This window comes from Carcharhinus amblyrhynchos, chromosome 9 (genome assembly GCF_965287045.1).
Source record: "Carcharhinus amblyrhynchos chromosome 9, sCarAmb.v2.hapA, whole genome shotgun sequence".
Classification (NCBI taxonomy): Eukaryota; Metazoa; Chordata; class Chondrichthyes; order Carcharhiniformes; family Carcharhinidae; genus Carcharhinus; species Carcharhinus amblyrhynchos.
Window position 1 is genome coordinate 71,564,992 of NC_137332.1, and position 144,179 is coordinate 71,709,170.

The window sequence follows — 144,179 nt, forward strand, 5'->3', positions numbered from 1 at the left end:
GTAAATCTCCCCTAAACCTTCCACCCCTCACTTTTAATTCATGTCTCATTGCAACTGACCCATCAACTAAGGGGAACAGCTGCTCCTTGTGTATCCTGTCCATGTCCCTCATAATCTTGAACACCTCAATCAGGTTGCCCTTCAGTCTTCTCTGCACCAATGAAAACAACCCAAGCCTATCCAACCTCTCTTCATAATTTAAATGTTCCACCCCAGATAGCATCCTGGTGAATCTCCTCTGCACCCCCTCCGTTGTATTCATGTCCTTCCTATAATGTGGTGACCACAATTGCACATTGTACTCTAGCTGTGGCCTCACCAAAGTTCGATACAACTCCATCTTGACTTTTCTGCTTTTGTATTCTATACCCCAATTGATAAAGACGAGCCTTTTTCACCACCCTATCTACCTGCCTTTCTACCTTCAGAGATCTATGGACAAACACGCCAAGGTCCCTTTGTTCTTCAGAACTTGCTGGTGTAAGACATTTCCTTCCTTGTCAAATTACACTTTCCAAAGTGTGTCACCTCACACTTTTCAGGGTTAAATTCCATCTGCCCATTTGACCATCTTGTCTATATCTTCCTGTACCCTAGACACTCAACCTCACTCTTAACCATCTGGCTAATCTTGGTGTCATCAGCAAACTTACAGATCCTACCCCCCTACATAGTCATCTATGCCATTTATATAAATGACGAACAATAGGGGGCACAGCATGGATTCCTGTGGTATGTCACTAAAGTAGCCATCTGTCATCACCCCCTGTCTCCTACCGCTAAGCCAATTTTGAATCCACCTTATCAGATCACTGTGTATCCCATGTGCATTTGCCTTCTTAATCAGTTTCCCATGTGAGACTTTGTCAAAGGTTTTGATTAAATCCATGTAAGCTACATCAACTGCACTACCCTAATCCACACACTTGGTTACATGCTCAAAAAATTCAATCAAATTTGTTCAGCATGACCTCCCTCTGACAAAACCATGCTGTCTATCCCTGAGCAAACATTGCCTCTCCAAATGGAGATAGATTCTCTCCTCCAGAATCTTCTCCAGTAGTTTCCCAACCACAGACGTGAGACTCACTGGTCTCTAATTCCCTGGCTTGTCTCTACAACCTTTTTTAAATAGTGGCACCACATTAGCTGTTCTTCAGTCCTTTGGCACCTCCCTGGTGGCCAGGGAAGAATTGAAAATTTGGGTCAGAGCCCCTGCAATTTCCTCCCTTGCCTCCCACAATAGCCTAGGATGCAATTCATCAGGACCTGGAGCTTTGCGCGATACCTTGTCACTCCCTATGATAATTTTCTCTGGAGTCTCATAGTCTCTCTCCCCAGGTTCCATAACTACCTCCTCATTCTCATGGGTAAAGACAGATGTGAAATCATTATCATTTTATATCAATATCATTTTATATCTGCCAATTAGATCCCCCTCATTCTTCCGAACTCCAGCGATTACAAGCCTGAGTGATTCAGCCGGTTCTTGCATGGCAGCCCTTTCATCCCTGGAATCAATCTGGTGAACCTCCTCTGAACTGCCTTCAGTGGCAATAAGTAGGATAGCCAACTCAATAGGCCCCATGATCCTTCAGACTAGAAAAGAAGAGAAAACCACAGTGAGCTCTACGAATTTGTGAGGGAACCCTGACTCTCATCCCTCACTTCCTCTGGGCCTACGACCCAATGGCAGCACACTCAGTAGGTACCTCAATGCCATCCCTCGCACCCCCCACTCGGATACTGTAGGCACATCTCCACATTGGTCCCTGTCAACTTCAGCAGGATGCAGCGTGTAGATCCATCAAATTCCCACATTGTCCCAGACCCCAAGCCCCGCCAAAGAAACCTGGCATCACATTATCTGACAGGTACCTGCACAGTGTCCTGTGTTCGCTTCCTGGTGGGGGAGTTCGCCAATGCACCCAGTTGTGACCTCGATTGGGGTGCGTAATGATAGACATCCCCTTGCAGAGGGGTTCAATTCGGTGTTATCCATGTGATGATGCAGCTTTTCTGGGCATGTCAGCTCAATGCTTGGGACACGCATTAAAAGGTGCCCTCCACTAAAAGGCTGTGCTGTTTGGCTGCACAGAATTTATTGTCATAACCACTAGTAAGGGGAGGCCCCGGGATGGCTGTTCAGCCGAGTGTCTGCCTCTTGTGGCAGATGAGGCGCAGCTGAATCATGAGACCAGCAGTTAGTTTATCCAGCGCATTCCCAGAGTGCACCCTGTTTCCCCAGGTCACAAGGGATGCAGGACTGAGCAGCCTTCCATGATCCATTGAGAGTACCGTTACACGCAAGCACCGGGACAATAGGTTTTTGGACTGCCAGACATCTTCTCCCCTTTGTCCTCACACCCCTGCCTGAGTGTGGCTTCCAATCACACTGCAATCACCCTCCCGTGAGCGCAAGGCCCTTCAGGCCTCATGTGGGGATTTGCAGCCCATTACTGACTTGCCCATTCTGCCCATGCAGCCTGGCCTTTTATGGGACCCCACCAGGGTAATGCACAGTTGCCCCCAGTGCTGAGCCTCTTGTTTTCAAACCCTCCTAGACAGTCCCACTGAGGTCAGGCACTTCCTCAGCTGCGATATGACAGGAACCCAGGAAGGAGGACATGGGAAGTGAAGTCAGCATACCAGTGTTCATAACCCCTTTAAAACAAGGGGTGCCCCAACATGAAGGGAAGGTAAGGCCTGCAAATGACTCCTGTGGACACCTCCCCAAAAAATGATGATCCTGGAACCCCATCTTCAGCCCGGAGTTGAACTTATCTGGGTCCCCTGCATTGTCTCTAGTCCCTCCCTTGAGCAATGAACACCGTGGAGCGCTTACCTCTGAAACCTCCCTGTGAGGTAAAGGTGGAAGCTTCACACTTATGTTGTAAGGTCTTCATCAGGCCTTCCAAACCCACTTCCTGACACCGGGGCATCTCACAGGCAATGGGAGGAACAGTGTGGCACGGCTACATCAGTGTCATCTGTAAGTCGGCTGGGGTCCTCCAGGTCTTGGCCCCCAGGGCATCACAGGCCAAAGGGTACAGAACGCAGCTGATGTGCATCCTGGGGAATCACCTAGACAAAACCACATAACACTAAAAATGTTTTACCGTCACCAAGAGGTTGTCAGGTTTGGGCTGTATGCCCTGTAAATAATCAGTAGCAAATGTTATTGCACCCCACAATGGGGGACAAATGGGGGGGTGGATTTGAGACCAGGGAGAGATCAGCTATGACCTGATTGAATGGCGGAGCAGGCTTGAAGGGCTGAATTTGTTTACTTCTGCTCTTAATTCCTGTGTTCCTGTGCTCATATTGCAAGGTGGCACAGTGATTAGCATTGCTGTCTCACAGCACCAGGAACCCGATTCAATTCTAGCCTTGGATGGTTGGCCACGGTCCGAAAGATGCGCTGGTTAGGTGCATTGTCCATGCTGAATTCTCCGTCAGTGAACCCGAACAGGCGCCAACTATTTTCACAGTAACTTTATTTGCAGTGTTAAGGTAAGCCTATTTGTGACACTATTAAATAATCTTTTAAGAAACTATTGTCAGACAAATTATTTAGCCAAACCAGATGCAGAGCTGAGCCAACAAATTCTGACTGAGGACTGGGTGCTATCAATTGAGCTCAATTCTGTCTATTTTTTCATGGGATGGGAACACCAACAAATTGCTCTTGAACTGGCTAGGCCATTGCAGGGGGCAGTAAGAGTCAACCACATTGCTGTAGACATGTAGGCCAGATCATGAAAGGATGGCAGATTTTCTTCCCAGATGGGCTAATGCTTTCATGGCCATTATTTAAATTCCCGATTTTTCTTGGATTCAAATTCCACCATCTGCCAATGGTGATGGTACCAAATAAACCCGTTGGACGTTAACCTAGCATTGAGAGACTCCTAACTGTGCTTACCCCAGCCCAATGCTGGCATCATCACTTTCCCTGACTCCAGTGATTCCCAAAAGATCACTGCTAATGCCTTCACAATCTCAAAGAACAAAGAAGAATCACTGAAGAGATTGCTGAAGAGGTCTCTGGAACGTTACCCTGCGTGTCTGGATTAATACTCCAGTGATAAAACCACTACATCACCATCTCCCCAGACCTGCCAACAAATTTATGGGGAACCAAATAACTATGTCGACAAGCTTTTCCTTTTCCGTGTAAAAAATTACCTTCTCTACAAGTCTACGTGATTATGAGAGTTACGGGCAGTGTGGATAGTCAGAAGCTTTTTCCCAGGATGGAAGAATCAATTACGAAGGGACATAGGTTTAAGGTGCGAGGGATAAGGTTTAAAGGACATGTACAAGACAGATTTTTACACGGAGGGTGTTGGGTGCCTGGAACTCACTGCAGGGGGAGGAAGTGGAAGTGGATACAATAGTGACTCCCAAAGGGTGCCTTGACAAATACATGAATAGGATGGTACTGGAGGGATATGGTCTCCAGAAGGGTAGGGGGTTTTAGTTGAGTCGGGAAACATGGTCGGTGCAGGCTTGGAGGGCCAAAGGGCCTATTCCTGTGCTGTAACTTTCTTTGTTCTGATTTTTTTTTAAATGTTGCCTACTGATGTGGATGCATAGTATGTGTACGGACTTCTTTCAGCGCCTATGTTATAGGGTTCTGCCAATTGTGTAGCCAGAGACCTGGGGAGAAAAAGTGGGTGTTGGCAGCACAAGTGGTTTCCTCCCTGCAACAAAATGGGTCAATGACTGCAGAGTGTATGGCGCAAGAAAGGAAAGTGCCTTAAACAAGGTGAAAACAGTGGAAATACTCCCAAGAGAATCAGGAGCCAGAGATGAATATAGTGGCCATTACTAAGGAGAAGGTGCTAGGGAGGCTGAAGGGTCTGAAGGTGGCTAAATCATGCATACCAGAGCTCTCAAATTGATTGCTGAAGAGATGGTGAAGACATTAGCAGTGATCTATCGGGAATCACTGGGGTCAGGGAAAGTGATGATGCCAGCGTTGGTTTGGGGTAAGCACAGTTAGAAGTCTCACAATGCCAGGTTAAAGTCCAACAGGTTTATTTGGTAGCACAAGCTTTCAGAGTGTTGCTCCTTCTTCAGATGAGTGAAGAAGGAGCCAGACCCCAAAAGCTTGTGCTATCAAATAAAACTGTTGGTCAGGAAGAGTCCCCGAGGACTGGAAAATAGCTAATGTAACACCCCTGTTTAAGGACGAAGGGAAGCAAATGATGGGAAATTAAAGGCCAGTTAGCCTGACCTCAGTTGTTAGTAAGATTTTGGAGTCCATTATTAAGGGTGAAATTTCGAAATACTTGGAAGTGCATTGTAAAATACCACAAAGTCAACACGGTTTCATTAAGGGGAGGTCATATCTAATAAATCTATTAGAATTTGTTGAGGAGGTAATGTGCAGGCTAGACAAAGGAGAACCAGTGGATGTTATCCATTTGGATTTCCAGGGGCATTTGATAAGGTGCCATACAGGAGGCTGCTGAATAAGATAAGAATCCATGGTGTTCGAGGCATGGTGCTGGCATAGATAGAAGATTGGTTAACAAGTAGAACATAGAACATTACAGCACAGTACAGGCCCTTCGGCCCTCGATGTTGCACCGACCAGTGGAACCAATCTAATGATCCTCAAACCTAAACTATTCCAATATTATCCATATGTCTATCCATTGACCATTTGAATGCCCTTAAAGTTGGTGAGTCCACTACTGCTGTAGGCAGGGCATTCCAAGCCCTTACTACCCTCTGAGTAAAGAATTTACCTCTGACATCTGTCCTATATTTATCACCCCTCAATTTAAAGCTATGTCCCCTCGTGTTAGCCATCACCATCTGAGGAAAAGGCTCTCACTGTCCACCCTATCTAACCCTATGATCATCTTGTAGGAGACAGAGAGTGGGGATAAAGGGGTCCTTTTCAAGATGACAGCTGATGATTGGTGGAGTTCTATAGCAGTCAGTGTTGGTTCACAATTTTTCTCTTTATACAGCAAAGATTTGAAAAAGGAACTGACGACACTGTGGCCATGTTTGCAGATGATACAAAGATAGGCAGAGGAACAGGTAGTATTGAGGAAGTGGGGAGGTTGCAGAAGGACTTGGACAGATTAGGAGAGTGGGCAAAGTAGTTGCAGATGGAATACAAAGTGGGAAAGTATGAGGCTATGCACCTTGGTAGGAAGAATGGAGGCTAGACTATTTTCTAAATGTGGAGAAAATTCAGAAATCAGAGTTCAAAGGGACTTGGGACCCCTAGTCCAGGGTTCTCTCAAGCTTGAGTTGCAGGTTGAGTTGGTAGTTAGGACAGCAAATGCAATGTTAGCCTTCATTTTGAGAGAACTAGAATGCAAAATAAGGGATGTACTGCTGAAGCTTTACAGGGCTCTGGTCAGACCACATTTGAAATATTGTGAACAATTTTGGGCCCTGTATCTAAGGAAGGATGTGCTGACCTTGGAGAGGAGCAGGGGTTCATGAAATACATCCCAGGAATGAAAGGCTTGACATTTAAGGAGCATTTCAGTGTCTGGGCCTGTACTCAATGGAGTTTGGAAGGATGAAGGGCGACCTCCTTGAAACATAGAGAATAGTGAAAGGCCTGGATAGAGTGGACGTGGGGAGAATGTTTCCATTAGTAGGAGAGACTACGATCTGAGGGCACAGTCTCATAATAAAGGGACAACTCTTTAGAACCAAGATGAAGAGGAATTTCTTCAGCAGCAGGTGGTAAATCTATGGAATTCATTGCCACAGAAGGCTTTGGAGGCCACGTCATTGAGCGTTTTTAAAACATAGATAAGTGGTTCTTCACTGGTAAGAGTATCAAAGGTTACAGAGAAAAGGCAGGAGAATGAGAGTGAGAAACATATCAGCCATGCTTGAATGACAGAGCAGACTTGATGGGCCAAATGGCCTAATTCTGCTCCTATATTTTCTGGTGTTATGATCAGGCAGCATCTGTGCTGAGTATAGGGTTGCTAAGCACCGTGATTGTGCTGGGATATAGTTTTACGTTTATTTATAAGTATCACAGTAGGCTTAGCCCATTTGGTTCACTAAGGGAAGAAAATCTGCTGTCCTTTCATGATCTGGCCTACAGATCCACAGCAGTGTGGTTGACTCTTACTGCCCTCTGAAACGGCCTAACCAGTTTTTCACTCAGTGTAAGATTCGGGGACAAGGTCTGCCCCCGCTTGGCCAGCTCACTTGGCAGCCATTTAACAACTATTGGGTAGTTATTGGCATGCTGTGGGCCTACATCAGGGATGGTAGTCTCGTCTCCAAGACTGCAAGACAAATAAATCCCTGCAGCACCACTAGTGGGACTGCAGCCAGTCCTGAAGTAGGCATTCAGAAATGAAGGCAGGGATTTAAGGCAAGTCTGGGATATAACCAAGCCCCAGAGAGGGCAGCGAATTGAATAGGTGTGGAAGTATTTGATGGTGTGAACACAGCAAAGCAATTGGGGAAAAGCGAGGGTTGGGAGAACCTCTAAATTGGTAACAGGAGTCCTGTAAAGGGTGGCACCCCACCTCTGGACAGCCAACCGGCCCATCCAGTGAAATCTGTAGACATGGCTTCGGCCTTTCCTGCCACAGGTAAAATCTGAGCGATAATGGGGGAAGAGGCTGAGGTCACAACTGACCTGCGGATGAGTGGGTGATCCTCCCAACATCTTCCCACACTGCTGGTAAAATAGCGGTGATGTGGGGACAAATAAGTGGCCGCACGCACTCATAGCATGGAGCCCAATTTACCAAACCACCCACCAACTGACAATCACAACCCCCCCCGACTACTGTTGTTAGCGATGAAGGATTCCACAAGTGAAATATTCCGTCAGCCTTAACTGTTCAAACTGACTTTGATTCTTAACAATGTTTTCCTTTAAAATTGATGAGACCTCACAATACTCTGACTATAATAGGAAAATTCCGTAACCATGGAAGTTTCTCCAGCTATGACGACACAGTCAACAAAAACAGATTCCGCAACCATGGAAGCTTTTCCAGCTATGACGACATAGTCAACAAAAACAGATATGCACTTCATTTCCGCTTGGGTCAATGTGTTGCGAACACTGTCGATCTTAGTGCTGTTTAGCGTATTGCTTGCCTTTTTCTTTCTCAGTAGTTTTTAGAGTTATTGGAAAAGCGTTATTTGAAGTGGAGTGAAAGAACAACCACTGCGGGAGCGTCACGCAGGTTTTGCGTGAAGAGCTTTCAGGTATTTTGAAATCACTCAGAGTTGTGCAGAATTTGTCAAAGTTGGAATGTTAGGTCAAATTCAGATGTGGGAGAAATGGAAACATGAATGCCAGTGAGAGTGATTCTGTCTGCATTGTGGCAATTGGTAATGGCTCCCCACAACCAAAAATAAATTGGCCACTTTTGTGTCTGAATTGGGGCAAATGGAAAATGTTTCTTCTGTCAGAGGTGCCACTTTCAGGATGAAACACTTTATCAAGTCTCTGTCCCTTAGGTGGTCGTAAGATCCCATGATACTATTCAAAAAACAATAGCAGAGTTATCACTCCTGTTCTGGCCAATATCAATCTCAAAAAAAGTTTATTAAAATAGATGATTTAGTCGGTATCACATCGCTGTGTGTGACAATTGCTGCATGCAAACTGTATGGTGTCTTTTCTATCTAATAGCAATGATGGCAACGAATGAAGCACCTGGAAAGTGGGAAAGTGTTTTGGGGTATCCTTTGAGGTTCTATTTTGGGTGATGTATTGAAGTGCCTGATGGATGATATCCCAGGCTGGCTCAGTGATCTTGTTAAAGTTTAAACATTCTTATTGAGACAAAGTGAACATTAAAAAGGCAATGGACATGAAGTCTGCTTTGGCATCTATTTAAGTCTGACTGCGGTCTTCTACCTTCCGTGTTTTAATTTAGGCCTGATGTTTGTCTTATTTATATCTTAGATTTGACTGCATATCATCTTAGAAGTCACACTTGGAAGCAATCCAACTTCCGTGCTGCTGCTTAGAAGCAGAAAGGTGATTAACTATTCTCACTTGTTCATTTATGTTGTCATGGTTGGAATTCATTTCATGGTTACAGATTTATGCTGCAGACCTTTGTCAGATCAATGTATTTAAGAAAATGCTCTTGGAAATATCGACCAGAATTTTAAAATCCTTCATCACAGGAATAGGTTGGCAGGCATTGGACACAACTATATTGAGCCAGTTGGCAGGAGATGCTAGTGTCCATTATCTATTTGGCTCCACTGGTATGTTAGCATGGTGGAAGGATAGTTGGCAAGTACCGCGCCCTCCTTTAGACTAATTGAACTAAATTGATCACCTCTTAAGAGGATGTCTTCCTCAGCTGCTGCTCATATTTTATGTGAGGGACAGGGCCAAAGTCTCTTTGTGACCAATGGGCAACCAATCTGCCATCCTTTCATGGGCTGGCCTACAGGTCCACAGCAGTGTGGTTGACTATGAAATGGTCTAGTCAGTTTTCCACTCAGTGTAAGATTCAGGGACAAGGTTTGCCCCTGCTTGGCCAGCTCACTTGTTGGCCATTTAACAACTATTGGGTAGTTGTTAGCATGCTGTGGACCCGCATCAGGGGTGGTAGTCTCATCTCCAAGACTGCAGGACAATTAAATCCCAGCAGCACTACCAGTGGGACCACAGCCAGTCCTGAAGTAGGCATTCATGAAGGCAGGGATTTAAGGCAAGCCTGGGTTCTTAGCAGGCCCCAGAGAGGCCAGCGAATTGAATGGGTGTGGAAGTATTTGATGGTGTGGACACAGCAGAGCGTTTGGGGAAAAGCAAGGGTAAGATGACCTTTGCGGGAACCTCTAAACTGGCAACAGGAGTCCTGTAAAATGTGGCACCCCACCTCTGGACAGCCCACCAGCCCAACCAGTGAAATCTGTAGACATGGCTCCGGCCTTTCCTGCCACAGGTAAAATCTGAGCGATAATGGGGGAAGAGGCTGAGGTCATAACTAACCTGTGGATGAGTGGGTGATCCTCCCAACACCTTCCCCCACTGCTGGTAAAATAGCAGTGACGTGGGGACAGATAAGTGGCCGCACACACTCATAGCATGGAGCCCAATTTACCAAACCACCCACCAACTGACAATCACCACCCCCCCACTACTTGTTGTTAGCGATGAAGGCTTCCACAAGTGAAATATTCCGTCAGCCTTAACTGTTCAAACAGACTTTGATTCTTAACAATGTTTTCCTGTAAAATTGATCAGACCTCACAATACTCTGACTATTACAGGAAAATTCTGTAACCATGGAAGCTTTTCCAGCAATGATGACATAGTCAACAAAAACAGATATGCACTTCATTTCCGCTTGGGTCAATGTGTTGTGAACACTGTCGATCTTAGTGCTGTTTAGCGTATTGCTTGCCTTTTTCTTTCTCAGTAGTTTTTAGAGTTATTGGAAAAGCGTTATTTGAAGTGGAGTGAAAGAACAACCACTGCGGGAGCGTCACGCATGTATTGCGTGAAGCGCTTTCAGGTATTTTGAAATCACTCAGAGTGGAGCAGAATTTGACAAAGTTGGAATGTTAGGTCAAATTCAGACGTGGGAGAAATGGAAACATGAATGCCAGTGAGAGTGATCCTGTCTGCATTGTGGCAATTGGTAATGACTCCCCACAACCAAAAATAAATTGGCCACTTTTGTGTCTGAATTGGGGCAAATGGAAAATGTTTCTTCTGTCAGAGGTGTCACCTTCAGGATGAAACACTTTATCAAGTCTTTGCCCCTTAGGTGGTCATAAGATTCCATGATACTATTCAAAAAACAATAGCAGAGTTATCACTCCTGTTCTGGCCAATATCGATCTCAAAACAAGTTTATTAAAATAGATGATATATTCGGTATCATATCGCTGTGTCTGACAATTGCTGTATGCAAATTGTATGGTGTCTTTTGTATCTAGTAACAGTGATGGCAACCAATGAAGCACCAGGAAATTGGGAAGTGTTTTGAGATATCCTTTGAGGTTCTATTTTAGGTGACGCATTGAAGTGCCTGATGGATTATATCCCAGGCTGGCTCAGTGATCACGTTAATTTTCAAATTTTGTTATTGAGACAAAGTGAACATTAAAAAGGCAATGGACATGAAGTCTGCTTTTGGCATCTATTTAAGCCTGACTGCAGTTTTCTACCTTCCATGTTTTAATTTAGGCCTGATGTTTGTCTTATTTACATCTTAGATTTGACTGCATATCATCTTAGAAGTCACACTTGGAAGCAATCCAACTTCCGTGCTGCTGCTTAGAAGCAGAAAGGTGATTAACTATTCTCACTTGTTCATTTATGTTGTCATGGTTGGAACACATTTCATGGTTACAGATTTATGCTGCAGACCTTTGTCAGATCAATGCTTTGAAAAGAATACTCTTAGAAAAATAGACCAGAATTGTAAAATCCTTCATCACAGGAACAGGTTGGCAGGCACTGGACACAATGATATTGAGTCAGTTGGCAGGGGATGCTTGTCTCCATTGTCTCTTTGGCTCCACTGGTATGTTAGCTTTGTGGCAGGATCGTTGGCAAGTACCACGACCTCCTTTAGACCACTTGAGCTAAATTGATAACCTCTTAAGAGGTTATTTTCCTCAGCTGCTGCTCATATTTTATGTGAGGGACAGGGCTAAAGTCTCTTTGTGGCCAATGGGCAACCAATCTGCCGTCCTTTCACGGGCTGGCCTACAGGTCCACAGCAGTGTGGTTGAGTCTTACTGTCCTTTGAAATGGCCTAGTCAGTTTTCCACTCAGTGTAAGATTTGGGGACAAGGTCTGCCCCTGCTTGGCCAGCTCAGTTGGCAGCCATTTAACAACTATTGGGTAGTTGTTAGCAAGCTGTGGGCCCGCATCAGGGGTGTTGTCTCGTCTCTAAGACTGCAGGAGAACTAAATCTCAGCAGCGCTACCAGTGGGACCGCAGCCAGTCTGAAGTAGGCATTCGGCAATGAAGGCAGGGATGTAAGGCAAGTCTGGGATCTTACCAAGCCCCAGCAAGGCTAACTAATTGAATGGGTGTGGAAGTATTTGATGGTGTGGACACAGCAGAGCGATTGGGGAAAAGCAAGGGTAAGATGACCTTTGCGGGAACCTCTAAACTGGCAACAGGAGTCCTGTAAATTGTGGCACCCCATCTCTGGACAGCCCACCAGCCCAACCAGTGAAATCTGTAGACATGGCTCCGGCCTTTCCTGCCACAGGTAAAATCTGAGCGATAATGGGGGAAGAGGCTGAGGTCATAACTAACCTGCAGATGAGTGGGTGATCCTCCCAACATCTTCCCGCACTGCTGGTATAATAGCGGTGATGTGGGGACAAATAAGTGGCCGCATGCACCCGTAGCATGGAGCCCAATTTACCAAACCACCCACCAACTGACAATCACAACGCCCCCGACTACTGTTGTTAGCGATGAAGGATTCCACAAGTGAAATATTCCACCAGCCTTAACTGTTGAAACAGACTTTGATTCTTAACATTTTTTTCCTTTAAAATTGATGAGACCTCACAATATTCTGACTATTACAGGAAAATTCCGTAACCATGGAAGCTTTCCCAGCTATGACGACGTAGTCAACAAAAACAGATATGCACTTTCATTTCCGCTTGGGTCAATGTGTTGCGAACACTGTCGATCTTAGTGCTGTTTAGTGTATTTCTTGCCTTTTTCTTTCTCAGTAGTTTTTAGAGTTATTGGAAAAGCGTTATTTGAAGTGGAGTGAAAGAACAACCACTGCAGGAGTGTCACGCAGGTTTTGCGTGAAGCACTTTCAGGTATTTTGAAATCACTCAGAGTTGTGCAGAATTTGTCAAAGTTGGAATGTTAGGTCAAATTCAGATGTGGAAGAAATGGAAACATGAATGCCAGTGAGAGTGATCCTGTCTGCATTGTGGCAATTGGCAATGGCTCCCCACAACCAAAAATAAATTGGCCACTTTTGTGTCTGAATTGGGGCAAATGGAAAATGTTTCTTCTGTCAGAGGTGTCACCTTCAGGATGAAACACTTTATCTCGTCTTTGTCCCTTAGGTGGTCATAAGATCCCATGATACTATTCAAAAAACAATAGCAGAGTTATCACTCCTGTTCTGGCCAATATCGATATCAAAACAAGTTTATTAAAATAATGACATGTTCGGTATCACATCGCTGTGTTTGACAATCACTGTATGCAAATTGTATGGTGTCTTTTCTATCTAATAACAGTTATGGAAACCAATGAAGCACCTGGAAAGTGGGAAGTGTTTTGAGTTATCCTTTGAGGTTCAATTTTTGGTGATGTATTGAGGTGCCTAATAGATTATATCCCAGGCTGGCTTAGTGGTCACGTTAAAGTTCAAATTTACTTGCTGAGACAAAGTGAACATTGAATAGGCAATGGACATGAAGTCTGTTTTGGCATCTATTTAAGTCTGACTGCATTCTTCTACCTTCCATGTTTTAATTTAGGCCTGATGTTTGTCTTATTTACATTTTATTTTTGACTGCATATCATCTTAGAAGTCACACTTGGAAGCAATCCAACTTCCGTGCTGCTGCTTAGAAGCAGAAAGGTGATTAACTATTCTCACTTGTTCATTTATGTTGTCATGGTTGGAACACATTTCATGGTTACAGATTTATGCTGCAGACTTTTGTCAGATCAATGTATTTAAGAAAATACTCTTGGAAATATAGACCAGAATGTAAAATCCTTCATCACAGGAACAGGTTGGCAGGCAGTGGACACATTGATATTGAGTCAGTTGGCAGGGGATGCTTGTCTCCATTGTCTCTTTGGCACCACTTGTATGTTAGCTTTGTGGCAAGATCGTTGGCAAGTATCGCGACCTCCTTTAGACCACTTGAGCTAAATTGATAATCTCTTAAGAGGTTATCTTCCTCAGCTGCTGCTCATATTTTATGTGAGGGATAGGGCCCAAATCTCTGTGGTCAATGGGCAACCAATCTGCCGTCCTTTCATGGGCTGGCCTACAGGTCCACAGCAGTGTGGTTGAGTCTTACTGCCCTCTGAAATGGCCTAGTCAGTTTTCCACAGTGTAAGATTCGGAGACAAGATCTGCCCCTGCTTGGCCAGCTCACTTGGCAGCCATTGAACAACTATTGGGTAGTTGTTAGCAAGCTGTGGACCCGCATCGGGGTGGTAGTCTCGTCTCCAAGACTGCAGGACAATTAAATCCCAGCAGCGCTACCAGAGGGACTGCAGCCAGACCCAGCGAGGCCAGCCAATTGCATGGGTGTGGAAGTATTTGATGGTGTTCAGAGCGTTTGGGGAAAAGCAAGGGTAAGATGACCTTTGCGGGAACCTCTAAACTGGCAACAGGAGTCCTGTAAATTGTGGCACCCCATCTCAGGACAGCCCACTAGCCCAACCAGTGAAATCTGTAGACATGGCTCCGGCCTTTCCTGCCACAGGTAAAATCTGAGCGATAATGGGGGAAGAGGCTGAGGTCATAACTAACCTGTGGATGAGTGGGTGATCCTCCCAACATCTTCCCGCACTGCTGGAAAAATGGCAGTGATGTGGAGACAAATAAATGGCCGCACGCACTCATAGCATGGAGACCAATTTACCAAACCACCTACCAACTGACAATCACAACCCCCCCGCCACTGTTGCTGGCGATGAAGGGTTCCTCAAGTGAAATATTCCATCAGCCTTAACTGTTCAAACAGACTTTGATTCTTAACAATGTTTTCCTGTAAAATTGATCAGACCTTACAATACTCTGACTATTACAGGAAAATTCCGTAACCATGGAAGCTTTTCCAGCTATGACGACATAGTCAACAAAAACAGATATGCACTTCATTTCCGCTTGGGTCAATGTGTTGCGAACACTGTTGATCTTAGTGCTGTTTAGCGTATTTCTTGCCTTTTCCTTCCTCAGTAGTTTTTAGAGTTATTGGGAAAGCGTTATTTGAAGCGAAATGAAAGAACAACCACTGCGGGAGCATCACGCAGTGTTTGCGTGAAGCGCTTTCAGGTATTTTGAAATCACTCAGAGTTGAGCAGTATTTGTCAAAGTTGAAATGTTAGGCCAAATTCAGTTTTGGAAGAAATGGAAACATGCATGCCAGTGAGAGTGATCCTGTCTGCATTGTGGCAATTGGCAATGGCTCCTCACAACCAAAAATAAATTGGCCAATTTTGTGTCTGAATTGGGGCAAATAGAAAATGTTTCTTCTGTCAGGGGTGCCACCTTCAGGATGAAACACTTTATCAAGTCTCTGTCCCTTAGGTGGTCATAAGATTCCATGATACTATTCAAAAAACAATAGCAGAGTTAGCACTCCTGTTCTGGCCAATATCTACCTCAAAACAAGTTTATTAAAATAGATGATATATTCGGTGTCACATCGCTGTGCCTGACAATTGCTGTATGCAAATTGTACGGTGTCTTTTGTATCTAATAACAGCGATGGCAACCAATGAAGCACGTGGAAAGTGGGAAGTGTTTTGAGATATCCTTTGAGGTTCTATTTTGGGTGATGTATTGAAGTGCCTGATGGATGATATCCCAGGCTGGCTCAGTGATCTTGTTAAAGTTTAAATATTCTTATTCAGACAAAGTGAACATTAAAAAGGCAACGGACATGAAGTCTGCTTTTGGCATCTACTTAAGTCTGATTGCAGTCTTCTACCTTCCATGTTTTAATTTAGGCCTGATGTTTGTCTAATTTACATCTTAGATTTGACTGCATATCATCTTAGAAGTCACACTTGGAAGCAATCCAACTTCCGTGCTGCTGCTTAGAAGCGGAAAGGTGATTAACTATTCTCACTTGTTCATTTATGTTGTCATGGTTGGAACACATTTCATGGTTACAGATTTATGCTGCAGACCTTTGTCAGATCAGTGCTTTGAAAAGAATACTCTTGGAAAAATAGACCAGAATTGTAAAATCCTTCATCACAGGAACAGGTTGGCAGGCACTGGACACAATGATATTGAGTCAGTTGGCAGGGGATGCTTGTCTCCACTGTCTCTTTGGCTCCACTGGTATGTTAGCTTTGTGGCAGGATTGTTGGCAAGTACCGCGACCTCCTTTAGACCACTTGAGCTAAATTCATAACCTCTTAAGAGGTTATTTTCCTCTGCTGCTGCTCATATTTTATGTGAGGGACATGGCTCAAGTCACTTTGTGGCCAATGGGCAACCAATCTGCTGTCCTTTCATGGGCTGGCCTACAGGTCCACAGCAGTGTGGTTGAGTCTTACTGCCCTCTGAAATGGCCTAGTCAGTTTACCACTCAGTGTAAGATTTGGGGACAAGGTCTGCCCCTGCTTGGCCAGCTCAGTTGGCAGCCATTTAACAACTATTGGGTAGTGGTTAGCATGCTGTGGACCCGCATCAGGGGTGTTGTCTCGTCTCCAAGATTGCAGGACAATTAAATCCCAGCAGCGCTACCAGTGGGACCACAGCCAGTCCTGAAGTAGGCATTCAGCAATGAAGGCAGGGATTTAAGGCAAGTCTAGGATCTTACCAAGCCCCAGAGAGGGCAGCCAATTGCATGGGTGTGGAAGTATTTGATGGTGTGGACACAGCAGAGCGATTGGGGAAAAGCAAGGGTAAGATGACCTTTGCGGGAACCTCAACGTTGGCAACAGGAGTCCTGTAAATTGTGGCACCCCATCTCTGGACAGCCCACCAGCCCAACCAGTGAAATCTGTAGACATGGCTCCGGCCTTTCCTGCCACAGGTAAAATCTGAGCGATAATGGGGGAAGAGGCTGAGGTCACAAATAACCTGTGGATGAGTGGATGATCCTCCCAACATCTTCCCGCACTGCTGGTAAAATAGCGGTGATGTGGGGACAGATAAGTGGCCGCAGGCGCTCATAGCATGGAGCCCAATTTACCAATGCTCCTACCAACTGACAATCACAACCCCCCCGCCACTGTTGCTGGCGATGAAGGGTTCCTCAAGTGAAATATTCCATCAGCCTTAACTGTTCAAACAGACTTTGATTCTTAACAATGTTTTCCTGTAAAATTGATGAGACCTCACAATACTCTGACTATTACTGGAAAATTCCGTAACCATGGAAGCTTTTCCAGCTATGACGACATAGTCAACAAAAACAGATATGCACCTTCATTTCCGCTTGGGTCAATGTGTTGCGAACACTGTCGATCTTAGTGCTGTTTAGTGTATTTCTTGCCTTTTTCTTTCTCAGTAGTTTTTAGAGTTATTGGAAAAGCGTTATTTGAAATGGAGTGAAAGAACAACCACTGCGGAAGCGTCACGCAGGTTTTGCGTGAAACGCTTTCAGGTATTTTGAAATCACTCAGAGTTGAGCGGAATTTGACAAAGTTGGAATGTTAGGTCAAATTCAGATGTGGGAGAAATGGAAACATGAATGCCAGTGAGAGTGATCCTGTCTGCATTGTGGCAATTGGTAGTGACTCCTCTCAACCAAAAATAAATTGGCCACTTTTGTGTCTGAATTGGGGCAAAAGGAAAATGTTTCTTCTGTCAGAGGTGCCACCTTCAGGATGAAACACTTTATCAAGTCTCTGTCCCTTAGGTGGTCATAAGATTCCATGATACTATTCAAAAAACAATAGCAGAGTTAGCACTCCTGTTCTGGCCAATATCGATCTCAAAACAAGTTTATCAAAATAGATGATTTATTCGGTATCACATCGCTGTGTATGACAATTGCTGTATGCAAAATGTATGGTGTCTTTTCTATCTATTCGCAATGATGGCAACCAATGAAGCACCTGGAAAGTGGGAAGTGTTTTGGGATATCCTTTGAGGTTCTATTTTGGGTGATGCATTGAAGTGCCTGATGGATTATATCCCAGGCTAGCTCAGTGATCACGTTAATTTTCAAATTTTCTCATTGAGACAACGTGAGCATTAAAAAGGCAATGGACATGAAGTCAGCTTTTGCCATCTAGTTAAGTCTGACTGCAGTCTTCTACCTTCCATGTTTTAATTTAGGCCTGATGTTTGTCTTATTTATATCTTAGATCACACTTGGAAGCAAATAACTTCCGTGCTGCTGCTTCGAAGCAGAAAGGTGATTAACTATTCTCACTTGTTCATTTATTTTGTCATGGTTGGAACACATTTCATGCTTACAGATTTATGCTGCAGACCTTTGTCAGATCAATGCTTTTAAGAAATTACTCATCGGGAATTGGACCAGAATTTTAAAATCCTTCATCACAGGAACAGGTTGGCAGGCAGTGGACACAACTATATTCAGTCAGTTGGCAGGGGATGCTAGTGTCCATTGTCTATTTGACTCCACTGGTATGTTACCATGGTGGTAGGATAGTTGGCAAGTACCTTGACCTCCTTTTGACCACTTGAGCTAAATTGATAACCTCTTAAGAGGTTATTTTCCTCAGCTGCTGCTCATATTTTATGTGAGGGACAGGGCCCAAGTCTCTTTGTGACTAATGGGCAACCAAACTGCCGTTCTTTCATGGAATGGCCTACAGGTCCACAGCAGTGTGGTTGAGTCCTGCCCTCTGAAATGGCCTAGTCAGTTTTCCACTCAGTGTAAGATTTGGGGACAAGGTCTGCCCCTGCTTGGCCAGCTCACTTGGCAGCCATTTAATAACTATTGGGTAGTTGTTAGCATGCTGTGGGCCCGCACCAGGGGCGGTAGTCTCGTTTCCAAGACTGCAGGACAATTAAAACACAGCAGCGCTACTAGTGGGACTGCAGCCATTTCTGAAGTAGGCATTCAGAAATGAAGACAGGGATTTAAGGCAAGTGTGGGATCTTACCAAGCCCCTGAGACGCCAGACAATTGCATGGGTGTGGAAGTATTTGATGGTATGGACACAGCAGAGCGATTGGGGAAAAGCAAGTGGAAGATGGCCTTTGTGGGAACCTCTGAATTGGCAACAGGAGTCCTGTAAATGGTGGCACCCCACCTCTGGACAGCCCACCAGCCCAACCAGTGAAATCTGTAGACTTGGCTTCGGCCTTTCCTTCCACAGGTAAAATCTAAGCGATAATGGGGGAAGAGGCTGAGGTCACAACAAACCTGCGGGTGATCCTCCCAACATCTTCCCGCACTGCTGGTATAATAGCGGTGATGTGGGGACAGATAAGTGGCCGCAGGCACTCAAAGCACGGAGCCCAATTTACCAAACCTCCCACCAACTGACAATCACCACATCAACCCCCCCGCCGATGTTCTTAGCGATGAAGGCTTCTAGAAGTGAAATATTCCATCAGCCTTAACTGTTGAAACAGACTTTGATTCTTAATAATGTTTTCCTTTAAAATTGATGGGACCTCACAATACTCTGACTATTACAGCAAAATTCCGTAACGATGGATGCTTTTCCAGCTATGACGACATAGTCAACAATACCAGATATGCACCTTCATTTCCATTTGGGTCAATGTGTTGCGAACACTGTCGACCTTAGTGCTGCTTAGTGATTTCTTGCTTTTTTCTTTCTCAGTAGTTTTTAGAGTTGTTTGGAAAGCATTATTTGAAGTGGAGTGAAAGAACAACCACTGCAGGAGCATCACGCAGGTTTTGCGTGAAGCACTTTCAGGTATTTTGAAATCACTGTGAGTTGAGCAGAATTTGTCAAAGTTAGAATGTTAGGCCAAATGCAGATGTGGGAGAAATGGAAACATGAATGCCAGTGAGAGTGATCCTGTCTGCATTGTGGCAATTGGCAATGGCTCCGCACAACCAAAAATAAATTGGCCACTTTTGTGTCTGATTTGGGGCAAATGGAAAATGTTTCTTCTGTCAGAGGTGCCACTTTCAGGATGAAACACTTTATCAAGTCTCTGTTCCTTAGGTGGTCATAAGATCCATGATGCTATTCAAAAAACAATAACAGAGTTATCACTCCTGTTCTGGCCAATATTGATCTCAAAACAAGTTGATCAAAATAGATGATTTATTCAGTATCACATTGGGTTCTATGACAATTGCTGTATGCAAACTGTATGGTGTCTTTTCTGTCTAATAGCCGTGATGGCAACCAATGAAGCACCTGGAAAGTGTGAAGTGTTTTGGGATATCCTTTGAGGTTCTATTTTGGGTGATGTATTGAATGCCTGATGGTTTCTATCCCAGGCTAGCTCAGTGATCACGTTAAAGTTCAAAATTTCTTATTGAAACAAAGTGAACATTGAAAAGGCAATGGACATGAAGTCTGCTTTTGCCATCTATTTAAGTCTGACTGCAGTCTTCTACCTTCCATGTTTTAATTTAGGCCTGATGTTTGTCTTATTTATATCTTAGATTTGACTGCATATCATCTTAGAAGTCACACTTGGAAGCAATCCAGCTTCCGTGCTGCTGCTTAGAAGCAGAAATGTGATTAACTATTCTCCCTTGTTCATTTATTTTGTCATGGTTGGAACACATTTCATGGTTACAGATTTATGCTGCAGACCTTTGTCAGATCAATGCTTTGAAAAGAATACTCTTGGAAAAATAAGCCAGAATTTTAAAATCCTTCATCACAGGAACAGGTTGGCAGGCAGTGGACACAATGATATTGAGTCAGTTGGCAGGGGATGCTAGTGTCCATTATCTATTTGGCTCCACTGGTATGTTAGCATGGTGGTAGGATAGTTGACAAGTACCTCGACCTCCTTTAGACTAATTGAGCTAAATTGATAAGCTCTTAAGAGGTTATCTTCCTCAGCTGCTGCTCATATTTTATGTGAGGGACAGGGCCCAAGTCTCTTTGTGACCAATGGGCAACCAATCTGCCATCCTTTCATGGACTGGCCTACAGGTCCAAAGCAGTGTGGTTGAGTCTTACTGCCCTCGGAAATGGCCTAGTCAGTTTTCTACTCAGTATAAATTCAGGGACAAGGTATGCCCCTGCTTGGCCAGCTCACTTGGCAGCCATTTAATGACTAATGACTATTACCATGCTGTGGACCCGCATCAGGGGCAGTAGTCTCGTCTCCAAGACTGCAGGACAATTAAAACACAGCAGCGCTACAGGTGGAACCGCTGCCAGTCCTGAAGTAGGCATTCAGAAATGAAGGCAAGGATTTAAGGCAAGTGTGGAATCTTACCAAGCCCCAGAGAGGCCAGCCAATTGAATGGGTGTGGAAGTATTCGATGGTGTGGACACAGCAGAGCGATTGGAGGAAAGCAAAGGTAAGATGACCTTTGCGAAAACCTCTGAATTGGCAACAGGAGTCCTGTAAATTGTGGCACCCCATCTCTGGACAGCCCACCAGCCCAACCAGTGAAATCTGTAGACATGGCTCCGGCCTTTCCTGCCACAGGTAAAATCTGAGCGATAATGGGGGAAGAGGCTGAGGTCATAACTAACCTGCGGATGAGTGGGTGATCCTCCCAACATCTTCCTGCACTGCTAGTAAAATAGCAGTGACATGGGGACAGATAAAGCTGCACGCACTCATAGCACGGAGCCCAATTTACCAAACCTCCCACCAACTGACAATCACCACCCCCCCCCACAACTGTTGTTAGTGATGAAGGGTTCCACAAGTGAAATATTACGTGAGCCTTAACTGTTCAAACAGACTTTGATTCTTAACAAGGTTTTCCTTTAAAATTGATCAGACCTCACAATACTCTGACTATAACAGCAAAATTCCATAACCATGGAAGCTTTTCCAGGTATGACGAATAGTCAACAAAAACAGCTGTGCACTTCACTTCCGCTTGGGTCAACGTGTTGCGAACACTGTTGATCTTTATGCTGTTTAGCGTATTTCTTGCCTTTTTCTTTCACAGTATTTTTTAGAGTTATTGGGAAAGTGTTATTTCAAGTGGAGTGAAAGAACAACCACTGCGGGAGCATCACGCAGGTTTTGCGTGAAGCGCTTTCAGGTATTTTGAAATCACTCTGAGTTGAACAGAATTTGTCAAAGTTGGAATGTTAGGCCAAATTCAGATGTGGGAGAAATGGAAACATGAATGCCAGTGAGAGTGATCCTGTCTGCATTGTGGCAATTGGCAATGGGGCAAATTGAAAATGTTTCTTCTGTCAGAGGTGCCACCTTCAGGATGAAACACTTTATCAAGTCTCTGTCCCTTAGGTGGTCATATGATCCCATGACACTATTCAAAAAACAATAGCAGAGTTATCACTCCTGTTCTGGCCAATATCTATCTCAAAACAAGTTTACTAAAATAGATGATTTATTCGGTATCACATCGCTGCGTGTGACAATTGCTGTATGCAAATTGTATGGTGTCTTTTCTGTAATAGACGGCAACCAATGAAGCGTCTGGAAAGTGAGAAATGTTTTGGGATATCCTTTGAGGTTCTATTTTGGATGATGTATTGAGGTACCTGATGGATTATATCCCGGCTGGCTCAGTGGTCATGTTAAAGTTGAAATTTTCTTATTGAAACAATATGAACATTAAAAACGCAATGGACATGAAGTGTGCTTTTGGCATCTACTTAAGTCTAACTGCCATCTTCTACCTTCGATGTTCAATTTAGGTTTGACTCGAGTCTGATATTTGTCTCATTTATATCTTAGATTTGACTGCACGTCATCTTTGAAGTCACACTTGCAAGCAATCCACGTCCGTGCTGCTGCTTAGAAGCAGAAAGGTGATTAACTATTTTCACTTCTTCATTTATGTTGTCATGGTTGAAACACAATTCATGGTTACAGATTTATGCTGCAGTCGTCAGAGCGTAGTGAGATCAGTGACACGAGGCAAAGATCACTTGGAATCATTGCTTCTTAGGAAAAATTTTTGAAAAATCGGCTGCAATTTTAGAATCACTCATTAAGGCCAATTCTCTACTTCTGGTATGAAGCTCTTTGGACATCCTTCCAGTTGTGCGAGGTGCTATATAAATCAAAAATCCCATTTTGAGTGGCCCACTGAGGTATCTGAAGGATTCAATCCCAGGTTGTCTCGGCCGACATGTGTTGGTTTCTCCTGTGACAATTTAACAGGGTATTCAATTCCTGAGGGAATGGCATGAATGTGACATTATTGAAGGCCATGCTAGCTGGCTGAGAGCGTAAAAAGTAAAGCGAAAGAAAGATTTTTTTTGTACACCAGAGTAAAGAGAACTGTGCAAAATCTCAGAAGCACGTGGAGACCATGGAGCGCCCCAGAGAGGCAACACAATTGGGTGAAGGGAGATTGAATTTGAATAAATGCATTGAAAAATGTTGACTGCACAAATTAAAGTATTACGTTTCTTAGCAGACCCTGAAAGGGCAAAAAAATGGTGGCAGATGAAAACTGTGGCATTTATCACCCAGTATTTAAGTTTGCATGCAGTCTTCAACCTGTAGTTTTTAATTTAATTTTGATGTAAATCTGATGTGTTCTCCTTTATATTTTAGATTTGACTGGATATCATCTTCAAAGTCTACTTGTATAAAATAATCCAAGTTTTGTGCAGGTGTTTTGAAAGAAAACAGGTGATTGTTTATCCTCAGTTGGTCACTATATTGTCAGAACTAAAATATTTTACCACAGATCACAGTGTTTAAATTGACTGGGTGTGTAAGACAACCCCGTTTTCAGCCCCAATCATTGACGAGATTATCCGGCCTCCCTGCTGTATGTTTCCCGCCAGCGGGAGGTAGGACGTTGTTTGCTAGTGGCAGGAGTCTCTGCTCCTGCTGCTGTCATTGATGTCACCCCACGCCGGCAGGTGAATAAGTCAAACCCAACACCCCACCCCCACCCCACGCAGCCCCCCACCTCCCCTATCACCACTTCAGCTGCAGCTTTTCAGCCACAACATGCCATATTCACATTGATAGGCAACCTCAATCTTTCACCCCACAGATAGAGGTTTAACTTACCGGTATGCAATAACTAGGTGCAAGCGATCCAGCAAACGATATGGGCTGTGTTTTGACAATGTGTGGGAGTTTAAGATATTGCCACACAAAGCAAATACGCCTAGTGCTGAATGACCAAAATGGTGACCACCCACAACCAGTTCATTATCATCCTCAGCACGTAAGTCAAATCACACATTTTGATTTTCTGAAGTTCTACTTTGGGTGATGTACTGAGGTGCCTCATGGATTATATCCCAGGCTGGCTCAACATTAAAGTTGAAATTTTCTTATTCAGACAAAGCGAACATTAAACAGGCAATGGACATGAAGTCTGCTTTTCGCATTTATTTATGTCTGACTGTCATCTTCTACCTTCCATGTTTAATTTAGGCTTGACTCCAGTCTGATGTTTGTCTCATTTATATCTTAGATTTGACTGCACATCATCTTTCAAATCACAAGTGGAAGCAATCCACATCCGTGCTGCTTTTTAGAAGCAGAAAGGTGATTAACTATTTTCACTTCTTCATTTATGTTGTCATGGTTGAAACACATTTCACGGTTACAGATTTATGCTGCAGTCATCAGACCGTAGTGAGATCAATGACACGAGGCAAAGATCACTTGGAATCATTGCTTCTTAGAAAAACTTTTCGAAAAATCAGCTGGAATTTTACAATCCCTCGTCACAGGGAACAGGTTGGCAGGCAGTCGACACAATTACATTGAGTCAATTGGCAGGGGATGCTTGTGTCCATTGTCTACTTGACTCCGCTGGTATGTTACCATGGTGGTAGGATCGTTGGCAGGCAGGTACCTCGCCCTCTTTTAGACCACTTGAGATCAATTGATAAACTATTAAGTGGTTTTCTTCCTCAGCCGCAGCTCATATTTTATGTGAGGGACAGGGCCAAAATCTCATTGTGGCCAATGAGCAACCCATCCCAGCAGCAAGGCCCACCCCTTCCTGGAGAACCCGTTCCTATTCTGGCCACTCAATCACACCACCCCCAATCATCCCCCTTCCAGGTTCAGACTGATGTCTCCTTCTCACTTACCTTTAAGACTATAAGATATGGGAGCAGAATTAGGCTCTTTGGCACATCAAGTCTATGCTACCATTCAATCATGACTGCTAAGTTCCTCAATCCCACACTCGGGTGTTGGTGATGCCACCTCTGGAGTATTCTGCACAGTTTTAGTATCCTTAAATGAGGAAGGATGTCCTTTCTATAGAGGGAGTACAGAAAAACTTCACCAGGCTGATTCCTGGGTTGGCAGATCTGTCATCTGAGGAGAGATTAAGTTGGTTAGGATTATATTCACCGGATTTTAGAAGAGTGAGAGGGGATGTCATAGAAACTTACAAAATTCTAACAGGGTTAGACAGGGTAGATTCAGGAAGAATGTTCCCAACGGTGGGGGAGTCCAGAAGTACGGGTTATAGATTGAGGATAAGGGGTAAGCCGGTTAGAACTAAGGTGAGGAGAAATTTCTTCACCCACAGGGTGGTGAATGTGTGGAATTCACTACCGCAGAATGTCATTGAGGCCAAAATGTTGTGTGTTTTCAAGAAGAAATTGGGTAGCTCTTGGTGCTAACAGGATCAAGGCATATGGCGGGCAAGGAGAGAATCAGGATATTGAATTCTGTGATCAGCCATGATCAAAATGAATGCTGGAGCAGGCTTAAAGGGCTGAATGGCCTACTCTTGCTTCTAGTTTCTATGTTTCCATGTTTTTTCCACATCTTATGTTTAATTTAGGATTGGCTCCAATCTGATGCTGTTCTCATTTACCCTTTAGATTTGACTGTATATCATCATAGAATTCAACTTGTGGGAGTAATTCCGTGCCGTTGTTTTTAAGCAGACAGGTGATTAGCTATCCTCAATTGTTCGCTATACTGTCATAGCTGAATTGTTTAGTGATGTAATAGTCAGTCTGAATATTACACCAGCACAATGTACAAAGTATATTAAAGAATTATTACTTTTACAAAAGCTCCTTGCAAACACTGAAAGGAGTATACTTTAATAACCATATATTGTAAATGCTGGTGGAATACTTCACTTGTGGAGAGTCTCCATCATTGATTATACCAGTCAGGAACTCTGTGAAAAAGTCCTCTTAAAGGACCTTACCATTTACTAGACAATGACATGCAATGCTACCTGGATTACTATTATAATTGTCAAAAGCCAAATAAGTCAATGAATGCAACTCTCTCCTATTGCCGCAGTGACATACAAACTTACATATATACTCCACAGTGTATATGAACTTAAAATTGTTACACTGGGTGGCACATGATAGATTTAAGCATTTATTATCACAATTAATAAATGGTTGAATTCACCTGGATTTATCAGTTAACTTTGCACTAATTTAGCATGTATGTAACTACTTGTGTGTAATTCTAAAGCCACCACAGTGAATTGTGGAAAAAGGGGCAGGAGAAAAAACAATTCCTGAAGAGGCAGAAGGCAATGGTGAGCTTCTTTGCCTTCTGGCCTTTTCTGCTTCCATTCCCATCCATGATTGCTGCACCATGACAATGCTGCCAGAAGTAACTTCAGACTTGCATCAATAGCAGCTCTCTGACTGGATTATAGTCATCTGAGCAGAAAATCTAGGCTGACAAAGGTGTTCGGTACCGAGCAGGTGTCACATTGTCAGAAGTGCCATTTTTCAAATGTTAACCTGAGCTCCTGTCTGCCTGCCTGATTGGCTGTAAGATTCCATGGTACTATTTGATGAAGAACACTGGACTTCTCCCTGGTATTGCTGCTAACATGCATGCCACAAACAACATTAAAGTAGATTATCTGGTAATTTTTTCAAACTGCTTGTGGGAACTCGCTGACTGCAAATTGTCAATAGCATTTCCTGCATGAAAGCCAATGAAGGACTTCTGGTATGAGGCTCTTTGGACATCCTTCCAGTTGTGCAAGGTGCTATAGAAATCAAAAATCCCATTTTGAGTGGCCCACTGAGGTATCTGAAGGATTCAATCCCAGGTTGTCTCGGCCGACATGTGTTGGTTTCTCCTGTGACAATTTAAGAGGGCATTCAGATCTTGAGGGAATGGCATGAATGTGACATTTTAGAAGCCCATGCTAGCTGGCTGAGAAGGTAAAAAGTAAAGATAAAGAAAGATTTTTTTTGTACACCAGAGTAAAGAGAACTGTGATAAATCTCAGAAGCATGTGGAGAGAATGAAGGGCCACAGAGAGGCAACACAATTGGGTGAGGGGAGATTGAATTTGAATAAATATATTGAAAAATGTTGACTGCACAAATTAAAGTATTACGTTTCTGAGGAAGACTTAGCAGACACTGAAAGAGCAAAAAAATGGTGGCATATGAAAACTGTGACATTTATCACCCAGTATTTAAGTTTGGATGCAGTCTTCAACCTGTAGTTTTTAATTTAATTTTGATGTAAATCTGATGTGTTCTCCTTTATATTTTAGATTTGATTGGATATTATCTTTGAATTCTGCTTGTATAAAATAATCCAAGTTTTGTGCAGGTGTTTTGAAAGAAAACAGGTGATTGTTTATCCTCATTTGGTTACTACACTGTCAGGACTAAAATATTTTACCACAGATCACAGTGTTTAAATTGACCGGGTGTGGAAGACAACCCTGTTTTCAGCCCCAATCATTGACGAGATTATCCAGCCTCCCAGCTGTATGTTTCCCTCCAGCGGGAGGTAGGACGTTGTTTGCTAGTGGCAGGAGTCTCTGCTCCTGCTGCTGTCATTGATGTCACCCCACGCCGGCAGGTGAATAAGTCAAACCCAGCACCCCACCCCCACCCCACGCAGCCCCCCACCTCCCCCATCACCACTCCACTTGCAGCTTGTCAGCCAGAACATGCCATATTCACATTGATAGTCAACTTCAATCTTTCACCCCACAGATAGAGGTTTAACTTACCGGTATGCAATAACTAGGTGCAAGCGATCCAGCAAGCTGTGTTGTGACAATGTGTGGGAGTTTAAGATATTGCCACACAAAGCAAATGCGCCTAGTGCTGAATGACCAAAATGGTGACCACCCACAACCAGTTCATTATCATCCTCAGCATATCAGTCAAATCACACTTCTTGACGTTTTGAGGTTCTATTTTGGGCAATGTACTGAGGTGCCAAATGGATTATATCCCAGGCTGGCTCACTCGTCACATTAAAGTTGAAATTTTCTTATTCAGACAAAGTGAACATTAAACAGGCAATGTACATGAAGTCAGCTTTTCACATCGATTTATGTCTGACTGCTATCTTCCGCCTTCCATGTTTAATTTAGGTTTCACTCCAGTCTGATGTTTGTCTCATTTATATCTTAGATTTGACTGCACATCATCTTTCAAGTCACACGTGGAAGCAATCCACGTCCGTGCTGCTTTTTAGAAGCAGAAAGGTAAATAACTATTTTCATTTCTTCATTTATGTTGTCATGGTTGAAACACATTTCATGGTCACAGATTTATACTGCAGTCGTCAGACCGTAGTGAGATCAATGACACGAGGCAAAGATCACTCGGAATCATTGTTTCTTAGAAAAACTTTTCGAAAAATCGGCCGGAATTTTACAATCCCTCGTCACAGGGAACAGGTTGGCAGGGAGTAGACACAATTACATTGAGTCAGTTGGCAGGGGATGCTTGTGACCGTTGTCTACTTGACTCCACTGGTATGTTACCATGGTGGTAGGATCGTTGGCAGGTACCTTGCCATCCTTTAGACCACTTGAGATCAATTGATAAACTATTAAGTGGTTTTCTTCCTCAGCTGCAGCTCATATTTTATGTGAGGGACAGGGCCAAAATCTCATTGTGGCCAATGAGCTACCCATCCCAGCAGCCAGGCCCAGCCCTTCCTGGAGAACCCCTCCCCATTCTGGCTATTCAATCACACCACCCCTATCATCCCATTTCCAGGTTCAGACTGATGTCTCCTTCTTGCTGACCTTTAAGGCCATAAGATATGGGAGCAGAATTCGGCTGTTTGGCACATCAAGTCTATGCTACCATTCAATCATGACTGCTAAGTTCCTCAATCCCACTCTCGGGTGTTGGTGATGCCACCTTTGGAGTATTATGTTTTAGTGTCTTTAAAAGAGAGATCTTTAACCTATCTCTTCAACCTATGCTAAATCTCTTTAAGCTATGCTTAATGCTATCTCCACTCACATTGTCTGCTCCTTTAAGACTTGATTAGTTGTAAAGAATTGCATCCTAATCAGTATTCTGTAAACTGAGTGTGTGTCTTTATATGCCCTGTTTGTGATCAGAACTCCCCATTCACCTGACGAAGGAGCAGCGCTCCGAAAGCTAATGGCATTTGCTATCAAATAAATCTGTTGGACTTTAGCCTGGTGTTGTGAGACTTCTTACTGTGTTTACCCAGTCCAACGCCGGCAACTCCACATTATTAGTGCTGCACCATGACAACGCTGCAAGAAGTAGGTGTCAGTCTTGCCACTCAATCTGACATTTGTAGGTTGCTGAGATTTGTGCACATAATCTGGGCTGACACATGTGTCCAGTACTGGGCATGTGCTGCGCTGCCAGACGCACCATCTTTCAGAAGAGACATTTAAACCAAGCTTCATCTGCCCACTCCAGCAGTCATTTGATTCCATGGTATTATTCTAAGAAAAGAGTAAGGCAGGTTTTAGTGGTGTTCTGACCAACATTTATTTATTCTCAGGCAACACTACTTAAACAGATTATCTGGTCATCATCACATTGCTGTTTGTGGGAGCTTGTTGTGTGCAAATTGATTTCCCTACTTCCCTGTATTATCACAGTGACTATACTTCAAAGGCCTCAAATTCATTTCTCCTTTGAAACACTCTAATGTTGTGAAATTTGCAATTGTCTTCTTTCAAAGTAATAAAACGTGGAACAAAAAGACTGGCAAGTGTGACACTCTGACATGTCCAGCACTAGTCCACACTAACTGATTTTTAGCTAGTTTTTATCCCAATCTTCATATCTTCCTGGAAGGTGAAAATCCGCAAACTGGTCTGGGACATTAATGACAGGATATCACTCCTGCTGAGATGATAATCATCTTCTATTATCTCCGCAAGAGATAGTAGTTAGTGTCTATGACTTTTATGCTTTTGATGTGTCCTTGTCTTAAAACAGAGTGTGAATCCATTGTTTCTCTCTTTGTATCATACACCAGCAATTTAGCCAGTGATTGAATTTACATCCTCAGCCATCGTTGACTTTTGTGTCTATTTTTAAAATCACAGGACTTATTGAAAAGTTCATTATGTTCATACGTAATATTTGATTTTCTTCATCATCATGACATGAGAAATGTCTTATCAATTCATTTAGACAGTGAAGGCTGAAGAGAGAATGGGCAAGACTTTCTGCAGTAAGCTCTGCCGCTGCATCAGTGGAGGCCCCCCACCATTGGAAGAACCTGACACTATGAGCAACGAATTTGGTTATTTAAACCTATCGTTGCCAAAATCGAAGCGCAACCACAGGCAACAGTTGACAAATCTCTCCCAATCTGGGAGTGTTAAAAGCAGACGCAAATGGGTGAGTAGACAATGGAGCTAGAAGGAAATTATAGATTTGTTGAGGGGTATTCTATCAGTTTTCATAAAAGATGCTGATAAAATATCAATAGTACAGAGAAACCTATAAGTACATCAAAGTGGGAAACATATTGAATCTAATATAAGGAGTAAAATAATAATGGAGAAAATACTAGAATTTCAGTTCGGTAGTCCTACTGGGTAATTTTAAGGAACTGGTGGGATAATTGCAGGCATCCTGGATATAACTTCCAACAAGCTCTATATTGTGGAATTATGTGGTTAGATTGTAAAATAGGAATGTCACTCCGTTATTTATCATTTAAGAAGGGTGAGAGAAACCCAGGAAACTTTGGGGGTGATTCTCCCATCACAACCCTTAAATTTTCTGGTCAGTCGGGTTGGGAGATGCGCGTGTAGGCCATTTCACAGGTTTCCCATGAGCGTTTACGACTCACTTGCATCTCCCAACCGGAAAGAAATGGCACCACAGGGACCGCACGGAAAACTGGTGTGCCGCTGATTTGCATGTCTTACCATACCCCAGCATGCCATTATCGGGATCGACATGGCAATCTCCAGCCACATTTCCATCTCCCACCTCTTTGGCGTGATGTCACTTTGGCGCGAATCAGAGTAGGTATATAAAAGTCTCAACCTGGCGTGGCAGCCTTGAACTGGTGTGAGGAGGTAACTGCTGCTAACGGAGCATGAGGGATGTTGCAGGCAGGCCCTGGAGATGCCTGGTGGCCTTCGTTCTGCTGTCTTCAAGTGTTGGCCCATTGACCAGTGATATCTGGGGTGGGGGGGGCACAGAACGCTTCTATTTTATCAGAGCTCTCTGAGCGAGGTTCCATGAAAGAGTTCTGCTCAGCCCTCCCCTCCAGGGCACTTTGCAGTGACATTATCTTGCCGTGGGGTGTGGTCAGGGGTTGTACTAAGTGCTGGTATTACAGGGTTGGGGACAAGTGTACCATGTGCTGACTGAGGCCTAACCAGATGAAGCAGCTGCTGCTCCAGAGGTTCAGACATGGACTGCATGGAATCTGCTGTCACTGGGCTCACATCTGGTGCTGATTTACAGTCTGTCCCTGCCCTGTGACACGGACCAGCAACACATGCCTGCAAACAGATGCTGCAGTTGCACATGTAGCAATGGCTCAAGGGTACACATTGCCCACAGTTGCACACCGACCTGCATAATCTGTGCCAGCATTTGGCATGATGGAAATCTCACACAATACTAATCGGGCCACTCGTGGCACCATGGATTGTGTGGTGTTGCCAGTCATTCCATGCTCTTTCCAAACCCCACTGTGTAGATGGATCGCAGTTTGCTCAATTTAGAGCTGGCCATTATGGTGGATCCAGGGGTAGAGGAGGAGGAGGAACAGGCAGCTTAGAGGTGGTGGGTATGGAGAGACAACCACAAGAGCAGCCACCACCAGACCCTCAGGAAGGAGGACATGGGGCTGCTGCTCAGGGCCAGGAGGTGGGTGAGCATCTCCCGAGAGGATGCACAGAAAATGGAGGATGCTGAGGCTAAGGAGGTACAGGCCCCACAATTCCTTCCAGGCTCTCTCGAAGGAGATGTGCTGTTGCCGGCTGTGCCTGTCCAAGACCACCGTGAGACACCTTTGTGAGGTGCACTCACACCTGCCACTTCAGGGGAGGGGCGGCCACTCGTTCCCTGTTGATGGGAATGTTATGGCTGCCCCAAAGTTTAATGACTCTGGCTCACTTCAGGCACCTGTGACACAGATATGGGTCATGATATGGGTCTGATGTGGGCCGTGCACAGCAGGATACCTGGGCTCTCGGCTCTGCTTCTATTGCTGGGATTCCCCATCCAGAGAGCAGTGACCGGGACACACATCGCCTTGCAGGCCCCATATACAGGGCCCCAGCAATTTGTGAACAAGAAGGGATTCCATTCCCTGAACATCTAAATCGTCTGCGACCATCTAATGAGGATCATGCAGGTCAATGGATGTCCCCCGGGGAGTGTTCATGACAGCTTTGTGCTCAGGCAGTCAGACATCCCTGGGCTCTTTGAAGACCAGCCCAGGCTCTTGGGATGTCTACTGGGTGACAAGGGGTACCCACTAAGGTCATGGCTGATGATGCCTGTGCAGAGGCCCCAGACCGAGGCAGAGACCCACTACAACAAGGCCCATGCAGCCACCCGGTCCATCGTTGAGCGGTACATTGGCTTGCTGAAACTGCGGTTTCACTGCTTGGACCGTTCTGAGGGGCCCTCCAGTGTGACCCTGTGCATGCTTCATGCATCGTTATCATTTGCTGCTCTTTTCACAATTGGAAAGGAGGAGGAGGACGAGCAGCGAAGGGGCCAGGTGTGCACCCCACCACATGAATAGCCGCAGGAAACAAGGCAGGCGGCAATGGCAGGTCTCGGCAGCCTTGATTGCAGCTGGTGCTGTGCAGTGAAGCGGGTGCAACCAACACATGTCCACCACTCCCCAGGAGCAAGTGCAGCCACTATTCCCCCTCCAAACCACCTGGACCCCCAAACCACATCATCCTTCCCATGCTCCTGTCATCCCACTACCCTGTCCCCCAGAATCTTCCAACCCTATTAATCTGCCTGGACTGGCAGTGGTTGTGAGTCTTGACTGGAGGCTGGAGGATGATGACGACTCGCTGTTGTACACACTGGGATCCTGCCCCTGGTGCCACTCAAGTCTGTACTTGGAATGCACACTGTCACATAGCCATAAGGGTTGGGGACACATGCATTTTGGCCAATGTTGGGGGTGGGGGGGGGCACTTGCACCAAGGATCTGGTGGATGTTGGGGAAGGTAGGGCAGGCACTCTGAAACATTGGCTGAGTCTTCAGGCTCAGCAGACAGCACCTCTATGTTTGGGACTCAGGAACACTCAGCTCTGTGGGGGATGAGGGGGGAATCAGAAACACATTAGTCACAGCTGTGAGGTGCAATTAACAGTTTATTATGTTCTTAACATTATTGATTAATAAATCCTGACTACTGGTGACCATCACCTGTGCCCTCTAGTGAACTATAACTTTCTAATTTTGTGTGGTCTACTGCTTCTTCTAGATCTGGAGGGCTCCGGCTGATTTGCGGATGGCAAGGTTTCATGCCACCCTGTTCATCTCACTGCTCTTAAGATGTTCTGGTGTGAGGAAGGGGGGAATTGGAAGGTCTCGGGACATCCGGGATCTCCTGGGTGTAAGGCCCCAGCATAGGCTTAACCCTTCTTCCTCCCTTGGGGTGCCCAGAGGCTCCAGGGACACTCCATGGGATGCCAGGGTAGCTGGACTGAGCTTCAACCTCTGGCATCACCTGGCTCTGCCAGTCTTGGAGACCAAGATGTGTCTGCCCCATGATTTGTGATCCCTCAGCCCTGTTCCTCTGCTTCAGCATTCTGTAAGCAAGCCAGGCTCTGGAGCCTCTCAGCAGTAGCCCTCTGAGCCTGGGCTAAGTTGTCGAGTCTCACAGCCACTGCCTGCTGCGTCTCCAGAATGCCAGCAAGAGTCCCAGCCGTGGCCAACAGTATCTCCCACATATCCCCGACACCCACGGCCAAAGAACCCTGTGCCACCTGGATGACGGAAACATACTTGCCTTTGGCCCAGAGTGTCTCCAGGATAACCTGGACCCTAGCACCCATGAGGACAGACCCCTGAGCCAGACTTTCCACTGCAGTTGCCACCCTTGCAGTGTTGGTCTGGGTCTCACGCTGAATCAGCACCACCTCCTGCAACAGCACTTTGTTTGACTCCCTGAACAGCCTTGCAGTTGCAGCATGGTTGCTGACAGCCCTTCCACAACTCCCCAGGTATCCTGATGTATCTCCACCAGCCTTGGGAGGAACAAACCCAGAGGCCCAGCAGCTGACCTGAGGACAGCTGAATCCTGGCCTCCGGCAGACCTTTCTGTGCATCTGTGAATGGTAGGTCAGGCTGGAATGAACTGGTTGAATTTTTGTGGTGCTCACTAATGATGCAGTTAAGGGAATACCTATGTTATTTTTAAACTTGAGCCAAGTTACTTCAGTGTTTGTACACATGACATAGACATGTCTTGGACATATGGAAACTTTTGTCAGACTACAAATGTTGGGCTAATTCAAAATTCCAAGACCAGATAGAAAGGGAGATAGGTAAATGTTTATTTTGTCAGGGCATTGAGGAATATGGATAAATGATGGGTAGGTGGAGTTGATAGAGAAATTAGTCATGATCTGAGTGATTAGAACACATTCAAAAGGCCTCCTAGTCTCATGAATGCAAATAGAATGGTTTAAATCTTGAGATTTGCAGCAGACAGAATATTGGAGAAAAAGGGCAAATATATTGAGGGTGCTGGAATACAGATTGCTGCAAACTTTGCTGCTTAATGTTAAATTAAGTAGTGTTGTAGGTAATAGGATACTTTAATTTAATACTGGTCTAAGTTCCATCTACCTTGAAGACAATATACCTCAATTATATGTATTTATTACAACATAATTGAGCTCCATGATGTAAAATGCTGGGGTCAGTGGAGATGACTATTCTGGTTTTGGCACCTCTTCAATTTGTATAAACAAAAGAAAATGCTTTAAATGAAATTACTTCTGAATCACAAGCTGCAGAGGACTGTTTTCACCTTTTATTTGGGGTTAATGATGGATGGTGCTGCATGTGTTGGCCACCTTCCATCTGCTGTCCCACGTGTTCTCCCTGCAGTAAAGAGATTCCAAATTCAAACCAGATTTTCAAACTACTTCCTGGACCCGATACAGGAAAATAACATGTCATCTGCTCGGCAATCCTTCTGTTCACTGTAAGCATATTGTGGTATTATGACTGCCAAAACAAGGAAAACAGTGTTCCTGTGCATATATACTTTCTAAGTTTTTTACCTGAATGATTGCACCAGAATTGATGTTCTCCTCTGCATATTTAACTTCAACACCCCCATCAGGTTTTGCTTTGAATATTATTAAGCTTCAAAGATTTCTTCCATCCCCGTTGATTGCTTAATTACTCCATCTATTCAATGTGCTGTAAAAAAACACAGCAGTTTTGATTTATGACTGTGTATACTTGTGTTGGATTATGTATGTTATTTTGCTGGCTCTGTGAGCATTTAAAGGGTTTTGAGATACTGGAGGTCAGAAATACCCATAGTGTACACTGGGGTGTACACTGCCAGGGACCTCGGTTCGATTCTTGACTTGGGTCACTGTCTGTGTGGTGTTTGCACGTTCTTCCCATGTCTGCGTGGGTTTCCTCCGGGTGCTCCAGTTTCCTCCCGCAGTCTGAAAGACATGCTGCTTAGGTGCATTGGCCATGCTAAATTCTCACTCAGTGAACCCAAATAGGCACTGGAGCTTGGTGACTAGGGGATTTTCACAGTAACTCCATTGCAGTGTTAATGTAAGCCTATGTATGACACTAATAAACAAACTTACAAAATGACTCTTCTTCTGTTGCGCCATGCAATGAATGGGAAGGAAGGATTGAGGAGGAGCTCAGAGAGTGAGGAAATGATAATGAACTCCATGTGGTGTGGGAAGAAGCCAAGAGTGTCGAGTGAGAACACCATCTCCACCATCACCCCACCGCCCCCCCACCCCCGCCCCCACTACCACCCCCTCCCCAAATGCTGCATAGACCAAGGTTTCTGGACTTCTCTATAGAAAGCCTGTGATTATCAAGGAGGATGCCATAAAGCTGAGTTATTTAGAAAACTAAGCATTGATATCAAACACACTGATTTAAAACTAATTAAAAGGTGATTATGAAGAAGGAAAGCTGAGCGAGAGTTGACAGCCTGCTACCTCCATGGCAGAACAGATGGAAAGAATGATGAATAGAGTGAAAGAGGAAGGAACAGGAGAGAGCAAAATACTTCATGCATTGTAAAAGTCAAAGGGAATGTATTGACAGCTGGTAGCCTTTATTTTAGAAATTTATTGCAACCACTTAATAGTTCTTTTGCTGAAGCATGGACTTCCCACAATCTCCTTCACTCAGATTGTCAAAGTGGTTGAAAACCGCCAATTTATTTTACTATAATTTGTCTTACTAGATTGAAATGTGATGGTATATAATCAACAAGAGCATTGTATCTAGCAGTGTTTTGCCTGAACATCAAAGTGAATGATACGTGGCCCTTTCTTCCTGGATTGAGCTTATAAAACAATGCAGCACACATAAAATTATAATTACTGATTTCAGCCACAATGGTAAAATTAAGTTTTGATACCTAGTTACGTTGGGAGACCAAAATTAATTGGGCTTAATTCTTCTTGTCAAAACCAGCTGTTAAAATCATTATCAGCATCCTGGAAGTTACCATTGACCAGAAACTGACTTGGACTAGCCACATAAATGCTATGGCTGCAAAAGCAGGTCAGAGGCTGGAAATGCTGTGTGAGTAACTCATCTCCTGACTCCCCAAACAAAGCCTGTCCAACTTCTACAAGGCACGAGTCAGGAGTGTGATGGAATACTTTCCCCTTGCCTGGATGGTGCAGCTCCAACAGCACTCAAGAAGCTCAGCACTATCCAGGACAAAACAACCCTTTGGATTGTTACCCCTTCCATAAACATTCACTCTCTCCTCCATAGATGCACAGTGGCAGCAGTGTGGACTATCTACAAGGTGCACAGCAGCACCTCACAAGGCTCCTCCAATGGAACCTTGCAAATCTGTGGCATCTACCTTTAGAAGGTCCAGGACAGCAGACACATAGGAATGCCACCACCTGCACTCACCAAGCCACTCACCATCCTAATTTGGAAATAGAGCCCCATTCCTTCACTGTCACTAGGTCAAATTCTGGAATTCCCTCCCTAACAACATTGGGGCTGTATCTACACCACATGGCCTGCAGCAGTTGAAGAAGGCAGCTCACCACTGTCTTCTCAAGGCCAATTAGGGATGGACAATAAATGCTGGCCTAATCTCTGACACCCAAGCCCATGAAAAGAAAAGTAAAATAACAAAATAACTTTAAAATTCAAATGAGCATTTTTGATTGATGTCAGATCTGAGACCATAATATTTACAGAAAGATGAGTAAGATTCAGGAAGCTGAGACTGACTGAAGGTTGGGGCATGAAGGATCTGTCAAACTTTAATAGCAGAATTTCTAACATAACTGGCAATAAGGATAGTGAGATCCAGTTATTATGTATGCCCCTATGAGCTAAGGGTACATATCACGAGGTAGGCCTGGCAACTTGAACAGTGGGACCTCTTTATTAGAGGTGTACACTCATTCACAGTCAAGTCTAAGACTGCCCAACAGGGTTCCATACTGGGAGGAGCTGGGGTTACCCGACCTGCATTTTTAAAGGGCCGTTCGCACTCCAAACTTCAATGTACAACATATATGTATACTTCACACCCCTCTAGCTCTCACATAGTGAGAAAGGCACTTGCTTTGTGGAGACAGCACCTTCCTCCTCGCTTTAATGACCTAAGAAAACCAAGGTCCCAATTGTTCTAAGGCTTTATTATAAATGATTTGTGTAAGATCCCCCGCCCTAAAGAGGCAGCACACTTGAATCTCCACTGTTTTACAATAGATGTGTATGAAATATGTTATTAGCATATTCCCCATTTATTGCCTTTACTGCCCAGCATGGATGTTTGAATCCATCTTGGCTGTGCTTTCATTGTATTTTTGTTTATCCTCAAACATGAAATCTGAACAGGTTACTTGGATTTGTTTTGTTGTGTTCATTATGTGGAGCTGGGTGTTCCTGGCATTTATTGCCCATCCCTAATTGTCCTTGGCAGTAATAAGATAACTAAGCAACTTGTTCAGCGTCTTAACTAAGAGGGCAGTTCAGAATCAGTCACAATGTCAAAGGCCAGATCAGGCAATGACAACAGACTTCCTTCCCTGAAGAACACCAGTGAAGCATTGTGTTGTTATGACCTTCTGGTGGATTTATGACACACTGATGCCAGCTTTTTAAGATTGAAATCAAATTTTTAAACGATTGTTATTAGTCTAGGCCTCAGGATCGCTAATTCAGTTGCTTAATCACTGCACTACTATATGCACTTACATGGTGGCATGGTGTCACACTGATTAGCATTGCTGCCTCCAGGGACCTGGATTCAATTCCAGCCTCAGGTCACTGTCTGACTGGAGTTTGCATATTCTCCCCACAGGTTAGGTTGATTGGCCATGCTAAATTGACCCTAGTGTCAGGGAGATTAGCAGGGTAAATATATGGAGTTACAGGAGTAGGGCCTGGGTGGGATTTGGTCGATGCAGCCTTGATGGGACGAATAGGCTCCTTCTGCATTGTAGGGAATCTATGATTCTAGGAAATGTGTACTATCCCAGGGACAGCTCAACATGCTTCATAGTGAGCTACTTTGGTTGAAGTGCGATCATTGTTGCTCTGTACACAATGTGATAACAAATTTGCTTGTAGGAAGATCTCACATACAGTAATCGCGATGAATGACTACTTAACGTGTCTCCTTTTTAAATTTTTATTGGGTTAGGTTGAGGGATGAATGTTGGCCTGATGAGTGAGAGAGTCCCTTCCGTTTCTCTGAACAGTTTCATTGAATCCTATGTTTATTTGAGCAAGGCAGATGGATCTAAACTTAAAATTTTGCCCAATTTTGTCAGTTTTTGAAGTTGTGCTTGCCTTGGAAAACTGGGTTGGATGGGAACAGTAATCCAGAATGCTGGTTGGGGAGTGATGTTGGAGATGTAATGGTGGGTACCACTTCAGGGTGATCAAAAGTGGAATGACAAGTTTAGCCCCTGATTTCTCATAATGACTTAGTATCAAGCTTCTTAGTAGAATTTTAACTCAGAAGAACATGCAAGTTGGGAAGCAGCTCACCTGTAATCTTGTAACAAATTTTTCCATTCATGGCTGGAAATTCCCAACCTCGCCCATGGCTGGGATTCTTCAGTCCCGCTGCAGTGGCTGGAGTTTTGACTGAGCACACATTCTTCATTCTCACTGGCAGCGGTAGCGTGATGCATAAGACTGGACAATTTCTGACAGCTTCATGCTTAGTCTCAGCTTGCTTCTTCTCATTTCTCATGCATGTTGCAGTAAATTATGTACTTACATCTATAGGAGCAGAAGTAGGCCATTCGGCCCATTGAGTTTGCTCCAGCATTCAATAAAATCATGATTGATATGATAATTCTCAACTTCATTCTCCTGTCTTACCCCAAAAATCTTGATTCCCTTTCCATTTAACAATCTACCTCAGTCTTGAACATAATGACCCAGCCTTTTCAGCTCTCTGCAATAAAGAATTCCGCAGATTCACTACCCTCCGAAAGAAGAAATTTCTCCTCGTGTCTGTCTCTCACTGTTAGATAATTCCCTCTGGTCCTGAGTTTCCATATGGAGAAGATGTTTAATCTGATGGGTGATACTGAGCTGAATTCTTTATTCTGTCCTGGGATGTGGGCATCACTGGCAGGGCCAGCATTTTTGCCCGTTCCTCATTGCCCTTGAACTAAATCACTTGCTAGCCATTTAAGAGTGAACTGCATTGCTGTGGGCCTGCGGTGACATGTAGGCGGACCAGTGGTAAGCATGGCAAGTTTCCTTAGTGAACTAGATGGTAGTCATGGTCACCATTATTGATTTTTCATTCTAGATTTATTAATCAAATTAAAATTCGAACAGTTGCCATAATGAGTTTTGAACCCATGTCTCCAGAACAACAGCATCTGAAGTGTTCCATTTTTAGGGTTGATCGACCTTATTTTGAATTAAACAGAATGGTCTGTCATTTTAACATGTGACTGGTCTCTGCGCCTCCCAGTCCTCCCCCGCTGTATTTTGATAACTTTTTTTTCTGTCCAAAACAGCACTGGTTAAAAGAGTGCAGCAGTCACCTCTATTTTCACTCCCTACAACACAGACCAGCCTCTGAAGCTCTGCCAAGAACAACACAGACAGTGGGGAATGTTGTTTTTTTGAGACACCAGTCAGTCACAGAGCATTGTCTCTTATTCTTCACGAGCTGTGCCAGTGCTGAAAGTGGATTTAATCACTGAAATAAAAACAAATGGAATTGGGTAACAGCTTCTTAAGCCGGCTCGATGCCTCCAGTGATTATCCCCCGTGATAACTGCGTCTGTCTTTATTCCACAGTAAAACTGCGTTAATTCAAAAGTGGCTGTGACTGGAAAAGCTTTTCAGTGTAACTTCTGTGTCATTCTATGATTTGTTAGATAAGTTCCTTTTCTCTCCCATTCTCCCCGTATTTCCAGCCTCTTGCTGCAGGGCTACTTTCTGCATTGAGAAGTGCTTATCTCACCCAAAAGAAGTATGGACAGGATAGAGTCTTTGGGCACTGTAGTGTCTTGGAACTTGTGACTGCTTTTCTTATTCACAAGTTTCATAATGTGCACGTTGCCACAATCTGATCCTTCAGTCCACAACATCTAATATCAGCGGCTGCAATCTTTTTTTTTGGGGGGTGGGGAAGAGATATTGGAAGTAAAGGTTTAAGTCAAGGGATCCATAGAGGTAAGTGTTGCGTCACACACAGCGTGGGAGGAGTTGCAGCTGAATTCTGTGTCAGAAATGGATTTATTACTGTGCTGCTTAGCTTTGGAACTCAGTGGAGTATGTGACAGGATTTCTAAAACTTCAGTTCAAAGTGCTCAAGGATCTCTGGAGTAATTGTCATGAAGAGAAAAAACGAATGTGGTTACCTTGGAAGTATAAAGTGGTACAGTTAGTTATTTTTCTATGTTTCATTTAAATGGATCTGAGAGAACCAGAGCCAAAGCTCTTGTAGTTAGTTTTTCCTTGTCACTGAATATGTTGGTCTTGTAATGCAGTGTCTGAAATATATTGTGTTGTCCTTTTTTGCTGCCTAGTAAACATAAATGCAATTTGATATTCCACAAGATCTTTTTTCATGCTTGAGCTTCTGTAAAAATCCATTGTGATCCCATGGGATCCTTGCTAAAGTTTGGTTTCAGTTTTTAATTGATTCCTACTGTGCCAACATCAATTAGACTTAATTTTATTATGGCCAAAGGGGAAACTAAAGCAAAGGATTTGCAACATGTTTGCTCAGTGAAATGCTGCTGTTTCAGTATCATCCGTTTGGTACCAAAATTTTATATTAAGATTGGTGCCCAGATTTTCCAGGATGTTGTTGGGAAAATGCTGGGACATGTGTGGGAAGAGGTATAGAGGGTTTTTTTCCTCATTAGTAAGTTGTACATTGCACTACATTTACAATGTTCATGAATCAATGAGCAAAATTAACACTATTGTGATTATTAATACAACTCTGCAGTTTGTAAAGTAAAATTGGAAGCTGCTTTTTAAACCCCTATTATACTGTGTGAAGACATTCTGCACTGTGGATGTCAGGAAAATAACAGCACAATGGGGAGTGACAAGTGTGTGAAGGATCTTTAGTATAGACTTTGAAACAGGGGTAATTTGCATCCCTTGTTAATTTAATTAATGTTGGAAAGTCTCGCTAAAGTGCTCAGGAAGTCCCGTGAGCATTGTGAATATTTTAATATCGTTTTGAGAGCAATATGTGAAGTAGACAAAGTTTCCTCAACTCTACAGGAGTCTATAATTAGATATAATACTGTCTGCATTCTGGATACAAAATTTCAGGAGCTTCTCCAGAGGGATTTACTCTATTTTTGGTTTGACTTCTCCACAGCACAATTCAGTTGAAGACTGTGATGAAGAGATAGAAGACGGGGCTGTTTATAATGTGAGCTTGAAGAAAATCCAAATACAGCAAGCGGCCAGCAAGAGTCCAAGATGGCCGGGGGTGAGTATAGCTTAATCTTCCCTTCTACCTTTCCTCCTTTTTTTCAAAACAATGCATGTATATTTAAATGCTTATATTGGGGTTAAACTCTGGCTTTATTACATGCTCAAAAGGTTGAATGGGAATTGTCCATTTCATCAGGAATACATTTATCTAAAATCCTGTGTATTGAGGTTAATAGCTGATCAAGCACTAAAGAAGTGGAAACAAAAATGAAGCGATATAGCATCAAACGTTAGCAATTAAATTTGATGAAATTAAATCTTTGGCAAATGTGCTTCATCTAGATTAATCTGGTTGTTCCCATTACTTGGTCAAATTTAGCCATGTGCTTTCCTAGTTAATCTTCTAAAGCAAACTTCAGATATATCCAGTGAGTGCTTGCGCTTGACCAAGTCATTCTATGGGTGTGCATGAAATATTCCTATACCATTGTGGAAAAACTACTTGAGCATTTACAGGGACTAGAGATGCTCACCCTTCTTACCAAGAAAATACTTTCTTTGTTACCTCATTAGTTTGACCTGAAACTGAGAATTCTGGTGTTCCATGAGGGATTTCCCCCCACAAAAGTAGCTTGTACATTTGATGGCTGATTGCAATTGTGGATGTTCAGCTCAGATCCTTATTTACAGTACTTCTTTGCAAATAAGTTTGATACCATGCTGTTTTTAATTTCCAAATAGCACAGCTGTTTATAAAACTGAACCAACACTGGAACAGAGCTAGGATCTTTGCAACTTGATAGGGTAGTGAGTTAATGTGGTGGCATGTGGGATTATAACCTGATATAGAAGGAGCAATCTGATTTTGTTTATCGATTGTTCTCTTACTTTGTGGTGCATTTAATGCTTTCAAACACGGTATCTTCTTTAGAATCCCTAGAGCGCAGAAAGAAGCCATTTAGCCCATGACATTTGCATCAACTCTGACAGAGCATTTTATCCAGGCCCTTTCCCTTGCCCTTTTCCTGCAAGCCCACACACTTACCATGGCCAATCCACCAAACCTGCACATCTTTGAACCATGGGAAGAAACTGGAGCATCCAGAGAGCCCATACAAACACAGGAAGAATGCGCAAACTCCATACTGTCACCCAAGGCCTGAATTGAATCTGGGTCCCTGGAGCTGAATCAGCAGTCCTGATCGCTGATGTTGGATCTAATGTACAACCATGGAAATCCAAGTTACTCTTGTGACAAATTTGGTACTTGGGATGTAGGAGTTTCAGCTCATTTTTCTGAATAGAGTTGATCACTAATACAGAGGCTTGAGGATGAATACTCACTTGGAAAGATTTTGTCGTACAGGTCACTTCATATTGTTTGAGAAGCTTATTTTGTCCATAGCCCGTACTTTGTGACTTTTTTAAAGAAAACTCTATTTGCATGGAGCTGCAGTTTGCTTAACCCCTTCCTTAGATGCATTATCTCACTTAATATTGTCCTTTTGACATTGTCATCATAGTACTAACAGCACCTGCCTAACCCTGGCCAGCTCCAGAACATAAGAGCATAAGAACTAGGAGCAGGAGTAGGCCATTTGGCTCCTTGAATTTGACCGTCACTCAATAAGATCAAGGCTGATCCTTTTGTGGACTCAGCTCTCCTCGCCTGCCTATTCACAACCCTCGATTCCTTTACTGATTTTAAAATCTGTCTATCTTAGCCTTACAAACCTTCAATGAGGTAGCCTCAACTGCTTCACCAGATTCCACCGAGATAACAAGAATACCTATTTCAGACTCCTATTTATTGACTACACCTCAGCCTTCAACACTCATTCCTGTACTCTGTCTCGTCATTGTTTGAGGTCTGACCCACTATGGTGGTGTCTTCAGCAAACTTGAAAATCAAATTGGAGGGGGATTTGGCTGCACAGTCATAAGTGTCTAAGGAATATACTCATCTCTGAACTCCATGGCCTAGGCCTCGGCACCTCCCTCTGCGACTGGATTCTGAACTTACTAACTCTCAGACCACGATCAGTAAGGATAGGCAACAGCACCACCTCCACAAGCATCCTCAACACCGGTGCCCCACAAAGCTGTGTTCTCAGCCCCCTGCTATATTCGTTATATGCCTATAACTGTGACTAATTTCTCCTTCAATTCAATTTTCAAGTTTGCTGACGACGCCACTGTAGTGAGTCGGGTCTCAAACAATGACGAGACAAAGTACAGGACACAAAGAGAATCTGAACTGATGCGGCAACAATAATCTCTACCTCAATGTCAACAAAACAAAGGAGAATGTCATCTACTTCAGGGAGCGTAAAGGAAAACATGCCCCCGTCTACATCAACAGGGATGAAGTATAAAGGTCGACAGCTTCATGTTTTTAGGTATCCAGATCATCAACAACCTGTCCTGGTCCCCCCAATGCCGACACTGTCATTAAGAAAGCCCACCAACGCCTCTACTTTCTCAAGACTAAGGAAATTTGGTATGTCAGCTCCAACACTCTCCAACTTTTACAGATGCACTATAGAAAGCATTCTTTCTGGACAGTTTGGTATGGCTCCTGCTCTGCCCATGACGGCAAGGATCTTCAAAAGGTTGTGAATGTAGCCCAATCCATCTCGCAAACCAGACCTCCCACCCGTTTACTCTGTCTCCACTTCCTGCTGCCTTGGCAAAGTAGCCAGCATAATTAAGGACTCCATGCACCCTGGACATTCTCTCTTCCACCACCTTCCTTCGGGAAAAAGATCCAAAAGTCTGAGGTCACATACCAACCGAACAACTTCTTTCCTGTTGCTGTCAAACTATTGAATGGACTTACCCTGCATTAAGTTGATTTTTCTAGCTATGACTGTTTCACTACATCCTGCACTCTTGCTTCCTTTTCTGAAGTGTTTTGTTTGTATAGTGCACAAGAAACAACACTTTTCACTGTTCATATACATGTGACAAGAGTAAATTAGATTCACAACACTTTGGGTGAAGAAGTTACTCTTCAACTCATTCCTAAATCTGTTTCCCCTTATTTTGAGACTATGTCCCTTGAGTTCTAGTTTCCCCTGCCAGTGGAAACAACTTCTCTGCCTCTCTCTTAAATTCTCTTAATTTTATGTTTGTAAGATTCCCACCTCATTCTTCATTCCAGTGAGTATGGTCTCAGTCTCATCACAACCCAACCCTCAACTCCAGAATCAACCTCATGAATCTCCTCTGCATCCCCTCAAGTGCCATTATATCCTTAAGTAAGGAAACCAAAACTGTACACAGTATTCCAGGTGTGACTTCACCAGCACCTTATACAGCTGCAACATAACCTCCCCGTTTCTAAACTCCCTCCCTCCAGCAATGAAGGACACAATTCCATTTGTTTTTATTATCTGCTGCACCTGCGAACCAACTTACTGTGATTCATGCACAAGGACACCAGGCTCCTCTGCACAGCAGCATGCTGCAATTTTTTACCATTTAAGTAATAGCCCATTTTGCTGCTATTCCTACCAAAATGGATGACTTCATATTTAACAATATTTGTACTTCATGCCCTACCCACAAAGTATCTATATCCCTTTGCAGATGTTCTTGCACACTTTGCTCCACCAGTCATCTTCGTGTCATCTGTGAACTTAGACATTCACTTGGTCCCCAACTCCAAATCATCGATAAAAATTGTAAACAATTGTGATCCCTATACTGATCCCTGAGGCACACCACTAGTCACTGATTGCCAACCAGAAAAACACCATTTACTCCCACTCTTTGCTTTCTGTTAGTTAACCAATCTTCTATCCATGCTAATTTGGTATCCATAATACCATGCACCTTTATCTTGTGTAGCAGCCTTTTCTGTGACACCTTATCAAATGCCTTCTGGAAATCCAGATACACCACATCCACTGGTTCCACAGTGCTTCTAATGTCCTCAAAGAATCAGTAACTTAGTCAAACTTGATTTGCCTTTCATAAATCCATGCTGCGTCTTCCTGGTGGGACAATTTCTATCCAGATCTCTTGCTAGTTCTTCCTTGATTCAAGCATTTTGTCTCACTGCAGAAGTTAAACTAACTGGCCTGTAGCCACCTTTTGTCTACTTCTTATTTACAAGCAGTGGCATCACGTTTGGGGCAGTGCCAGTAGATTGGAAAACAGAGTCAGCAAATTTGGTAAATTACCACAAATGCATTTGCTATTTTTCCCTGCCATCTCTTGCAGTACCCCGGGATGTATTCCATCAGGGCCAGGAGACCTGTTTCCCTTTAACCCCATTAGCTTGCCCAACACTGCTTATTTAGTGATAATGACCATTTCTAGGTCCTCACCTGTCATAATCTTTTTCATCAATTTTTGGCATGTTATTTCTGTCTTCCACTGTGAAGACTGACACAAAACATCAAAATGTTCAATGCCTTGGCCATTTCCAATTATTAAATTCTTGTTCTTGTCTTCTAAAGAGCAAATGTTTACCTTTTCATTTGTATCCTTGTAGAAACTTTTGTTATCTGTTTTTATATTCTGAGCTCGTTTACCCTCCTCTATGTAGCTTTTTTCATTGTCTTTCTGTTGAGTTTTAAAGATTTCCCAATCCTCTAGTTTCCCAGTAGTCTTTGCTCCTCTTTATGCATTTTCTTTGCATTTGATATCCATGGCTGATTATCCCTTTTTCTACAGTCCTTCCTTATCACTGATATATACTTTTGCTGAGCACTTTGAAAGTCCTCCTTTGTCCTATCATAAAGCTATTGCTCCCAGTCTACCTTGGCCAACTCCTCCCTCATCCCATTGTAGTTTCCTTTAAAGCACTTGGATTTTACCTTGCACTCCAGGGTCCTGCTCCTCTGAAATAGCCATGAACAATAGAGCTATTCCTCATTTACAACTCCCAATGTAATCCTGAAAATAGTGCGCCAAATGAAAATCACTTTGGCCTACCCCGGTGTTGAAGTGGAAATTTTTCTGCTTCTTGACTGTGATAGAGAAAGGGGCTCAACAAAATTCATTCCGACCAAATAACTAGACTTTATTTACAAAAGACTGCATGCAGTAGTGGCAGTAACATGAGTTTGGAGAGCCGTTGTTATGACTTGCTAATTCCTTTTCAAGTCCTCACTTACATATAGAATCAGTTCAGTATTTAGACAAAATCATTATCAGTTTGTGTGACCAGAGTTTATTCAGGAATTCAATCAGTAGTAGCATCATCAGCAATATCATAAATCATGGTACAACTTGCTGACCTCCTAGAACTCTTTGTCTCATCAGTCATACCTTTATCTTGTCCTTTGATAGAACAGAAGAAACTTGGTGACTCCTTCATCCCTAACCTTATCTTGTCGTAGTCATACAGCCCTAGGTTATGCGGAGTCAGCCTTATCAGGTCTTGACCTTCTCCAATCTTATTCATGTCTAGGGTTATGCGGAGTCAGTTTTCCTTATTTTGTACCAAATATTCGACCAATTTTCCCATCATGCTATTACTTCATTCGTACAACTTCACAACAGCTGTATTCAGCTCCTCAAGCCTGATGGCATTTGGTTCCTGTACCATGTTTACCCCCTGGTAATCTTTCACCCCTTTGATTACCAGTTCCCCTCTGTCTACCGCACTAGTCACGTCCTCATAGAAATCCAATAAATTCATCAAACACAACTTCCCCTTAACAAATCTGTACTACGTCTGCTCTATCAAACCATTCTTTTCTAGGTGCCTCACTAATTCTTCTTTGATGACGGATTCAAGCATTTTTCCAACTACAGACGTTAAACTAGCCGGCCTATAATTCCCTGCCTTTTGCCTGCTACCTTTTTTAAACAGCGGCGTAACATTAGCCGTTTTCCAATCTTCCGGCACTTCCCCGGAATTCAGCGAAGTTTGGTATATAATCACTAAGGCATCTACTATCACCTCTGCCATTTCCTTCAGAACCCTGGGATGCATTTCATCCGGTCCTGGGGACTTGTCCACAATCAGTCCCGTTTCAGTAAGTTTCTTACTACTTTGTGTAGTATGCTTTGTCTGTGTAGTGCACAAGAAATAATATTTTTCACTGTACGCTCATGTGACAAATCAAAAGCAAACTCTCCAAACCTCTGCTCCATTTTAAATGGATGACCCGAGAGGCTTGCTAGACAGGATAGTCATGAGTGAACCACATTGCTGTGGGCCTGAAGTTTCATGTAGGTCAGACCTGGTGAGGGTAGCAGAGTTCCTTCCCTAAAGGACATAATGAACCAGATTGTTTTCTATACAATTGGTGATTTTCCTCTCCTAGATTTAAGTGAATTCAAATTCCATCAGCTGCTCTGATGGGATTGGAACCCATGTTCGTTACAGCATGCGTCTAGGCCTCTGGATTAGTAATCCAATGACACTGACACTGCCACCATTCCCTCCATGCTCTTCACCCACCCCCCATCCCCCAAAAGAAAACATGTAATAAGGGTGGGTTATGTTCCTGACCGGGAATACGTACATTCAAAAGCCTATTGGCTGCCTTGAACCTAACTGGCTCAAAAATCCTCAACTCTTGATTCTCAATACAATTCAATTACCTCCTTGCTGCTTCCCACTGTCAGCTCACTGCCACTCCTGATTCTCCTGCTCAATGCTTCCCTTTGCTACTGTAAGCAAGGGCTTGGGACATGGATGGTGAGAGCAAGGGAGCAAAATGAGCTGCAAGTGTCAAGGCACATGGGGAATGTCAGGGTGGGAGGTGGCAAGCAGAACAGTCACAAAGGGAGATGCCTAGCAATAAACTGTGTCCCTGTTAAAATGAAAGAGCACAATTGGAACATCCTCTAATTTGACAAACTCACTCAAATGCATGTGTTAGAATGTACTTAAAACGGGTGATGCTTCCACACTGCTGTGACACTGCATTCGTTCTCCCTGCCACAGTTTGTTTCTTGACCCATCTTCAACCCTTTGACACCGTTGACCAGAACATCCTCTTCAATTAGTTTCTTTTTCCATGTTGGTGAGACTGTTCATCACCATTGTCTCTAGTCTTCCACTGAGAACTTGACATCCATTTGTGGGATAAATACCAGCTGGGAGCTAAGTGGCTCATTGGAATAAAAGTTGTATGATCCTGCATTTCTGAGAGGCGCAAGCGGTGAGACAGTGACTGATTGCAGGGCCACCATGAAGTACAAGATTGATTTACAACAGAATAGTACACATTACAGAAATGAACATGTGCTGACTCCTGGCAAATTGATCTGTGGTTAACCTGGTGGTGCAAAGTATTTACTAATTGAAGAAATTGGTGCGATTCTGGCTAAAGTTGGTTTTGACCATGAGGAAAGTTAGTAGTACTGCTCTCTGCATGTACAACATCTCCAAAGGGCTTTCAGTACTAGCTCTTCTAGGAGTGCGCAGTAAATATAGAATAAATTTCAAATTTAGAATTGTTCTTCTTTTGTTAATTGTTGAATTGAAAACCAGCCAGGAAGAGTTGATAGAAAATGGAGAGATGAACTAACCAAGGACATTTAATGTTGAAACTTGCAGGTGGCTGGTTAGTTGGATGACTTGTTATTCCATTCCATCTCATCACTTCAATCCCACCCCTCCAAACTAATTTCCTTAAGGGTTATGAAGGGCATGTAATAAGTGAAAAGGATTCTGGAGATGATTGTAAATCATGGAAAGTATGTTTTTATTTTATTTAAATTTTATTTAAATTTCCCCTTCCTGGATGTGGTACAGCAAGCCAGATATCTATGGTTAGCTCATACAGGTGTGAGCTTAAATAGAGTTCCAGCAGGCCATTTTACCAGGTGGAGGTCAACAAAGATTGTGTAGAGCTCGCGATTCTGCTCCTGACACTTCTCCTGAAGTTGGCACGCAGCAAAAATCATGTCAGTAGTCCCACAACCTTTGTGGAAGCCACACTGTGACTCTGGAAGCAGGCCCAGCTCCAAATGAGTGACCAGACGATTTAGCACGACTCTTGCAAGGGTTTTCCCTGTGATGGAGAGCAGCGAGATTCTTCAGTGGTTGTCGCATACTTGCCGATTGCCCTTCCTCTTGTAGAGGTGTATGATGGAAGCATCTTTAAGTTCCTGAGGAATGGATCCTTGCTTCCAAAAGGACAGGAACAACTCGGTGAGCTTCTCGATAAGTGCAGGACCAGCTTTATAGATCTCTGCGGGTATGACATCTGCCCCTGGGGCTTTGCTGCTGGATAGCTGGCTGACAGCTTTTGAGACTTCAGCTACTACCGGTGGGTCATCCATGGCACTGTTGATATCAACCTGGAGAACCCTGTCTATTTCCTTATCGTTAACAGATGACGGTAGTTGAGGATGGCTTCAAAGTGTTCAGCCCATCTCTGCAGGATCTGAGCCTTCTCCGTAATGAGAGATGTACCATCTGTACAGAGGAGGGGGGGAACTCCCGAGAGATTGCGATCCATAGAGAGTGTTGAGGGCTTCATAGAAATGCTTCAAGTCGTTTCTGTCAGCGTATCCCTGTATGTTATTTCCCTTGGCGCTCAGCCAGGCATCCTGCATTTTACACAGTTTATTCTGGACTGTCCTGCAAGCACTGGTAAAAGCATTTTTCTTGGCAGCTGAAGATGGGTCGTTCTGACAGACCCTATGAAGATAGTGCTTTTCAACAAGTAGAGCCTGTATCTCCTCATCATTCTCATCAAACCAATCGTGCTGTTTGCGGGTAGACAGTCTGAGCATCTTCAGTGCAGATGTATGGATATCATCCCTGAAGTGTTCCCAGTCGTCCCCAGCGCTGCCTGCGAGGTGTAGGTCAGCAAGCTTGATTTCTAAGTCTTCAGCCAGTGCTGAAGCTATGCTGGGGTTCTTTAGCTTGGCCGCGTTGACTCTTTTCATTACCTTGCTTCCTTGTGGTCGCCTCTTGCGTCTGATGCGGAGCCTCATTTTGGAGACGATGAGCCTGTGATCTGTCCAGCAGTCAGCACCACACATGGCCTTCGTTAGTCTGACACCCTGCCTGTCTTTTCTCCTGACAATGACATAGTCGATAAGATGCCAATGCTTAGAGTGGGGGAGTGCATCCAGAAGGCCTTGTTACGGATAGGCAGACGGAAGGTTGTGTTGGTGATGAGGAGGTCGTGTGCTGCACAGGTCTTCAGTAAGAGTAGGCCGTTACTGTTACACTTGCCCACTCCATGCCTCCCAATGACTCCCTGCCAGATTGCAGAGTCACACCCTACTCTTGCATTGAAATCGCCAAGCAAGATCAGCTTGTCGGTACTGCTCACTGCTGATAGTAGGGCGTCTAGTTCTTCGTAGAACTTGTCTTTCGTCTCGTCCGGGTTGTTCATTGTGGGGGCATAGGTGCTGATCAGGGTGGCTTGACTTCTGTTCTGTAGCAGAAGCTGTAATGTCATAAGCCGGTCGTTCGCACCCTTTGGTAGACTATCAAGTTTCCAAACAAGGTGACTCCTCACGGCGAATCCAACTCCAGCATCACAACGCTCATCACTGCTGCGACCACTCCAGAAAAATGTGTATCCACCTCCAGTTTCAGTCAACTGACCTACGTTGGCAAGACGAGTTTCGCTCAGGGCTGCAATGTCAATGTTGTACCTTGCAAGCTCTCTGGCAACTAAGGCTGTTCATCTCTCTGGTCTGTCTGCTGTAGGGTTGTCCAAAAGCGTGCACATGTCCCAAGAGCCAATGGTGAGCGGTGTCACCTTGTATTTTATTTTGTGTGTTCAACCTCAAGATGGGATCCCCGCCAGCCGCGATAAACTGGCCAGCGTGTAGTGAAGCAGGAAATGTTTAGGGCACCTTTTCTAGCCCCTTCCTCATCCTACAGAGGTGAGTAGTGCGTTCCTGAAGAGGACTGCTCAGCCGCCCACGTAGTCGCCGAGTTCCACTGCTGCTTCGGTCAGCAGAAAACGACCATTAGACCTGAGCCGCCTGCGTGCGGATCTGTGACTACAGCTCCCAGTGTATCCATACCTGCTGCTTCATCGCTTGCCCATCGCTACAGGACTTCAAGGGTTAAACATGATGATGGTGGTGTCGAAACTAGCGTTTGATTTTGATTAAAGTGAGGGAGAGTTGTGCAGTGTCAGCCTCACTCTCTCTTCCAAATTCCCATCAAGATCCAGTGGCAAGACAAGACTCAAGACATCTGGAGGTGGGACTAGGCACAGTGGATGACCAGGACGTCTTCTGTGTCTTGTCCTGCTCTTCGCGTTCCACGATGCTTGCATAGACCGCCTCTTGACCGTTGGACCTTCCATTGGTCTCTTCCGATCAATCCGCCGGACTCTGTCTTCACATACTGGGATAGACATCTCCCTGTCTCACTGAGAGTTGAGACCCGTCGGCTACCGGCTTGTCGAGGCCGTTGCCCGAGGTGTGGCTGCTGTCGCATGCAAACAGCTACGGGGAGCCCACAGGTGAGAGCTGCATGCCAGGTGGGGACAAAGGATGGACAAACAGCCCTGAAAGGACGCGATGTGTTCCCCCACCAAAGGTATTATCCCTCCCTGACACCTTGCTGCCCAACTGAGGCTTTTTTCTTCTCCTCCCCACTCATGAGTTTAATTGTGGAACCCCTTTGTCCTGCTCCAGCTGGACAGCTTTGGAACTTGGAACATTCTTGTTTGGTTCCGTTGGGAAGCTTTCTCTTTTGTCATCTACTGGGGATTACCCTCTGCATTTTTTCATGCTCCAGTACACTAATTCCTCCAATTATCAGTGAACTAGTCACATGCACATAATGTTTTGGCTTTAACTATTTTGTATGAAATGGTTTCCATAGTACATGAAATGACCAGTCAATGTCAAATAAGATTGAACAAAATCAGTCTCCCTTTCATTGTAACCACTTCCGACCTTGCAATGCATGCACTCTTATTGTTTATCCCTGATTTTGTTTCATTCTGTGATTGGTGACCAGGCCTTCAAATGCCAAATCCTTAAACTCTGGAATTCCTTCCTAAAACTCATGTTTTCCTTACCTCTACTGGTAAAAGACTCCTCTTTAAAAATGTATATTTCTGATCAAGTATTTCTCTTCAAGACTTGGTCTCAATTTCATTTAATAATGTTTCTGTGAGGCATCTTGTAATGTCTCTACAGTGCAAAATGTTATGGAAATGAATGTTCTTGTTGCTGTACTTTTGCGTGGCATTGACCTTTTTTATCTTTGCATCTTGTAGGTGGAAGGAAACGAGGTGCCTCCAGGTCACACCGTCAGTCAGTTTGAAACACGTAGAGTCCGCACAATTAAGGCTGGGACCTTAGGGAAGCTTGTAGGAAATGTATTTACAGCTTTTGATAACAACGATTTCAGCTATATCAGCATATTCCTCTCAACATACAGAGCTTTCACTACTGCTGATCGTGTGTTGGAACTCTTGCTGGACAGGTGAGAACAATTAAGTGGCATCTCTTGTTTAATGGCAGTGGTAGAAAGGATTTTTTTGGTCAGGTTGTTATTTTTCATGTTGTTAATCTGAAGCTCATCTTCTGGAAATATCAACAGTCACTGGTCATGGACTGAGCATCCTGACCATGAGGTATGGGAACAAAATTAGACCATTAAGTCCACTGAATCAGCCCCACATTTCAATCATGTCTGATATGTTCCTCGACCACATTTCCCCTTTAATCTCCTTACCAATCCAAACCCATCATTCTTTGCCTTAAATACACCTGGTCTTCTGTGGTAACGAATTTCATAGATTCACCACCCTCTAGCAGAAGAAATTCCTCTTCTTCTTGGTTCTAAAGGGTCAGCCCTAAGTCTGTGCTCTCGGATCCCAGTCTCTTACAAATAGAAACATCTTCTCATCCACTCTATTCAGGCCTTTCAGAATTCTGTAAGTTTCAATGAGATTCCCCCCTCATCCTTATAAGTTCCATTTGAGTACAGACCCAGAGTCGTAAATGTTTCTCATTCATCAAGCTTTTCATTCACAAAATAATCCTCATGAACCTCCTCTGGACCCTCTCCTCAAGGTCAGTATATCCTTCCTTGGATGTAGGGCCCACAATTGCTTTCAATATTCCAAATGTGGTCCAACCAGAGCTTGCCATGATGACCAGACACCTGTATTAAAAGTTTATTACCATTCCTGAGACTTGTTGTTTGTAGGTTATAGCTACCTGCAACAGGTAATATTCTGAATGTGTAAATGTCTGGAAGGGTTGGAGGATTAAAAAATAATTTGTTGTTGTGCCCAATGTAAAGTTTCTAAATTGAATATTTAAAACTAATCCTGATTAGAAAATCTGAGATGTTGGTCAAATCTGTTTATTACTGAAATATGCAAGATATCACAATCATTCTGCAGCAATGGCACATAAAATACTTTTTAAGTGCCATCAGAGATAAGACTGGTTTCTCCTTGTCCTGTTCCCCACACTTACTGTGCTTCACAAGTGGTCAGTTGGGGTCACTGCGCACAACTCAGTAGTGGTGCTAGCCAGTGTGCCCCAACTGAGTTGATGACCTTTGTGTTCTGACTTTAGAGAAACAAACTGCATTTGGGGAAGAAGAGTTTACCAAATGTGCTATGGTTAGGAAAGCTTAAAATTGGCAAAACAACCACAGAAGATTTTTCTTGAAAGCTACGAGCTTGTGATCTGGTTTGCACTGTCTGCAAGGGTGTTGGAAGTATTAGTAACAATATGCTTGAAAAGGAAAGTATTGCATGGCCGTGTAGAAGGAGTGGAGTTTACGTATAGCAGTTTCAAGAGCTTACACAGGTCTATAACAGCCCGAATGTCCTTAACCGGTGGAGTCTATGATTTTAAGATAGAAAATGTCACTATGTTAAAAATGGTGACATTTCTCATCTCTTCCCTCTGTTTCCCCAAACATGTTTTCATGAATATTTGGGCACTGTTAAACAGGTGAATGCAGCAAAGGCACATATGTGAATATTGAGCAAAGATAATAGTTCAACACTAAGCTATAAAATGTTAAATAGGAATTAATAGAAAGAGCTTCAATGAACAAGACCAAGGCTTGAAGTTTTGAATCCTGAGTCTTCAGGGCTTTTCCATGGTTGGAAGACAATCCTAGATGCAAGTGCTTGTTTAAAATGACTTGATTTATGCTTTGTAAGAAATCACAAGTACGGAAACTTTGACCCTTCAAATGGAATTCTAAATTCTTCAGAAACAAATGCAGTAAACAGACAGTAAGTTCAATCTAACAAGTCTGCTTCAATCAGAATGCAGGAGAGGTGGTGGATCATGTATAAAATATGAGAGGTAGTGGCACAGTGGATATCACTGGTTAGTAATCCAGAGAGTCAGAACAAAATCTGGGAATCCTGGTTTAAATCCCACCACAGCAGATGGTGAAATTTGAGTTCAGTAAAAATCTGGAATGAATGATCTAGTGAACCAGATGGGTTTTACTACAATGGTTTCATGGTCATCAATGTCCTTTAGGGAAGGAAATCTTCTGTCTTTATATGATGAGCCCTACATGACTCCGGATCCACAGCGATTGTGGTTGACTTTCAAATGGCCTCTGTAATGGAGGGCAGTTACAGCTGGGCAATAAATGCTGGCCCAGCAATGCTCACAACCTGTAAAATGAATTTTTTAAAATGTTTTGAATCTTCAAAAGTGGACACTTTTCCTGACTATAGCAGTCACATTAAAGAAGCTATTAGTTGCCTTTAATATTTGTATCATTCCTAGAGATTTGAAAGCTTCTATTTTAAAAATTGCAACGTCACAATACTTTCAATGGAATGATTATTTAGGTCTTGGAGTTAAGGTTGATCTGGCACTGTTGGACAATGAAACAAGGATAAATATATTGAAAAAATGGATCATCTCTGCTGCACCCGCTGCAGCCTCATTTTTGGTGTCCTGTAAACTTCCTATGAAGGTTTTAAAGGAAATTATTCATTGCAGTCATACATCTAGAGTGACTTACAATTATAGAATCCCTGCAGTGCAGAAGGAGGCCATTTGGCCCATCAGGCCTGCCCTAAGAACTATTCCTGTAACCTCCATTTGTTTACTCTGACACTTTTAATAACAGCCAAATGTCAATGCAACTGTTTCCATAACTTTTTTCCTGACCAATTGCTGGTGCAGAAACTGTGATAGTCTAAACTATGAGGAAAATCATAAGTGTTTTCCAGGGGCACTTGCAGTCATCAGACGGCAAGTTCAATCCAATGTGTAACCACATTCAGAAATTATAAAATATTAAAGAAATGAGTTTGCCGCTTCCTTCCACATCTCCCTTGCACACTCTGTCTCTTCCCAGTTGCTGTTATCCATCTGGAGTGTGGCAGATCAGCTTATCAAGGGTTTAAATACCAAATCCTTAGTCTGCAAGGGTTCATTGTAAATGGCCAGATGCATACGCTTTTTGGAAATGATTTAATTTGTGCGTTTTGATGAATTGCAGGTATGGAAACCCCCACAGCCCCAACTATATTGCAGATGGAAATTGTACTTCTCCAGGAACAATTGCAGTGATCAGAGAGTAAGTTAAATTCTGCTTCATCCCAAACAATGCAAAAACAGAATTGCTGGAGAGACAGAAATTCTTGTAAGATTATGTGGCAGCAACTTTCTGAATGCATCTCATGGAAGTGCCATTCTGAACAATATCAACTGAATTAGAGACTGCTTGATACAGGAAAAAAATCTGTAATTTGTGATTGAAATTTTATGAACATCTGATCAAGTCTTATTGAGACTGTTAAGTGGGAGCTGATCTTCCTTCAGGCAATGGGACCCAAGGCTGCACGCTACCAATAGTGACCAGTTAAGAGACTGCAGCTGGGCCTACTATCCAATTTAGGATGCAGTCTAGTCTCAAGAGCTTCTGGTCCAATCAGATGGATGGCAAATTAACAGCCTCTCCTCCAGTGGCTGCTGAGGATAGGGCATCTCAATGATGGGTTGGGGGGGTGCCAGAAACTTGAGAGATTGGTGGGGTTTAGAAGCTGCATTTATATGACAACAGAAACTGGTGCAGCAGCCCCTCAAGGCAGGAAGTGGTCCTCAGTTGGTATTGTAATTGGCTGCCCAGTGGTTTTGCCAAGCTGCCCAAGTGCCACACTTTTGGCAAATATGGCATAGCACTGGATAATGATTAGGCTAGACTCCTGATTACTCCCAGTATTTTGCCAAGATTCATACCCCCTGGCCCATCACCAATTATCCAGGAAAGTGCAACACTATCGACACAGCATCAAAACTCTTCAACGAGTAATTGGAAAATGATTTGCCCTTCAGGCATTGTTCACTTCCAGTGTCTGGTTATACCACAAAGTTCCATTTGAAATTTCGAAGATTTAAGAAGAAGTCACCATCTCATGCATTTATGAGTATCTTGAGTGTGATTTGTTTTATAAACCCTGCAGATCAAGATTTGAAATACTGCATCTTCAGTTCAAAGAGGTGTCACGGAGGCGCGGGGGAGGGGGGGGGGGTGGTGGCGGGCGCGGCAGCAATGTTTAATGGGTTAAATTTTGAATGCAAATACATGCTTAAACTGATGTGCTGTATGACTACAGCGATGAGGACTTTGACATGCCAAACTGTGAGTTAGTTTCAATGCCATGTTCTTCAGAAGCTAACTCAGTCAAGAAGTAAGCCTGATCCAATATCTGACTAAACTCTATTTCATTCAGAATCTGTGTAAAAGGGAATTGCTGGCTCTTCCTGTAAGAATCATGTAGGAACAGCTTCATATAATAGTGTAGTGAAAACCATTCCAGACCACAACACTGACATTACTGCCTCTCTCTGCATTTGCCTTATTCCTCGGCATTTCTAAATGAAAAATACATTAGTACAGAATAAAAGATGATGCATTGATGCAAATCAGCTGATCAAAGGTTGAAATATTGAATCCCGGAGTCTCCTGTTTTTGATATGAAGACCACTTGTGGATGCAAGCGTTTGTTTAAAACCACTTTTCTTTGTGACCAATTGCACCTGCAGAAACTGTGACAGTCCAAATGGTGAGGAAAATGGAAATCGTGTATCTGCAGGAACCATTGCAGTAATTGGAAAGTGAACTTAATCTGATGTGTGACAACAATTCCTTCTTTCAGAACACCATAATGTAAATGTGAATGGCTGTGGAGCTAGCAGTTCCTACAGATAATGTAGGAACTTGCTCATAAAGGCATGTAATAGTGCAGCAAACATCATCTAGACCATAGCAATTACATGAAAGGAAGTGACTGAGGTCTGGCACAGTAGCACAATGGTTAGCATTGCTGCTTCACAGTCCCTGGTTTGATTCAGCTTGGGTTGCTGTCTGTGTGGAGTTTGCACCTTCTCCCTGTATCTGCTGTGGAATTCCCAGCCTCTGACCTGCTGTTATAGCTGCAATATCTATAAGGCTGGTCCAATTTAGTTTCTGATGAATTGTAACTCCCAGGTAGAGATTGTTGGGAATCGGCAATGATGATGCAATTGAATTTCAAGGGCGATAGTTGAAATCAAGTTACAAATGGTGCTGAATCATGTAAGGTCATCAGCTAACATGCCCACTTCTGATCTTATGGAGGGAAGGTCATTGAATGAAGTAGTTGAAGATGGCTGGGCCGAAGACACGCACTCTTCTGAGGAACTCGCGCAGTGATGTCCTGGGTCTGAATTGACAGACCTCTATCAAGCACAACCATCTTCCTTTCTGCTGCTTGCAACTTCAGCCAGGGGAGAGTTTTACCCCTGATTTCCCATTGATTCCAGTATTGCCTGGGTTCCTTGATGTCGATGGCAATCACTTTGAACTTGTCTCTTGATCTCCATTCTCTGTGTCTGTGATGTGGCCAGGTGCTAAGTGACCCTGACTGAATCCAAACTGAACACTTGAGCACAGGTTATGCTGTATGATAGCACTGTTGATGGCCCCTTCCATCACTTCCCTGATTGAAAGTAAACTGATGGGGTGGTGATTTGCTGGGCTGCATTTTGTGTGCAGAACCTACCTGGGCACATTTCCACGTTTTTGGGTAAATACCAGTGTTGTCGTTGGACTGGGACAGCAAATTCTCAAGCAGAAATCTTCAATACTATTGGTGTAATGTTTCTGGGGTCCTTGCTTTGAGGTATCCAGTGACTTCAGATGTTTCTTTATGACATGAAGTGAATCAAATTTGCTGAAAACAGGCATTGATTATGCTTCGGTCATGGAGGCCAAAACGGATCATCTACTTGGCACTTCTGGGCAAAGATTTTTGCAAATACTGCTTCAGCTTTGTCTTTTGCTCAGATGTGCTGGGAGTGGAGATAATTGTGGACTCACCTCTCCAGTGAGTTGCTTAACTGTCCGCCACCATTCATCAAGAGATGTGGCAAGATGGCAGAGCTTGGCTCTGATCCACAGTCTATCACCTGCTGCTTATACTGTTGGGCAGCAAATAGCCCTGTGTTGTAGTCTCACCAGGCTGACACCACATTTTTAGGTCATCCTGATGTTGCTCCTGGCTTGTCCTCTTGTACACTTCATTCAACTAGGGTTGACCCCCAGCTTGATTATAATAGTGAGGAAGTTGCCACACCATGAAGTGTGTGCCCTGTTCGACAAAACACAGGTGGTGTTTAAGGGGGGATGGGGGTTTTAATGGGTTGAATTTTGAATGCAAATACTTGCTTAAAATGACCTGCTTTATGACCACAGCCATGAAAACTTTGACAGTCCAAAGTGCGAGGAAGATAAAAAGTCATGTTCTTCAGAAACCAACTCAGTCAAGAAGTAAGTTTGATCCAATCTCAGACTAAACTCTGCTTCATTCAGAATCTGTGTAAAAGGGAATTGCTGGCGCTTCCTGTAAGAATCATGTAGGAACAGCTTCATATAATAGTGTAGTGAAAACAATTCCAGACCACAACAATCACATTACTGCCTCTCCCTGCTTTTGCCTTATTCCTTGACATTGCTAAATGAAAAATACATTGGTACAGAACAAAAGATGATGCATTGATGCAAACCAGCTAATGAAAGGTTGAAATATTGAATCTCAGAGTCTCCTGTTTTTTAAATGATGGCCACTTGTGGATTCAAGTGTTTGTTTAAAATCACTTTTCTTTGTGACCAATTGCACCTGCAGAAACTGTGACAGTCCAAGTGGTGAGGAAAATGGAGATCGTGGTTCTCCAGGAATCATTGCAGTAATCGGAAAGTAAGTTTAATCTGATGTGTGACAGCAATTCCAGTTCATTCAGAACACTACAATGTAAATGTGAATGGTTGGGGGGCTAGCAGTTCCTGTAGATAATGTAAGAACTTGCCCATAAAAACATGTAATAGTGCAGCAAATGCCACCTCAGCCATAAAAATCACATGAAAGGAACTGACTGAGGTCCTGGCACACTAGCACAATGGTTAGCACTGCTGCTTCACAGTGCCAGGTACCTAGTTTGATTCCTGGCTTGGATCACTGTCAGTGTGAAGTTTGTACCTTCTCCCTGTATCTGCGTGGGTTCCCTCCCACATTCGGAAAGATGTACTGGTTTGGTGCATTGACGTGACGAGGGGAATTCCCCAGTAACTTAATTGCAGTGTTAATGTAAGCTTTACTTGCGACAAATATTTATTTTTGTCTAATGTTTGCATTATTCCTAGAGGTAGTTTTTAACTTTTTTGTGGGTGTTTGGGGGGAGGAAAGAGAGAAAAGGGGAGTTTTTTTGGGTGATGGCAAAGTCCTGCTGCTGGTCCTGAACTGGCATTGGACCCAGGGCAGCATGTTGCTGGTGGTTGCCTGCTGCCATGGGCCTGACCAATAAATGGTGTTGCCTGGTATCCAGAACTGCCTGTCCAATCACTAGGATGTTTCAGCAACCACCTCTTCAGTGCTACTGGTGGCCATTGCTGAGGTTGCCTCCAGAATAGGCCAGGATCTATCTGGTGACTTCCCCAAGTGGTGGCCATGGTTGGCATGAGCAAAATGCCTGTGGAGGTAGGAAGTGATTGGCTACTTTTTGATCCATACATGGGATGTGGGTGTTCCTGGCTAGGCCAGCATTTATTGCCTGTCCCTATTGCCCCTCCAGAAGATGGTGGTTGGTGAGCTGTCTTCTTGAATTGATATTGTCCCTGAAGTGTAGGTACATCAATGGTGCTGTTAGGGAGGGAATGCCACGACTTTGACCCAGCAACAGTGAAGAATGGTGATATATTTCCAAGTCAGGATGGTGAGTGACCTGGGGGAAACCTGGGAGGTGGTGGCGCTCCATGTGTTTGCTCTTTGTCCTCCTCGGTGGTAGAGAACATGGGCTAATAAGATTGTTGAAGTGGGCCTTCGTGAGTTCCTGCAGTGCATGCTGCAGCTCATGTACATTAGTGTCACTGTTGGAGGAAGTGAATATTGAAGGTGATGGATAAGGTACCAATCAAGCAGGCTGCTTTGTCTTGGAATGTGTTGAGCTTCTTGTGTTGTTGGAACTGCAGTCATCAATGGGAAAAAGATTATTCCAAACCACTCCTGACTTGTGACTTGTAGATACTGAATAGTTTTTGGAGAATCAGGACGCAAGTTACCTGCTGCGGAATTCCCAGCCTCTGACCTGCTGTTACAGCTGCAATATCTTTAAGGCTGGTCCAGTTTTGTTTCTGAAAAATTGTAACTCCCAGGGTAGAAATAATTGGGAATCAGCAATGATGATGCAATTGAATTTCAAGGGCGATGGTTGAAATCAAGTTACGAATGGTGCTGAATCATGTAAGGTCATCAGCTAACATGACCACTTCTGATCTTATGGAGGGAAGGTCATTAAATGAAGTAGTTGAAGATGGCTGGGCCAAAGACATGATCTCTTCTGAGGAACTCACGCAGTGATGTCCTGGGACTGAACTGACAAACCTCTAACAAGCACAATCATCTTCCTTTCTGCTGGTTGCAACTCCAGCCAGAGGAGAGTTTTACCCCTGATTTCCCATTGATTCCAGTATTGCCTGGGTTCCTTGATGTCGATGGCAGTCACTCTGAACTTGCCCCTTGATTTCCATTCTTTGTGTCTGTTTGAACTAAAGTTGTGATGCGACCAGGTGCTAAGTGGCCCTGACTGAATCCAAACTGAACACTTGTGCACAGGTTATGCTGTGTGATAGCACTGTTGATGGCCCCTTCCATCACTTCCCCGATTGAAAGTAGACTGATGAGATGATGATTTGCTGGGCTGCATTTTGTGTGCAGAACCTACCTGGGCACATTTCACGTTTTTGGGTGGATACCATTGTTGTAGTTGGGCTGGGACAGCAAACTCTCAAGCAGAAATCTTCAATATTATTGGTGTAATGTTTTTGGAGTCCTTACTTTGAGGTATCCAGTGAGTTCAGATGTTTCTTTATTACATGAAGTGAATCAAATTTGCTGAAAACTGGCATTTATGATGCTTGGGTCACGGGCGCCAAAATGGATCATCCACTTGCCACTTCTGGGCAAAGGTTTTTGCAAATGTTTCTTCAGCTTCGTCTTTTGCACTGATGTGCTGGCAGCGGGGATAAATGTGGACTCATCTCCTCCAGTGAGTTGTTTAATTGTCCACCACCATTCATCATGAGATGTGGCAAGACTGCAGAGCTTGGCTCTGATCCACAGTCCATCACCTTGCTGTTTATACTGTTGGGCAGCAAATACCCCTGTGTTGTCATTTCACCAAGTTGAAGATGCATTTTTAGGTCAGCCTGACATTGCTTCTGGCTTGTCCTCTTGTACACTTCATTCAACTAGGGTTGATCCTGCAACTTGATTTATAAAAGTGAGGAATTTGCCAGGCCATGAAGGGTGTGCCCTGATCAACAAAACCAGCTGATCAAGGTTTGAAAGATTGCACCTTCAGTTTAAAAGTGGGGGGAGGGGGTAATGGGTTTAATTTTGAATGCAAATACTTGCTTAAAATTACCTACTTTATGACCACAGCCCTGAAAACTTTGACAGTCCAAAGTGCGAGGAAGATAGGAAGCCATGTTCTTCAGAAACCAATTCAATCAAGAAGTAAGTTTGATCCATTGACTGAATCCAAACTGAACACTTGTGCACAGGTTATTCTGTGTGATTTGCTGGGCTGCTGCTTGTGTGCAGAACCTACCTGGGCATATTCCCACATTGTTGGGTAGACTCCAGTGTTGTAGTTGCACTGGAACAACTTGAATAGGGGCACAGCAAATTCTCAAGCACAAATCCTCAATACTATTGGTGTAATCTTGTTGGGTTCCTTACCTTTGAGGTATCCAGTGACTTCAGATGTTTCTTTATCACATGAAGTGAATCAAATTTGCTGAAGACTGGCATCAATGCTCCTTGGGTCATCAGGGAGGCCAAAATGGATCATCCACTTGGCACTTCTGGGCAAAGGTTATTGCAAATGCTGCTTCAGCTTTGCACAGATGTGCCAAGAATGGGGAAAATTGTGGACCCGCCTCCACCTGTTTAATTGTCCACTACCATTCATGATTAGATGTGGCAAGACTGCAGAGCTTGGCTCTGATCTACAGTCTATCACCTTGCTGTTTATGCTGTTCAGCAGCAAATAGCCCTGTGTTGTAGTTTCACCAGGCTTGCGTCACATTTTTAGGCCAGCCTGGTACTCCTTGTCCTCTTGTACACTTCATTCAACTAGGGTTGACCCCTAGCTTGCTTATAAAAGTGAGGAATTTGCCATGCCATGAAGGGTGTTCGACAACACCAGGTGATGAGGGCTTGAAATATTGCCCCTTCAGCTTGGGGGTTGTGGGGGGGTGGTGCAGTTTAATGGGTTGAATTTTGAATGCAAATACCTGCTTTATGACCACAGCCATGAAAACTTTGACAGTCCAAAGTGCGAGGAAGATAGAAAGTCATGTTCTTCAGAAACTAACTCAGTCGAGAAGTAAGTTTGATCCAATGTCTGACTAAACTCTGCTTCATTAAGAATCTGTGTAAAAGGGAATTGCTGGGGTGCTGGTTCTACCTGTAAGAATCATTTAGGAAGAGCTTCAAATAATAGCATAGTGAAAACCATTCCAGACCACAACAGTCACATTACTGAGTCTCTCTGCATTTGTCTTATTCCTCAATATTGCTAAATAAAAAATACATTGGTACAGAACAAAAGATGGTGCATTAAAACAAACCAGCTGATGAAAGTTTGAAATATTGAATCCCAGGATCTCCTGTTTTTTAAATGATGGCCACTTGTGGATGCAAGCATTTGTTTAAAATCACTTTTCTTTGTGACCAATTGCACCTGCAGAAACTGTGACAGCGCAAATGGTGAGGAAAATGGAAATCAGGTTTCTCCAGGAAACATTACAGTGGTCATAAAGTAAGTTTAATCTGATGTGTGACAGCAATTCATTCAGAACATGACAACGTAAATGTAAATGGCTGGAGAGCTAGCAGTTCCTGTAGATAATGTAGGAACTTGCTCATAAAGGCATGTAATAGTGCAGCAAACACCATAGCAACCATGTGAGAGGAATGTGAGACCCTGGCACGGTCGCACAGTGGTTAGCACTTCTGTTTCACAATGCCAAGAACCTGGTTCAATTTCCGGCTTGGATCACTGGACTTTGCACATTCCCCCTGTGTCTGTGTGGGTTTCCTCCCACATTCTGAAAGATGTGCAAGTTAGGAGGTACGTTGACTTTAACAGGTGCCGGATTATGGTGACTAGCAGAGTTTCACAGTAATTTAATTGTAGTGTTTATGTAAGCTATACTTCTGACAAATAATTTTTTTGTCTAATGTTTTCATTATTCCTAGAGGCAGTTAACTTTTTTTATCCGTGTGTTTTGGGAGAGGGAGAAGGAGGTTTTGTGGGTGAAAGCAAAGCCCTCCTGCTGGTTTTAAAGTGGCATTGGACCCAGGGCAGCATGTTGCCGGTAGTCGCCTGCTGCCATGGACCTGATCCAATAAATAGTGTTGCCTGGTCTCCAGAACTGCCTGTCCAATCACTGGGATGTTTCAGCAAACACACGTTCAGTGCTACTGGTGGCCATTGCTGAGGTTGCCTCCAGAATAGGCCAGGATTTATCTGGTGTTTTCCCCAAGTGGTGAGCATGGTTGGCATGAGCAAAATACCTGCAGAAGTAGTGAGTAATTGACTACTTTTTGATCCATACATGGGATGTGGGTGTTCCTAGCTGGGCCAGCATTTATTGCCTGTACCTAATTGCCTTGAGAAGATGGTGGTGAGTTATCTTCTTGAATTGCTATTGTCCCTGAAGTGTAGGTACATCAATGGTGCTGTTAGGGAGGCAATGCCAGGACTTTGACCCAGCAACAGTGAAGGAACGGTGATATATTTCCAAGTCAGGATGGTTAATGACCTGGAGGAAACCTGGGAGGTGGTGGCGCTCCATGTGTTTACTCTTTGTCCTCCTAGGTGGTAGAGAACATGGGCTAACAAGATTGTTGAAGTAGGTCTTGGTGAGTTCCTGCAGTGCATTTTGTAGCTGATGTACACTGCTGTCACTGGTGGAGGAAATGAATATTGAAGGTGATGGATATGGCTGCTTTGTCTTGGATGGTGTCGAGTTTCTTGTTGGAACTGCAGTCATCAATGGGGAGAAGAGTATTGCATACCACTCCTGACTTGTGACTGTAGAAACTGAACAGGTTTTGAAGAGACAGGAGGCAAGTTACCTGTTGCAGAATTCCCAGCCTCTGACCTGCTGTTAGAGCTGCAATATCTACAAGACTGGTCCAATTTAGTTTCTGATGAATTGTAACCCCAGGATAGAGAGAGTTGGGAATCAGCAATGATAATACAATTGAATTTCAAGGTTGGATTCAAGTCACAAATGGTGCTGAATCATGTGCAGTCATCAGCAAAATGCCCACTTCTGACCTTATGACTTTATGGGGAAAGGTCATTGAAAGAAGCAGTTGCAGATGGCTGGCCAAGGACACACTCACCTGAGGAACTCATGCAGACATGTTCTGGGGTGAACTGACAGACTTAACAAGTGCAACCATCTTCATTTCTGCTGGGTACATTTGCAGTCACTGGAGAGTTTTTCCGCTGATTTCCCATTGACTCCAATATTGCCTGTGTTCCTTGATGCTGATGGCAGTCACTCTGACCTTGCCTCTTGATTTCAATTTCTTTTGTGCCTGTTTGAACTAAAGCTGTAATGTGACCAGGAGCTAAGTGACTTGACTGAATCCAAACTGAACAGTTGTGCGCAGGTTATGCTGTGTGGTTTGCTGAGTTGCTGCTTGTGTGCAAAACCTACCTGGGCATATTTCCACATTGTTGGGTAGATTCCAGTGTTGTAGTTGGACTAGAACAGCTTGGATAGCGGCACAGAAATTCTCAATCTCAAATCGTCAATACTATTGGTGTAATGTTATTGGGTTCCTTATCTTTGAGGTATCCAGTGACTTCAGATGTTTCTTTATTTCATGAAGTGAGTCAAATTTGCTGAAGACTGGTATCGATGATGCTTGGGTCACCGGGGAGGCCAAAATGGATCATCCACTCGGCACTTCTGGACAAAGGTTTTTGCAAATGCTTCTTCAGCTTTGTCTTCTGCACAGATGTGCTGGGAGTGGGAATAAATGTGGACTTGCTTCCTCCAGTGAGTTGTTTAATTGTCCACTATCATTCACAATTAGATGTGGCAAGACGGCAGAGCTTGGGTCTGATCCACAGTCTATCACCTTGCTGTTTATGCAGCTGGGCAGCAAATAGCCATGTTGTAGTTTCATCAGGTTGAACACCGCATTTTTACATCAGCCTTGGCTTGTCCTCTTGTACACTTCTTTCAACTAGGGTTGGTCCCGCAGCTTGATTTATAATAGTGAGGAATTTGCCAGGCCATGAAGGGTGTGCCCTGTTCAACAAAACCAGCTGATCAAGGTTTGAAAGATTGCACCTTCAGTTTAAAGGCGGGGGGGGGGAGGTAATGGGTTTAATTTTGAATGCAAATGCTTGCTTAAAATTACCTACTTTATGACCACAGCCCTGAAAACTTTGACAGTCCGAAGTGTGAGGAAGATAGGAAGCCATGTTCTTCAGAAACCGACTCGGTCAAGAAGTAAGTTTGATGCAATGACTGAATCCAAACTGATGTGTGCAGGTTATTCTGTGTGATTTGCTAGGCTGCTGCTTGTGTGCAGAACCTACCTGGGCATATTCCCACATTGTTGGGTAGACTCCAGTGTTGTAGTTGCACTGGAACAACTTGAATAGGGGCACAGCAAATTCTCAAGCACAAATCCTCAATACTATTGGTGTAATCTTGTTGGGTTCCTTACCTTTGAGGTATCCAGTGACTTCAGATGTTTCTTTATCACATGAAGTGAATCAAATTTGCTGAAGACTGGCATCAATGCTCCTTGGGTCATCAGGGAGGCCAAAATGGATCATCCACTTGGCACTTCTGGGCAAAGGTTATTGCAAATGCTGCTTCAGCTTTGCACAGATGTGCCAAGAATGGGGAAAATTGTGGACCCGCCTCCACCTGTTTAATTGTCCACTACCATTCATGATTAGATGTGGCAAGACTGCAGAGCTTGGCTCTGATACACAGTCTATCACCTTGCTGTTTATGCTGTTCAGCAGCAAATAGCCCTGTGTTGTAGTTTCACCAGGCTTGCATCACATTTTTAGGCCAGTCTGGTGCTCCTTGTCCTCTTGTACACTTCATTCAACAAGGTTGACCCCTAGCTTGATTATAAAAGTGAGGAATTTGCCAGGCATGAATGGTGTTTGACAAACCCCGGTGATGAAAGCTTGAAATGCTGCACCTTTAGCTTAAGGGGACGGAGTGGGGTTTAATGGGTTGAATTTTGAATGCAAATACTCGCTTAAAATGACCTACTTTATGACCACAGCCACGAAAACTTTGACAGTCCAAAGTGCGAGGAAGATAGAAAGTCATGTTCTTCAGAAACTAACTCAGTCGAGAAGTAAGTTTGATCCAATGTCTGACTAAACTCTGCTTCATTCAGAATCTGTGTATAAGGGAATTGCTGGGGTGCTGGCTCTACCTGTAAGAATCATTCAGGAAGGGCTTCATATAATAGTGTAGTGAAAACCATTCCGGACCACAACAGTCACATTACTGAGTCTCTCTGCATTTGTCTTATTCCTCAACATTTCTAAATGAAAAATACATTCGTACAGAACAAAAGATGATGCATTAAAGCAAACCAGCTGATGAAAAGTTGAAATATTGAATCCCAGAGTCTCCTGTTTTTTAAATGATGGCCACTTGTGGATGCACGCATTTGTTTAAAATCACTTTACTTTGTGACCAATTGCACCTGCAGAAACTGTGACAGTCCAAATGGTGAGGAAAACGGAAATCATGTTTCTCCAGGAACCATTACAGTAATCGGAAAGTAAGTTTAATCTGATGTGTGACAGCAATTCCATTTCATTCAGAACACCACAATGTAAATGTGAATGGTTGGGGAGCTAGCAGTTCCTGTAGATAATGTAGGAACTTGCTCATAAAAACATGTAATAGTGCAACAAACATCATCTAGACTATGGCAATCACATGAAAGGAACTGACTGAGGTCCTGGCACGGTAGCACAGTGTTAGCACTGCTGCTTCACAGTGCCAAGGACCCAGTTTGATTCCTGGCTTGGGTCACTGTGTGGAGTTTGTACCTTCTCTCTGTGTCTGTGTGGGTTTTCTTCCACATTCTGAAAGATGTACTGGTTAGATGTACCTGAACAGGTGCCGGACTCTGGTGATGAGGGAAATTTTACAGTAACTTAATTGCAGTGTTAATATAAGCTTTACTTGTGACTAATATTTATTTTTGTCTAATGTTTGCATTACTCCTAGAAGTAGTTTTTAACTTTTCATGGGTGTTTGGGGGGAGGGGATGTGGGGAGGAAAGAGAGAAAAGGGGAGGTTTTGTGGGTGATGGCAAAGTCCTGCTGCTGGTTCTGAAGTGGCATTGGACCCAGGGCAACATGTTGCTGGTGGTCGCCTGCTGCCATGGACCTGACCAATAAATGGTGTTGCCTGGTCACCAGAGCTGCCTGTCCAATCACTGGGATGTCACCTCAGTAACCATCTCTTGCAGCTGAGGTTGCCTCCAGAATAGGCAGGATTTACCTGCTGATTTCCACAAGTGGTGGGCATTTTGCCTGTGTAGATAGCAAGTAATTGGCTACTTTTTGATCCATACATTGGACGTGGGCATCAGTAGCTGGGCCAGCATTTATTGCCCATCCCTATTGGCCCTCCAGAAGATGGTGGTGAGCTGCCGCTATGAATTGCTTTTGTCCCTGAAGTGTGCGTACATCCATGATGCTCTTAGAGAGGGAATTCCAGGACTTTGACCCAGCAACAGTGAAGGAATGATGATATATTTCCAAGTCAGGATGGTGAATGACCTGGAGGAAACTTGAAAGGTGGTGGTGTTCCATCTGTTTAACTCTTTGTCCTTCTAGATGGTAGAGGTCATGGGTGAATAAGATTGTTGAAGCGGGCCTTGGTGAGTTGCTGCAGTGCATCTTGCCACTGATGTACACTGCTGTCACTGATGGAGAAAGTAAATATTGAAGGTGATAGATATGGTACCAATCAAGCAGGCTGTTTTGTCTTGGTGTTGAGCTTCTAGTGTTATTGGAACTGCACTCATCAATGGGGAGAGTATTCCATACCACTCCCGGCTTGTGACTTGTATATCCTGAATAGGTTTTGGAGAGTCGGGAGGCAAGTTACCCGCTGCGGAATTCTCAGCCTGTGACCTGCTGTTATAGCTGCAATATCTATAAGGCTGGTCCAGTTTTGTTTCTGATGAATTGTAACCCCCATGGTAGAGGTAGTTGGGAATCAGCAATGATGCAATTGAATTTCAAGGGGTGATGGTTGAAATCACCCCTTTCTGCTGGTTGCAAATCCAGCCAGAGGAGAGTTTTACCCCTGATTTCCCATTGATTCCAGTATTGCCTTGGTTCCTTGATGTCGATGGCAATCACTCTGACCTTGCCCCTTGATCTTCATTCTTTGTGCCTGTTTGAACTAAAGTTGTGATGTGGCCAGATGCTAAGTGAGCCTGACTGAATCCAAACTGAACATTTGTGTGCAGGTTCTGCTGTGTGATAGCACTGCTGATGGCCCCTTCCATCACTTCCCTGATTGAAAGTAGACTGATGGGATGGTGATATGCTGGGCTGCATTTAGTGTGCAGAATCTACCTGGGCACATTTCCACATTTTTGGGTAGATACCAGTGTTGTAGTTGGACTGGGACAGCAAATTCTCAAGCACAAAGCTTCAGTATTATTGGTGCAATGTTTTTGGGGTCCTTACTTTGAGGATGCCAATGACTTCAGATGTTTCTTTATTACATGAAGTGAATCAAATTTTCTGAAGACTGGCATTGATGATGCTTAGGTCACCAGGGAAGCCAAAATGGATCATCCACTTGGCACTTCTGGGCAAAGGTTTTTGCAAATGGTTCTTCAGCTTTGTCTTTTGCACAGATGTGCTGGGGGTGGGGATAATTGTGGACTCATTTCTCCAGTGAGTTGTTTACTTGTCCACCACCAGTCACAATTAGACATGGCAAGACTGCAGAGCTTGGCTCTGATCCACAGTCAATCACCTTGCTGTTTATGCTGTTCAACAGCAAATAGCCCTGTGTTGTAGTTTCATCAGGCTTGCTCACATTTTTAGGCCAGTCTGGTGTTCCTTGTTCTCTTGTACACTTCATTCAACAAGGTTGACCCCCAGCTTGATTAAAAAAGTGAGGAATTTGCCAGGCCATGAAGGGTGTTCGACAAACCTAGGTAATGAAAGCTTGAAATATGACACCTTCAGTTTAACAGGGGGCGGGGGGTGGTTCAATCGGTTTAATTTGGATGCAAATACTTGCTTAAAATGACGTGCTTTATGACCACAGCCGTGAAGACTTTGACAGTCCAAACTGCGAGGAAGATAGGAAGCCATGTTCTTCAGAAAACAACTCAGTCAAGTAGTAAGTTTGATGCCATGACTGAATCCAAACTGAACATTGTGCGCAGGTTATGCTGTTTGATTTGCTGGGCTGCTGCTTGAGTGCAAAACCTACCTGGGCACGTTTCCACATGGGGTGGATTCCAGTGTTGTAGTTCGATTGGAACAGCTTGGATAGGGGCACAACAAATTCTCAAGCACAAATCCTCAATTCTATTGGTGTAATGTTTTTGAGGTCCTTACCTTTGAGGTATCCAGTGACTTCAGATGTTTCTTTACATGAAGTGAATCAAATTTGCTGAAGACAGGCACAGATGATGCTTGGGTCACTGGGGAGGGCAAAATGAATCATCCACTCAGCACTTCTGGACAAAGGTTATTGCAAATACTGCTTCAGCTTTGCACAGATGTGCTGAGAATGGGGGAAATTGTGGACCCGCCTCCGCCTGTTTAATTGTCCACGACCATTCACGATTAGATATGGTAAGACTGCAGAGCTTGTCTCTGATCCATAGTATATCATTTTGCTCTTTATACTGTTGGGCAGCAAAAAGTCCTATGTTGTGGTTTCACCAGGCTTACGACATATACTTAGGTCAGTCTGGTGTTCCTCCTGACTTGTCCTCCTGCACACTTCATTCAACTAGGGTTGATTCCCCAGCTTGATTATAATAGTGAGGAATTTGCCAGGCCACGAAGGATATTTGATAAACCCAGGTGATGAAGGCTTGAAATACTGCATCTTCAGTTTAAGGGTGTGGGAGGTGTTTAATAGGTTTAATTTTGAATGCAAATACTTCCATAAAATGATATGCTTTATGACCACAGCTATGAAAACTTTGACAGTCCAAACTCCAAGGAAGATAGTAAGCCATGTTCATCAGAAATTAACTCAGTCAAGAAGTAAGTTTGATCCAATCTCTGACTAAACTCTGCTTCATTCAGAATCTGTGTAAAAGAGAATTGCTGGCGCTTCCTGTAAGAATCATGTAGGAACAGCTTCATATAATAGTGTAGTGAAAACCATTCCAGACCACAACAATCACATTACTGACTCTCTCTGCATTTGTCTTATTCCTTGACATTTCTAAATGAAAAATACATTGGTACAAAATAAAAGGTGATGCGTTAGTGCAAACCAGCTGATCAAAGGTTGAAATATTGTATCCCAGAGTCTCCTGTTTTTTAAATGATGGCCACTTGTGGATGAAAGCGTTTGTTTAAAATCACTTTTCTTTGTGACCATTTGCACCTGCAGAAACTGTGACAGTCCAAATGGTGAGGGAAATGGAAATCGTGTTTCTCCAGGAACCATTGCAGTAATCAGAAAGTAAGCTTAATCTGATGTGTGACAGCAATTCCTTCTTTCAGAACACAGCAATGTAAATGTGAATGGTTGGGGAGCAAGCAGTTCCTGTGCCTAATGTAGAAACTTACTCATAAAGGCACATAATAATGCAGCAAACACCATCTAGACCATAGCAATCACATGAAAGGAACTGACTGAGGTCCTGGCACGGTAGCACAGTGGTTAGCACTGCTGCTGCTTCACATCACCAGGCACCCAGTTCGATTCCTGGCTTGGGTCACTCACTGTCTGTGTGGAGTTTGCACCTTCTCCCTGTATCTGCATGGGTTTCCTCCCACATTCTGAAAGATGTACTGGTTAGGTGCATTGACCTGAACAAGTGCCAGACTATGGTGGCTAGGGGAATTTCACAGTAACTTAATTGTAGTGTTAATGTAAGCTTTACTTGGGACTATCTGAATGCTTTTTAAAAGATAAAATTTTACCTGCCTCTACTACTACCTCTGGCAGCTTGTGAGTAAGAAAACACTTCACCACCCACTGTGTGAAAATGCTGCCCCTTTGGACATTTTTGCATCTCTCCCCTCTCACCTTAAACCTTAGACTCCCATACCTTTTGGAAAAGATATTGACTACCTAGCTTGTCTATACCCCTTCTGGGCAAAGGTTATTGCAAATGCTTCCTCTGCTTTGTCTTTTACACAGATGTGCTGGGAGTCCCCATTTTTGAGCATGGGGATAATTGTGAACTCACTTCCTCCAGTGAGTTGTTTAATTGGCCACCACTATTCACAATTAGATGTGGCAAGACTGAAGAGCTTTTTGTTTCAAATCATTTGACCTGGCTGCAAGTTCTTTGTTTGAAATGACTTAACATGTGCTTTATAATCAATAGTAGCGATGGAAAATTTGACGAATCAAACTGTGATGGGAATCTAAGTTCACCAGAACCAAGTGCACTAATCAGAGAGTAAGTTTAATTTGATGTGACTAAATTCTACTTCATTTGGAATACAAGATTGTGAACTGTTGCCATCCCTATATTTAAAAAAAATTAGATAGAAACTTTCTCATGGAGGCCTCCCATAACAGTGCAGCAAACACCATTCCAGACCATATCTATCATGTTAAACTGCTGGATTGCCTCTAAAAGTTGTTACTGCAGCAGAAGCCCATTGTGACTGCCCTGGCTCTCCAAGAGAACATTATGACTTAGTGCCATTGTCTTGCCTTTTCCCTATTTCCCTGCACATTGTTTATAATGTAATCATTGAACACTTCGTTTGAACCTGCCTCCATCACAATTCCAGATGGTGTATTCCAGATCCAAACCACCCGTTGTGTGATATTCTTTCCTTGCATCACATTTGTTTCTTTTGCAAATCATTTTAAATTCTTGCCCTCTCATTCTTGATCCCTTCATGAACAGAAACAGTTTCTTATCTAATCTATCCAGCCCCCTCATGATTTTGGACGTAACTATTCGATCTCCTCTTAGCCGCTGCCACGCCAAGGAGAACAGTCCAACCGTGAAGATGTTCAATGGCGTATGCATGATAAAATTGCATCAACATAAATATCCAGAATTCTGTTTACCTCAACTATTTCTAACCCCCATCCCCGGCCACACTACTTGTGAAAGTTTCAAAAACCGCCATCTAATGCAGTCATGCACCTGGAGAGTGGCCGTTAACAAAACCAGCTGATCAAAACTTTAAATAGTGTTTTTTCATGGTGAGCAAGCAATGGTGTCTAGATGCTTAAAATGACTTGACTTGGGCTTTGTGGCAAATTGCAGGTAGGGAAGCCTTGATAGTCCAAACTGATGATTCTTTGTGTTAAGAAAAAACACTTTCAAATGTAATCATTTATTAGCAGATTGCATCTCTCATGTAATAATGAATAATTCATAGATGAATAAAAACCATAGGTACCTATTTTTTCTTTTCAAGATTGTTGGGGTCATTTTAATTCCCTGGATCACTTCGATTAACTCACTGGAGACCTAAACCCAGGATTATTCTGATCTATGTAGCTCTTTACCTAAGCTCTAAACTCATCATACAACAGAAAACAAAGTTATTAGCAAAAGCTTTTAAACAGCCCATAAGCAATAATGTGGAATTAAGCTTTGAATCTGAGTAGTGTATATCACGGACAATACTATATACACTGAAGCTCCAGGTCAAATGTTGAGTTGGAAGCTTATGTTTGAGGGTTGAATTGGGAATGGTCCGTTTAGAGCTTGAGTTTTTTTTTGTTAGAGTTGAGAGAATGGGATGTTGTCTCTGGACTTGAATTTCCTTTGATTAAAGGAAATGAGAGCAAGAAATTGGTGACAAACAGAGAGGAATCAGTCCTTGACAGGCATGTGAATGGTAAAAGAGTGATTTAGGGATCAAATGGGGAATCTATACATGGAGGCAAAGGACATGGCTGTTAAATGAGCACTTTGCATTAGTCTATACCAAAGAAAATGCTGTCCAAATGAAAGAGAAGGTAATTGAGGCACTAGATGAACTGGGTTTGGTTGGAGAAGTATTAGAAAGATTGGCTATTTAACAATGATCTAGTCTTCATGATTTACCAGACATCCAAGGATAGTTAAAGTGCAAGTGGAACCTGCAAAATTGTCCACAACAAGTGGAACAAGTGCAAGTGGAACGTGAATAACTTGTCCATAACTGTCCAATCCTAATTACAGCAATAACGCCAGAGCACCTGAGAATTGCAGAAGTTACAACCTTGTTAGAAAGGTGTGAAGATAAACCTAGTTAGTGGGAAAGCACTTAGAAATGATATTCTGGGCTAAAGGTAACAGTTACTTCGAAAAATGTGATTTAATTTTGAACAATTAAGATTTTATCACCATGTTAGTTTAATTATATATTTGGAGCGTGATCTATTTAAAACCCACTGAGCCAAGCTTGAAATACTGAATCTTCAGATTTGGATTTAATTGTGAATGAAAGTCTTGTTCATTTTGTGCTTTAAAACCAGTTGCAGTCACGGAAACTATGACAGTCCAAACTGTGAGGAAGATGGAAATCTAAGTCCACCAGGAATGAGCGAAATAATCAGCAAGTAAGTTGCATTTGATGTGTGACTCAATTCTGCTTCATCCGGAATGTAATGTGAAGGGAAATTGCTGACGATTCCTGTAAGATAACGTAGGAATTTCCTCGAAGACATTCCATTGCAGTGTATTAACTGACAACAGCAATCACATAATACTTGCACCATTTCAAGAGATGCGAGAAAACTGTCAGTGCAAAACGTGTTTATTAAATAGTAAGCAATTTTAATGACCAAAGTCTTGAGTTGTTTGCCTCAGTTTAATATTCATGGACTATGCAGCAAGGATGAAATATTGGGGAAATGGATGCCCCCCACCTTCTCTCCCCTCTCTCCCCATTGCACCCATCCCCAGTCCCAATTGCCTTGGCCCTCCAGCCTTGTGGCAATGCCCTATAAACTTCCTGCGAAAGGTTGAAGGGGAAAAAGGAAATCACCATCCATTACAGCCATACATCTGCAGTGCAACCTGTTCAACAAAATGAGCTGATCCAAGTCCCAAAATGCATAATTGATTGTTTGGGTTGCTTTGAACAACTAACCACCACTGTAGATGCGTGCAACGTTTTAAAGATTTATTTTGTGATCAATTGCAGATGCGAAAACTTTGGCACTTCAAACGATGATAAAATTTTCCAGACAAGTTTTCCAGAACCGACAGCAGGGCTCGAAAAGTAAGTTTTGAACTAATATGTAATCACCAAATGCCTCATTCAGAATGCGATGAAGTGAAATTACTGGAGAGCCAGCAGTTTCTGTAAGATTATGTGGAAACTTCTCCCATGTGGACATCTCATTGCAGTGAAGTGAGCACCATTCCAGACCATAGCAGTCACATTAGAAAAACTGGTGGAGAGAGTTTAAAAAATATATACATCAGCACAAAATGTCTGAAACTCTCGAGTTGGGTTGATTGGCTGACAATATCAAAGTCTTGAGTGACTTTATCTTGGATTGACATTTTTGGACCTTGCATTAAGGGTATAATTAAGTTGGTTTCCCTCTTTAACCTTGGCTTCTCTACAATATACTTCAAACTTCTTGTGAATGTTCTAATAGAAAATAAATTGCCCATCTGGTGAAATCATTCATCTGAACTGTCACTTGTTCCTGGTATCCTACCTTGGTAGACTTCTCACTAAGTTTTCATTTGTCCAGCTGGTTTCTAAATTAATGCTGTCAAGTACTTTTTCCAATTGTTTGAATCATGTTAGTTGAGACCTGCCAAGGGTATTTGACTGTAGGCAGTATCACATACAATGCTGCAGAATACATTGGCGATTGGTGGGAACGCTGTATATATTAAAAAAATTTGACCTATACCGATTTTTGCTGAGGTCATTTTATGGCAGTGGACCAAGTCATCTGTTAACTGAGTTGAGACCTGGGATTAAACCCATGGGTATTCTGATCAATACAACTTTTCAATTAAACTCTGAGCTATTTAACAGGAAAGAAAGAAAAGGCATCAAAAAAGATTGAGTAGTGGACTTGGAGTTTGGTTTCTGTACTCAGGCAGTGGTTCTTTTCTCGGTTTATGGCTTGCTCACTAATTTGTTTTTTTTCTGAGTGGAAATATTGTCTTTTGTCACTTTGGTTAGTGAGAATGACCTGAAAGACCAAGGAGCAAAAAACAAATCTGCTTGTGATCAAATTGAAAAGCATGTTTGTGTTGTATTATAAAGAGAAATAGTCAGTTTGGAGGAAAGACAGTTTTCTAGGAATGCTTTCTCTTGCAATGAAATAGCAAGCAATTCCAACAGGAATGCACTGACACAAAAGAAACCACTCATCAATCTCTGTACATGTTTGAAAATGGTACGCAGAAGAAAACCCTATACTCAACCTAACTGTTGCAGTACCTACCATGCCAACCCCACCAAGAGATCTGTGACCTCTTGGAATGAGCAAAAAAAAAGTTTATCAAAATCTGAGGCATGAGGGAGGGAGAAATCCTCCAACCCCCTAACTAACTCATTTTAGATTGGGGAAACTAATACAGGAGACTACATCTGTTCTGGATGAATGTTATGTGAGTCCTATTTATTGTACCAGGATGTGCATACACAATAATGAAACAGGAAGGGGCCAAAATATTGCTGATTCCTCATTGAGGAAAGCGTAAATCACATTAAGATAATGTGCTAGCTGGCCAGTTACTTAGGAAGTTGATCTCTACAACCCTTTTTGGGTAGAGTGAGGGCAGTATGAAACTCTTGCCTTTTGTTTTCCACAGTACCATGATTTTTGAACTGTTGGCATTGTGTTTAGTTAAGCAAATACCAAGAACAATTTGTATTTAAATGACATTAATGTGGTGAAACATCCAAGATACTTCATAGGAACACTGTTGAACAAAGTTGGAAAAATGACTAAAAGTATGTTTGAAAACAGGTGTTTTAAGGAAGGTCTTTCAAGAGGAGGGAGAGGCAGAGGTTTGTGATGGAGTTGACATTGAAAGTGCAATAAAACTCAGATGCCTCAAAACACAGAACTGGAGGAAAGTGCACAAAGTCCACAAACTTGGTGATTTGCAAATGAAGCATGTGATGTGAGGAAGAAAACACCTTCACATTGATTTGGGATGCACTGCCTAGCAGGGTGGTGGAGGCAGGTTTAATCGAGGCATTCAAGAGGGCACTGGATGATTACTTAGAAAAATATGCAGAGTTCTGTGATACTGTGTGTATAATTATTTGAAATATTACCTAAGATTACAATTATTTCCAGTCCTATTGTGTCCTTGCATTTTTCTCCAGTGTCACCACAGTCTTGAGTATTTTCAGTGTTGGCTTTCAGAAGCGACCATTCTGGGTACTGAAAGGAATGCTGTTGAGTAATTGAATCTTAACAGAAGTTTCAGATGACTCAGTGGCAATATACTCCCTTGTTAATTACGTGTTGTGAACAGGGGTTTTATTCCAGTGGGATCACAGATTAGTGCTTTGGGCCAAATTTTCTCAGCTGCAGGTACTGATTAAATTTTACCATAATGAGTCAGCAGGGTAGAGCCTCTTTAGCTCTAACTTATTCCCAACTGGGTATTTTGTTGCTGGAATAAAATTTTATGGTTGTGATCTTTTGAGTTTCTTTCTTATATCTTTTGAGGATTACTGGTTAGGTGTTTTTAATGCCTACACTACTTGATTTGAGCAATACCAGGCAAGAATTTCTTGGTGCAATAAATCATCCTGGTTTCTTCCTGTGGTCTAATTTCAGTTGTAAAGCCATTGTTTCCTCTAGTGAAGGTAACTACCTGAAATATATGTAACTTTTCCATGGCATTCTTCCCCTCTCTATCTCTGATATTTTTCTTGAACCTAATACTGAGATTTCTGATCCTCTTGTGCATCTTGGATTTCCTTTGTCTTGCTGTGCTTTCAGCTGTTTTGACCCTAAACTCTGGAATTCCTATGCAAATGTTTAAAAACTATCATTTATCAAGGTTCAGGTCATGCAGCTGACTTCACTGACGGAATTTACTGATATTTCCAAAAATTCCAGTACTTCACTTTAAATTGATTCCGTATCCTTAAAAATTTAGGCCACCAGTTTTGGGACTGATTTGAAAGAACAGTTATCCCTGGATTTAATTTGTGATCTGAACGCTATCATACTGAATACAGATGAAGTAAAAATTGTCCCTGCAGTGCAAAATATTTCTAAGAATGAGTCATCTCATTATCGAACAGCATAAGACTATTACTGCATGTGACACAGCAAGCCACTGCCACCTCCCCCATCCACCCCCATTTTAATAAGAATGAAATTGGTTAGTCTTATTAGAGTCTGTGCATGCGTGTAGTCCACACAATATGGAGTTACTGAGAACAGATGCGTGCAACTTTTAAAGGCATGTCCTTCTGTTTCAATTAATGGAGCAAAAAAGGTAAAGTGTCATAGTCCAAAATGACTATAGGCTGCTCTCCCTCTCAAACATTTAACCTGAAGATCCTAAGGCAAGGGACAAGATTGAGAAGATGGGGCTTTTGTGCATAACCTCAGCCAGTACGGGAATTGAACCTGTGCTGTTGGCATTGAAACAGCTGTCCAGCTAACTGAGCTAAACCAACCTCCACTCAGATGTAGCAAACAGTGCAGACTTGTAGGAGAGTTTCCTAATGAAAAACTGATGACTTCAGTATAAATTGTATGTTATTTTAAGAAGAATGGTTCACTTTAGTCTTTACAAAAAAACAACTCCTACTTTAAACTCCCCTTTGTAAACTTAATCTCATCTGGAATTCAGTCCATCTCTATTTGCTGACCCAAATGTTTCCTGCTTCACCAATGCCTGAATTTGATTTTTTGAATAATTCTGATTTCTCCAAGGCCTCCTTTCTCTCTCATCCTTGTGAATCCCTAAAATTCTTCTGGAGCTCCATGTTCCACTAAGTATGGTCTGTTGTGTATCTCAGCTGAATAATTCCTTCCCCTTAAATATCTCCATCTTTCTCTTTTTAAGAAGCTCTTCGAAAAATTGTCTCCTTTGGTTTGTCTGGCTTTGTTTGATGAGCCTCAGGAGGTTGAATCAGTGAAATTCCCCAAAGAAGAAATACCTTGGAAACAGCAGCCCTCAAAGTTCTGTTCAAAGACATGTCACATCCTGACGTACCTTCAATCCTGGAGTGTCACTGGGTTAAAATTCAGCAGCTTGCAGCCTGATGACACCATGGGAGTACCATCAGCAAGCACACAGCAGCAGTTCAAGAAGGTGGCTCATCACCACTTGCTGTCAGTTAACTAGAGAGGTACAAAGAAATGCTGGTATGACCCATGTCGGAAGAATACATTCAAAAACAGGTTTGATCTACAAAGTTTAAAGTTGCAGATTACTAACTTAATTTTTGCTTGATGGACAGTTACTCACTTGTATAATTATTTCCAGTACTACAGTCTCAATTCTACGAGCCTGGCTAGACCAGTGCTCAGAAGACTTCCGCCAAGTTCCAAATTACACACGCCTCTGGAAGGTTATTGCCTACTTGAGGCAGATGATGCCAGGATCTGAGCTTGAGCAACAGGCACAGAACCTCCTTGATCAGTTTCAGAAGGAAGAATCAGGAGAACAGGAGCTTGACAGTAAGATATTAATTTTTGCATTGCAAAGATAAAAACTGCTTGTCAAAACAACAGAGGTAGAATGGAATTTTACTGTCTTGGGGGCCAGAAAATAGGATGAACTGTTCAAAAGTCCACTGACTTCAGCAAGGCCAGGAAATTCTACTGGGGTGGGTGGGTGATGGTTGCAAATATTTTATCGTGATTGCAAATACTAGTGTGAAGCTTATTTTAATTTCATCTTTCAAAACTTATTTATGCCATACACATGAAATAACATCAGAATTATGGACCTCCAATCCTTCTACGACCCCGTTTTCCTTCCCACTGTGCCAAAACCAGAACAATATCAGAGCTCTCTGCTCCTTCCTCGAATGGAGACCCATCCACTACCTTACCATACCTGAGCAAGCCTGTCCTAATTCTGAACAACTTCTCCGTCAACTCCATTCACTTTCTCCAAATAATTAACTGCGTGAGTCCTAGTTATGACTGCATTTTTGTTTTTGCAGGACCAAGTGGATCATTCATTTTTCCAGTCCTACATGGGGCCCCTCCCTTATCTCATTTTTCCTGTATGTTGATGACTGCTCCAGCCATGATCTGGGAAATTTAATGGACCTTGTTTTTGAATTCCACCCTTCTCTCACCTTCACCAGGTTCATCTCTGAGAAAAATCAAGGGAAGGAAGAATCAGAGATGAATCCAGTTTCTGGATTCAGCCTGTCAATTAATATTTGCCACAACTACATTGACTACATTTTTTGCACTGCTTTCTACATAGAACATAGAACAGTACAGCACGGTACAGGCCCTTTAGCCCTTAATGTTGTACTGAGCTTTGTCCGAAACCAAGATCAAGCTATCCCACTCCCAAGAGTTCTGGTGTGCTCCATGTGCCTATCCAATAGCTGTTTGCAAGTTCCTGAAGTGTCCAACTCCACTATCACAGCAGGCAGTCCCATTCCACACCCCAACCCCTGAGTAAAGAACTTAGCTCGGGCATCCCTCCTATATCTCCCACCAAGAACCTTTTATAGTTATGCCCCCTAATAACAGTTACATCCACTCAAGGAAATAGCCTCTAAATGTCCACTCTATCTATCCCCCTCATCATCTTATAAACCTCTTAAGTCGCCTCCCATCCTCCTCTGCTTTAAAGAGAAAAGCCTCACCTCCCTCAACCTTTCCTCATAAGACCTACCCTCCAAACCAGATAGCATCCTGTAGTCTCTCCAATGCTTCCACATCCTCATAGTGAGGTGACCAGAACTGCACACAATTTTCCAAATGCAGTCTCACCAAGGTCCTGTACAGTTGTAGCATAACCCCACGATTCTTAAATTCTAACCCCTGTTAATAAACGCTAACACACTATAGGCCTTCTTCACGGCTCTATCCACTTGAGTGGCAACTTTCAGAGATCTACGGATATGAACCCCAAGATCTCTGTTCTTCCACATTCCTCAGAATCCTGCCGTTGACCCTGTAATCTGCATTCAAATTTACCCCACCAAATTGAATCACCTCACACTTCTCAGGATTAAACTCCATCTGCCATTCTTCGGCCCAGCTCTGCATCCTATCAATGTCTCTTTGCAGCCTATAACAGCCCTCCACCTCATCCACTACTCCACCAATCTTGGTGTCATCAGCAAATTTACTGACCCACCCTCAGCCCACTCCTCAAACTCATTAATAAAGATCACAAATAGCAGAGGAGCCAACACTGATCCCTGTGGTACACTGCTGGTAATTGGCCTCCAGTCTGAAAATTTTCCAATTTCCTGTAAGGACTCATTCCATTCTCCCAGTTTCTTTGACTCCGTTACATCTGTTCTGCTGATGCAACCTTCCACATCAGTGCTTCTGACATAAATCAGGATCGCCATCCAGAGTGGTTGATCGACCACTTCACTGTGCCCAGTCAACTTCACACATTTTTTTTGTTCTCACCCCTTTCCCTCCTTCCAGAGCAGTAATTAATAGGGTCACCTTGCCCTTGCCTTCCTCCGGATCGTTCTCATTTTTTTTGCCAGCTCCAGCTTAATACTACCACAAAGTACATCTTCCCCTGCCCTCCCCTTTCAGTATTCCAGTCACCACTAACACATGTCCAGCACTTTTGTGTATTCACAGGAGATGCTACACCTGTACTTGGACCTTTTCCTTTCTCCACATCCAAGACCCCAGCCATTCTTACCAGGTGAAACAATGATATTACTTTTACTCTGAGAGAGGAGGGCAGGGGAAGATGTACTTGGTGGTGGTATCAAGCTGGCAAAAAAAAAGATCCAGTGGAAGGCATGGGCAGGGTGATCCTATTAATCAGTGTTCTACCAATACTGTTTGCTGCTCAGTAGAGAGGGCCAAACTGGGTGATGACTTTGCAGAAACATGACCATGAGTATCCTGTCAATTGTCATTTCAATTCACCACCTTGCTCCCACCTTTCTGTCCATAGCATGCTGTGATGTTCCAATGAAGACTGATACAGGTTAAGGAACAACACCTGATCTCCACACAATATAGCACTCAACACACAACTTGGATAATAGCCTGTGACTCCTTTTTTTTGCTGAATTGTTTTTGATTATGTTGCAATTGGATGACTGCTATATCATTCATCCCTCACTTGGACACAGCTTTTGTTTCTTTATTCTACACATTATCACTCTAGCTATTGCATCAAAATCTTTTGTTTATTTCTCCTCGCCACCCTTTCCTTTTGTTCCTCCCTTAAAAATCTTAATTCCGACGATAAGTCATTGATCTGAAGCAGTCTCTCCACACACTGCCAGTCTTGCTGAGCATTCTAGCATTTGTCTTTTTAACATTGCACCAGAGCCACTTTCACTTCGAACCTCCATTCAAAAGAATCAGTTTTATTTGTTATGTTGGAAATACTCCAGTCAGCTTTTTGTGCAACGTTTAAACACTGAAGGAGTTAGAAAACCATTGGTGCATGGATTATTACAATTTGCTGGGCGGAGAAGTGCTGAGAAATGAGATTGCAGCTAATGGATCCATTTGAGAGTTGGAACCAGCACCGTCACCTTTGGCCAAATGGTTGACCTGTGTTTCACTTTGAAACATCTACATGAACATACTTTGATAACTGCCAGTTAAACTACTCTACAACTCAATGGTAACTCAAAAGATAAAGGTTTTCAGTCTCTCTGAAAGATAAAAAGGTTTAGTTATACACTGGATTGTAATGGAATTAATGAACTTGGTACAATGATATTTTAAAGATTACCAGATCTTAAAAAAAACACTATTGACAAATTGTAATCACCAACATGCAATACATGTTGTTACAGGAACACCGTTTTACCCACATATACTCCAATTGAGTATTCTGCCAGGTTGGAAGAATCATTTCCGAATGGTGTGGTGTTGTGAATTAGTTTATTTATGTGTATTGTGTAAAGCTTTTCACATTACTGGCATTCTTAAGTAAACTAATTCAGAACATCCGCTGACCATAGGTTCATGCAGAGTTATGCCCAGTGGTTTTGAAATTCATTTGGGTTTCCTTTCTCATTTTTTTGAAATTGTTTCTGAATTCTGAATTTATAATTAAGCTAAGCTTGTTTAAAAATGAATCAGAGTTGAGTGTTGTGCTGACATTGACTGGAAGAGGGTCTTTTTTTTTATTGTGGTGCCAGATACTTATTTTCCATTTCAGTCTTGACCTTTTGTAAAGCCTGTATCTGTCAAAGTATCAGAAAGGCTTTTCCAGAACTTTCAGTGTTTCTGGAAAGGACTCTGAAATGTTTCCCTCTCCTTCTCTAACCCCAATCTTTTCCTGCCCCCTCCTTGCACTACCAATTTGAGGCGTTATGATTACAGAATACACAAGTGCAAGATATACATCATGCAACCTGAAGAGGAAGATGCACTATGATCTGATTTTTGCCTGGCAGCATTTATTACGACCTATTGGCAATTTCTTCTAGCTGTTGCTATCAATGGTATCTTTATTACATTCTGTGACTTGCTCTATGACAAAGTTTTGAAATAAGAACATACTAAGTGTGGTGGAAGATTTACTCAGACACAGATTAGCTTCCCATCTATCAGGACTGCTGAATGAGAACACATCAATAAATATTTTCTTGCTACTCAAGTGCTCTCCATTAAGAGACTTTGACTGTAACATTGTTGAAGATTAATTTCACTGAATCTAGATTGAAAAAATACAGCTGTAAGAACATTTTAAACCAGTGCTAGATTTCTAATTGTGCATATTTGAGAAGTGTATTGTTTTTAGAAATTTTAGTTAAGTGCCATGAACTTTGGGCACAAAATAAATGTCTCCTTTCAATTGTACAGATAGTAACTATGGAACCATCACTTTCCGACTGGGAGAGGAAGGGGATGTAGAGATAGGGGGAGTTGATGAGAAACAGGACATCCTCTCCTTCCCGTCAGACATTGTTGCAGAGCAGCTGACATACATGGATGCTGTGAGTAAACGTGGACTTGGGGCCATTCTGTAGGGACCAGTTGCCCTCTATGCTGCGTGTGATGTTTTGGATGGCAGTCAGTGATCCAATTTCTCTTCACATAATTAGCAGTCACTATAACTGAGTTCACACACAATGCAGTGTCTAAGACACCAGAGCATGTTTGACATGTGACCTCAGTAACAAGATTGGAATATCTTTCAATGAAAACTTCAACTTTGTTTCTCTGAAGGTGAAAGTCATGTGAAACAAGTAGCCTTGGGGGTGACTGAAAACCCCTTTATTATTAACATCTCCTGTTAAACTTCTCTGCATTGTGTAATGGTATTGCAGGATTAAAGCTGCAATGTTCACAGCTGACATAAAAATGGTAACAAATATGAGCAGACCAGTGTAGTTTCCTTTTTAGTTTTCAGATAAACACTGATACAAGTCAGGCTTGCATGGAAAAAGCTTGGCAAATTTTTCATGGTGTATAGCAGTCAAAGTGCAACCAGTCCGCTTGAGTAACCTAGAGAGTTACAGCATGGAAACAGGCCCTTCAGCCCAATTTGTCCATGCCACTCAGCTTTTAACCATTAAGCTAGTCCCAATTGCCCATGTTTGGCCCATATCCCACTCGACCAGTCTTACCCATGTAACTACCTCTGGCAACTCGTTCTAGATGCCCACCACACTTTGGGGGAGTGGGAGGGGGAGGGAAATTGCCCCTTTAGACCCATTTGTATCTCTCCCTTCTCACCTTGAACCTATGCCCTCTAGTTTTAGACTTCCCAACTTTGGGAAAAGATGTTGACTATCTACCTGATCTGTGCCCCCCTGTTTTATAGACCGCTAAGATCTCCCTTAGCCTCCTCTGCTCCAGGTAAACAAAGTCCCAGCCTCTCCTTGTAATTCAAACCATAATGTCCCAGTACCACCCCAGTCAATCTTTTCTACACTTTTTTCCTAGTTTAATAATATCCTTTCTATAATAATAGGGTGACCAGAATGGTACATAGTATTCCAAGTATGGCCTTACCAATGTCATGTACACGTCCCAACTGCTGTATTCAATGTTCTCATTTATGATGAGACCAATTTAACATATGCTAATGGAGGGTGCAAATAGGCTGTAAAATGAGTCTTTTGCCCAATCCCATCTTGACAAGTTACGTTAAAATTGCAACCTATGGTTGTCTCAAAATAAAATGTTTTAGAAATCTGTTTAATTGAAATGCCTAGTCTATGCAGGACATCTTACTTTTTTAGAATATTGGGAGAGGGCAGCTGTTTAACAGTAACACATTCTATAAATTGGCTTCCTTTAGTCCAGATCAGCTATTCTCCTCTCCAAACATCACTGGATCCAGGTAATAAAGTACATGCTGCTTTAGCACCCTGAACCCACTCACCTACTTCAACTACATGCTGCCTCTGGCAATATGATCTGCAGACATGGGAGTTAGCTTCGACAGGCACTTTGATGCCTAACTCTACCTCTCTGCCATTTTTCTTGACCTTTCGCCTTGTCACTTGCATTGTTAGACTGGCAGTTCATTCAGTTGTGCATGAACAAGCCATAAATTTCCCAGCATTGATCATGGAGGAGAATGGAGGCATAGTCCATCTTCAGCTGGCACTAGAAACTGCATGCTTTCCCAGTCACTATCTCTGATTAAAAACAAACTGTCTACAGCATGCAGAAGTGTCACTTTTAACCCCATTGCACAAAGAATTCAGTTCAATTCTAATACTGCCTGCTTTTGGTCATAGTACAACCAATCTTCCACTGAAGCCATTGTTCATGCCTTTCATTTCCATATCCAAAACTCTTCACGAGCTCCTCCAAAACTCTTGACACTGTATCCTATCAGCACAAATTCACTACTTCTCCAACTCTAGTATTTTCTGCCTATATTCCATGCTTGCATTTCCTCCCCAAATCTCTTCTGCCTCTTCCTGCTATGGCCTTTCTTAAAACATACATCTTTGACTAAGGTTTTAGTAAACCTTCCTAATATTGCCCCTTGTTTCTGGCTATGTCTTGAATCCCATCTCCATATGATTGAGTAATATAGTTGTAGCTGTTGTGGTTCACTCTCACCTTTTAATTTGAAGATCTCATTAAGTGTTACCAAATATTTTAATTGGTGTGTGAGAGGCTCTTGTAAAGTAGATAATCTGGTCAAAAATAATCCGTCACTCACTTATGGGGTAGAAATTTGTCTCAGGTGGTGGTGCAAATTATGTGGTATTGGATTAGCCACTCATATATACACCATCCAATGTTAGCAGGCAGCTGAACAGATCCTGCATGTTTCACTCCACTAATGCCTATATCTGTGAGAATTATACACTGTCACTGTCTAACCTTTGTATTTTAGTTTTAAATGTACAAAGCAGTGAAGCTGGTTGACCATTACCTGGGCAAGTTTTGTTTGCACTTTAGTGTTCAAAAGGTCTATGGTAGTAAAAACATCTTTAGTATTCATTTTTATTTTTGATCAGTACCTGTTCAAAAAGGTGGTCCCCCATCATTGCCTGGGATACATCTGGTCCCAACGGGACAAAAAGGAAATCAAACATCTAGCACCTACAGTCCAGGCTACCATCACTCAATTCAATCTCGTCACTAAGTGTGTCATTGGTACCATATTAAAGGACCTCCAGTCGAAACCACAGCAGAGGGCTAAAATAATTGACAAGTGGATTCACATTGCTCAGGTATGACATTGTCTATCGATCTCTATGCAAAAGGCAAAATCCCACAGGGATGTGGAAGGCCGCATGCAAGCAATTTGGGTTGGGTGTTAACAAGTACAGAAAACCTCATGGATAGTGGGTGAGGGAGGAGCAGTGAGGTAGGTTTTTGACAAAGAAAAGTTGATTGCTTCTGTAGAATGTTGAATTATGGCAATCATAATTCCCACAGTGAGTTTGGAAGGTGAAATCAGTATAATTTGCTTTTGTAAACAAAACCCAGTATGTGCTGAACATTGTATCCTTTGGCTGCAAATAACAGAGTAAGCTGAGTAAGCAGCCCCTTCTTAATTTGCAGTACCTATTACAGAAGCTGTTTGCCAGCTCCTGTGCATTAGAGATCCTGTAGTCATATCACAATCTGGCATCATTTAATTATATGAAATGTATGGCGGCCATGTGACTGCCCTGCGTTTTTAAAGATCTAAAGCCACTGTTGGTTGAGCTCTGGGTCAAGACCTCTGCCCAGTTTTCAACCTAGGCTTTATTTTTCCTCAACGAAATCAAATAGTTAATAAAGCTGCAGGATGTCTAAAGAGGAAGAGGTTGGTGTTATGTACCTAACAGGTCATGCCTCTGCTAATGCTTGTATTTGAATATTAACAAGTCACGTGAAGGAACAATGCAAACTGATTTCAGGTTATTAATTGCATTTCCGCAATGAAGTTGAGTATTACAGTTTGTACTTTGCATCCCTTCCCCTTCTGGCTGTAATTAATGTTTATATTTTATTCTTCCTTTCCATCAATTCTTGCTGGTGAATGACCCCATGCCCGAGTGACTTCCCTCCAGCATCTTCCAAATTGGCTGTTCATCACACGCAGAGGCAGGGGATGGGGGGATTAAAAGAGATTGGGAGCAGGTCCTCTTTTAGGTCAGCAATAGAGGCAGACTGGGTCTAAAATTATCAGTGCCAGTTTGGTATTCTGTTTTCCTGCTCATTTTGGGGAAGGTGGGTTTGAGGCTCAGCAAGGGTGCCCACCTTGGTTGCGCTCTTTAAGATCATTGACAGGAGGTTAAATGAGATTTTCCACTCGGTCTCCAGTTTCACAACATGACAGGTACAGTTCAATTGGCTGCAGCCTGGCAGACACCCAGTGGCAGTCTCGCATGTATACTCCAGGTAGGCAGACAGGTCCTCCCTGCCTAACTGGGTACTAGCACAACCAAAGGCCACCCTGTAGAGGCAGTCCCATCCTGTTGGTGGCCTTTGCTGCTTTATCTATAATGAAATCAGATTTTTTGTTTTTTTTTCCATTTTGAAACACCTTCTATTACTTATCCTTGGCAACAGCTGGCTGTTCCCCTCGAGCTGGAAGGCTGATGCCCCTCTAGGTTTGAAAGCCTGCCTGGGATCCCTGTCTCCATGCCTTTTTCAAGTGGGTACTTCCATAAAAATCACACATTTTCACAAACCCTCACCCAGCCTCTCAACCAGGTGGTTTTGGAACCTGGCAACAGTCCCAGATCCTGTTTCCTGCCCTCGGGAGCAGGAATTATGACTGATTTAATTTCTCCCGCTTCCTTTTGTAGAGTCAAGTGTATGGTGGGCACTGCTGCTGCTATCCTAGTTGAGATCAGCTAACTTGGATATCAACAGTTTTATTTTAGTCAAAATGTAGTCAATAAAAATGTACTCAATTTTCTGATTTATATGTTTTTTTTAAAAGATTATCTTGTGCTGCCTGTACTACCCTTTTTACTCTTTGTTAGAAATTACAATATTTGTCACCAATTCATCAGCCTAACAAAATGGGCAGAGGCTTCCCCTCTCTTCTTCTCTTCCCTCCCCTCTTCCCCTCCCCCTCTCATACCCTCTTCCCCTCTCCCCTCCCCGCTTCCCCACTCCCCCTTCCCCTCTCCTCTTCCCCCCTTCCCCCTCTTCCTCTGAAACACACCATCTGACCACAGCTGAAGAGAGTGTGGTAGAGGAAAAATAAGGGAGTAACGAGCGTGAAATGTGACAATGTTTTTCTGTAATTTGTTTTTGCTGCTGTTATTTTCACAGCCGAACTTCTGTTCTTGTCAGCAAATGGGAGCTGCTGTTACTTACACAGAACTCCTTTGTTTTCCAACAGGAATGTAGGATCTTGAAGAATTTTTCATCTCTGTATGCGATTGTGTCTGCAATGCAGTCAACTCAAATATTCAAGTTGAAGAAGACTTGGGCATTCATATCAAAGTAAGTTCCTTTTCCACAGTAGCTGTGAAATATTTCTGATAAACATACAGTACTGGATAGCAAGTTCTACGTGTGTCAGTAAGACTACCAGAGGTACTTGCTGTGCACTCCTAATAATTAGCTAATTGTCAGAATTGATCTTCCTTTGGCTAGTGCCAGGGACCTGGGTTCAATTTAGGCCTTGAGTGACTGTGGCGTTTGCACATTCTGTGGCTGCGTGGTTTTTCTCCTTGGTGTCCGGTGCGACTAGCAGGATAAATCCATGGAGTTAGGACCTAGATTAGATTGTTATTGGTGCAGGTTGGATGGGCTGAATGGCCTCCTTCTGCACTGTAGGAATTCCGATTCTTAATAAAGCTGTTCAGCTTGAACTTTAAATTATTGTGCTCCCAAACTGATCTGCTCTTAGATAAAACCTGCCACAATTCGCCTAGAATGATGCTGTGCCAGCCATATAAGACGGTGGATAAAAGCAAATTCCTGTGGATGCTGGAATCTGAAAAGAGCTGAACATTCAAAGGGTCATCTGGACTCAAAACGTCAGCTCTTTTCTCCCCTTACAGATGCTGCCAGACCTGCTGAGATTTTCCAGCATTTTTCTCTTTATTGATTTCATTTAGAATGCTGGAAGTACAGAAAAGTCAGTCTTTTATCTCCTGAGGAAGTGCAATAAACCCTTGAGAGCATACACATGTAATTTTTATCTCTGTGCTGCAGACAATTTAATCCTGTTTGCATTTTTGAGTTTCTTGGCAGTTTCTCTTGCTGCCAATAATATTTGCCAAAGGATAGCTAATCCGATTCATTAACATTAAATTCTGTAAAACTCCCAAAATGCTCATCATCCTCCATTGTATTTGTTACCTGTTTGTAGATGTTGGAGTCCTTGGCAGCCATTAGTTAATCTCCTTCTATTCCCTCATGAGTAATTTGTCTCATTCTCTTGACTAGGCACAGTACATCAATGTTTCATGAGCTTTCAGATATATCCTTCAATGAAAATAATTCTGTGACAAGTAGAGACCTGCTAATGAAGGTAAGATGTTGCATGTGGCTCAATGGATCTATTTTAGTGAGCTGTTCAATGTTTTAAAGCAAGTAATAAATAGTATCTATAATGAGTTAAACTAGTGGCTGACTGCATGTGAATGTTGTCAACCAATGAAGCAATAAGTGTACTAGGTGGTCTGGCTTGGCTTAAGCATTCAAAGCCTGTCGGATGCTAACTTTTTTAATAAACATTTAATGTGGGTATGCTGCCAAGAATACAACCTAAGTATATCTTAGAAATTTGAACTTGAAGGATAAAGTGAGACTTGTGCCAATGGATTTTTGCTTTGTGCACTGAGGGCATGTAATTAAAACCCAAAGTGGAAGAGTTACAGATTCGATTGGTTCCCTTAAGTATTTATTTGTTAAATTTTTACCTGTTTTTCTTGTTTGTCCTCTATAATAAGGATTAGTTGTTGCATGAGAACTGGGGCAAATTTGTAATCCGATTGCTTTATTTGTTATATTTCAAATTATAGTGACCTAATTTCATATAGTTTGTATCAAAACAGACACCAATCACAGCATCTGGAAACATTGTGCTTTTATTTTGTTTTAAGAGAGCCACGTACTCCAGGAATACTGAATTACTGAAATATTAACACATAGAAATTTACAGTGATGAAGGGGCCACTCGTCCCATTGTGTCCATACTGGCTGATTTGTAGCCATCAGTCTAATCCCACTTTCCAGCTCTTGATCTGTAATTTTGATAGGTGTACATGCAAGTAGTTAGAGGATCGCTTGTCAATACCAGTGAGTTCCCAAACCCTGCCACTATTATTAGAACCATAGGAATATCCACCCCCACTATTCCACACCCTTGTGGTTTCGAGTGAGTCCTGCTCTTTTATCTGCACTAGTTCTTAATGTATTCTGAAAAAGTCTTTGGGTTTCTTTGATTTACTTACCAATATCTTGATGCCCTCTCTTTACTTTCCTAATTTCTTTTTAAGGTCACCTGTACACTTTTTTTTTACTCCTCCTAGATTCTTCATAGCACTGAGCCTTTGGTATCTGTCAAGAGCTTCCTTTTCTTTCTTTCTCCTAAGCCTCTTGACAGCCAGTGGCTCTGGATTTGTTAGTCCAGTTTTTTTGAGGGACATATTTGACCTAAACTCTTGTTATCTCTTCCTTGCCTGCCTCCCATTGAGAGCTAAGACCAGTTGAATAACAACTCCTTTTCTCTGATGTGCTTATCAAGAATATTGGATGATCGTTAATGATTTTGCCAGGATATTTTTGAAAGTTCTAGTGGACAGCCAAGTATAGCAGAGTCCTCCACCAGAAAAAAACAAGCCCAACTAGGAATGCACACTCACCATGTTTTGGATAGGGCTTGCAACACCTAACTCTCGGTATCTGAGAAGGACCAAAATGCATTCGGTCAAATTGAGGGGTTTGACAGGATTGCCTGTTTTAATATGTGTTTGACATGATTTTGCAATGCCATGCTGTGGTTGTACAAAGTTGATGTGACTATTTATTGGCTTGCTAGATTTTGGCAGTGTGACAATAATTCAGTTCATCTGAATGGATTTTGCCTTTTCTAAAAGAACATGATTCAGCTCAAGCACATGTTGTTGCACTTCTAGGAATTGCAGCTACATTCTTCTCCTTCTACCCTTTTCACCACCGTGCCTGTTTTTAGTGCTTGGCTCCGTGAGGAGCATTTTTATTTCCCCACTCTCAGGCACTCCCTTTCAAACATGTCTTCTTTGATTTGAATTAGTGTCCAATAGGATGGGAGGCAGTAAATCTATGCTAATATTGTAACAATCAACACTGATACTTGTGTTTTGAAGAAAATGGTGATCTCATAAAGCATTTGTCCATCTCTGGGGGACTGTAACCCCAAATTAGATACAGATTTTATCTTGAAGTGCTTCCAAAGTTGTTTTTTACTTGATTAAGCTGATTGGCCTAGTAAATGACATGCAGGAGGCCTAAACCTGATTTTGCTTCTCCCTGTATATTTTCCTGCATATTTTCAGTTGAATAATTGGGCTGAATGGTCAACATATTAGTCAAGAAGAAGGTACAATCCCAAAATTCGTAACTTGTGGGTTGCAGGAAGTGTTCAGTTTGTCTCGTGCTGTTTTAAAAAATATTAAGGCACTCCAATGTCATCTGTACATACAATAGTACATCCTGGCATATTTATCATCACTTGGGTATCAGGAAGCCATTGTTTCTCACTCCTGCCGTAAGCTCCCTCCTTTGCTCAGACTGAACTGGACAGTGGAAAAACTTTGGCTTTCTGTTTTATCTAGACCTATATCCTACATGAACTCCATCACCAAGACCACTTGTTTCTTTGCAGCATCTTGTGTCCCACATCAACTTAGTCCCAGTGTCCTTGCAATTTTTAATCTTTACATTTGATTGGATACTTCCAACACCCCACTTCTGACTAGCCTTAAGTCCAACTTTGTACCTCATCCTTGACTTGTTTCTCCCTGCTTCTCTCTAACTTGAGGAATGTTCTGAAAAGCTTTATTTTGAATCAAAATTTCAGCAAACTCTCCTAATGTTTGTGCTCATGGTTTGTGCTCATAGATTAATATGCTTAATTTCTCCAACTGATAAAGTGATTAGTTACATTATAAATTTCGAGGTGCCAAATTATCCCACATGCTTCATTGTGTACAGAGCAGAAAATAATCAAGCATGGGTTGTTGCTTAATTCCTAATCAATTTTGGAGGTAGTCAAAGCATTTGTCTTCTGAATTCGAAGAGGACTGTGTAATATTTTTGTTAGGACTAATCTGTCAGGCACCCTGATCCATAAGCACATTTGAAAAGGAGCAGCAGTAGGTCATTTGGCCTCTTGAACCTGAGCTGCCATTCAATAAAATCATGGTTCATGTTTTTATGGGCTCAGCTCCACCTCCCCATAATCCTTAATTCCTTTACTGTTCAAAAATCTATCTATCTATGCTTGCCTTAAAGACAAACATTCAACAAGGTAGCCCCAACTGCTTCACTGGGCAGGGAATGCCACAGATTCATAACTGTCTGCTGGGGAATTCCCCCACCCCCCAGCCCCACCCAGAAACCCTAGGTAAAAATTTCAAACTGCAATTACCCTGCAATGGGAGCCATCCAAAAGTACAATATAAATAGCAAACTTTGGTTCCAACTGTCTTACAATCGTTTCCCAGAAGAAGTCAGAATTAAAACCACTTCTAACTTCTGGATAACTATAAAGTACAATATTCACTCTGAGCCCCACCATTGACAACCCAACCCCCATCCTGCTGCTCCCCAATTCTACCCACTTGTCTTACAAACTTACCTTCTCCATGTCTTTCCCAATGTGGCTGGACCTTTTAAACTTGCCTGCTTTATGACAACTAGAGCTGTAAAAGAAGGTGTGGTTTTCCTTTCTCTCCAACTCTCTGCCTGTGGCACCTGCAAATATAAGAAATGAGTTCAAATCCGACCACAGAAACTAGGGATTTAGTTTCATGCCTATTGATTTGAATTTATCAGATTGTTGTAAAAACCCATCTTATTCACAAATGTCCTTGAGGGTAGAAAATTGGTTATCCTTATCTTGTCTGCCCTACATGTGACTCCAGATCCACAGCAATATAGTTAACTCAACTGCCCTCTGAAATGGCCTAGCAGCTGTCAAGAGAATGGCTTGCCACCACCTCGAGGGCAATCAGAAACAGACCTTTCTAACAAAATCACAAACAGAATTTGCGATTCAAATGCCCTCAATTACATCACGCCGCAAAATTAGAGCAATTAATTCTGCCGTCGACAGGCGATCCAGTCTCGAGTGCATCACCCAGAAAGTGTTCTCATTTGTGTTCTAATCTGAGACTGGCATTAATGATCAGCTTTTGTGTTCATTTGGTTCTCAATATGGGATAAATTGCAGTTTCACTTCAAAATATCGCAGGTTGAAATTGGAATTTGCCCAACATGTTAGCACAAGCCTTCAGATTTGCTATGTAATTTATAAAAACACGAGGCTTTGGGGTTAAGATCTCACTTGGTGTCACATTGGCCAGAGTTCATAATTGATTTTTTTCCTAAATCTTCAGGAAGAAACTTTAAAGTTTGCAAACCTTGACAGCCGTGTGAAAGATAACCAAAAGCGGGGTCAGAAATGGCTACAGATGCAGAAACAAATGGTGTGTCATCTAGTCATTCCAAGACTTAACAGTTCTCAGATTGAATTCAAATAGTGATTCATCTTTACGTAATTCTTTGCTCTAAATGAGGCTATTAACCATTTCTCCTTTCTATTTCCAATGAGGACGCCACTGTTGCTGTTTGACTGGTTGCATTTTAAAAGCTATAATTATTGGGACGGTGCTGATGTTTATAAATATAATCATGTATTGACAACCAATGTATCATTTGAGATCTAAATTGTTCCACATTTAAGATGATCCAAAGCTAGTATGGGCAGAATCTTCGTCATGGTCTAAAGGGTAAAGGCAGTATTCTGACTCAATCACTGCTGAGTATACTGATGTTCACAAGGGTAGAAATTGGGGCTCCCATTTGGTCACCTATTTTAGGATAAGGAAGAAAGAACTAAATTCCGTACAGAAATAGGTAATTAGTGTCAGCTCAAGTCTGTTAGGCTGAATGGATTAGTTCTGGGGATGGATGTATAATCCTGTGAAAGATTTTGCAGGTCAATGCACTGGATTGGAAGAATGAGATGGAATCTCAGTGAAATGCAAGGTTGAGGATTTGGCAGGAAATCTATACACGGAAGAGCTGTGGACACTTGGTTGAAGATCAATAGATTTGAACTCAGGAAATCAAGGGAGATAAGAATCAAGCCAAAAAGTGGAGTTGAAGACAGTCACTTATTAACTTATTGAATGGTGGGAGCTGTAGGGTCTACTCTAGTTGTTACTTGTGTTCTTTCTGCTATAAAATAACACAACTAGTTGGCACTGCTGATAGCTGACCATTAGCTCCTTCTGGAAAGCTGCATATCTGATCATTATTTAAGGACTGCAGTGCCTTTTGATAGAATAAGATACCAAAGGTTATCCTCAAGATCACCATATGAAGAGAAGTTCCAGCCATGAATTTCTGGTAACAAAGGAGAAAAAGAAACTAAAGTGATGGAGGATAATATAATGTTTTGCCTGCACTTACAATTAAGTGGTAATTTGGGGTTAATATTGGCAAATGTTGTATTTGACCAACGCTGTTTACATTTTTATTATTGTTTTGTACATAATTACTTATCACTTAAATATTCACCATTAGCAAGAATGGGTAATCTATTTATAACCCCTGATATGTGAGAGAATTCCCAACCTTCAAGTGATTGATATTGATCAACTCAACATGGGAGATCCAGCTCTAGCTTTCCATCCCATGGTATGATCTGTAATTAAATAGACTCAAGTGTTCAGGTTGCAAACTGATTTAGTTACGTACAAAAGGGAGCGGTTTTAAGTATGGATAGTATGTTTAGGAAATGTGACATGCATTTAAAATGGATTAAACAATTTTGCTCCTCTTTTATAGGGTGTGATGCAGGGAACTGTGCCCTACCTGGGGACTTTCTTAACTGATCTAATTATGTTGGACACTGCTCTTCCAGATTATATTGATGTAAGTCTCTTTACATAAGAACATAAGAAATAGGAGCAGGAGTAGGCCATCTAGCCCCTCGAGCCTGCCCCGCCATTCAATAAGATCATGGCTGATCTGAAGTGGATCAGTTCCACTTTCCCGCTCTCTTCCCATAACCCTTAATTCCCTTGTCTGTCAAAAACCTATCTTCCCGTGTCTTAAATATATTTAGCGAGGTAGCCTCCACCACTTCAACGGGCAGAGAATTCCAGAGATTCACCACCCTTTGAGTGAAGAAGTTCCTCCTCAACTCTGATCTAAACTGCTCCCCCCCACTTATCTTGAGGCTGTGCCCTCTAGTCCTGCTATCCTTTCTAAGCGGGAAGAATCTCTCTACCTCTACCCTATCCATCCCCTTCATTATCTTATACGTCTCTGTAAGATCCCCCTTCATCCTTCTAAACTCCAACGAGTACAGACCCAGTGTATTTAGTCTCTCTTCATAGTCCAACCCCTTCATCTCCGGTATCAGCCTAGTGAACCTCCTCTGCACTCTCTCCAAGGCCAAAGTATCCTTGCGCAAATGCGGCGACCAAAACTGCACACTGTACTCCAGCTGCGGCCTCACCAGTGCCCTGTACAGTTGCAGCAAGACCTCCCTGCTTTTATATTCTATCCCCCTCGCTATAAAGGCCAGCATTCCACTTGCCTCTTTGATCACCTGCTGCACCTGCAGACTGGGTTTTTGTGACTCATGCACAAGGACCCCCAGGTCCCTCTGCACCATAGCATGCTGCAGCTTTTCACCCTTTAAATAGTAATCCCTCCTACTATTATTTCTGCCAAAGTGGATAACCTCACACTTGCTAACATTGTACTCCATCTGCCAGGTCCTTGCCCACTCGCTCAGCCTATCCAGATCCCTCTGCAGCCTTTCCACACCCTCCGCGCAATTTGCTTTTCCACTCATCTTCATGTCATCAGCAAATTTCGTCACCCTACACTCAGCCCCCTCCTCCAGATCATCTATATAAATGGTAAATAGCTGAGGCCCCAGCACCGATCCCTGCGGCACTGCACTAGTCACCAACCGCCAATCAGAATAGCACCCATTGATACCAACTCTCTGCCTCCTATTAGACAACCAATCCTCTATCCACGCTAACACCTTACCCCCAACTCCATGCACCCTAACCTTCTGAAGCAACTTTTTGTGAGGCACCTTATCAAACGCCTTTTGAAACACCACATCCACTGGTTACCCTCTGTCTACCTCACTAGTCACATCCTCATAGAAATCCAATAAACTCGTCAAACATGACTTTCCCTTAACGAATCCGTGCTGCGTCTGCTCTATCAAACCACTCCTTTCCAGGTGCCTTGCTATTTCTTCTTTGATGACGGATTCAAGCATTTTTCCAATTACAGACGTTAAACTAACCGGCCTATAATTCCCTGCCTTTTGTCTGCTACCTTTTTTAAATAGCGGCGTAACATTCGCCGTTTTCCAATCTTCCAGCACTTCCCCGGAATCCAGCAAATTTTGGTAAATAATCACTAAGGCACCCACTATCACCTCTGCCATTTCCTTCAGAACTTTGGGATGCATTCCATCCAGTCCTGGGGACTTGTCCACCATCAGTCCCGTTAGTCTATCAAGCACTATCTCTCTAGTGACAGTAATCGCATTCAGGCCTTAACTCCTACCATCCTTCTATCTTTAATATCCGGCAAACTATTCGCGTCCTCCTCCGTGAAGACCGAGGCAAAAAACTTATTTAAGGCCTCAGCCATTTCCTCATCTCCCACCACTAAGTCCCCCCTCTCATCCTCTAAGGGTCGAACATTCACTCTAGCCAGCCTCCTTTACAACATGTTGAGATTTTTTCTTTGCTATGATTACAGTTGTAGTGCAAGTTGCTTGGAGATGGGAATCAAAAAGACAATGAAAGAATTAATGAGACGAATGAATGAAGCACATTAAAGACAGTACATGCACGGCTTTGATTTGATGCTTTGTACTATGGATCAATCACTTGGTGATTTGCATGCAGCTTATTCACAAAGCAGCCAGTTGTGTGTAGCCCGATTTATTTTGTAGCCTAAAAATGTTATATAAATTGCACACTTTTTATTTGCGCAGGTAAGATTCTGTTAATTGGACATTGTTTTCCATTGCATTCTAAACTTTAAGTTTATTAATGTCACAAATAGGCTTACGATAATACGGCAATAAAGTTACTGTGAAAATCCCCCAATCGCCACACTCTGGCACCTGTTCGGTTCCACTGAGGGAGAATTTAACTTGACCCAAGCAGCTAACCAGCATGTCTTTCAGACTCTGGGAGAAAACCAGAGCACCTGGAGGAGACCCATGCAGAGAGGGGGAGAACATGCAGACTCCCCACAGTGACCCAAGCCGGGAATTAAACCCAGGTCCCTGTTGCTATGAGACAGCAGCGCTTGCCACTATCTCCCCTAGCTTGCCTACTTGTATAATAAACTTGGTGTTTACAAATTTGACTGCAGTAGAGGATTCTGTATAATTTTGCAAAATAATGACCTGTCAGTGCAATGCATTTATTTGTGTTGTACACAGCTACATTTTAATTTGGAGCCAGGTTTACAGGACTTGGATTTCACTCCTAAGTATCCTTTCAAGTTCACAATCTTGTAGTGTGATCTGACTGTTCGACAAGTCAAATTAATTTTTGCTGTTCTTGTTTGTCTCATATAGAATGGTTTGATCAACTTTGAGAAGAGACGGAAGGTTAGTATAAATTATTGCACCAAGCAAAACTTCGACAGTTGTATTTGGGGGGGATGGGGAGCATGCCTCTGTTATTGGGTTTGGAAGCAGAAATCCAAAACTCCAGGTCTGAAACATAAAAGTCACTAAAAATTGGATGAAGGAGGAACTTGACATGGTTGTCTTTCCGAGAAAGCTAAATGCATGGAAAAGGAATAAGAGAATGTTTGCAGTCTGATGAAGACAGGAGAGGCATAAATGCCAGCGCACAACCAGTTGGGCCAAATAGCCTATGTCTGTGCTGTTAATTTGAGTAAGAAGTCTCACAACACCAGGTTAAAGTCCAACCAGTTTATTTGACAGTAAACCCACAAGTTTTTGGGGTTTGCCCCTTCGTCAGGTGAGTAGAAAGTACTGGTCTCAAACAGAGCATATAAAAGGCACGCACAGTTTCACTATGCATCAAATCTAGCAAACAAAATGTTTTAAAATAGTTTTGGCACTATTCTAAAATCAATGACTCCGGTAAAGCAGCAGCAATTATAGTAGCTTTAAATCTCAACTTCCAATGTTTCTTTCCATGTTCTTTTTAGGAATTTGAGGTAATATCACAAATTAAACTGTTGCAGTCTGCTTGCAACAATTACAGCATCAATCCAGTCCAGAAGTTTTTAAAATGCTTTCACGGTCAACAATACTTGACTGACAAAGAAAGGTAAGAGGGTATTGCAAGCATGTGCTGATCAAACCATCAATGATTGTATAATCTTCCACCATTAGTGAGCTTGACAGTTCCCTGTTATAAATAGTTTTGTGATGGGAACCATACAGCACACAAGTTCATTCAGCCCATCTTGTTTGTGCCTGCTCAAAGATTTTTTTAAAAAAATAGCCGCCTGTTCTAATCCAACATTTTAGCAACTGGTCCGTAGCCTAACTAATTTAAAAAGGTACCAGGCTTATAACCTGAAAGTATCTGCCTCTACCAAAAAGAATTCAGACACTCACCATGCTCTGGGTGGAGAAGTCCATCTATCAATCACCTTAAATCTGTGTCCCCTGGTAATTGACCTCTCCGTTAGGGGGAGCTGGACTTTCCTCATAGCCTCAATTTTCAAGCTCTGACAACATTCTTGTAAATTTCCTCTACTCCAGAGGAATTATGTTGTTCCTGTAACATGGCAGCCAGGACGGTACATAATTCGAGTTGTGGCCTAACTGGTGTTTTATATGGGTTCCAGCATTACATCCCTGCTTTTGCAATCTATATCTTGTCCAATAACAGAAATATTCCATATGCCTTCTGTATCATAACCATCTGTATTGCCACCTTCAGCGACCCGTGGGATGGACTCCGAGGTATTGCATTTCATCTACCCCTCCCGTTTATTTCCTATTCCCTTGCATCAACTTGCACTTCAGGTTCAATTCCATTTGCCAGTTTTTCCACTCACTCAACCAAATCATTTTGGGTAGATGCACAAACACTGCTATCATATTCATGTCTTTATATCAGTATATAGTAACATGCACCAAACGAATAAGCCAATAGTTATAGGAAAAAATGAGACCCTGATTCAGAAACCATGTTTTGAGTTTCTACTTTGAACACATCTGCTGGTCCAGATGTAAACTGTGCTACTTTCTGAAGTTTCTGCTCAAACATGTTTGTGCACCACTGACTTTTATCGCACACAATTGGCCAGCATTTTGGAAAGTGATTTTTTTGTTTAAATTTATACAAAATATTTGCCTCAAAGTATTCCTTGATGTACTGCTGTTTTATTAATTATCTCAAAAACCCCAAAGTTTAATCAATATCTCATCCTCTTCCTGGGATTTGAAATAATTGAAATGGACTTGTAGAAAGCTTTTATATAGTTGCATTGAATTGCAACAGTTGGCTTCTTAGTAAATGAACAAAAAATGAGCTTAAATATTCTTGCACCTTTTACACCACCTCAGGCTGCAGACAGACCTGCTGAGCCATTACCTGGAATGATTCATTTGAGCTGGGAGTATGGCCATTTTGTGGGTGGGGGAAGCTTTTACTATTTTCCTTTTTGGAATGGATTGGTTGATTTTGGGAAGATTGCACTCGAAACATTGGCAGCACAAACTTTTGCCCTTTTAATGTTTTGTCTGTTCCCATCATTGCCAGTCAACAAGATCTGCTCCTCATTTTGGTATCTGTACTCCTAGCACATGAGTGTTAGTCACTCAGTGAATGATGGACCAACTCCTTGCATTAACAATAGGTAGCTGCCCACCATCAGCTGTGTGCACTCATGGGTCAGTTTAACTCAGTTGGCTAGATGGCTGGTTAGTGATGCAGAGCAACAGCAACAGATCAGGTCCAATTCCGATATTAGCTGAGGTCAGTAATGAAGTCCTTGCCTTCTCAACCTTGCCTGTTGCCCGAGGTGTGGTAATCCTCTGGTTAAATCACCACCAGTCAATACTCTCCATCCAAGGGGAAAGTAGTCTTTGGTCATCTGGGACTATGTCGACTTTACCTTCATGTGAAAATACAGATAAGGCCAGGAACTGCTGGCGATTTTGCAGCCTAATGCTAACTAGTGCACTTACTATTGCTTTATTTTCCTGTACCTCATGTTCAGGTTGGAAGATTTTGTTCCCTTCAGTGTGTCCCACAAAAAGGCTACGATGGTAATGGTGGCTGTCTTCTAAGAATGTCTGACACATGAAGTTAAATTCATTTCCATCTGCATTTCATGCAGTACAAAAGACTGCAGTTCCAGTAGCGAGAACCAGCAGTTAATCATTAATCAAAGTGCAGTGTTCTCCTGCCTGAAAATAAGTGCCTTTTGGAAGCAAATTAATCATTTGTGCAATTATTTTGTTTGTACAAATGAGTTTTTCAAAATATTAAGTTAATGAATATTGAATATTAAGCAAAGACATCACTTTTTTTAAATGGACCTTGTGTGAAATATGTTTATCTGCCATCCTGCAGCTATCGTGTGTCCTGTGAGCCAGAGGCAACTCCTGATGTTAGATCCACATCACCAAAACTCAGAAAGCGTATAGCGAAATGCCTCAGCCTGTAAGTATCATAAACAGAGAAGGTATCTCATCTGGTTGCTTTCTTTGAAATAAGCACCAATAGACAGACATGATGTGCATCAGCTACACCATGAATGTATATTTTAATTTGTGGCCAATATTGTTTTACTGGAGTGTGAAGATTCGGTGGTTGATAAAATTTAGTTTGAGATAATGTGATAACCGTTGGGGGTTGTTTTCGCCTCGAGCCTATATCTGTTGTCGATTAATTGACATAGGCTGATTGCTAATGACTAATCAATGACTTCATTATCATTGTATCATTTGATTGGACCAGATAGTCTTGCCTAGCAATTCCTATGTATCAAATGATAGCCAGTGTATAAATGGCTAGACCTTTTCAAATTTGCACTGAGAGGAGGAATCTCAAAAATGGATTAAAATGAAACGGCTTTGAGCATAGTTGTGTGCCTACATAATAAAAACTGAATTTAGTTGATTATTTGAATGCAAATCCAATCTACATTCCATGTTCTTTAAAGTTTACTGTTATGCGGATCAGCAAACAGCAAAACAAATCAATCTGCAACTCTATCACTGGTGATTCATGTTTGAAGATCAAATGTACAAATTAACATGCAAGTGTGTGTGCATCAAGATTACAAAGATATTTTGTTCTCAGATTGTCCCTGTCGTAGTAAAGCACCATCTTTTATTTATCTCCACATGGGCAAGGACTAAACAATGTGGAGGTTGAGGGAGAATCATTCCTTCCTACTGTGTTGTACCTTGCAAATTGTCTGTATTGCAAATTGTGATTGTTTTGGTCATAGAGAATATTGAAGTCAAGGCAGAGAAACATATATTGATTGCCTGGTATATCATCTTTCTATATAATTGGGTTGGCTTTAGTTGCATGTTATAAGTTCATAAGATATCAGAGCAGAATTAGACTCTTCGGCCCATTGAGTCTGCTCCGCCATTCAATCACCCTTCAACCCATCGCCAATTAAAAATCTGTCTAACTCCTCAAATTTACTCACTGTCCCAGCATTCACTGCACTTTGGGGTAGCAAATTCCACAGATTCACAACCCTTTGTGAGAAGTAGTTTCTCTTCAACTGTTTTAAATTTGCTACCTCTTATCCTAAGACTGTAACCTCTCATCCTAGAATGCCCCACAAGAGGAAGCATCTCTTCCATATCTACTTTATCCAAACCTTTTATCATCTTGTATACATAAGAACATAAGAAATAGGAGCAGGAGTAGGCCATCTAGCCCTTCCTCTTGACCTCCCCTCATTCCTCTCAACCTCTCCTCATTCTTCTAAATTCCAGAGAGTATAGGCCTAAACTGTTTAATCTCTCTTCATTCAGCAAGCCCCTCGTCTCTAGAATCGATCTAGTGAACAACCTCTGAACTGCCTCCAATGCCACTACATCTTTCCTCCAATAAGGAGACCAAAACAGTGCAGAGTACTCCAGGTGCAGTTTCACCAATGCCTTGTATAGTTGCAACAACACTTCCTTGTCTTTATTCTATTCCTTTAGCTATAAATGGCAACATTCCATTTGCTTTCTTTATTATCTGCTGTACCTGCATGCTAATTTTCTGTGATTCATGAATGGGATATCCCAGATCTCTCTGCATCAGAGCATCCTGAAGTCTCTCCCCATTTAGGTCATAAGTTACCTTCCTGTTTTTCTGACCAAAATGCACGACCTCGCACTTGTACACATTCAACTCCATGTGCCACATTTTAGCCCACTCTCCTAACCCATCTGTAACCATTTAAGGTTCTTTCTTCCTCATTGCAATTTACTGTCACACCTATTTTTGTGTCATCTGCAAATTCGGCTATTGAGCCTTTGATGCCTGTATTATGTTGGTTATTGTAGCTTAGTTGTTGTCACGCTCCAAGAACCAGAATGAACACTCTTTATTTGATGTCACAGGTTCTAAACTGTCTTTTCTTGCTTCCCCTATAATACTTAATGCCTATTGTCAACTCCAGGCACCTGTAGTGCTAAATCATTTTTGTTTGCATCCAGCCATCTGTGTCACACAGCAGCTATTTTGGTATTTATACTTATTTCCATGGACCAAGCTGCAGGGAATGAAAAATTGGAGCAGCCAGTGGGCATATTCAGTCATTCCCACTGTTGCAGATCCTTGAAGCAAATTATTGACTAATGCTGTGAGTGCCTGTTCAGAAGTTCTGAACAATTTTGGCTGTTGCTTTCTTTAACTAATGACATACTGAACATGGCCCACTACATTTGCCAACAGTTTTGTGCAACAGCATTAACTGTCAGTTAGATGTTTTGTGTTTTGCCTATTTGGTCCTATCATGCCAGAACACTGCCATAATTGTTGTCGTTGAGCTTTTCACAATATTGCATTTGGAACCTTTTAGGAATGGGTCTCATTTTTGTTCTGCTTCATCTGGCTCTAGTAAGAACATGCTACTTATAGTGACAATTTTATTTCTCTGATTGTCTAATGGCAGATGGCATTGATTCCTATTAAAATTAATTGCATTCATGTGGCTTATTTGTTAGCCTTGACTCAGCCCAGTCAGAGAACTAAATTCAAGTTTCATTCAAAAGATTTAAGCGTATAATCTCGCTGATTTTTCTCAGTGCAATGCTCGACAAGGTGCTGCTCTGTCAGAAGTGCAGTTTCAGATGAGACTTTTCCACAGGAGGTCCCCATCTACTCTCTCAAATGTGAAGGATCCAATGGTACTCTTCAAAGAGCAGCTGAGGACTTTTTATCAACATATATCCTTCCTCCAACATAAACGATATTAATTGATGTCCTTGGGATCCTGTACACTGCCATGTTTTGCACAGTGTGACACTGACTATACAGTCTAATTGCTTATTTGACATGAGTTCACAGATGAGAGAGAGCCTCTTAAAGCTTGACTACATCTGACTGTCTACATCCTGCACTTCAACTGTGACTCCCATCATGCTGATCCACTGCTAATTCAGGTTGAACTCAGATCCACAATATCACAGAACCCAGTTTCACCTCCTAGACATTAAACTATAGGATCCGCTACAATTAAGCAATTAACTACTTGAGCCTGAGTTCTGCTGTTTAGTAAGGTCATTGCTGATTTGTGATCAAACTCTTCCCTCCCCCACCCCCCTCACCTTTGGCATGATCCAGCATCAACCCTCATTTTGAGATGAGTGGGGTCAAAGCTTATGGGGAGAAAAAAGGATTAGGTTGATCAGCCATGATTGTGATGAATGGCAGAGCAGGCATGAAGGGCCAAATGGCCTCTTCCTGCTCCTATCTTCTATGTCTCTGTTTGAATGAGATTTCCAAATTTTGTCTTCCTTTCCATATGAAAGTGTTTCCTAATTTCACTCCTGACAGATCTGACTCTAATTTTTAGGCAGTCTGAACTTCTTCAGCCAACAAAAATACTACTTTGTCTACCTCACAGTTCCCCTTTAAACTTTGATCAAATCATTTGATTGTCTAAATACAAGGAAATATAGCCCTGGTTTTTATAATTGCAAATATGAGGACACCAGGCATTAAGGCTCATTTTGAGTTAGCCACTTATGGTACAGAAGGAGACCATTTGGCTTGAGTCTGTTCCAAGTTTTATATTTACACATGTTTGCATCACTACAACTGTCACCAACATTACATGTAAAATGTGCCTCCTCTACCACTGAAGTCCTCATTCATGCTTTTGTCACTTTTTCAGATGCCTTAACCCCTTGTACTATGTGATCCCTGAACTTTATCTCATTCAAAATCTGTTGCTTGTTTTCTGATTCCTTTTGAATCATACCCTCACCAACCTCCACTGGTTTCCTATCCTACTTCCCGGAATCCTTCTGTTCCTTTGCCCGTACCTAGCTCTGTAATTTTCTCTGGCCCTGGGGGACCTGTACAGAGATTCTGCTGATTTGTTTCTGATCATCTTTGAATTCCATCCTCCCCTCCACATAACAATTGGCAAAAGACTCCTCGGCATGTTAGATCCTTCATCCTAAATTGTTCTGTGTGTGCCCACCATGAGCCTCCAGAAATCTTATCTGTCATCTGCCCGACTACAATGAAGTGCTTTGAAACATTTAACCACCATAAAGATGGGATGTAAATGCAAGTTCCTGTGTACATCCTTGTAAAAGTTTTTTGTGCAGTTTCTATCAAGTAAGTGATTTGCCCTTATTTTTTTCTGAAAGATGAATTTTATTAAGTACACATTGGGAAATTTTGTGCACTAAATATTTAATACCAGATTTTCACACAAGAGAGTAATAGCAGGGTTGGAATAATACACTGAAAAGTCTAGGCTGCAGTGTCATCTGAACACACAAAACAAAAAACCTCATGGATTTTTCCAGCAAAAGAGGGAAGATCTCCGCAGGAAGCAATTACTGCCCAGGGACTTCAGGGAGCAATTCTCCTACCTCCATCTCAGTGAGGAATTAATTATGCATCAGATCCACACTGCAAACTCCTCTCTCCCCACCACCACCACCCCCCACACGAAACCAGACATTCTGCAAAAAATAACCAGCTTTTTGGGGTCTGAGGATATTTAGCAGTAATTATTGAGATTATCATTAAAAAAAACTCATTCAACAAATAAACTTTTCCGGAGTTTTTGCACAGACTAATAGTATGAAGTTCACTAATTTGCATATAGATAACACTGCAATCTTGCAGAACCAATGGAGAACATAGGGTGACAGGCAATTCCTGGGTATTCTACACTGAGATTTGTCAGCTTCAGTGACTGGATTCTGTTTTGCTCTCCATCCAAAATCTGTTGTTTAAATATGACAAAACAAGCCCTTTGCTGTACATTGCATATAAGACAACCCTATTTTCTGGCTTCAAAAGTCATGGTTTTTCCATAACGCTTGTACTTTCAGTCCTATTGTGCTATGCTTATATTAGTGGCCTCAATTTTTCACCTCATAAATGCATTTTTTCTCCCTCCGATACATATAGTGCTGCACAAGAAATCAGACAGGCAATATGGGCTGTGTTGTGAAGATTTTATGCGGGTTTATAATGTAGTAGACCCCATGTGGTTAATGACAAAGAAGGCGACCACTGAGGCCGCACTGTTCACCTTTAGCTTTACCATACAAGTCAACCCTGTTTGGAAGAATTTTTCGAGGTTTCAAAGGACAACTCAGGCCAGAATTCTCTGATGTATGCCCTGCCACCACTGTCAGTGTCAACAGTGCTGAGGCAGCAGTGACCACTGCAACATGCCATTCATCTGTTCTTATTTCAATAAGTTGCATAATCAACCATGGGGTGGGAAAGAGTATGTACCACTACTTCAAAATATGTCCATGTATTGGGCCATTGTTGGGTAACCAAGTGCCACTTTAATCAGCTGTAAACTCTTTCTGTAGAATGCAATGACTTTTAATAGTCTTTTAGTATTTTTACTGACCGATCCTTTTCCTTTGTGCAGCCTATTTCTAGGAGGAGATGTTAATGAGAATGGCACTTCAACTAAGTGCTCCGACCAGCCTAAACCCCCCGAGAGTGGGAATTCAGCAGAGAGCATCAAGTCGGTCAGCGTTTCATCAGATTCCAGCAGTTTGGAAAGTGAAGAGCCCTGCACTTCGTACGCTTACGCTCAAGAAGGACCCCAGAAAAAGGTGACAGAGGCATTTCTCACAAAACATATTGTGGGAGTTCTTTGTACTTTGTACTTTGATTATCAATGGGATACAAGGGTGCTCACCAACACCTAACCTGATCACTGGTTCTGCCTGCCCAAACGCAGCATGCCTTTCTTCATGGGCACATATTATCTGATTGAGCTAACACACCTCTTGGGAACAAGCTATCGTCCTTAATTTGAATGTATTTAAGGTGACAGCCTCATAATTGGCTTCTGCCTGCAATATGCAACCCCAGATTACAGCACTGGTCAAAGTTTCAGATCTGCAGGTGAGACTTCAGTCTCAACAAAATTCAACCCATGTTGTTTATAAAGCCATCAGATGCCAGAAGATTTATAATTAACTGCATGGAATGCAAACTGATTTTGTTCATATGAAATACGAGCTTCTTTTGCATTGATTTTATTAAATATGTACAGAGGCAGATCCACGTCACAGTAATAACCAATATCATGAATTTAAGTTTGAAACATCTTTGATAGCGCAGGCTGATTTTTATGGTAAAGTTAACACACGGGCTGTTGTGACCATAACAACTTCAAGTGTGTAGTCCACAAAAACAGCACTTTGGATCAAAATCTAACAAACTACTCCACCAATAGCAACAAAGCAATGCAGCTCTGCTTGTACATCAGAGTCCCTCCTGACTGCCTGCTTTGTTTCTTTTCTGCACTTGACCTTTAGTTATTCTTCAGCATATTCTCCAATGGTGAGTGATATTTCTTGGGAGATTATCAATGACCTGGATCGTCACTTTTAGTAGAATATGTTGATGACTTGTTCCTTGGAAATTTCAGTAATTCAGAAGTTTTAAAATACCCTCCCTCTTTATAGATTCTCCTTTTTCAGTCCTTGTATTCCATCTCTCCAATAATGTTACTGCATTGCCAGTACCCTGCATCTCAAGATCTGCATTAGAGTGATTTGGCTTTTAATTCCCTTCTATCTTTCTGTGTCGTCTTGTCTCCTTTTCTGGTGCTTTGCCCCACCTGCACAAAGCATCACCACTGGATGTATTTCATTTCAATCAGTGTCAGTGGGTGCTGCAAGTGAGGAACCAGGTGAGGCAGGCAGGATAACATTCCTGTGAGTATGGGAGTGCTCAACAGTGTGTAAACCAAAATCCCAAAGGGACTATTTGACGATTTAAGCATAGCTTAAATATCTGAATGTAATGGCCCACCGGGCACTTATACATATGTGCTAAATGATAACTGCCAATGTTGGCTTGGCGACTAGTAGACATTAGATGGTATCATTCATCAGCATTGATTTTTAGCTGGGAAGAATCACAAGGATTTCAGTATAACTACCTCGAAATTGTGCATTCCTCAAGGCCAAACTGTTGTGTCCGCAATGCCCCCTCTTCTGAGGGAATGGCAGAAAGTTTGTGTCCAAATAGATGTAACGGGGAAGAAGGACCTGTCTGAAATATAATCATTGGCAATTTTTTTCTAAAATAATTCAGCAATCATCTGAATCCCTCTCTTCTGCGGACACCTCCTCCTCCTCGGGAATTACATTCCGAGTATCGCCGCCGCCAGTATCGCCGCCGCCACCATCGCCAGCATCGTCAGTATCGCCATCGCCGGAATCGCTGCCGGCAGTATCACAGCTACCAGGATCGCGGCTGCCAGGATTGTGGCTACCAGGATGGCGGCTGCCAGGATCGTGGCCGCCAGGATTGTGGCTACCAGTAGCATGGTCCTCAGTATCACCGCCACTTCCCAACCCTACCATGGTTCACAACCATTTTGCCTCAGTCACTTCCTACAATGCAGGTCCCATGCTCGACAAACCGAATGAAGACAGCTGTATCATCTGGGTCAGCCTAGAGAATGACGATGGAAATCTATACAAAAGCGTTTTGGTAAGTATGTGGATTGTTTTCTTTATTCATGTTCATGCTGTATAAAGGTTGTTAATTTCTGCCAGTATAGACAGAAATGCAAAAGGACATTTATCTTTGAGGGCAAAAACTGGCCTCGGAACCATTTGTTACCGCACAGTCATACTCAAGATGACTTGTGTGACTGTGACCAGTGCTACTTCACTGTCTACTTTCCATGTCACTGAAGCTTTTGATTCCTGTGCGCTCTGACCATTTCAGCTTTTTCATAGAATGTTGTCGCATTTTGTGTGAGTTTGGAGCCTTTTTTTAAATGTCCTTATTCATTAACAATACAGAACACAACAAGATGTAGCACTTTAATATGTTTATTTAAGGGGTGAGCTGTGATTAATTTGTACTATTTCCTCACCCCTTGTGCAACAATGCAGTTAAGAGATACAAATTGAAATCTAAGTCACTTGATTACCGCATGACTAACTATGGGTAGCTCTGGTCCTCCTGTTGGCTAATTGACTAATTTTTGCCAGGCATTCCTTTGGGGCTTGCATGGAATTTAAAAGGATAGAGAATAGAAGAGAGCAAAGCAAAAATGGAGGTGGTGAAAGGGTACAATTTAATTACCAATGATAATTGTTTAATCACACTGCTTTTATCTCTTAACCGATTTTGTATCCATGTTGCCACTGCTTCTTTCATCCCAGTGGCTTCAATGTTGCTTGTACTGTGCAGTACTTTAGCAAACATCTTTTTGAAAATCTTAAGTACCTCACCTATCTTTGTACTAATCCTCTAGTCACTCAAATAATTTAGTGAAGTTAGTCAAACAGATACATGCAGCTGTCATTTGACACATTTTTTCCTAAACGATGAAGATGGCAATTAACTATATCAAACAGATATGCAATCTCCAGATCTGATTGGAGGAATTTAGCCTATCATCTTCATTTGGACTGAGACATTTCGGGTGTGTACAAACAATTAATTATACATATTAGTTGTAGACATACCTCGTGTCTGATATTGCACCCAAGACGAGACAACCATTAGAAGTTGAAACTATTTCAATTCTGCTGCTGTTCAGGGCAGTCTTCCTGACCCAGTTTGGTTGAGCTATTGTAGAAATTATTTTTCACTTGAGATTGAATAAAGTCAACAAATTAAATTATTGTTTCAAACTGAAAATTTGCAATGCAGCATGCCTCATGAATGCTGAAAGGAATTGCCCCATTTAAGGTTTACTAGATTGGACTTGTAATCAGTATTGCCATAAATGTACAGAGACTGGGTTAGTTAAAATCTACTTCCTTTGAGAAAGAACATAAGAACATAAGAAATAGGAGCAGGAGTAGGCCATCTCGCCCTTCAAGCCTGCCCCGCCATTCAATAAGATCACGGCTGATCTGAAGTGGATCAGTTCCACTTTCCTGCTTTCTCCCCATAACCCTTAATTCCCCTGTCTATCAGAAACCTATCTACCCGTGACTTAAATATATTTAGCAAGGTAGCCTCCACCACTTCAACGGGCAGAGAATTCCAGAGATTCACCGCCCTTTGAGTGAAGAAGTTCCTCCTCAACTCTGATCTAAACTGCTCCCCCCCTTATCTTGAGGTCCTCTAGTCCTGTTATCCTTTCTAAGCGGGAAGAATCTCTCTACCTCTACCCTATCCATCCCCTTCATTATCTTATTCATCTCTATAAAATCCCCCCTCAGCCTTCTAAACTCCAACGAGTACAGACCCAGTCTATTTCGTCTCTCTACATAGGCCAACCCCCTCATCTCTGTTATCAGCCTAGTGAACCTCCTCTGCACTCCCTCCAAGGCCAATATATCCTTGCACAAGTGCGGCGACCAAAACTGCGCACAGTACTCCAGCTGCGGCCTCACCAGTACCCTGTACAGTTGCAGCAAGACCTCCCTACTTTTATATTCTAGCCCCCTCCGTATAAAGGCCAACATTCCATTCGCCTTCTTGATCACCTGCTGCACCTGCAGACTGGGTTTTTGCGACTCGTGCACAAGGACCCCCAGGTCCCTCTGCACCGTAGCATGCTGCAGCTTTTCACATTTTAAATAATAATCCCTTCTACTATTATTTCTGCCAAAGTGGATAACCTCACACTTGCTAACATTATACTCCATCTGCCAGGTCCTCGCCCACTCGCTCAGCCTATCCAGATCCCTCTGCAGACTTTCCACACCCTCCACGCAATTTGCTTTTCCACTCATCTTTGTGTCATCAGCAAATTTTGTCACCCTACACTCAGCCCCCTCCTCCTGATCATCTATATAAATGGTAAATAGTTGAGGCCCCAGCACCGATCCCTATGGCACTCCACTAGTCACCAACTGCCAACCAGAATAGCACCCATTGATACCAACTCTCTGCTTCCTATTAGACAGCCAATCTTCTATCCACACTAACACCTTACCCCCAACTCCGTGCACCTTAACCTTCTGTAGCAACCTTTTGTGGGGCACATTATCAAACATCTTTTGGAAATCTAAAAACACCACATCCACCAGTTCCCCTCTGTCTACCACACTAGTCACGTCCGCATAGAAATCCAACAAATTCGTCAAACACGACTTCCCCTTAACGAATCCGTGCTGCGTCTGCTTGATCAAACCATTATTTTCTAGGTGCCTCACTATTTCTTCTTTGATGACAGATTCTAGCATTTTTCCAACCATAGATGTTAAACTAACAGCCTATAATTCCCTGCCTTTTGTCTGCTACCTTTTTTAAACAACTGAGTATCATGAGCCATTTTCCAATCTTCCGGCACTTTCCCGGAGTCCCGCGAATTTTGATAAATAATTACTAAGGCATCCATTATCACCTCTGCCATTTCTTTCAGGACCCTGGGATGCATTCCATCCGGTCCTGGGGACTTGTCCACCTTCAGTCCCATTAGTCTATCAAGCACTACCTCTCTAGTGATAGTAATTGCATTCAGGCCCTCAACTCCTCATCCTTCTATCTTTAATATCCGGCAAACTATTCGTGTCCTCCTCCGTGAAGACCGAGGCAAAAAACTTATTTAAAGCCTCAGCCATTTCCTCATTGCCCACCGCTAAATCCCCCCTCTCGTCCTCCAAGGGTCCAACAGTCACTCTAGCCAGCCTCCTCTTCTTTATATATTTGTAAAAACTTTTACTGTCATTTTTTATATTTAGTGCCAGTTTAGCTTCATACTCTATCTTTCCTTTCTTTATCACCTACTTAGTCATTCTTTGTTGATTTTTAAATCTTTCCCAATCGTCTAATCGCCCACTATTTTTAGCCACTCTGAACACATCAGCTTTTAATTTAATACTCTCCTTTATTTCCTTCGATAACCACGGCTGGTTATCCCTTCTCCTACAGTCCTTCTTTACCATTGGAATATATTTCTGCTGAGTACCGAAAAAGATCTCCTTAAAAATCCTCCACTGTTCTTCAGCCGTCCTACCAGCCGATCTGCACCCCCAATCTACATTCGCCAATTTTGCTCTCATCCTATCATGCTCCCCTCTGTTCAAACAGAGGACACAGGTTCAGGATCCTACTTTCTCATCCTCCAACTGCATCAGAAAGATCCACACAAGTTTAATCATTTTCTACAGAAGCATTCAGAATATATTGTGATAGTCTTTCATAATGGGGGAGAGGCTTTCTGATTCCAAAGATGTATGCAGAAACTTTTCTATCATAAGGTACCAATCCCACCAAGAATAACAGGAATCTTGGAATGTATGAAACATATGTTTCTCTGTTCTATCTGTCTTCACCAGATTACACTCTGACTATGCTGTAAGTGTGATGCCAACTGACAGAGATCCAGCTTGTGAATTCATAACATAACATTGCCATGTTTGAAACTGACACAAGTAAATTCTTTTCAGTGTTCAAATTGATAGTCTGTCATGAGGATGGAGCTGCTAAGGTAGATATGGAGCAATCTCGGGAGACCAAGCACATCTTCACTGATATGCATCCTGACAGGTTAATCAGAGTGGTGCGTGAGATCAAAGTCTGCACCAGTCACTGGACTTGCCCTTGGGCAACTGACCATCCCCAAGAGTTCTGCTACTAAATGACAGCATGAAATTCATTCTTATGAATGGTAGATCATCCCTTTCTTATGCTAGAGGATATTATCATTAATCAGAAGTGCAAGTTTGTCAATTTACAATATCTTGAATGTCTTGCAATTCATCCCGGAATGGGAGGATCTTTAATGATTCCACTGAATCTGCAGATTAAGAGATACAAAAGGTTGTAATTCTCGGATAAGTCAACCTTGGTATCGACAACTGCAAATTGATGGGATCTTGTACTGTAACATTGTTGCTCTTTTATATGTTTACGAAGAGCTTTGTTTCTGAGGGGCTGGAAAAATTGAATTTGTAAACCATGGCCTGCAGCTTAAAAGAAGAAAAGCGTGCACAGTCTCTCAATTGGGAAAACTCCCCAGTTCTCTCAAACAAATACCCAGATCTGCCAGTGTACTTCATCTCATGGGATCAGCCATTTGCTGGACTGCTCAAACTTGAGCTGGGAGAAATGAGCTCCAGATGTAACATAGGACTGAACAAAAACCGAAAGGAGGTTGTTTTTAAAAAAATAACACTGCGGTACATTTTGGTCACTTCAATATCCTGTTTACCTACGCAAGTCCAGTGATTCAAAATTTGAGGTGAATATTAAGTTTCTGAACTCCATTCAGGGACTAAATGTTGCTTAATGTCGCAATCATTTTTATGAATCACTTTTAGATAAACATGAACTAATATTATATGTCAGATTGAGTATTGAGCTTTTAGCTCTATGAGCAATAAATGTCAAAAGTAAGCAAATGGTATAGGGGAAAAGAATGGAGCATTTAAATTGATTTTGTTTTGGACAAATTTATTTGCTTTAAACTACAAATATAGGTAAGTTTGCCCAGGAATCTTTGTGGTGAAACACTGGGCTCTGTTTCTCTTAGATATTTAAGCATGTTTCCTCACAAATGGATTTTGGTGCATTGAAGGCAAGTTTTTGCAATACCAGTCCTAAGACATTACAGTTGTAGAGATGGATATTATTTCTCTGTAATTTGTACAGTATTCAATACAATGCCACTATATATCTACTGAGTGAAAACAGCCATTTTTTAAGGGCTTGCACTTTTTTCATTATTCCTAAAGAAAAGTAAATATTTTTTCTATTTAGGTGACAAATGAAGATAGGACACCTGTGATTATCCAGAGAGCCATGTCCAAGCACAACCTTGAACCAGAACTGATGGATGATTATCAGCTCGTACAGATCATCTCAAAAGATGAAGGTGAGAGATGGGAATTGTATCTCAATTTATGATAAGTAGCCACCTTTTGGCAGCAGATTGGTGTTTTCTTTATGTTTCACCAAAAAGCTTGGAAAAACCATATTCCTATTATTGAATAGATCCAGTTTCACTCAGCTGGATCCAACTTGGAGAAACAAAAATAGTGCTTGAAAAACTCAGCAGGTCTGGCAGCATCTGTAGAGAGAGAAAAATGAGTTAAAGTGATACAGACTTGATGTTGACTCTTTTTCTTTCTCCACAGATTCTGCCGAACTTGCTGAGTTTTTTCCAGCATTTTGTGTTTCTATTTCAGACTTACGGCATCTGCAGTATTTTGCTTTCTATCCAACTTGGAGGAATTTGACTTTACATTCCTCAATAAGTAACAATTGCCTGGACCTAATGAAAGCAACGAATATCAACCAATTCTCTGAAAGCAATATTGTGTTGAAGGATGCACAGCTGGAGTTGGTTGCAAATAGTCGACATTATTCTGGTTTATTCATTCTAATTCAAGCTTTGTATTCTGTGGGGGGAGAAAAGATGCAAGAATCATTATTTTGAAACTGAAAGCCTTTTTACCTGCCTTTTCTTGGCCCTCTGGCAATTTAGCAATGAAACAAGAAAATTGAATGGGGTTTCTTCTAGTTTTCTACTGAGCCAATCAGCACTATCAAAATGCATGTGTAAATAACCTTATACATTTCCTTTGCTTTTCAGAGCTTGTGATTCCAGACACTGCCAATGTGTTTTCTGCTCTGGACCCTTCTGGGAAATTTTACTTTATTCTGAGAAACCGGTACTCCTGCAGATAACAGGTTAAGCTACAAATCCGGTCATGCTTGACACTACCCAAATCAGCGCATAGACTAAGCAAGGTTACTCTGTAAGGAGTGCCACTTTTCACACAGCTATACCTGTCGAAGCTTAAACAAAACACCACTTAGTACTGAAAAACCCTGCAATATATGTGAATAAATTACCTGACAGTATTTTACTTAAATTATTGGACACTATGGATAGCATTGTCCAAACACTTGAACGCAATGCTTGTCTGCTTTTGAAACATTTTGTACATCAGCCCTTTTGAAAGAAGACTGTCAGATTGGATCCTGTCACCAGAGTCTGTTGGAGAGCTACAGACTTGATGAAGATCATATGCTTGTTGGAATTGGTGGAAGAGGAAAATGTTTTTGTTATATATGAATTGTGTGACTATTTGCAAATGAGCTGGCCTGGGGTTCCTCCACAATCACTTTGTAACCAGTGAACCAACTGCCATCTAGTTAATTGGCCGAATGATGACTACTTCAATGAAAGTAGTTGGATTGGCCCTTGAGCTCTTCAGCACACGTTTCCTGCCTTCCCTCTTTATTTTTCCAGCAGCTTATCCACCTTCTGGAATATACAGCATCAACTTGCCTTCAACGAAGACAACTGCAAGAAATTATGGAATAGTTTATTATTAATGAGACTCCAGGATGGTAGTCTGCCTCCCTGGTGCCAGGGTATTAGAACATAGAACATAGAACATTACAGCGCAGTAAATGTTAAATGCCCTCGGCCCTCGATGTTGTGCCGACCAGAGGAGGGGCTAAAAGAGGTGGGGGAGTAGCAATATTAGTTAGGGAGCATATTACAGCGGTGCAGAGGGTGGACAATTTAGAGGGGTCATGTAATGAGTCACTGCGGGTGGAGCTCAGAAACAGGAAGGGTGCAATCACTATGCTGGGGGTATACTACAGGCCACCCAACAGCCCACGGGAAGTGGAGGAACGGATATGCAAGGAGATTCTGGATAGGTGCAGAAGAAAATAGGATTGTTGTAGTGGGAGACTTTAATTTCCCTGATACAGACTGGAAAGTGCTTAGGGCTGAGGGTCTGGATGGGGAGAAATTTGTAAAATGCACACAGGGAAGTTCTTTGGAACAATATGTAGATAGCCCAACTAGAGAGGGGGCTATACTGGATCTAGTACTGGGAAATGAGCCCGGTCAGGTCAGTAGGGGAACATGTGGCAAATAGTGACCACGATTCTGTTGACTTCAGGAAAGTAATGGACAAGGATGAGTGTTATCCTTTGGGGTAGGGTGCTAAACTGGGGAAAGGTTAACTATAGCTGGATAAGGCAGGAATTAGTGGCCGTTGATTGGGAGAGGCTGTTCAAGGGTAAGTCCACGTCGGGCATGTGGGAGTCTTTTAAGGAACAGTTGATAAGGGTGCAGAACAGGCACGCGCCTATAAAAAGGAAGGATAGGAAAGGTAGGATTCGAGAGCCGTGGATAACCAGGGAAATTGAGGATCTGATCAAAAGGAAAAGAGAGGCGTATGTTAGGTCCAGGCAACTGAAAACAGACAGAGCGCTGAAGGAATACAGAGAAAGTAGGAAAGAACTCAAACGGGAAGTTAGAAGGGCAAAAAGAGGTCACAAAATGTTCTTGGCAGACAGGATAAAGGAGAATCCCAAGGTATTTTATTCATACGGTAGGAACAAAAGGGTTGTCAGAGAAGGGCCTGTTTCCTGTGCTGTACTGTTCTTTGTTCTTTGTTTGTACTACCAATGATATTGCACTTGTTTTGAATTGATGTTCAGCTTTATACTAGATTTATACTGAATTATTATTTTGTGTATATGTAATTGTAAATGTAAACCTTTTTGGGAAAAAATCTTTAAAAGCTGCAGAAGGGACCAGATCACCTGAGATATGAATACTTGTTTCTTTTTGTCCCTCATTTATCTTGTATTCAATTACTTAGAACTGCCATTATTTTGTGGGCTAGCCTACAATACTAAAAGAATAAGCAATATCCTTTCTGTGTGAATCTACAGACCTTAGTAGTCAGAGCATAAATTAGACACTAATTCATTGACCGCTTCATTTTTATGTAATCACTTCTCAGGTATAGGACAGCACTGACTATATATGTTCACTCATTAGATTTACCCCAAAAAAAACCCTTGAAAGTAGCAACAAATGCCAAGAATGTCTTAACAGTCTTTGGGTTTCTATCAAATTCAGATTTGCACATGTATAAATTAACCACCAGAAAAGGCAAGTGCTGAAGCACTTTAACATTTCAAGCGTCTTCCACACATGATGCTCCAGTATCCTTCCCCCAACATGAATTGACGTGCCTATGAGTTGTGGTGAGGGGGGGCTTTAGGGAACTCACCACTTAATTTTTGGAGGTCCATGTATTTTTCTTGTTGCCTCCCATCAATCACTTGCTGCCCTGAAATAGGATTCACTAATCAGGCACAATTACACAAGACCACTTGTCACTAAAAAGGTTCAACATCTGTGCCAGCAACAGGTATTAGAGGAAATCATCTGCGTTATTTGTATATTTTTCTAAGTGCACACTTAAATATTTTCTGTATTCCTCACATAATTTGTTTTAAATAAAATGTTTCTAAAATTTCAAAACCTTCATGCTTCTTTCTTTTGAAATGGAAGGCAGGACCTGATAAGACCAGATATGTTATGTATCTACTTCAGTTGAGAGTTTACCTTAATGTGAACCATGCCATCTGGCATTATGGACAGTCCTATTCTAGAAACCAAGGGCAATGACTGATAACTGCAGTGTTCTCATGTTTTTGCAACAGCCGATCATGATCCAGTGGTCGATTGAAAAGCAAAATGGCTAACCTTCTGCATTAATCATGTACAAGTTGTGGTGTGAACACTGAATGGCCAGCTTCGGCATTTCCCATTTTTCGATTATCTTGCCCCATCCCGTGCTGAAATCTTTAACTTTTTGATTTGTTGTTGCCTTTGGTATATTCTCAATCTCTCCTTCCCAGCTCCATCTTTTTATCACTGCTAGGTAGTTCAGATTTAAAGTGGGGTGCCATGTGTAGGGGAAAAATCACAAAGATGGCTATCTGGCACATAAAGTTACTTGGGGAGAGAGACATTAAGCAAGCACTGACTTTTAGCGGACTATCCATAGCAGTTAGTTAGCATTGCTGCCTCACAGTACCAGGGTCCTGGGTTCGACTCCTGGCTTGGGTCACTGTGTGGAACGTGCACGTTCTCATTGTGTCTGTGCAGGTTTCTTCTGGATGCTCTGGTTTCCTCCCACGGCCTGAAAGACATGCTGGTTAGGTGGATTGGATATGTCATACTCTCCATTAGTACAGTTGAACAGGTGCCGGAGTATGGTGACGAGGGGATCTTTACTGCAGTGTTAATGTAAACTTACTTATGACACAAAGAACTAAACATACTGTGGGCAGCATAGTAGCACAGTGGTTAGCACTGCTGCTTCACAACTCCAGGGACCTGGGTTCGATTCCTGGCTTGGGACGGTGTCTGTGTGGAGTTTGCACATTCTCCTCGTGTCTGAACTCATAGGGGACAGGCACTGTGAGATGTTAGTGGACAGGGGAGCATCCATATCTGTCACCGACCTACCCTTACCGACTACAAATAAAATGATTTACCTAACCGTGATAGGAGGAAACACATCCACCTACCTAAGCGAGACCACGTTAGTAAAGATAAATAATCTGTATACACCAATGAGGCTTTATGTGTGCAAAAATAACATGGATATAATAATGGGAAATGATATGATGAAAGAATAAGATTTTGATAGACTGTGGAAAGGGAGAATTAATCTGGCCAAGACAAGATGGTCGTAAAACTAGAATAGGGAAACTCACAAGTCACCTCAACCATTAAGGTGACCAGCCACTGCCAGAAATCGGGAATTAGAGACAGGAGGGTTTGGAGCCATCTGTGCTTCCGTCCTCGGGGTATGGGCTAAAACAAAGTTAAATACCGGTTTTACTAAAAAGTGCCCAATAAAGGGGCTGGGACTGGAACAAAAGCCACATCGACAATACCCAATAAAACCAGAGAAAGCTGTAGTGGAGGTAGTTAAAGGGTTAGTGGAAGGGAAGATTCTGAGAGAAACCACAAGCACCACTAACTCCCCAACATGGCCAGTGAGCAAGCCTGACGGAAGCTATAGGCTCACGATAGATTACACCAGACTCAAAGTCACACCCAAGTTGCACCCTGTTGTAGCAAGTCCTTCGACAATCCTGAATGGACTGTCACAGGAGCACAAAATATTGGACATAGCCAACGGATTCTGGTCCTTACCGTTGGATCCCGAATCTCAAGACAAATTTGCCTTTACCACAGGGATTCCACAACAGCCCTGTTATATTCCATTGTGTAATAAGTGACATCCTGAACAGTGTAGAACTGCCAGAGGGTAGTACGGTCCTACAATATGTAGACAACATCCTAATGGCCTTGCAGTCCAAGTCAGGGCATCAAGCAGCCTTATATTTAGTACTGAATGAATTAAAAACCACAGAGTTAAAAGTGAGCCCCAAAAAAGGCACAAATCAGGAAAACACAGGTCCTATACTGAGGACGCTTTATATCCCAAGAACTTAAAGAAATGCCAACGGACTGAAAGAAGGTGATAAAACAAATGCCATGACCCGTCGCCATGAGAGGCGTCAGAAAGGTGCAAGGATTATTCAACTAGAGCCGGAGTTTCATCCCAGGGTTTGCAAAATTAGCAGAACCCATACAAAGACTAGTCAAAGGGGGAAAACCAGCTTTAGATCCCTTAAAATGGGAATCCAAGTAGGAAGAGGCTTACGACAAACTAAAAACAGAACTGATATCAGCCCCTGGACTAGGATTACCAGATTCTAATAAGGACTTCCACATAAGGGAGGGTTCTATTCTGCAGTGGTAACACAGGACCACGGCGACAGAAAGAGACCCATAGGCTATTACTCCACCGCAGAAGGGCCGGTAGTCACCAAACTACCAAGGTGCATAGCCTCCTTGGATTGCGCTGTCTGGGCCGTAAAGGTTAGCGAGCCAGTAATCATGACAGGGAACATAATCCTTCACACCAAACACATTTTCGTGGAAATATTGAACACAGGAAAACTAAGGTCAGTCTCAAACATGAGAAGGACTCAAGTGGGAAGCTGTCCTCCTACCTCCAAGAAAGTCCGTGATAATAATAAGGGATACAGGGAAAAACCCAGGAGAAGGGATTTTAGACGTAGGAGAGCCACACAATTCTGAGGGTATAGATAGGGACAAAGGAGAGGGTAGGATAAAGGGTATACCCTAAATAACAGCTGAGGAGACTCTTTTTGTAGATGGGTCACGCAACTATGTGGAAGGCTCACCCCAGACAGTGGGGGGCAGTAGTAAATGACAAATTAGACACAGTAAGGTCAGGAAGGATTGACAGAGGTCTATCCATGCAAGTGGCAGAACTAGTGGCACTCACACAGGCACGAGAGTTATCTGAAGGTAAAACGGTGAACACCTATACAGATAGTTGCTATGCATTCAGAGTCATACATGACTATATGACAGCAAGGGGAAGAAGAAGGTTCATAACCACGGGAGGAACCCCTATTAAGCACCAGCAAAGAATTGAATCATTATTGAGAGATAGCGAGAAACCTAGAGAAGCTGCAGTAATCAAAATTAAAGCGCACCAGGAAGAGATAACCTGGACTAGTTAAATTTCAAAGGGAACCAAGCCGCAGACAGAGCGGCACAGTTAGCCTTAGGACAGGAGACAATTGGCAAGCTGCCAATAGCAACGATAGAACAGACCGGACAAAATAGATATTCGGGACTTACATGAGGACACCTCAAAAGAGGAAGAAGAGAGATGGGAAGCACAGGGAGCAATCAAAGGGACTGATAACATTTGGACATGGGAAGATAAGGAAATAGCACCAGAGTGATTACAAAACACACAATTAAAACTACACCATGGACTACTCTCACATGTGGGTAGAGAGGCCATGATAACTAGTATAGGAAAGGAATGGTGGTGGAAAGGAATGGGAAGAGATATAGCCCAACACTGTCACCGATGCGTGATGTGCGTGCAACACAACCCTGGTAGACCCATAAAAATTAAAATGGGACACCAGCCAAGGCCAAAGGGACCCTGGGAACATCTGCAAATAGATTTTACAGGACCACTACCACAATCCCACGGCAAAACTTATTGTCTGGTTATTATAGGCAAGTTCACCAGGTCGGTAGAAATGTTCCCTACCACAAATTGTACTGTTTCCACAGTGGCTAGGATATTGGCAGAAGAGGTAATCCCTAGATGGGGAGACCCCCTACAAATCGATTCGGATGAAGGGATGCACTTCACTGGAAAGATGGTAAAAACAGTATGCCAATTAATGAGGATAAAACAAAAATTTCACATCCCTTACCACCCACAGAGTTCTGGAATGGTGGAACGTATAAATAGAACGCTTAAGAATGCACGAGCTATAGCCATACAAACATTGGGAAAAATGTGGACAGAGGTATTGCCCACTATACTAATAAGATTAAGAGCTACCACAAACCAGACAACCGGATTAACCCCTTATGAACTAATGACAGGACGGGCGATGCAATTACCAGAAGGCATCATAACGGGTGGCACTGATGTAGGTCCATTTAAAGATAAAATCAGGAGATATGTTTTGGAACTAAGCACCCAACTCAAAGGGATGTGCAAATTGGGAAAGGACAATCAAGAACAAAGAGACACAGAGAGAGAGCTTGAAATGCTCCCTGACGTTCTAACAGCAGGAAGTCACGTCCTAGTAAAAACATTGCCTGACAAACCAGGGTTTGCACTAAAATGGAATGGGCCATATGAAATTATAATTAGTGGAGACACCTGTGCCTGTATAGACATAAGAAGGAAAGGTATATAGAAACATTGGACACAGCTGAAATTACACAAAGAAATGCATGAATGAATGAACGAGTGAACTAACAGAACTGCTTTCCTCAACACACGCAAAGACTGCAAACAAGAACAACTGGCACATGCAAGTCAGTAGATAATATAACTTTTGGAGATTATATAAATTATAGCTTTAGGTTTGGTATCTGATCATTGTGAATATGTACGTAATCTCATATGTAACTGTACTACTTAGCATTGTCACGACTGTAAATTTGATTGGATTGGAGGATAATCTATTTTACAAAGCTCATGTACATTTACACAGGAATTGAACTGTATGTTACCCCTCCCAGAGGGGCATAATTGGTAGAGGCCCTATTTGTAGCAACACCTGGATGGACCTCTCATGACTTATATACTGTAGATCCATCAGATGCACCCTGTGAGGGACAAATTGGCAAAGATAAAAGACAGGAGATGTGTGGAACTTGCAAATCCCACAGACCCTATGTGCAGGGCGTTACAACAGAAGGGAGGAAAAGCTTGTTCAGATACTGCAAGCTATCCGCATTGTTTTACGGGGCAGGGATGAGGATGTGCCTATGTCTTTGTCCCCAAGAATGATTCCTGCGTGCAGACGCAGTGTGTCCGTCAACACTTTTGGGTTAATAATGGACAGTTTATTTGCACTTGTGATAAACAGAAATGTCCGAATATAACCACGGGAAAACAGCTCATTTGTGGACAGTGCAATGGAACTCACGTAAGCTCAGCCAAATGGGCATGCCCATTTGATACTTAACAGGTGGTGGGATCAAACGGGGAGTCAGGTAAACCAAGCAACTGGCAATATGAACAAATTCATAATCAAGACACTAGATGTTACTGGGCTAAGAAGGGATATGTGTTCCTCTTCAATGGTACTTACACGACAGAAACACCAAACCTCCCAAACAGTTTTGCAGTGGCAACAATAGGACCACTGACGGTTCCATGCCCTCAAAAGGGGCATATACGGAGAAGAATAGTAACTCAGGCTATCAGCAAGGGACTCTATGCTGATTGGGAAGACTCGGGCACAACGGGATCCTCACTAGGATACAGGTTCCCTGGAGCCCTATCTCTGGGAGGGGCAGCAGGAATGATTAGTGCAAAGAATATGAAATATATTGTTTGTGAACGAACAGACCTGGGAACAGCACTTCAAAAGCACTAGAGGCTGTTAACCAAGAAATGGCTGAACTGAGATTCAATGCACAACAGACATGATATGCAGTGGACTACCAGTTAACACAACAAGGGGTGTGTGTACAATTATAGGCAATAAATGCATAACCCATGTCACAGTCGAGTCTTATAACATTACACAAGTCATCAATAACATCAGAGAACAACTTGATAGCTTCAGACAGGGACCCAAGAAAGGAAGTAACTGGCTGGAATGGCTAGTGGGGGATGGGGGGGTGAGCGGGGGGGGAGGGTTCCTGGGAATCTTATTTATTACATGGATTGGTCATACTCATTTTAATTGTAATTGTCTGTTGTCTAATTGTTGGATGCCTAAAAGTCTGCTGCAAGGTTATAGAATCATAGAGGTTTACAGCATGGAACCAGACTCTTCGGCCCAACTTGTCCATGCTGCCCTAGTCTGGGGTCTAGTGGTCTAGTCTGGCTTCCTCATATAAATTGCGGTTCTGGCTCAGCACCCTAACATACTCTATTTGCCAAATGGTTGCCCACTCAATTCACCTATCTGCATCCCTTTTGTATTCTTCTTACATCCGCTTCACATCTTACTTCCCACCTGTCCCTGTTTCATCAGCAAATTTAGAAACTATACCTTTGGTTCCTTCATCCAAGTCATTTATACATATTGAAAGAAACAACTGAAGCACCAGCACTAAACCATGCATCACAACGCTGGTTACATTTTGCCAAACAGAAAGAGACCCATTTATACCACCCTCTGTTTCAAGTTAACTAGTCAATCATCTATACATGAGTCCTAGATTACCCCTACACCATGAGCTTTTGTTACTCACAATAACTTTGCAACGCGGCGCCTTAACAAATGCCCTCTAAAAATCCAAGTATAATACATCCACCAGTTCCTCTTTATCCACTGCAAGTCATTTGCTCAATGAACTTCAAGTTGGTTCAATATGACTTCCCTTTCAAAAACCATATGGAGTCTGCCTGAATTTTTCCAAGTGTCTTCAATAACAGTAATATTAATATTAGTTTCTAACAACTTTGCCTAAATGGTTAAACAAACTGACTCATTTTTTCCCTGCTTTCAGTCTCCCTTCCTTTTTGAATAAAGGAGTTACATTAACTATTTTCCAATCAAATGGAACCTTCCTCAGAATCCAAAGAATTTGGGAAAATTAAATGCGAATCACAAAAGGAATGGAGGCAATGGAAAACGGAATGGAAAATGGAAAATGGAAAACGGCTAATGTTACGCCGTTGTTTAAGAAGGGTGCCAGGCAAAAGGCGGGGAATTATAGGCCGGTTAGTTTAACGTCTGTGGTAGATAAAATGTTAGAATCCGTCATTAAGGAGGAAATTGCGAGGCATCTTGAAGGGAATTGCTTGATAGAGCAGACGCAGCACGGTTTCATTAAAGGGAAGTCGTGTCTGACAAATTTACTGGAGTTCTATGAGGATGTGTCTAGGGCAGTGGATAGAGGAGAGCCGGTGGATGTGGTCTTTCTGGATTTTCAGAAGGCGTTTGACAAAGTACCTCACAAGAGGTTATTGCAGAAGGTCGGGGGACATGGAGTTGGGGGTAGGGTGTTAGCGTGGATAGAGGATTGGTTGTCAAACAGGAGGCAGAGAGTGGGGGTCAACGGGTGCTATTCGGATTGGCGGATGGTGACTAGTGGAGTGCCCCACGGGTCGGTGCTGGGGCCTCAGCTATTTACCATTTATATAGATGATCTGGAGGAGGGAACCGAGTGTAGGGTGTCGAAATTTGCTGATGACACCAAGATTGGGGGAACGGCAAATTGTGCGGAGGGTGTGGAGAGTCTGCAGAAGGATCTAGATAGGCTGGGCGAATGGGCCAGGAAATGGCAAATGGAATTTAATGTTGGCAAGTGTGAGGTGGTCCACTTTGGTAGGAATAATGGTAGGAAGGACTATTACTTACGTGGCGAAAAACTGCAGCAGGCGACGGTGCAGAGGGACCTCGGGGTCCTTGTGCATGAGTCGCAAAAACCCAGCTTGCAGGTGCAGCAGGTGGTCAGGAAGGCAAATGGGATGCTGGCCTTCATCGCGAGGGGGACTGAATATAAAAGTAGGGAGATCTTGCTGCAGCTGTATAGGGCATTGGTGAGGCCGCAGCTGGAGTACTGTGTGCAGTTTTGGGCGCCGCACCTGCGCAAAGATATTTTGGCCTTGGAGGGAGTGCAGAGGAGGTTTACTAGGCTGATACCGGAGTTGAGGGGGTTGAGCTATGAGGAGAGGCTGAATAAACTAGGCTTGTACTCGTTAGAGTTTAGAAGAATGAGGGGAGATCTCATTGAGATGTATAAGATGATGAATGGGATGGATAGGATAGAGGTGGAGAGACTCTTCCTGCTCAAAAAAGACAGTAGGACTAGGGGGCACAGCCTCAAGATAAAGGGGGGGCGCGGTTTAGAACAGAGTTGAGGAGGAACTTCTTCACTCAAAGGGTGGTGAATCTCTGGAATTCTCTGCCCGTTGAAGTGGTGGAGGCTGCCTCGCTAAATATTTTTAAGACGCGGGTTGATGGGTTTTTGATAAGAGAGGGGATTAAGGGTTATGGGGAGAGGGCGGGAAAGTGGAACTGAGCCACGACAGATCAGCCATGATCTTATTGAATGGCGGGGCAGGCTCAAAGGGCTAGATGGCCTACTCCTGCTCCTATTTCTTACGTTCTTATGTTCAAACTACTGCAGATGTTGGAATCTGAAACAAAAACAGAAAATGCTGGAAAATCTCAGCCGGTTTGATAGCACCTGTAGAGAGAGAATAGAGTGAATGTTTGGAGTCTGGAAGATCTTTTGTCAGCTCCAGATTCAAAACATTGGCTCCATTCTCTCTTCACAGATGCTGGCAGACCTTTTCTAGCATTTGCTATTTTTATCACAAAAGAAGTGGCTAAGGATGTAGTTTAAAACTCTAGGATGAAGTTCATCAGGGCCTAGGGACTTGTCATTCCTTGACTTCAAATATTTAGTCAGTACCACCTGCCTAGTGATTGTAATTTTCTTGCGTTCTTCCCCCACTTCCTTTCATTTCAAGCTGATTTACAGCTTTTTCTGGGATGTTACTTGTATTTGCTCATGAAGACTGATGCAAAATACCTGCTCAGTTCATCTACCATCTCCTTATTTTCCATAATTAATTTCTCAGGCTCACTTTCTACAGAATCAGCATTCACTTTAACTCTTTTCATTTTAAAATAGCTATAGAAACTCTTGTTGTCTTTATATTTATATTTCTTGCTAGTTTTCCATCTTTTTTTAATATATGGTAACGAGAACTGTGCCAGGAGCTAGTGTATCCATCGAGGAAGAACCCATGATGAAGATCCCCGAAGACATCAGAAGAAATGAAGAAGGAAAGAAGAAAATTGACTTCTACATGTGAAGATGCAGCTGTTGGTCTAGGGATTATTAAAAATAATAATAATCCGGACCAGAAGAGGGGATTGTAGTGGGAAAAATCACAAAGATGGCTATCTGGCACATAAAAAAGTTACCTGGGAGAGAGACATTAAGCAGGCACTGACTTTTAGTGCAGACAGCTACTTGAAACTAAAAACATGCAGGACAGACAGTTATTTAATGTTAAACATGCAGGAATCAGATACTGCAGGAAGCTAGTAGAGAGCTTCAGGCACTTCTAAGATCAGGACAAACCTAGAACAATAAGGAGATTGGCCATAAATGGGAATGGGATTACATAAATGCAGGAAAACCAATTCCTGTATGTATAGACCGAACTAAGTCATTGATAGTTACTGATAGAGGAAATGTATCCATTCTATGAACAACGCAATATTAAATGCCAATGTCTGTATATGTCTGGCTGTAATGATGTGTTAAACTATCACTCCTGCTCAACTATAATGATGTGTTAAATGGCTAGTGTTCAGACTATCCATAGTGGCACAGTGGTTAGCACTACTGCCTCACAGCACCAGGGCCCTGGGTTCGATTCCTGGTTTGGGTCACTGTCTGTGTGGAATGTGCATATTCTTCCTGTGTCTGAGTGGGTTTCCTCTGGATGCTCTGGTTTCTTCTACAGCCTGAAAGACATGCTGGTGAGGTGGATTGGCCATGGCAAATTTTCCCTTAATGCAGCTGAACAGGTGCCGGAATATGGTAATGAGGGGATTTTCAATGCAGTGTTCATGTAAACCTAGTTATGACACAAATAACTAAACAACATATTGTGGGTGGCACGGTAGCACAGTGGTTAGCGCTGCTGCTTCACAGCTCCAGGGACCTGGGTTCAATTCCCGGCTTGGGTCACTATCTGTGTGGAGTTTGCACATTCTCCTTGTGTCTGCATGGGTTTCCCCTGGGTGCTCTGGTTTCCTCCCACAGTCCAAAGATGTGCGGGTTAGGTTGATTGGCCATGCTAAATTGCCCCTTAGTATCCTGAGATGCGTAGGTTGGAGGGATTAGTGGGTAAAATATGTAGGGATATGGGGATAGGGCCTGGGTGGGATTGTGGTCGGTGCAGACTTGATGGGCCAAATGGCCTTTTTCTGTACTGTAGGGTTTCTATGATTTCTATTGAGAGAAGGTAGCTGCCCAGTACTGCGGAGTGCCAGTGCCTTTTCTCCACGAAGCTTTGTTAAATAAAACTGTATTGTTGCACCCCAAGTCTGACTCCGAAGTGGTCATTTCCCTCAACACCATGATTCAAATCTTTAAGGTCTACTTGATAGTTTATTTTAAGTTTGAAGCAATCTTTCCACTCAAGAAATCCATATGCATGACCTTTTTCCAAATGTTGGAAAGAAAGTGTTCAGAAGCTTGCGTAATTAGTAACTAAGTGGATCGGTTGATATTGCTGAGTGTTTACTTGGACTTGTGTGGAAGGAGTTTATCTACATACTAGGTCAGATAGCAAGCTCTGCAATCAATACAGACTGAAAGGGAAGACAATACAGCATGTCTTAATTGAAAAATTCTAAGTGGAGGATGCTGTGCTAATCATCTGTGTGCAGACTCAGCTAGAAATATGTATGGGTTGTTTTCCATGTCTATAATCTGTTCTCCATTGTTGTGAGCCATACAAAGTGCTGAGAACACTGGGCTAAAAACCAACAGCAAGCCCAAGGAAATGATGCTGCTGGGTCAGAATGTTATATCTCAATGATATTAAATAACACTTTGCTGGAAGTTGAGTAAATTCTTCTACGTTGTGTCCATGATAGACAGTCTACCTTGATGTAGAATTTGACTTGCATTGGAGAAAAACAGATGTAACCTTTGGCTGACTCAGGAAATGTGCATGAAATAACATCAATCTGACTTGAAACCTGGGTGCTGGTTTGAAGCCTGTATTCTCTGGATCTTGTACATGAGTGAAAAGTGGACAACTTGGCAGTTATCATGAAAGGGATCCCAATAACTTCCATCTTTGCTATTTGTGGCAAATTTTAGGCAACTCATGGAAAGATAAAATGACAAATGCAGAAGGACAAATCTCCCATCAGGCAGTGGTGACTTTGGCTTGGGTACATTTAAGGGATGGAAGACGGTTGGGTGCCCGTGCAAGGTATCCAAAATCAGAAAACCAGTAGGACACACAAAGCAAATCTGAAGTTTGATTTTTTTTACATCTGGACAACACTAAATGACAGGAAAATGCTGGCATCATCTATGCCTCAGTGTGCACCACCATGATGAGCAGTGGCTTGGCAACTGCTGTCAAAACCAAAAGCAACCCACATGACATGATCACTTTGTATGTGACACTTGTGGTTGAACCTGTCTGCCAAGGTTTGGTCACTTTAAGCCATTCTATTCCCAAGGAATTTGATTAGCTGTGTTTCCATTTTACATTGCTATTGACAGCTTTCCATCTATGTGATGTTGTATTCTCCACCTTCGCATTTTCAGTCATTAATTTGTATCTCATTGGACCAAAGCAGGGCAGAAAGAGGCCATTCAACCATCAAGTCTGCACCGACTCTCTCTTACCCAGGCCCGATTCTCATATACTGTGGCTAATCCATCTTTGGACTGTGGGAGGAAACTGGAGCACCCAGAGGAAACCCACACAGACCACGCAAACTCCACCAGTCACCCAAGGCCAGAATTGAATCTGGTGCTGTGAGGCAGCAGTGCTAACCACTATGCCATCATACTGCCCAAGTCTCAGCTTTACATTTCTTGTGTGCTTTTGGTCTAGATTTCTCTGCATTTACAATGTGAAGCAGTCATGGTGAGAAAAATTTGTAATTGTTTTCAGATGTTTTGTGAATTAATTGTTTTAAAAATCATTTGAAAGGAACCTTGAAGCATTTGTATCAATTGTACAGGGATTGATTTTAATATTTGGATACAAAGTACTGGTCCCTTGATCTGGAAATAGTGCCAACAGGAATAAAGTTAAAAGAGGCAGGTCATGTGGCAGACCACATAACAAACGAAAGGGAATAGCTGGAGGAAACGGACCTGCATATCTGCTATTCCATGTATAATTTGTACCGACTGATTTGTCTGCTAATTAGTTAAATTTGCATTGATTCTGATTTTTATTAAAAGTTAGAGTAAAATCGCGCTTGATAAGTTATTTTCATTTGGGGTTGTTTGGTAAATTTGGTTTATTTGCTTTAAGGATCCCCACAGGTACCATAACAGAAACTTTTCACATGCTGTAATAATGAATTTCTGTGGTGGGGTTCCTGCCATGGTGTGTGGTCGTACCGACAGTTCAAGGAATTGATTTTACGTTTTGTGAGAAGGAACAAAATTTTATTATTGGTTTATTTTACTTCACGACATCACCAAGATAACTTTTGTTGGATTGTGAGGTTTCAGAACCAATCGCATGATTTGATGGTAACGTCATTAGAATGTGCATTCAGGCTGCTGCTTAACTTTCAATTTTGTATTCTGATGTGTTAGTTGAATCTGAATGTACAAATCAAGTCTGTCTTACAACATGATAACGAATTGATTGCTTTCAGAGCTATAAGCAGATGTGGCAGCCTATTTGCATACAGGATTCTACCATATGGTAAAGCAATTTTTAATGGTGTTGGTTGATGGAGCTCTTTGTTGATGGTGAAATGTTACCCAGTATCGTATTCTCTGCCATTTTCCACCTAGAGGCATGAAATCTCTTTGTATCTACTTGTCTTAACCAAAAGGCAGCACTTCCAATGATGGAGTACTCCCACAAGGGTCATCTGGAATACTTTAGGACTATCTCAGTCCGCCCACATTACAACTGAGACAACGATCTTACCATCAGTGGCAATCTGAATAAAGATGCTCTGACATACGCACAGCAGTCATCAATATTGAGTTTCAATACCTGGACCGGTAGACGGGCGCCGCAACAACTCAGTGACTTGCGCTGCTAGCTGTGCAGATACATGGATTTGGGCCTGTGTCTGTGGGAGTTTGTGCATTCTCCCTGTGGTTGCGTGGGTTTCCTCCGGGCGCTCCGGTTTCCTCCCACACCCCAAAGGTGTGCTCTTAGGCTGATTGGTCTTACCAAATTGACACTATTCTCCCCTGAATCTGGCTAAGTTAGGAGTTCCATTCGTAGACATGCAGGGTAGAATAGGTGTAGGGTGATGCGGCGGCGCAGGCTCGTTGGGCCGAAGGGCCTGTTTCCCGTGCTGGGTTGTTCTTTGTTCTTTGTTCAAAACATAAATAGGGAGGAAATAAAGGGAGACGGACCAAGTGAGGGAAGGAGGTTTTTTAGTTAGGACATCAATCGGCACAGGTTTGGAAGGCCGGAGGGCCTATTTCTGTGCTGTACCTTTCTTTGTTCTTTGTATAAGTGGCAGACACCTTGAGATGAACTGGGGCATTCATCAAGTGAGTCTATCACAATACGTTCATGGTCAATGCTATCTTTTGTGCTTTCTAATTAATTTCTGCTTATTACTGAATGTCTCAGCATCTGTGTAGCCCGAAACAATATTTTGTGCAAAGTATAAAGTATTCAGAAAAGTTAGCAGTACGATTCAGCTTGATGTAACTTCCACGTGATGCTTGAACATAATTTAGGGGATCGGCTAAACCCTTGAACTTGATGTTTTAATCTATTATATTTTCAAAGAAGCTAGTGATTGATATCCATAAGTTTAAATTTTACTCTTGAAAGAAACCTGACCAGCCTATTCCTACCTATTCAAAAATGGCTAGCTCTGAGGTGATTGAATTCTTTTATTTGAACATGTCTAGGACAAGGCAAGGTGAAAGGTCACAACCTGAATCAGTGAGTGTTTTTTTCTCTCCACAGCTGCTGCTGCCTGATCTGCTGAGTATTTCCAGCATTTTCTGTTTTTGTCTGATTTCCAGCATCTGCAGTTTTTTTGTGTATTGTTGAATCTGTGTTCAAGTGTATTAACGATGAACAATGTACACAACAACTTGTTCTGCAGTGGAACTTGGTGATTGCAAGTTAAAGTACAGTATATTTCTCAAGTATTAATATTGTCCAATCTACTGTGTTGGAATTTGGTCTTCTAGAAATTATTTTAAATTTTGACAAATAGAAGTTCACAAATAGAATGAAGTATCGAGCCAATTATGTTGAAATTTGAAGTTCTTCTTTAGAACTATTATATTGAACTAACAAAAGCATTAACTCTGTTTCTGTCTTCCTGGATGCTTCCAGACCGTTGAGTATTCCTCGTATTTGCTTTTTTTAAGTTCAGGTTTACCAAAATCTGCAGTGTATTGTTTTAATTGCAATTGATGTGTTGACATGCAAAAGATTTGAGGACTTTGAATGAAAATTGGAAATGCCCTTTCTCTGAAATCATGGTGATTGAGTGGCTTGGAAAACATCTGTCTTTCAACAGCAGGCCATTCATTACCTCACCCTCCAACCAGTTTCTGCCCACGTGTGATAGACTGTGTCACTTGAGAACACTTGTTTTTAGTGTGGAAAGTCATCTGAGGGAGTGCCAAAGAAGAAGAATTATTGAAATGGCCATTCTCTTGGATATCACGCCCTTAATATTTTAAAATGCATGCAATTGCAATGAGGGTGACCCATTCATAAGGTGGTGAATTGGCCTGAAGTGTTTAGGTGCAGTGAAACAATGAAAAATTAAAGACCAGAAACAGCCTGAAAAAAGATTAAATACAATTGTTCATTTTACAGAATGGTGGCTAAAACAGCTGGAGCAGAGAACAACACAAATATTAAGTACTGAAATATAAATTAGTCACACTGCATCCTATGGCAGTTTCCACGTGGTGTGCATCTGTCCAATCCACGATTGCTTGTCACGAAGTATACTGCATGGTAAAGACTAATATTCCACTCAGCAGTGTGTTCTGATAAATTTCCTGTCCTGGATGGCCTCCTGAAGTTCTTCACCTGCTTGAGCTTTATAAAGTGGTCATGTGAAGATTGTTGTGTTGTTAGCAGGCTTGTGAACCAGAAAATCCAACTCTCTGGCTTTGAACTAACTTTGGGAGTTCAGAAGTGTTTTGAGTGCTGAACAGCCTGTTGCAAATTAATCATGTGTTTGAGAATCCAGGCAGCGCAAAAGTAAACCAGAATCATCTTGACGCCTTTAGGCCATTTCTAGATACTTGCCGTTGAATGTTAGTCTGTTCCTTATGTTCATCATGTGGAAAGTCTGTGGTGACCAATGAAATGTTTGTCAATTCAGGAAACACAGTTGCAATTAAGGAATGGGTATTGTATGAATTCAGTGTAAAGTTTGCGCTATGTTGTCATGTTGCCTTAATTTCTGAACTCCAAAATTGTGACCTTTCAACTTCCCCCAACAGCCATACAATGCAGCCTCTGGCTGAACTCTGGAATAATCACATTGTTTCACAGGAATGAGTGCCAGGTTAAGACATCCCAAAGTCACCCCACATCAGACCCTCGGAAGCACATGAAAGGGCCATGTGCTAACTCTGCACTACAGTGCCTTGAAAATGAATTAATGGAAAGAGGTGAAGCAAATGTAAATGCAAGCCAGTTGAGAAATTAAGGCTTACTTTTTTAATCCAATAAAAATCTAGAATTAAAGATATAATTACCAAAAAAACTATAGACAATTGTCATTTAAAAAAAATCTAGTTCAGTAATGCATTAGCAAAACAAAATCGGCCATCCTTACCTGGTCTGGCCTACATGTGACTCCAGACCCACAACAGTATGGTTGACACTTAAATGTCTCTGAAATATCCTAACAAGCCACTCCATTCAAGGACAATTAGGGATGGGCAATAAATGCTGGCCCAAACGCCACTTTCCTTTTACCTCTTATTCAATCTTGATGCATGTGAAAAGGAAAAGATGAACTAGGACAAATGTGGAGCCATTACAACTAGAAACAAGAGACTTCATAATGGAGAAAAGGGAAATGGCGGAGGAACTAAATGTTGTGTCTGGTTTCACGCAAGAAGATAGTGAAAAATATTGATTCTTGCATGCTACACAGCTAAAATATATTGTTCATAAGAACATAAGAAATAGGAGCAGGAGTAGGCCAACTAGCCCTTCCAGCCTGCCCCGCCATTCAATAAGATCATGGCTGATCTGTCGTGGCTCAGTTCCACATTCCCGCCCTCTCCCCATAACCCTTAATCCCCTCTCTTATCAAAAACCCATCAACCCGCGTCTTAAAAATATTTAGCGAGGTAGCCTCCACCACTTCAACGGGCAGAGAATTCCAGAGATTCACCACCCTTTGAGTGAAGAAGTTCCTCCTCAACTCCGTTCTAAACCGCCCCCCCTTTATCTTGAGGCTGTGCCCCCTAGTCCTACTATCCTTTCTGAGCGGGAAGAGTCTCTCCACCTCTATCCTATCCATCCCATTCATCATCTTATACGTCTCAATGAGATCTCCCCTCATTCTTCTGAACTCTAACGAGTACAAGCCTAATTTATTCAGCCTCTCCTCACAGCTCAACCCCCTCAACTCCGGCATCAGCCTAGTAAACCTCCTCTGCACTCCCTCCAAGGCCAAAATATCCTTGCGTAAGTACAGCGCCCAAAACTGCACACAGTACTCCAGCTGCGGCCTCACCAATGCCCTATACAGCCGCAGCAAGACCTCCCTACTTTTATATTCAATCCCCCTCGCGATGAAGGCCAGTATCCCATTTGCCTTCCTGACCACCTGCTGCACCTGCAAGCTGGGTTTTTGCGACTCATGCACAAGGACCCCGAGGTCCCTCTGCACCGTCGCCTGCTGCAGTTTTTCTCCGCGTAAGTAATAATCCTTCCTACCATTATTCCTACCAAAGTGGACAACCTCGCACTTGCCAACATTAAATTCCATTTGCCATTTCCTGGCCCATTCGCCCAGCCTATCTAGATCCTTCTGTAGACTCTCACCACCCTCCGCACAATTTGCCTTTCCACCAATTTTGGTGTCATCAGCAAATTTCGACACCCTACACTCGGTTCCCTCCTCCAGATCATCTATATAAATGGTAAATAGCTGAGGCCCCAGCACCGACCCCTGGGGCACTCCACTAGTCACCATCCGCCAATCCGAATAGCACCCATTGACCCCCACTCTCTGCCTCCTATTTGACAACCAGTCCTCTATCCACGCTAACACCCTACCCCCAACTCCATGCCCCCTGACCTTCTGCAAGAACCTCTTGTGAGGTACCTTGTCAAACACCTTCTGAAAATCAAGAAAGACCACATCCACCGGCTCTCCTCTATCCACCGCCCTAGACACATCCTCATAGAACTCCAGTAAATTTGTCAGACACGACTTCCCTTTAACGAAACCGTGCTGCGTCTGCTCTATCAAGCAGTTCCCCTCAAGATGCCTCGCTATTTCCTGCTTGATGACGGCTTCTAACATTTTACCTACAACAGACGTTAAACTAACAGGCCTATAATTCCCCGCCTTTTGCCTGGCACCCTTCTTAAACAACGGCGTAACATTAGCTGTTTTCCAATCTTCCGGCACTTCCCCGGAATCCAGCGACGTCTGGAAAATAACCACCAAGGCATCCACTATCACCTCCGCCATTTCTTTCAGGACCCTCGGATGCATTCCATCCGGTCCTGGGGACTTGTCCACAATCAGTCCCTCCAGTCTGTCGAGCATCACCTCTCTAGTAACAGTAATGTCATTGAGACCTTCCAGTCCTACCACCTTTCCATCTCTAACATCCGGCAAATTATTCACGTCCTCCTCCGTGAAGACCAAAACAAAAAAGTTATTCAAGACCTCAGCCATTTCCCCATCCCCTACCACTAAGTCCCCCTTCTCATCCTCTAAGGGACCAACGTTCACCCTAGCCAGCCTCTTCCTTTTTATATATTTATAAAAACTCTTGCTATCCTTTTTTATATTAAGCGCTAGCCCAGCTTCATAGTTTCTCCTACCCTTCTTTATCAACTTCTTTGTCAATCTTTGTTGACATTTAAACCTCTCCCAATCCTCTTCTCGCCCACTACTCTTAGCTACTCTAAACGCCTCCGCTTTTAATTTAACACTTTCCTTCACCTCCTTCGTCATCATAGTGTACATTGGGGACAAGGAAAGGAGAGGATGTAGAACATGGTGTTGAAGTAACAGGCAGGGGTGAAGAGAAAGATCAGCTTAATATGATGGGTCCATGCAAAAGTCTGATGACAGCAGAGAAGATGCACTTGAGTTGGGTAATATATGTTTTCAGGCTTTTGTATCTTTTCCCTTACAGAAGAAGGTAGAAGAGTATATTTCCAGGGTGTATGGGGTCCTTAATTATGCTGGCTGCTTTTCTAAAGCAGCGGGAAGTGTAGGTGGATTCAGTGGATGGGAAGCTGGTTTGCATGATGGCCTGGGCTACGTTCCCAACTCTTTGTAGTTTTTAGTGGTCTTGATCAGAGCAGGAGCTATACCACACTGATACACCTGGAAAAGATGCTTTCTATGGTGCATCTGTAAAAATTGACGTGCTGAATATCCTCGACCTTCTGAGAAAGTAGAGGCGTTGGTGGACTGAAATCGAAAAACTTGAAATTCTTGACCATTTCCACTTCGTCCCCATTGATGTAGACAGGGGTGTGTCCTCCACTCTGCTTCCTGAAGTCAAGAACTATCTTGTTTTTACTGACATTTGAGGGACAGATTATTGTCATAGCACTATTCCACCAGATTCTCTGTCTCCTTCCTGTATCCTCCTCAAAGTTTGGGATCTGACCCACTGTGGTGATGTCATCAGCAAACTTGAAAATGGAGTTGGAGTGAAATTTGGCCACACAGTCATAGGAATATAGCAAAGGGCTGAGGACACAGCCTTGTGGGCAACAGCATTGAGAATGATTATGGAGGGGGTGTTATTGCCTATCCTTACTGATTGTGGTCTGTGGGTTAAGAAATGGAGGATCCAGTCTGAGGAAGGAGCTGAGCCCTAGGTCACAAAGTTTGAAGATGAGTTTTGCTGAGATGGTGTTGACCGCTGAGCTATAAGTCTCCTTGTTGTCCAGGTGTTCTAGGATTGAGTGCAGGGCCAGGAAAATGGCATCTGTTGTGTATCTGTTGCAGTGATAGTCAATTGTAGTGGATCCAGTCAATCTGGGAGGCCAGAGTTGGTGTGCCATAGCTAACCTTTTGAAGCACTCGATCATGGTGTCAGAACCACCAGGTGGTAGTCATTAAGGCACGCTGCCTGCTTTTTCTTTGGTACCGAGATGATAATCATCATTTTGAAGCAGATAGGGACTTCAGCCAATGTAAGAAGTGGTTAAAGATATCTGCAAATACCGCCACCAGCTAGTCCATGCAAGATCTAAATGCTCCTCCAGGTGCCCCATCTGGGCCAGTCGCTTTTGGTGGGTTAACATTCCAGCCTGGTGTCTGTGATGGTGACTTTGGATGCCAGTTTGATCTGGGCAGAATCCTGTTAAGTCTCATGAAAATCAAATACATCACATCCACTGGTTCTCAATCTAAGCTACAGGTAACATCCTCAGAAAAAAACCTCCCAATGGGTTTGTCACAATACCCTTTCAGAACATGGACATGTTGACTCTGTGATAAAGGATGTGATGATTAGATATTTAGAAAGTAAAGATACAACTGAACAAAGTCAACATGTCCATGTTAAACAAGGACGTAATCTGTGACAAACCCATTGGGAGTTTTTTTGAGGATGTTACCTATAGCTTAGATAAAGGAGAACCAGTGGATATGGTGGATTTGGATTTTTATCAAAGTTTTAACAAGATCCCACCCAGGGGGTTTGTAACAAAATTAGAGCATGTAGAACTCGGGGAAATATATTTGTATGGATTAAGATTTAGTTAACAGACAGAAAACAGAGTGGGAGTAAACAGATCATTCTCAGGATGAAAGGCTATTACCAGTGGGGTACCTCCAGGATCAGTATCAGGGCCACAACTGTTCACAATCTACATAAATGATTTGAATGTGGGAACTAAATGTCATATTTCCAAGTTTGCTGATAATACAAAACTAAATGAGAATGTGAAGAGGATTCAAAGGGGCTTCAAGTGAAAGATGGGATCAGAATATTGAATTCAATGATCAGCCATGATCAAAATTAATTGAAGTTGAAGGGCCAAATGGTCTTCTCCTGCTTCTAGTTATGTCCAAAGGGACCAGGGTGAGCATAAGCCATTAAAAGCTAGCATGCTGGTATAACAATAAGGAAGGTACATTGGCCTTTATCATCAAGGGATTTGAGTATAAAAATAAATATCTTGCTGCTGTTGTAAAGCATCTTAGTGAGACCGTACTTGGAGTACGATATGCAGTTTTTTGGCCTCCAGACGGAATACAATGGATGTTTATCAGACTAATTCCTCGGGTAGCAGGAATGTTTTCGGAAGAGAGATTCAGGAAACTGTGCCTGTATTCTCTAAAGCAGGGTTTCCTGAACTGTGTTCCACACTTGTATATAAAATTCGAAAAAATATAATGAAATTGCTTGTCCAATCAGAGTCTGGCTGATGGAAAAAGCAGCCTCTGATTCGATGACCGAGAAACAACACACAACTCAAATTCCCAGATAAGAGTGAATGCAGACTGTGGAGTGTCAGGGAAATGGCATGGCTTGGCTGCAGAGTGGGAGTTAGAAAAATTTAAAGAGAATTAAACTTTTTTTCATTCTAACACTAGTTGCTGGTAAATTTTTGATATACAAATTGCAGGTGGAAATTTGAAAACCCTTCAGGCCTAAGAAAGGTAAAAACCAAGTCCCTTTGTGGGACTAGCAGAAGATTAATTTCAGGTGGTTAGTAAACCAGTTCAGATTGTATTTCTTTTTAAACAGGGGAAGAACAGACTATAGAAACAAGCTTGCCAGTGCTTTTGCAGGGAGTGCCATTTTGCTCTGAGCTTGGGTGTGAATGTGGGGGTGTGAGTATTTCTGTGTTATGCTTTTCTTTTATTATGTCCCAGGTTAGTGGGAGCAGTTGCAGGCCAAGGAAGGAGGACTGAACACATCTGTGTGATCACAGATAAGTGACTAGGAGGTGAGTCTTTCTCCAGACTTTGGAAGAGAAGATTGATAGGGAAGCAGAAATTGCAGAAAGTCAAGATTAGTGGTATAAGTTAAAACAAATTTTAATTCTAAATTAAATAAATTCTAATACAATGAAATAAGGATGCAGAGTCAGGTGACGTGCTGTAGTGCAACACATAGGAGCTGGTGGACCCCATTGTGATTCCTGGTGACCATGTCTGCAGCAAATGTCAGTTGCTTGAGGAACTTTGTCTGAGTTACTGAGCAGGAGTCTGAGCTACAGACATTGTGACACATCAGGGAGGGGGAGAGGAACCTGGATGCTGAGTTTCAGGTGGCAGTCAGTGCCCCCCCCCTTTAGATTAACAACCTTAAATTCTGTCAGTTGTCAGAGATGAGATGGTGTGATTGTGAGTGAGGCAGGTGGAGGGGTCAAAAAGGCAGAGCACTGCAAGAGCCTCGCTCCTTATCAATGTGCAACAGCTTTGAGATTCTTGCTTCCTTTGTGGACAAAATGAGCAAACTTACCATCTTCAGCTTGAAGATAAGGTCAGGCTTGTGGCCTTGCTGAAAAAAAACATCTGAAACTCTCCTGTTTTCATCCTTGTTTGGGACTTAAAAGTTTGTGGTAAGATTGCCCCACCGTCTTTGAAAAATGGAGCCGGCAGTCACAAAAAAGTCAATTTGTTGGGGGGTAGGGGGCTCTGCACAAAAATGAGTTTGAATATCACTGTGCTTGTGGTAAGAGTGATCTTGCTATCTCATTGACAAAGCAAGTTTCAGCTTCATTAGCTGAAGGCTCAATTTTGAAAGGAATTTGCTTTACATTTGAAGAATTTTGACACCTTTTGATTGCTTGTGAGTTTGTAAAAGTGCCAGTTTCTAATGGCTTTGCATTAGTGATGTGATTATTTAATCCTCGCAAATTGGCTTAGTGGTATGCCCAATCTAGTCCAGTGCATGAGTTTCAAAATCGCCAAAGAGTTCGAACTAAGTTCTGGCTGTAAGTATTCCAACATTGTCAATTAACTGGAACCACTTCCTGGCCTGCATTCATAGGAGGAGAACTTTTGGCAATTTATAAAGCAATGGAAATTGAAATGAGATTACCAATGGAGGAATGCATTTTATTAAATATTTAAATATGTGATGTTAGGCTATATTTATTCATTTTTTAAATACAAGGATTCTAAAATCTGGCTGTTGATTTAGTACCAAAATTGACAAACAAGCTCTATTATAAAGCCACTGGAAGTCTTAGACCTCGAGGCTAGCTACAGATGTGTTTAAAGGAATAGTCAGAATGTCACTACAAGGGCTTCCACAAAAGAGTTGTTCTCTGCTTTGTGTCTAAGCATAAGTAATGTCACAAGGTGTACTATAGTGACTGTAGCATTTTTACCATGCCATAGGCTATATTCAGTTAACTTGGATCAGGGGGTTGTGGGTTCAAGTCCCATTGTCAAGATTTATGCATATAATTGACGCTAACACTTTAATGCCATATTATTGCAATTCTGTTTATACAATATGTCGATGTATTGATGTCCTCAATGTTGAAATTATAAAAATGCTTATTCCCAACATCATTAAATTTTAAGCTGAGGACATAATATTGGCTGGAGGATTCCACTGTCACCCTAGAATACTACTAAAGGCAGAGTACTTCCCCTGTTAAACCCCACAATCATATTTAAAATATCTGAATGTGCTGCACACTATGAAATACCCTTTGCCATGTTGTAAAGGATCTATAGTGTTCACTTCAACTTGAGCAACCTGTCAAGATGTTGAAATTAGAAAATGTTAAGCAATGTTTCACATGGATTTGATTCAAATTAACACTGCAGCAAAAGGTACATATTGCTAATCTATGCCTAATCCAAGGATCACTGGATGTATTCTGAGTTTTATTTGTTGACTTACAATTGTTCAACGATGATATGTAAATAAGGGGAAATAGGCAGGATAGACAAGAACAAGAGCACCCAGGAGTAAAGTGAAATTGGCTCAACAACCAGATGAAGAGAAATATCTTTGCATATTTACTTTGTTCTGAAATTCACTGCCTGAAGCACTGGTGGAAGCAGATTCAGTAGTAACTCGAAGGTAATTGGAGGATATAAAATTACAGGGCTATGGGAAAGAGTATTGGAATGGGATAAATTGGAACAACTCTTCAAAGGACGGACATAGCCACAATAGGTTGAGCGAGCCCCATTTGTGTTGTCTCAATTAGAAATATATACAGCAAGTGAAGACAAATTTACCTAAAATGTGGTTAATAATTGTTGGTACTTAAATTTGTATGAAAGCTCTCAATCCAAAAGTTGAGATTTTTTTCTACAAGTACAGTAAGGGTGATAGGATGTGCACCATTGTTTTCTTGGCTGCTGTGATTATTATTATTTTCACTGGCAAATATACCACAGTTTCCCCTGATAGAGAAGTCTTGTTAGTAAAGCCTCAAGGTCTGTCAGGCCATGTTGCTGAATTTGATGTAATGGATTGCAGCACACTCGCACAGTTACAGCCAACAATTCAGTGGGATTGGCAGGAGGGAACACAGCTATGTCATAACCTTGAAAATAGTTGACAAAGAAAGATAAAGAAAATTGTATTTAACGAATACCTTTCACCTCCTTGGGATGTTCCACAGCATTTTACAGCGAATTAATTACCTGCAAAATGCAATAATCACTGCTATCAAGTGGCAAGAGCTTTGGATGGTTTGCACCAAGGCCTCAATGTGATAGAGTGGAATATGTAGGGTGGAATTGCTTGAGGGAAACATTACTGGCTAAATAAATTTCTTGTGAACTGGGAGAGTCAAGTCAGAATACAGTTTCAATTTCTACTGATATAGAGAATGGTCACGAACATTTCATAATGCCACTGTTACACTCCTAAATGATAGTTTGGAGTTGTATGGACAGTGGGAGTCTCAGGCCATATCCTGTGAATGCTTCTTTAAAGACCCAGTCACAATCCAAGCTACAGGGGTTAAATATATCTAATATTCAAAAGAATCTAGACAAGGTAAGAAACAGAGCTAAGAAATTGGGAGACAGATTTTGTTATGGATAAATGTAGACTTTTAAAAAATATATATGATATATACTCCTGAAATGTGAACATCATTGGCAGTTCTGGCACTTATTGCTCTGAATTAGGTACAATTGATCAATTATTTCACAGGGCAGTTAAGACTTTGAAATGGGCTTAGAGTTGCATAGAGACCTGACTGAGTAAGGGCAATAAATTCATTCCCAAAAGGAATGACAGGGATTCAGACCTTTTGATTATAAGCTCAATAAGGCAAGTAGCATATTACCATTGTGCAACAGTAATGTGCACTCTCACTAATGACTGTCATAGGATCCTGGCACAATCGTCTGCAGCTTGGCAGGATGAGATGAGCTGGATTGACAACTTCCTTTTTGTTTTTGAAAGCTTAAGCAATTTGCCACTTCCCCTTGGCACTGCACTGGCAAAGATACCCAGTGACCATAAAGGAGTGGAATTGGAATACACCAGCAGTAAAGAAACAAGTCTTTGATGAATCAGCAGCCAGTTATTCATGTGCCTGCTGTCTATTCTAATGACATTGAAAGATGGAAACTCAAGTCTAAGTTGCAGTAACAGAGACTTTATTCACAAGTATGCTTGGGAGACACAACCTGCTCCTGCAGGGTGTCTTGTATTACACAGCCTTTGTATATTTATATATTTTAGTTATCACATGTGCATGATAAAATCCCAACAAGCAGCATTATACTGGTTGCAGCTGTAATTTAACTAACTGAAGGCTGAAGTCAGTGCTCCTTATCATACTTTTGCTTAACCATTCTGTGAGTCATTAAATTTTTGATTGTTACTTTCCCACACCAGGTTGCTGAGAAAGGCCTTGAATAATTTATTTTAAAACTGTTGATGCTCATGACTAATAGATCTGAAATAGTCAAATGTAACGTTTAATGTCCAATTGTTTCGACTACCCCACTCCACATTCAGAATAGTTCAAACGCTTCTTTGCAAACTCGGTTCTTACTCTGCTATTGCTTTTATTGGTTTGGAATTGTAAATCTTAGCGATATTTTCCAAGTCAAAGTGGTGAAACATCTGATTCGCTGGGATCAGTTTCATCCCCAAAGCCTGAGAATTCCCTGGGCAGCTAGAAGCCAGAAGAACAGTGATTACTGTTTCTTTCTAGCAGAGGGCAAAAGCTAGGGTAATGTTGTGTTATCATCACATGTAGTATACACCCTCCTTTTCACCCCATGTCAGATTTTTGCAAGATTTCTTTACTGAGCCGCATTGATTGTCCTGTTAAACTTGCACCAGTGCAAATGTTGCAAACACACTCATGAAGAGGGTTGACCAAAAGGATGATATGTCTCTTGATGTCACATGTCTTTGTTTCAGTGCTGCTGAAATTAGGAAATTACATTGAACCATTCAGTCTTCTGATCAAAATGATCACAGGAATTTATTGTTGAAAATAGCAGGTGACTGTCTTGTTCTGGGAATCTTCTCGGCAGCCTCGATTGCACTCCATGCCGGAAGTGTCTGATACAGCAGCCTGCTTAAATTGAAAGCAGGATGCTCTCTGGCAGTTTCTATTGCTTTTGGCAACCCACTTAAAATCACTGTCAGTAAGAGGAAACCTGTCCTTCAACAAGAACTTCCTTGTCATTGAATATTCTGAGCAATGCCATTTCACAAAGTAGTGTCCAGCCTTGTATATAAATCTCAAACTTACATTTGAAAGAAATCCATTCTAAGTTGATCAAGGCATT

At 42.4% G+C, this 144,179-nt stretch overlaps 2 protein-coding genes and 1 long non-coding RNA gene across 3 annotated transcripts; all 3 read left to right on the forward strand.

Annotated features, from left to right (window-relative positions):
- The first annotated feature begins 19,474 nt into the window (after positions 1-19,474).
- LOC145348410 (uncharacterized) lies at positions 19,475-23,402 on the forward strand. Its single transcript, XR_013887933.1, has 3 exons — positions 19,475-19,552; positions 22,497-22,570; positions 23,325-23,402. It is a non-coding gene; the product is annotated as an uncharacterized LOC145348410 (long non-coding RNA).
- Positions 23,403-30,154: 6,752 nt separating this feature from the next.
- LOC145348580 (uncharacterized) lies at positions 30,155-76,247 on the forward strand. Its single transcript, XM_080196769.1, has 13 exons — positions 30,155-30,343; positions 42,022-42,135; positions 53,255-53,463; positions 56,479-56,556; positions 66,985-67,059; positions 67,859-67,933; positions 68,297-68,368; positions 70,894-70,968; positions 71,775-71,849; positions 72,205-72,276; positions 73,151-73,225; positions 75,256-75,339; positions 75,927-76,247. The coding sequence occupies exons 1-13, from the start codon at positions 30,155-30,157 to the stop codon at positions 76,006-76,008; spliced, it is 1,275 nt and encodes a 424-aa protein (XP_080052895.1). The 3' UTR covers positions 76,009-76,247.
- A 3,927-nt stretch (positions 76,248-80,174) lies between these two features.
- LOC145348581 (ral guanine nucleotide dissociation stimulator-like 1) lies at positions 80,175-118,458 on the forward strand (the record flags this gene model as incomplete). The annotated part of the gene is made up of 14 exons (XM_080196770.1): positions 80,175-80,412; positions 84,730-84,863; positions 87,354-87,569; positions 89,684-89,787; positions 90,739-90,823; positions 94,896-94,985; positions 96,352-96,438; positions 99,137-99,169; positions 99,742-99,863; positions 102,126-102,215; positions 107,647-107,836; positions 109,332-109,733; positions 114,915-115,029; positions 115,750-118,458. Coding segments are annotated over 14 exons (2,001 nt in total), but the record flags the coding sequence as incomplete, so codon positions are not given.
- Positions 118,459-144,179: the final 25,721 nt, after the last annotated feature.

Coding starts and splice junctions, on each gene's coding strand:
- LOC145348580 (XM_080196769.1), top strand. CDS start 30,155: ATGGGCAAGACTTTCTGCAGTAAGCTCTGCCGCTGCATCAGTGGAGGC. Junction 30,344..42,021: donor TTAAAAGCAGACGCAAATGG/GTGAGTAGACAA, acceptor ACTTCTCCACAG/CACAATTCAGTTGAAGACTG. Junction 67,934..68,296: donor GAAACTAACTCAGTCGAGAA/GTAAGTTTGATC, acceptor TTGCACCTGCAG/AAACTGTGACAGTCCAAATG.